Source organism: Astatotilapia calliptera, chromosome 1, assembly GCF_900246225.1.
Source record: "Astatotilapia calliptera chromosome 1, fAstCal1.2, whole genome shotgun sequence".
Classification (NCBI taxonomy): Eukaryota; Metazoa; Chordata; class Actinopteri; order Cichliformes; family Cichlidae; genus Astatotilapia; species Astatotilapia calliptera.
Genome location: NC_039302.1, coordinates 40,038,642 through 40,182,820, shown reverse-complemented (window position 1 = coordinate 40,182,820; position 144,179 = coordinate 40,038,642). Strand labels below are relative to the sequence as shown.

Sequence of the window (144,179 nt, the reverse complement as noted above, 5' to 3'; positions counted from 1 at the left end):
ATCAGTATTTCCACACTATTTTATATTATTTTTTTGACAATCTTTAAAGCCATTATTCAATACATTGTTATCGTTAAATAAATATCGTCAAATAATCAAGATCTCAATTTCAGTGAAAATAATCATGGTTATTATTTTTGCCATAATCAAGCAGCCCTACTGTAAAGTTCATTCGGGCTAAACATACCTCTAATTTTGACTGATAGTTCTCTATATGTTTTCGCTACCACAAATTCTCAACTTGTCACATTATTATTTGATACACTAAAAAATTTATTACATGCAGACATTGTAAATATGCCCTTTTTCACTATATAATAACTTAAAGCCCAAGATAATAGGCCCTTTTTAATGGCAACCAGGTTGGCACAAACTATTTTGCAATTGCAGGGCAACCACAGATGTAAGTAATAAAATTAAAAACTGCTTCCATTTGTTTTGAGGTGCCCCTCCCACAAATAAGCATGAACCTGGGAATGGGCCTATTTAAGTGGAACAGGCCATAATTAAATGTTAATGCTACAAATGTTACTAATCACACCTGTATTTACTCTCCATTGATGTGTCAAAATAACTGCTGTAAAGAGTATCAGTTTATTGGTGGCTTTAAAGTCCTGCACTGCTTCAGGCTGCCGTGAAACATATAAAATGACTGTATGTTCATTACAACAGGACTTGTCCCCCAAGTAATAAGAAAAACAGGCATGTAAGTGTCCTACTTAATGGAAGTGTCTGCACTTTGTTCAGCCAGAACATTTCAGCACAAGGCCTTCATCAAGGTGCTTTATGAAGCTGTTAAGAGTGTGTTTGTAAAGTTTTCAGACCCTTTCAACTTTGCCACATTTTGTTTGTTTGTTTTTTTTGTGTGTGGTTTTTTTTTAGAATCAAATGGGGGGTTTTTTTCTTTTCAATTTGCACACTTTGCTCTACAATAACAAATCCACAACTCCCATAAAAGTCCTGCTATGAGTAAGAGTCGAAGAAATTAAGATTGAGAAATTATATTTTCAATGAATACTTCAATGAATACTAATGAATGACACGTGTGTGTGTGTGTGTGTGTGTGTGTGTGTGTGTGTGTGTGTGTGTGTGTGTGTGTGTGTGTGTGTGTGTGTGTGTGTGTGCCAAAAGTATAATCATTTGAAGACTGGTGTTTTTCCAGATTTGGGTGTACTCTGATGTACCGCCTGAATGAATTCTAAGGATAAACTATAAAATACACAAAAGCATGTCTTTTTTTCCAGTCCCATAAGAGCACCGTTCACTCCAGCCTAATGAAGCACGCTAACCCGTCTACCCTTCCTTATCTTCCTATCATCTGTGGCCTCACCCCATAATCAGCCTCAAGGTTCTAGAGAATAAACAGCAGCAAAAGTGTCACAGCACCTTCCCGAAGGGCCTGGCTATTTCTCCGCCTTGCGTTTTTTTCATAGTTTTGTAGTATAGTGGGTAGATTAATTAGAATAAAATGAGGAGAATCCATATTAAATTTGACACAAAGTGTGATAAACTTAAATATCAGTTGAAATATCAGTTGGGAGCAGTTTAAAAAGATACTATTCCAACCATGCTGTCAAATTAATAATATTTTAATTATATTTTAAGAGCAACAATGGTTTTTTTTATGTTAAGACTTATCAGATCTATTTTGCAGTTTCTTTTCCATTATGCTCTAATTTAATCAGGTGTATCTAAATATTAGCAAAGCAATTTATCATTTAGCAGAGTAAATCTAGCTTGGGTTATCATACCTGCAGGGCTACACATTAGAAAATGTGATCATTGAGAAGATTACACATATGGTGCCATGAGTAACAGAAGCAGTACAAAGTCAAAGTCAAAGTCAACTTTATTGTCAATTCTGCCACATGTACAGGACATACAGAGAATAGAAACTTCATTACTCTCAATCCCTAGATAAAATAGAAAATGAACATTTAAATATAAGAGTGATTAAAAATGCAAGTAAAATATTTTAAAGTAAAAAAAATTAAATAATATAATACAATTTTACATATAACAAGAAAGCTATACAATATACAATATAAGGGTAAATGACATTGAGTGCAAACCAGGCAGAGTAGTGCAAATAGGCAAATAGTGCAAATGGAGATTTGGTAATGTACGGTATGAGATAGTGTAACACAAAGTCTTATGAGGTAATGGCAGTCCAATGCTCCACAAAGTCACTGGTAACTGGTGCAGGCCAGTGAGTGAGTCAGAGAGTGTGTGTGAGTGTGTGTGACAGAGTTCAGTGAGACCGTGGAGGAGAGAGGGGAGAGGGGGCAGAATCGAGAGGGAGTTAAGCTTCCTGACAGCCTGATGGATGAAGCTGTCCTTCAGCCTGCTGGTCCTGGCCTGGAGACTCCGCAGTCTCCTCCCCGACGGCAGCAGCTTGAAGAAGCTTTGCATTGGGTGCGTGGGATCAGCCGCTATGCAAAGGGATTTTTTAGTGAGACGGGTGCTGTAAATGTCCTGGAGGGAGGGGAGAGAGACACCAATGATCCTCTCTGCAGCTCTCACTATGCGTTGGAGGGTTCTATGACAGGACGCATTGCAGGCTCCAAACCACACAGTGATGAAGCTCGACAGGATGCTCTCGATGGTGCCTCTGTAGAAAGTGTGCATGATGGGGGCTGGTGCTCCTGCTCTTCTTAGTTTGCGGAGAAAGAAGAGACGCTGCTGTGATTTCTTGGCCAGTGCTGTGGTGTTGTACGTCCAGGAGAGATCCTCTGTGATGTGCACACCCAAGAACTTGGTGCTGCTCACTCTCTCCACAGACGCTCCGTCAATGGTCAGAGGAGCATGTTGGGTGTGCATTCTCCTGAAGTCCACAACAATCTCCTTTGTCTTCTCCACATTCAGAGAGAGATTGTTGTCAGCACACCACGTGGCCAGGCGTCTCACCTCACTTCTGTAGTCGGTCTCATCCCTGTTGCTAATGAGACCCACCACCGTTGTGTCGTCCGCAAACTTGATGAAGAGGTTGGAGCTGTATGATGGAGTGCAGTCATGGGTCAGCAGAGTGAAGAGGAGGGGGCTCAGCACACATCCCTGCGGGGCCCCCGTGTTTAAAATGATGGTGCTGGATGTGTTACTGCCGACCCGTACTGTTTGAGGTCTTCCGGTGAGGAAATCCAACAGCCAGTTGCACAGTGAGGTGTTGAGCCCCAGCTGGACCAGTTTTTGAGTGAGCTGTTGGGGGATTATAGTGTTGAATGCTGAACTGAAATCTATGAACAGCATTCGAACATATGAGTCTTTTTTGTCCAGGTGTGTAAGTGCTGAGTGGAGTGCAGTGGAGATGGCATCATCGGTTGAGCGGTTGGGCCGATACGCAAACTGGAAGGGATCCAGGGAGGGGGGCAGGACAGTCTTGATGTGTTGCATGACTAGTCGTTCGAAGCACTTCATCAGGATGGGAGTAAGTGCAACAGGACGGTAGTCATTAAAGCAGGAGGGAGATGACTTTTTTGGAACCGGAATGATTGTGGTGGCTTTAAAACATGTGGGGACGACAGCCTGGATGAGTGATATGTTGAAGATGTCTGTAAGACATCAGTGAGTTCCACTGCACAGTCTCTCAGTACACGACCAGGAATGTTGTCAGGACCCGGAGCTTTACGTGCATTGATCCTGCTGAGGGATCTCCTCACGCTGTCCGGGGACAGAGTCATCACCTGGTCACCAGGAGGGGGTGGGGTCTTCTGTGCAGTGGTGCTGTTTTGGACTTCAAAGCGAGCAAAGAAAGTGTTCAGCTCGTTCAGCAGGGGGATAGTGCTATCACAGGTCTGTGGTGGGGGCTTGTAATCTGTGATGGTCTGAATGCCCCGCCACAGGCTCCGTGAGTCTCTGCTGTCTTTGAAGTGATGAGATATTTTCCTGGAGTACTGTCTCTTAGCCTCTCTGATGCCACGGGAAAGGTTGGCCCTAGCTGTCCTCAGGCTTGCCTCGTCTCCATCTCTGAAGGCAACATTCCGAGCTTTCAGCAGCCTGTAGACCTCTCCTGTCATCCATGGTTTTTGATTGGCCCGGACAGTTATGGTTTTCGTGACTGTTACATCCTCAATACACTTGTTGATGTAGGCAGTAACAGTCTCTGCGTACTCCTGGAGGTCAGTGGTGTTGTTATAGGTGGCAGCCTGCTTAAACATGTTCCAGTCTGTGGTGTTGAAGCAGTCCTGTAAAGCCTCTGAAGACCCTTCTGGCCACACTTTTATCTGCTTACCAACCGGTTTGGTGACTTTAACGAGCGGTCTGTAGGCAGGCATTAGCATGACAGTGATATGGTCTGAGGCGCCGAGGTGGGGGAGGGGAAAAGCTTTGTAAGCTCCTCTCTCGGTGGTGTAAACAAAGTCCAGTGTGTTATTTCCCCTTGTTGGAAAGTCAATGTGTTGTTGTATTTTTGGAAACACGCACTTTAAGTCTGCATGATTGAAATCCCCAGCCAGGATGAGAAAAGCATCAGGATGGGCTGTCTGCTGCTCACTGATGTGCTGGTACAGTTCATTCAGTGCCTCATTCCTGTTGTTGACATTGGAGGAGGGAGGGATGTACACAGCGCACAGTAGTATGGCTGTATATTCCCTCGGTAGATAGAATGGCCGGCACTTAATGACCATTAACTCCAGCACTGGTGAGCAGTGTTTGCAGACCGCAACAGCATCGCGACACCAGGCATCATTGATGTAAACACAAAGTCCTCCCCCGCGGGTCTTACCTCCCGCGACGATGACTCTGTCAGCACGGTAGCATGTTAGCTGGTCGAGCTGAAAAGAAAAGAAAAGCTACTTCTGGTGTAAAATGAGTTGGTTGCATCATTTTTCTATTTACAAGTTAACCTCTGCACAGTAAACAAAAATAATTACAGTGTATGGAGGATGACATTTGAAAGTACCATTGTGCTGGGACATAAAATGGGCCCGGGCATTTTGACTAGAAACCGGCCCACCAGGTATTAAAGCCATAAAGCCTTTGAATGAAAACAAACTTCATGCACAGTTCATAACTTCCCTTCAACTCATTCATGTCACCTAAAAGGTAAACCTGTTTCTCCATCACCTGTTCAGCTCTGATGATTCAGTAAGGACATCTCCTGGTTTCATCTTCATGTTTCCCTCTCACCACATATCCGAACCGATATCATGACCAGCAGCTTTTACAGCTGTGGCTCAAGCAAACATCAGCTGATACTAGAAATTAATATTAAATAAATTCTAACAACAGCTGATCAAGCTTAAACATGCTGCTGTTGTTTAGCGCGACATCTGCTGGTGTGTGAGAGAAAAGCCGATCAGCTGATCATTGATCAGTTTCATGATTGAAGCAGCAACAGCAGAGGGAGGGGGAGAGCTGCGCAGCGTGAAGACAGAATAACTCCAGCTTTGTGTCTTTTTCCATTCTAGCTGAAGTCCTGGACAAAATATGAAACGCGTAATATTTTCTCTGAATACGGGACGATTCCTTTTCTTACGGGACAGTTGGCAACTCTACTAACTAACCTCAGGAATAAAATAAAGTTCACTATCAGTAACATCATAGCACCCACCCAGCTGTATAGAAACTCCATCATGCTAGCTAGTAGGCAGTACGAGTTATTGTAACTGACTGTAAAAAGTCAGCACAACGAAAATAAACTCCACCTAAACTTGGTTTATATCTGACCCAGATAGACTGCAGGGGCCCGTTCTTCGTACCTCGCTAAGTAGGTTAGCCGGATTAGATTGTTGACGATTTCGCGTGATCCTGGATCAGTCGGTTCCCCGAAGCTCATCCGGGACTTGCTGTCATAGCAACAGAGCCGTAAGCGTAAACCTGCTCCCGAGCAGGTTTACTTTATGTAAACAGGATTAGATCGCGGCCACGCAGGTATGTCCGCGTCATTCATACGAAAGCAACAGCGATATTCCACCACTGTTTCACCATAAATAAATAACATCAATGTAACTAAAGACAATGCAGCACCTGATCCATTTATTGATTTCACACAGGTCATTTCCTAAAAAAGGGAAATGTACTATTAACATTCTATTACATGTATGTGATTATTACAGATTTAATTCATATTTCAGAGTAGCAATTGTAAATTACTTCGTGTAATCAAGATGAGAGACCACGGCTATAAAAGCGAAGGTGGATTTGGGAAGTCTGTCGCAGCCATGTCCTGTCCGTATACGCGAGCCACCCATTGCGGAAGGTGCAAGATTGATAAGGAGAGTCCTCAGAATTCAGCGTATATTGCGGGACAGACAGGATCCTTTAGCTCAGCGCGACAGTGTGCTCATAGAGAGATATCGATTTTCCCGTGAGGGTATTATTTACTTAACCAACTTGTTGACGAGGGGGTGCAGGACCACCACCTGTCTTTTGTTGCTCTGCCCTTTTCTTGGTTGCTGTTATAAACAAACAGATTATTCCAGGGTCTCTTTCCAAGAGACTAAAAGCAATATAAGTGATAAATATTACCATTCTGTAGAATATTCTTATATTTCACTTTTACCTGTTCCCATGTTCTAGTGGGTCCTGTCGTGGCTCTAATGTGACAGAGGATAAAATATAACATATTATAATATAATGTAATATAATATTGGATAATATAGTGTAATATAATAAATCTACCCTACCGCCTACTGGTGTTGGCCAGAGGGGCCGATGGCGCGATATGGCAGCCTGGCTTCTGTCAGTCTGCCCCAGGGCAGCTGTGGCTACAACTGTAGCTGCCTCCCCCAGTGTGTGAATGTGAGAGTGACTGAATAGTGGCATTGTACAGTGCTTTGGGTGCCTTGAAAAGCGCTATATCAATCCACTCCATTATTATTGTTATTATTAAATTACTTACGAGTTTAATTTGTCAGCAACTTCCTGCCAGCCCTCGCTCCTTGCTTTTGCAGCCTTTGCAGTGTTCCCTTGCGTTCTGATTAAACTCTGAAACTCCTGAAATCCCTCACTCAAGAGTTCTTGCTCTGCTGCCGAAAAATACCGAGCCGAGCGCGCTCCGTCGACATTTTCGCCGACCAATCAGAGGGTTGCCGATCAATGTTTCTACTATCGATGCATAGCCCCTTTTACGACACCCAGTGATGTCACATTACTGCGTCCAGCTGTAGTAATCGTCAACAGCAGGTGTGTTCGGGGAACCGGATTAGCGAGCTCACGGTTAGCGCGATGATTTGATCTTGGATGTGTCATTTGATCTTGGATGTAGTAAGCGACGTACGAAGAACGGGCCCCGGGTCATAACTTCTTACCTGAAGTTCAGTTCACCTGACACTCGGACCAGCGGCCGCCTCGGGTCTCTCCTCCTCCTGCCTCCCCTTTCCCTCATCCACCTGCTGGCCTCTGCGAAACCTCTGCCATAGCCACCACCAAACAACTGAGTTATTTTTACACATCGGCCAGCATCTGGCCAATCCACCACCTTTCATTGTTTATGCTGTTACAAGAAAAAACAAAACAACAAACAAACAAAAAAACAAACCATTGGCCGATAAAAACAAAAAATCACATCGGCCTACCGGGCACTTGCCCGGTATACCCAATGACCAGTCCAGCTATGCCTCTGTGACATTGACAATACAATTCTGGTTAAATGCATCGTCTGCTTCAACTTGCAATAGTTACCAGAAATATTTTGTGGATATGTCATGTATTTGTGATACTTTTTTCAAGTACTTTAATACATCCTGAAGTTTGTAAAATTATTTTTAGTACAGAAGCGAGCCAGGTTTAAGACTCAGGAGTCATTGTGTACGTGGGAAAACTTATCTTTCAGGGATTTTTACCAGAATTTTCTTGCACATAGCAAGTATTGTCTGAATGAGTGTAGTTTAGCCCAAAGCATCTCTTTTTCTACAAATCTAAACTAGTGATTTTGGAGACCAAATCAGAACCAAAATGAGTCTGGATATAACACTTAACAGGTGGACAGCAGAAAAAAAAACACTTATTATTCAAGCTAATGCTATTGTTAATCAGTGCCTTAATCAGCTTTCTTTCTTTACCCTCTCCCTGTGATTAGCATTATACACAAGAAGCATTACATTTCAATCTAAAAGATAGGATAACTCTGCTCAATTTACATGGTTTTCTGGCTTACAAGTTTAGTGCTAGCTTCGTAAGCATGTAGGTAGTTACAAGGGAATAACAATCTTACATTAAGAAATGGTGTAATAATAGCTCTATATATTGTATAGATACACAGTAAGCACACACATATTATAGTATAAATGAAAAGTTTTAGGCTATATATGTGGGTCATATCTAAATCATAATCAAGCTTAGTCAACTTGGACAAAGTTGCATGTTTAGCTAGCTCCATGTTCAAGTTCCTGACGTAATCTTTGCCTAAATATAGTATTGCCATATTTTTGTACTCCGCTTTAAGACTGTGTACTGGATGAGACACTTTATTTTTATGTTGGTAACTTAATCTGTTTCCAGTTGCCTGGTAACCAGACTGAGCTACTTTCGTTTATAAGTTTCTAAAGCATGTAAATTAATTAAGTCAAAGCAGTAATTACATGAAACACAGCATTTGCAGGTAGTTGCTAATTAAAGCTCAAACATTTGTAACATTTGCTAATGTAATACCTCAAATTAGCCATAATTTTGTGTGAAACTTTAGAGGTTTAGATGTTTTTGGATATAAATTCCAGCTAGTTTTCTCCCATCATGTCTTGGCACATGTGCTACTGTTTAGATGTTCTTGTTTTATTGTTTATGGTTATGTTACTTTTAACTGGGGTCCGTTCTTCGTACCTCGCTTACTACATCCAAGATCAAATGACACATCCAAGATCAAATGACACATCCAAGATCAAATCATCGCGCTAACTTTGAGCTCGCTATTCCGGTTCTTCGAACACACGTGTTGTTGACGATTAGTATAGCTGGATGAAGTAATGTGAGATCACTGGGTGGCTTAACAGGGGCTACGCATCGATAGTAGAAACATTGATGGGCAACCCTTTGACTGGTCGGCGAAAATGTCGAAGGACCGCGCTCGGTATTTTTCGGCAGCAGAGCAAGAACTCTTGATTGAGGGATTTCAGGAGTTTCAGAGTTTCATTAAAACGCAAGGGAACACTGCAAAGGCTGCAAAAGCAAGGAGAGAGGGCTGGCAGAAAGTTGCTGACAAATTAAACTCGTAAGTAGGGATGGGTATCGTTTAGGTTTTATCCGATACCGGTGCCAAATCGGTACTTTTGAAACGGTGCCGGTGCTCAAACGGTGCTCAAACCGGTGCTTAAAGAATGGAGAACACAAAATTGGTCCAAAAAACTCTCATGTTCAGCTGGTTTTTGTAAAAAGATAACAATGTTAGCCTTTTCTGCAGCTATAGGGCATATATGGGATCACTCTTGGCTGGAAGCAGTGCTTAAACAATGGAAAAAACACAAACTTTATCCAAAAACCTCTCATGTTTAGCCGTTTCCCTCTTTTTCTTTGGTCATTTTAGCCTTTTTGGCCAGGGTGAAGGGAGTATCTGCCATCAAACAAGAAGACAGCCGCATGTAGCTATGATGATGTTTGCTAGTTCACCTTACCTGCATTAATGTAATAACGTGGTTAGCCTACTCAACGTAAATTACACACGAACAACATTAAGCTACTCACGCAGAGAAGAATGGCTGCTGCTGCATCATCATCCGTCATCATTTCTGCTACACTGGCAGGGCTAGGGGCCAGGACTCTATTCTTCGTGTTTTTGGGGATGTTGCTAACTCCGGGTCTGATAACAGGCACCACACCTGAGGTAGATGTGCACGGTGTGAGGTCTCGCAGCAAGCTATCAAATACAGCGCATTTCTTGGCTTTTAAAAAAAAACGCTATGCGTCGCCAGGTGTTTCATCGAATTCGAGGTGTTACCTCCTTTGACAGTATCACAGTATCAGCTTAAAGCACTTGTTGCAGGCTGCTGAGTTTGCATATTTTGCTGTGAAGTACAGCCAGACTTTTGACCGCGTCGCCTTAGGCATTTTTAATCTGTAGCTCTGCTCTAAAAGAACGTACGTACCTGGACCCGCCTACTATCCTCGGAAATGTAAAATGATTGGCTAGAAGTGTATCACAGCTCAGGAAAAAAAAAGCACCGAAATAAAGCACCGAAATGTGCACTGCTTTTCGGTCTGGTTACTACCGTTTATGTCAGAACCGGTGCCATGATGGCACCGGACACCGGTACCCATCCCTACTCGTAAGTAATTTAATAATAATAATAATAATGGATTGGATTTATATAGCGCTTTTCAAGGCACCCAAAGCGCTTTACAATGCCACTATTCATTCACTCTCACATTCACACACTGGTGGAGGCAAGCTACGGTTGTAGCCACAGCTGCCCTGGGGCAGACTGACAGAAGCCAGGCTGCCATATCGCGCCATCGGCCCCTCTGGCCAACACCAGTAGGCGGTAGGGTAAATTTATTATATTACACTATATTATATTATATTATATCATATTATATTATATTACATTATATCCTCATTCACATTAGAGCCACGACAGGACCCACCAGAACATGGGAACAAGTAAAAGTGAAATATAAGAATATTCTACAGAATGGTAATATTTATGTCACGGTTCGGGGCAGCGGCCGTGTGAAGAGTGGAAGGAGGACTCAAATGCAGCACTTATTCAGATGTGAAGGGTGATTTATTAACAATACCAGACATAAAGTGGAGATGGCAAACAGAACTAAGGATGAACTAAACTGGGATAAACTACACAAAGGAGTGGCAAACCTGAACATGAAGGGAGAACAGCAGGGAGAGCACGCAGGGGATTTCACAAGGTATGAATACAGACGACGCGACGAGGAACAGAGGCAAACACACACTATAAGTACACAGAGAGACACTGGGAAATCACACACAGGTGGGAGACACAGCTGGACCTGATTAACCTGACGAGACAGGGGAACACTAACACCAGGGACCAATAGAGGGAGCACAAACCAAAAACCCAGTATCTAAAATCCCAAAACACAAACCATCCCAAAACAGCCCAAGAATAATAAAGAGAATAATAACAATAAGGAACACAAACACAAAGTCACTGAGTCATGGCCGCAGGACCATGACAGTACCCCCCCTCAAGGGCTGGCCCCTGACAGCCACAGAAACACACCACCAGACCCGGGCGAGTGGCAGGGGGCCCAGGACGGAGGGACCGGGCCATGACCAAAACGAAGGCCCCAGAGTCCCAAACAAACGTTCACAAAACTCACAGGGGAGCCGAGTCCGAAGCACAGTTCAGGCGGCCGTCCACGAAGAAGGCCGTGGCGGCGCGTAAAGAGTTCGGGAGGCCGTCCACGAAGAAGGCCGTGACGGCGCGCAAAAAGTTCAGGGGGCCGGCCGTGCGGAAGGCAACGGCGGCCGCTCAGGCGATGGCGGTCCGGGGGCCGGCCGTGCGGAAGGCAACGGCGGCCGCTCAGGCGAAGAGGGTCCGGGGGCCGGCCGTGCGGAAGGCAACGGCGGCCAGTCAGGCGACAGCGCCCGGCCAGTAGCCTAGCCAGCGGTCTAGAAAACGGCCGTTTAGCTCCAGACCCAAACGAGGCTGGGCCAGGCGAGGCTGAAGGCACGGAAGCCGGGGCCGCAGCGGGCGAACATGCTGAAGACGCTGCTGCAGGCGATGGTGCGGATGCTGAAGACGCTGCTGCAGGCGAAGATGCAGACACGAAGGCTGGACCAGACGAAGATGAAGCTGAAGCTGGACCAGGCGAGGCTGAAGCTGGGCCAGGCGTGGATGAAACCGGGCCAGGCGTGGATGAAGCCGGGCCAGGCGAGGATGAAGCCGGGCCAGGCGAGGATGAAGCCAGGCCAGGCGAGGATGAAGGCGAGGATGAAGCCGGGCCAGGCGAGAATGAAGGCGAGGATGAAGCCGGGCCAGGTGAGGATGAAGGCGAGGATGAAGCCGGACCAGGCGTGGATGAAACCGGGCCAGGCGTGGATGAAGCCGGGCTAGGCGTGGATGAAGCCGGGCCAGGCGTGGATGAAGCCGGGCCAGGCGAGGCTGCGTCCTCAGGCTGAGGCGTGGCAGTAGCAGGTGGTAGCGCTGCAGGTGGTGGTACTGCAGGAGGCGGCGCTGCAGCCACGGGTGGTGAAGCAGCCACAGGAGGCCGGACGGGCTCCTCGGGCCCCCCAGCTAGCGAAACAGGAGGCTGGACAGGCTCCTCGGGCCCCCCAGCAGGCGAAGCAGGAGGCTGGACGGGCTCCTCGGGCCCCCCAGCAGGCGAAGCAGGAGGCTGGACGGGCTCCTTGGGCCCCCCAGCGAAAACAGCCGCAGAACCAGCGGGCACGTGGGCCTCTGGCACACATGAAACAAAACTAGGAGGTACGTGGGCCTCTGGCGCACGTGAAACAAAACCAGTAGGCACGTGGGCCTCTGGCGCACGTACAGAGGGCTGCAGCTGCGCAGAGCACTGACCCTGCTCAGGCAGTGACAGCCCGGTGCAGTTCACAGCTGGCATCTTGGCCTCCAGGGGTCCAGAGTAAGCTGAGGGCAGTAACCCAGCCTCTGGGGAAGCCCCGGAGTGAGCAACAGTCTCTAATGTTGCCAGCTTTTGAGGAACAGGGGCCCGTTCTTCGTACGTCGCTTACTACATCCAAGATCAAATGACACATCCAAGATCAAATCATCGCGCTAACCGTGAGCTCGCTAATCCGGTTCCCCGAACACACCTGCTGTTGACGATTACTACAGCTGGACGCAGGAATGTGACATCACTGGGTGTCGTAAAAGGGGCTACGCATCGATAGTAGAAACATTGATCGGCAACCCGCTGATTGGTCGGCGAAAATGTCGAAGGGGCGTGCTCGGTATTTTCCGGCAGCAGAGCAAGAACTCATGAGTGAGGGATTTCAGGAGTTTCAGAGTTTAATTAAAACGCAAGAGAACACTGCAAAGGCTGCAAAAGCAAGGAGAGAGGGCTGGCAGAAAGTTGCTGACAAATCAAACTCGTAGGTAATTTAATAATAATAATAATAATGGATTGGATTTATATAGCGCTTTCCAAGGCACCCAAAGCGCTTTACGATACCACTATTCATTCACTCCCACATTCACACACTGGTGGAGGCAGCTACGGTTGTAGCCAGGCTGCCATATCGCGCCATCGGCCCCTCTGGCCAACACCAGTAGGCGGTAGGGTAGATCTATCATATGACACTATATTGTCCAATATCATATGGCATTATATTATATTATAATATGTTATATTATATCCCCTTTCACATTAGAGCCACAACAGGACCCACAAGAACATGGGAACAAGTAAAAGTGGAATACAGGAGTATTCTACAGAATGGTAATATTTATCTCTTAGATTGCTTTGCGTCTCTTGGCAAGGTAATACTGGCCTGTAATACTCTGTTAGTTTGTTCATAACAGCAACCAAGAAAAGGGCAGAGGAAAAAGACAGGTGGTGGTCCTGCACCCCCTCGTCAACAAGTTGGTTAAGTAAATAATACCCTCACGGGAATATCGATATCTCTCTATGAGCACACTGTCGCGCTGAGCTAAAGGATCCTGTCTATCCCGCAATATACGCTGAATTCTGAGGACTCTCCTTATCAATCTTGCACCTTCCGCAATGGGTTGGTCGCGTATACGGACAGGACATGGCTGCGACAGGCTTCCCAAATCCACCTTCGCTTTTATAGCCGTGGTCTCTCATCTTGATTACACGAAGTAATTTACAATTACTACTCTGAAATATGAATTACATCTGTAATAATCACATACATGTAATAGAATGTTAATAGTTCATTTCCCTTTTTTAGGAAATGACCTGTATGCATCTGTGTGACATCAATAAAAGGATCAAGTGCTGCATTATCTTTAGTTACATTGATAATATTTATTTATGGTGAAACAGTGGAAAAATATCGCTGTTGCTTTCGTATAAATGAAGCGGACATACCTGCGTGGCCGCGATCTAATCCTGTTTACATAAAGTAAACCTGCTCCCGAGCAGGTTTACGCTTACGGCTCTGTTGCTATGACAGCAAGTCCCGGATGAGCTTCGGGGAACCGACTGATCCAGGATCACGCGAAATCGTCAACAATCTAATCCGGCTAACCTACTTAGCGAGGTACGAAGAACGGGCCCCAGGTCCGTTGTAAAACAGTTCATCTCCCTGCTTAGAAACAGCGGTGGAAAAACAGTGTGAATATTGTGACTCAGCCATTAACTGAACTACGGGTTGCGGTGATGCAAGCGGTGGTGGTGGCTGAGTGGCTAACTGGAGCGGCGGCAGAACAGGTAATTGTGTCCTTGGGGAGGCTAGCGGTTGAGCTACAGACTGGGAGGCTTGTGGCTGGACACAGAACTGAGAACTAGCCCCAGAAAACAAAGTCCCGGAATCTGGGGAAGGCAATGCATCCCGCTCACTCACCGCATCGGGCTGCTCGAAAGTGAATGCAGACGGGGGGCGTAGTCCAAGGTCCAAAAGGAGAAACTCCCGCTCCCACGAACAAAGCGAGCCTAGAAGCCATGGGAGACCGGTCACCAGACGCTGTAGCCGCCTCTCTATAGCGCGCAGGGACTCCCCGCCCGGGTTTTCCAGCCATAGGTCGATGAGCTCCTGTGTGGCATCGATGAGATTCTCCCGTAGCTCCTTAGACGGATTAAGCGCTGCTGGGTCCATCTTGTGGTCGCGTCGTACTGTCACGGTTCGGGGCAGCGGCCGTGTGAAGAGTGGAAGGAGGACTCAAATGCAGCACTTATTCAGATGTGAAGGGTGATTTATTAACAATACCAGACATAAAGTGGAGATGGCAAACAGAACTAAGGACGAACTAAACTGGGATAAACTACACAAAGGAGTGGCAAACCTGAACATGAAGGGAGAACAGCAGGGAGAGCACGCAGGGGATTTCACAAGGTATGAATACAGACGACGCGACGAGGAACAGAGGCAAACACACACTATAAGTACACAGAGAGACACTGGGAAATCACACACAGGTGGGAGACACAGCTGGACCTGATTAACCTGACGAGACAGGGGAACACTAACACCAGGGACCAATAGAGGGAGCACAAACCCAAAACCCAGTATCTAAAATCCCAAAACACAAACCATCCCAAAACAGCCCAAGAATAATAAAGAGAATAATAACAATAAGGAACACAAACACAAAGTCACTGAGTCATGGCCGCAGGACCATGACAATTTATCACTTATATTGCTTTTAGTCTCTTGAAAAGAGACCCTGAAATAATCTGTTTGTTTGTTTATAACAGCAACCAAGAAAAGGGCAGAGCAGAAGAAGACAGGTGGTGGTCCTGCACCCCCTCGTCAACAAGTTGGTTAAGTAAATAATACCCTCACGGGAAAATCGATATCTCTCTATGAGCACACTGTTGCGCTGAGCTAAAGGATCCTGTCTATCCCGCAATATACGCTGAGTTCTGAAAACTCTCCTTATCAATCTTGCACCTTCCACAATGGGTTGCTCGCGTATACGGACAGGACATGGCTGCGACAGACTTCCCAAATCCACCTTCGCTTTTATAGCCGTGGTCTCTCATCTTGATTACACGAAGTAATTTACAATTACAACTCTAAAATATGACTTACATCTGAAATAATCAAATACATGAAATAGAATGATTAATAGTACATTTCCCTTTTTTTAGGAAATGACCTGTATGTATCTGTATGGAATCAATAAAAGAATCAAGTACTGCATTATCTTTAGTTACATTGATAATATTTATTTGTGGAAAAACAGTGGTAAAATATTGCTGTTGCTTTCGTATACATGAAGCGGACATACCTGAGTGTACGCGATCTAATCTTGTTTACATAAAGTAAACCTGCTCCTGGGGTCCGTTCTTCGTACCTCGCTAAGTAAGTTAGCTGGATTTGATTGTTGACGATTTCGCGTGATCTTGGATCGTTCGGTTCTCCGAAGCTCATCCGGGACTTGCTGTCATAGCAACAGATCCGTAAGCGTAAACCTGCTCGGGAGCAGGTTTACTTTATGTAAACAGGATTAGATCGCGGCCACGCAGGTATGTCCGCTTCATTTATACGAAAGCAACAGCGATATTTTTCCACTGTTTCACCATAAATAAATATTATCAATGTAACTAAAGATAATGCAGCACTTGATCCTTTTATTGATGTCACACAGATACATACAGGTCATTTCCTAAAAAAGGGAAATGAACTATTAACATTCTATTACATGTATGTGATTATTACAGATGTAATTCATATTTCAGAGTAGTAATTGTAAATTACTTCGTGTAATCAAGATGAGAGACCACGGCTATAAAAGCGAAGGTGGATTTGGGAAGTCTGTCGCAGCCATGTCCTGTCCGTATACGCGACCAACCCATTGCGGAAGGTGCAAGATTGATAAGGAGAGTCCTCAGAATTCAGCGTATATTGCGGGATAGACAGAATCCTTTAGCTCAGCGCGACAGTGTGCTCATAGAGAGATATCGATATTCCCGTGAGGGTATTATTTACTTAACCAACTTGTTGACGAGGGGGTGCAGGACCACCACCTGTCTTTTTTTCCTCTGCCCTTTTCTTGGTTGCTGTTATGAACAAACTAACAGAGTATTACAGGCCAGTATTACCTTGCCAAGAGACGCAAAGCAATCTAAGAGATAAATATTACCATTCTGTAGAATACTCCTGTATTCCACTTTTACTTGTTCCCATGTTCTTGTGGGTCCTGTTGTGGCTCTAATGTGAAAGGGGATATAATATAACATATTATAATATAATATAATGCCATATGATATTGGACAATATAGTGTCATATGATAGATCTACCCTACCGCCTACTGGTGTTGGCCAGAGGGGCCGATGGCGCGATATGGCAGCCTGGCTACAACCGTAGCTGCCTCCACCAGTGTGTGAATGTGGGAGTGAATGAATAGTGGTATCGTAAAGCGCTTTGGGTGCCTTGGAAAGCGCTATATAAATCCAATCCATTATTATTATTATTATTAAATTACCTAAGAGTTTGATTTGTCAGCAACTTTCTGCCAGCCCTCTCTCCTTGCTTTTGCAGCCTTTGCAGTGTTCTCTTGCGTTTTAATTAAACTCTGAAACTCCTGAAATCCCTCACTCATGAGTTCTTGCTCTGCTGCCGGAAAATACCGAGCACGCCCCTTCGACATTTTCGCCGACCAATCAGCGGGTTGCCGATCAATGTTTCTACTATCGATGCGTAGCCCCTTTTACGACACCCAGTGATGTCACATTCCTGCGTCCAGCTGTAGTAATCGTCAACAGCAGGTGTGTTCGGGGAACCGGATTAGCGAGCTCACGGTTAGCGCGATGATTTGATCTTGGATGTGTCATTTGATCTTGGATGTAGTAAGCGACGTACGAAGAACGGGCCCCTGTTCTCTTAATTATTGTGTTTATCCTGCGGTACAAAGTCACTGACAGTTATTATTTTATAGAAATAATGCAGTTCCATAAGTGAGTTCTGTTGTGCTGTTATTGACCCTCGAAGCACAGTGTGGCACAAGCCTTTTAATAAAGAGCTCCCCCTACCAGCTTGGGGTCAAACAGCAAGCTCAATTCCTGTGTGGTGCTTCCTTGTTAAGATTCTTCTGCTTGCCACAATACAAAAAGGATGAGAACCAAAAAGGGAGAAATGTGTGAACAAATGAGGGAGACTACAATCACAAATGTGCACTGTATTTTGTAGGCTGAATTTCTGTATTTCCCATGTGATTTCCTGGGTGCAAGTTTCATGACCTTTAAAGACTGCTACAGAAATCCAAAAAGGTGCACAAACCCAGAGTTTAAAAAAAACCCACACACACACAAAGAAACTGGACACACATGAGAGATAACAGCACACACCAGGCTGATTGGACACAGGTGAAAATAAGTGGATTCTTTTTTATTAACAGGTAAAACCAAAACTAGGGGAAGACAGGGAAACTAACACAAACACAAGAAACATTCACTTAGAAAGATGAGAAAGAATATCATAAATTTAAACAGATACTAAAACTAAAATACTGAACACAACCAAGCCTGTGGCAGGTGTATGGTAAGCTGCAAAAAATAGATTTGTTAAAGTTCAAAGAAACTCTAAATCTAAAGAACGAAGATGAAGAAGTCAGTTTTAAAAGGCGACCAAAGATAAATGAAACAGGAAGCATAAAGAATAAACTAAACTTAAAAAACAAAAACCTGACACAGACTTTAAATAAATTTCCTTTAGTTGGTAGAAGTTTGTTCCATTTAAGGAAAAGTAAAAGCCTTAACCTCACCAAGAGTAGCCTGGGTAGATGAAAAAACAAAAGCAGAGCACTACAATTCCATGCACTAAGCACACCTTTAATGTCTTCGTATGCTTTCTGTGGACTGGCCGGTAAGTGACTGTCAAAATGGTGTATTGTAGATTATCTAAAACAAAATTCAGTAAACAGTTTAAGCCTTGCTGCTAATTAGACTCCTGTGTTTATTACATGTGGAGAAACCATAGCAACACTGCTTCTGATAGCTGCCCTAGCAAATATTGACTGAAACTGCTGAAATTTCAAAAATGGATTGACTTACACCTTTTCTTGTGGTAAGAAGATTTGAAATGTGATGATACAAAACCCATTATCAGTGTTGGGGAGTAACGGAATACATGTACCGCCGTTACGTATTTAAAATACAAAATATGAGTAACTGTATTCCGTTACAGTTACCGTTTAAAAAGATGGTATTTAGAATACAGTTACTTTGTTGAAATAAATGGATTACACTGCGGTACTTTCCTGTTTCATTTTGTCGCGGGTCAGGACTGTTTGGGTTTTGTTTGACAGCTACGTTCTTTTGTTCCAGCCGGCAGCGTTACGGTTGCCATGGTTACAGGGCGACTCTCTCTTTCTGCGACTGTGTGTTTCCTGGGTGAGAGAGCGCCTTTTCGTTGTTGTTGTGCTAAGCTAACAGGCAGAATGCTACAAGCATAGCTCTAAAGAATGTAGCATCATGGGCAGTGTAGTCCGTGTTGCAGGGAGAATGGACTACTATACACGTTATGTGTCTGTGAGAAAAAGAAAAAGAAAAAATTGTGACTATGTTAATCCAGTTTCTTCCTCGTTCCTTAAATCCCACAAAAAAGCCTAAATTGATTAACTCTTCAAACACTGCCTTTATTCTAATTATCTAATGTGTATTTGTCGATAACAAAAGTTATGATCAAACAAATGGAAGGCCACAAAGCTATAAGCAATACTTCATACAACAGATTCACAGTATAAGTGAAATCACAAAAGTAGCAAAACCAGTGAAAAAACTGCTGGAAAAAACATAAAATGCATTAAGAAATCATCTGATATTAGATTCTTATTTAGTAATCCATGAACAGAGAACTAATTGGAGCTAGACCCAAGTGAAACCAGACCTGACTGCACCTTAATTAAAGCTGCTTTCTAGCTTGGATAATGTGATATCGATTCATTAAAATCCTGAATCGATTTTTTTATATAAATTTATTTTGCCCGAAATGCCAGAATCTCAGGTTAAACCTCACAAATTTTCAACAACCACCAAACAGCTAAAACAGTAAATGAGAGCAGGTACACGGATTCTGCACAAAGATGTAAACACAAAGCGCGGACCCGCTGAGACGTTGCCTTTCTCACCCGACAGGGTGCACTTTTAAGACCGATTGTCTGCATGATCAACTCGGTCACCTATAACATCTCCAAGTTTCTGGCTTCGAACCTCAACGAGCTGGTGGACAGCTCTGAACACCACATCCAGAACACCCTGGATTTTGTTGAGAAGGTGAGAGATGTCATTATGGAGGCAGATGAAACCATGGTCTCGCAAGACGTTACATCTCTCTTCACTTGCATCCCAGTCACGGAAGCATTGGAGGTAGTCTGTAAGAGATTACAGGATGACACCAACCTCAGCAACAGGACCACTCTCAGCATCGACCAAGTGTGTTTGCTTTTGGAACTGTGTTTTCATTCCACCTACTTCACATACAAGGTTCAGTTCTACAGGCAGAAACATGGGTGTGCCATGGGCTCCCCAGTTTCACCCATCGTGGCCAATTTGTACATGGAAGAAGTGGAAAAGAGGGCTTTGCTATCCTACCCTGGAACACCACCAAGCCATTGGTTCAGATATGTGGATGACACCTGGGTGAAAATCTGACTGCACTCAGAGCAAAGGGGGCTGAATAATTATGCACACCCCACTTTGCAGTTATTTATTTGTAAAAAATGTTTGGAATCATGTATGATTTTCGTTCCACTTCTCACGTGTACACCACTTTGTATTGGTCTTTCACGTGGAATTCCAATAAAATTGATTCATGTTTGTGGCTGTAATGTGACAAAATGTAGAAAAGTTCAAGGGGGCCAAATACTTTTGCAAGCCACTGTATACAGACATAGGATACAATCATTACAGTAAGATGCTACTCACACAGCACAGCAGATTCCCAGCTCAAACTTTTAAAAGGGAGAGGAATGTGCCAGTCACAGAATCTGAAAGTAGTACAAATTAAAGACATAAACAAATTTTCTCAGGTAACTCCCAAAGATCATGCCCTCAAGTCAAGGAGAAACAATTAGAACTGGCTTTAAGTGTGGACAGAGCAGTATTCTCTAATGTAGTGCCATTTAATTATCTGAACTTTCAGGGGCAGAAAGGCAAATAAATAAAAGAGTGTATAGACAGAAATCACTCAGTTATCTACACCAGTGGTGGAACAATACAAGTGCTCGCAAGAACAGGTAGTAAATAAGGTTGCTCTTTAACCATATGTTGTTCTTAACAGTGTTCTTATTTGTCAGCATAACTTGAAATTGAGTATTTTACAGGCATAAAATCATTTTCCCCATCTGCTGGTGAAGTCTTCTGCTCACTAAGGTCAGCTCAGTTCCTGACTTATCTCATGAGTTTTCATCATCTGATGAGAAAAGTCTTAAATAATTTTATGACAGATGAATACAGGCAGGAAACTGTGTCTGAGTCTAGTGTCATCTAGCCATTGGGCAGGCAACTTTTAACTGATGATGAAATAAACAAAGACGCTGCCGGGCAGTGAGTGGGCAAGACTGCCCCAATCAGAGTGATAAATGTCTGTATGTCACCACCCACAAAGAAGGAGATAAAGTAGTGTCTAAAGCATTAAACTTTTCTTCTACTGTAAAAAAGTGTAAGACATATCTGTTGCATGAGGAGAGGTACTAGCACTTGTACTAAAGAAAGAAAAGAAAAACTTTTAATTTGTATGCGCTTTCAACAGGTGGTAAATGATGCTAACCTGAAGCAAACAAAGGAAATTTCCCTTCCAGTTTGCAATAATTTGTTTGTTTGTTTGTTTGTTTGTTTGTTTGTTTGTTTGTTGTTTGTTTGTTTGTTTGTTTGTTTGTTGTTAATGTGAATCTCTCATTGGATAGTGAAGTACAAAATTCCACAGCCAGTGACATCTGATGAATTTAGTTTAGTAAATCTGGCCAGGTTGTGCAATTTAGAAAAATGTGTGTACTTTATGTTATTAATTTTGTGGGTTTTTTAATGCAAACTTATTCCAGACTTGTACTTCTGTATCCTCTGTTTATACTATCAGTTATTACTCAGAGTGATTAAACATTTTGGAGAAAAATCATAAAAATCTATTAAAAGTGCAGAATATCAAAAGACAAGAGAGATAACATTCACATGCAGAAAAATCAAAGCATTCTGTAGTAAAACAGTTGAACTAACTGTGCAAAAGTTTCTCGTTTTCTTTACTTTTTAAATTCCCTCTTTGCTCCTGCTGAGTGACTGCTGGCAGTTTTTGAAACAAAGCACTTTCAAAGAGAAAAACATTAAAGGTAATGAGGCAGATGTTGATTTTTTTTCCTCTGTGCTTGATGCTGGACTTTTCATGCTGCAGTACAGCATCAAAGGAAGCATGTAAAATATATTTAAACTGGTTATTACAATAAATGTGTTAGTAACACTTTTGTATTTCCCTATGATTTTGCTTAAAAAAAAAAAATCTATCCGGTCATTTGCCTCTACATTTGTTTTACATTATAGTTCCAGAATTATTCACTCACCCATCCAAATCATTGAATTCAGGTGTTCCAATCACTTCCATGGCCAGAGCAGACTAAGTGGATGCTAAACTTTCTGCAGAGCCAACTGCTACAGACCATAGAATTGATATCCATGACCAAGCAGCTGCCATGTCCAAGCCTTACATTACCAACTGCAATTAAAAATATTGGATTCAGTGTAAAGCACACCACCACTGGACTCTAGAGCAGTGGAGAATCACCCTTCTGGCGTGATTGGATCTGGCAATCCAATGGATGAGTCTGGACTTGGAGGTTGCAAGAGGAACAGTACTTGTCTGACTGTACTGCACCAAGTGTAAAATTTGGTAGAGGAAAATTATAGCGTGGGGTTGTTTCTCAGGAGTTGGGCTCGGTCCCTTAGTTCTATTAAAAGGAACTCTTCCTGCTTCAGCATACCAAGACATTTTGGATAATTTCATACTCCCAACTTTGTGGGAACAGTTTGGGGATGGCCCCTTCCTGTTATAATGACTCCCCACTAGTGAATAAAGCAAGGTCCATAAAGACACGGATGAGCAAGTTTGGTGTGGAAGAAAATAACTGGCCTGCACAGAGTCCTGACCTTAACCCAACCGAACATCTTTGTTATGAATTAGAGCAGAGACTGTTCTAATAACTGATGTTGACCTTCTCGTCCAACATCAGTGTCTGACCTCACAAATGCTCTTCTGGAAGAATGGCCAAAAATTCCCATAAACACACTCCTAAACCATGTGGAATGGCCTCCCAGAAGAGTTGAAATTCATATAACTGCAAAGGGCAACCTGATATTATATGAAACCCTATGGGTTCACTCAAGTTCAAGTCCATATAAAGGCAGAGGAGCATATTTTAGCAATATAGTATACTTGTAAAAGCCTGCAAAAAAAAAAACATGCTGTGCTCACAGCTCTTCTTGTATTTAGCCCTAATTCATGCTTAGGTGTTAGCATGTTCAGTTTGATGGTGAGCCTGACAATTCTACCAGCTAAACATGAGCAGGTCAGCAATCACCTCAAACTGCTTCTATCACCTAAGTTTGCATTCGTTTTAGTTTTAGCCAAACATAATCAAATATGGTTTTCTTTTTTTTGGAAGAAAATATATTTGAAATGCAATTTAAATGAATTTTGTTCACACATATAAAGTGTTTGCGTCAATGATAGTTTTGGCAATACTGAACTATATAAATGTATAAACAAAGACAGTTGAGCATTAACTTGTAGTCTAGTCTTGCTCAACATTGCTAAGGTCCTCTTAATTGTATGTGTGATACATAATAATGCACTATAATAATCAGTGTGTTGTGTTAAACTGAACAGGAACTGCAAATGTGTTGGATGTGAAAATATGCAGATTATCTGCTATAGTGAGCAGCATTTGTATCATCAAAGTTGTAGAGTGTTATCAGCCTGACCCAGTGAACGGCTTTTATCAGTTGTTTATCACACCAAGTATCACCCGTAGGCAACCTCATTTACTCCCTAACAGACTCAGTAAGTTGTTATTGCCTCATTTAACAGTGGTCATGTCATGTTGCTGAAGAGAAATAATGGATGGCTTGTTTCCACTTTAAAAGAGCAGCCAAAGTCCATATATTATACTTTCCGTGGGTCATTTTTGACCCCAGCAGACCCTTGTGTACTCACTGATGCCGAAAGTGTTACACTATATAGGGTTCCACTATAAATTAGCCGAGTTCAAGATGTGTCCTCTGTTTTAAATTTTGTTTTGACTGACCCATTTCTTGATAAAGTTTTGGCACCACAGTAATTGTTTGGGGTCAGAATAAAGATAATGTGTCAGGGTTAAAATGATCCTTACACAACATTAGCAACATGTCAGAACAGTTGACATCCACTGGAGAATTTGTGTATTTACATTTACAAAACCAATCAGAGTTTTACTGAACTAACAGCAGCCTGTTATATAATCAGGGATACTCGAGAATGAGCATGATGGAAGATGAATCACCTATTAAAATACTAGTAGGGTACAAGAGGATGCCTATTAACCACACCTAAGTGATTACATCAGATAATGCAGTGATTCCTGACATTAGGGACAAAACAGGTTTTAATTTTCTAAAATATATTTTTAGATTTTTTAAAAAAAACATTTACATATAATTGTTACACAAAGTTTTGGCTGTCTCACCATGTTCTGGTACAATCTCCCAGGTGTAATAATTTACGTTTTTGCTGGAGCAGTGCAAGGTTTTTGTCAACACCATCAGACACAAAGAAATGCAGGGGTGGCTGTAGCTCAGGTGGCAGAGCAGGTCAGCCACTAATCAGAAGGTTGGTGGTTCGATCCCAGGCTGCATCCTGGCTGCATGCCAAATATCCTTAGGCAAGATACTAACCCCGTGTTTGCCTACTGGTGGTGGTCAGAGGGCCCAGTGGCGCCTGTGTCCGGCAGCCTCGCCTCTGTCAGTGCGCCCCAGGGCAGCTGTGGCTACAATGTAGCTTGCCATCGCCAGTGTGTGAATGTGTGTGTGAATGGGTGAATGACTGAATGTAGTGTAAAGCGCTTTGGGGTCCTATGGACTAGAAAAGCGCTATACAAATGCAGGCCATTTACCAAAAATATATATTTTAAATTAAGTTGTTTCAGCTATTTTGACTATTAGCAGCTTCTCTATTCTATTGTTTATGCACATATGTTTTCAAAGTAATTATACCGCATTTAAAAGTAAGATTGTTTTGGCTTTTTATTATTAGAGTTACAGTCATACATATTTTCAGAAGCTTATATTTAATCTGTATAAGAAACAATCATATTAAGCAGCATGCAAATTACACATTTTTATTGAGAAAATTACGTATTTTTATTGGAAGATCATGAGGGAGGAAAATATATGGTTCTCCAAAAGAGAAAAATAAACAAAAACTCCATATTATGGAGTTGACAAGGTGCTGACGGTGGTGACACAAATCTGACGGTGGTGACACACTAGTAGAAAACAAGATATTATTTCTTTCAAAATGACCATTAAACCTTAACAACTTATGTAATATCACAAGACACATCATAACAATTCTGTTTTTGCACATGTCAAGTTCAACATCTTAATAGTTCACCAGCAAGTAGATACCTAATACTCCTTGATTCCTAAAGTACTCTGTGGTTGTGTGTTTAGACCCCCCTGTACTTTCTCTCCTTTTGTCTCTCTGTGCTTGTTTCCAAAATCTTCTCTTCTGCCTTTTTTCTCTTCCTGGTGTTCTTTATTTTTCCCTCTTTCACTCCATTTCTCCATCTTTCCCTTTCCTTTATGAGAAACTCTTTCTTCAACTCAGGCTGGCTGTTAATCTTCTCTCTCCTTCTTTTTTGATCATCCCTGTTCCTTCTCTTTCGTTTCTCTACTGACAGGTTCCCCTTTGCCATTCTAGCCTGAAATGTACCATCTTGTAATTAATATAATTTTTCTGACCCATATGCATTTATACAGATTAAGGATGAATATTCACAACACAATTATGTATTAAGCAATAGAAATGCTATCCGGTCTTTAAGTCTGATGTCATTAGCCGTTTCCAGGTCCAAGCTCCGCTGCAGATCCCAAAGTCAAAGGAACTCTGCGGCATCACTGAGAGTTACAAACTGTCTAAATTCTTTCATCTTTAATAAAAAGATCAGTGTGGCTGCTCTACCAGGTGGAACATCCAGGCATCCATGAAAACAGAATATATGAAATTTAATAGAGTTATAATAAATTGCTTGTTTCCACCTAAACATGATATACCAGCTCTGCTATTACTTCCAACATAAATGAAGACAGAAAACTAAACAGCAGTGACTTCTGTAGGGTTGCTAAAGTCGGGCTAGCTGGTATATAGTAATGTGCTATGTGATCACTAGCGACACAGCTACAGTGGCTTGCAAAAGTATTCGGCCCCCTTGAACTTTTCCACATTTTGTCACATTACAGCCACAAACATGAATCAATTTTATTGGAATTCCACGTGAAAGACCAATACAAAGTGGTGTACACGTGAGAAGTGGAATGAAAATCATACATGATTCCAAACATTTTTTACAAATAAATAACTGAAAAGTGGGGTGTGCGTAATTATTCAGCCCCCTGAGTCAATACTTTGTAGAACCACCTTTTGCTGCAATTACAGCTGCCAGTCTTTTAGGGTATGTCTCTACCAGCTTTGCACATCTAGAGACTGAAATTCTTGCCCATTCTTCTTTGCAAAACAGCTCCAGCTCAGTCAGATTAGATGGACAGCGTTTGTGAACAGCAGTTTTCAGATCTTGCCACAGATTCTCGATTGGATTTAGATCTGGACTTTGACTGGGCCATTCTAACACATGGATATGTTTTGTTTTCAACCATTCCATTGTTGCCCTGGCTTTATGTTTAGGGTCGTTGTCCTGCTGGAAGGCGAACCTCCGCCCCAGTCTCAAGTCTTTTGCAGACTCCAAGAGGTTTTCTTCCAACATTGCCCTGTATTTGGCTCCATCCATCTTCCCATCAACTCTGACCAGCTTCCCTGTCCCTGCTGAAGAGAAGCACCCCCAGAGCATGATGCTGCCACCACCATATTTGACAGTGGGGATGGTGTGTTCAGAGTGATGTGCAGTGCTAGTTTTCGGCCACACATAGCGTTTTGCATTTTGACCAAAAAGTTCCATTTTGGTCTCATCTGACCAGAGCAGCTTCTTCCACATGTTTGCTGTGTCCCCCACATGGCTTGTGGCAAACTGCAAACGGGACTTCTTATGGTTTTCTGTTAACAATGGGTTTCTTCTTGCCACTCTTCCATAAAGGCCAACTTTGTGCAGTGCACGACTAATAGTTGTCCTATGGACAGATTCCCCCACCTGAGCTGTAGATCTCTGCAGCTCGTCCAGAGTCACCATGGGCCTCTTGGCTGCATTTCTGATCAGCGCTCTCCTTGTTCGGCCTGTGAGTTTAGGTGGACGGCCTTGTCTTGGTAGGTTTACAGTTGTGCCATACTCCTTCCATTTCTGAATGATCGCTTGAACAGTGCTTGGGAAATCTTTTTGTAGCCTAAGCCTGCTTTACATTTCTCAATAACTTTATCCCTGACCTGTCTGGTGTCTAAATCCAATCGAGAATCTGTGGCAAGATCTGAAAACTGCTGTTCACAAACGCTGTCCATCTAATCTGACTGAGCTGGAGCTGTTTTGCAAAGAAGAATGGGCAAGGACTTCAGTCTCTACATGTGCAAAGCTGGTAGAGACATACCCTAAAAGACTGGCAGCTGTAATTGCAGCAAAAGGTGGTTCTACAAAGTATTGACTCAAGGGGCTGAATAATTACGCACACCCCACTTTTCAGTTATTTATTTGTAAAAAATGTTTGGAATCATGTATTATTTTCATTCCACTTCTCACGTGTGCATCACTTTGTATTTGTCTTTCACGTGGAATTCCAATAAAATTGATTCATGTTTGTGGCTGTAATGTGACAAAATGTGAAAAAGTTCAAGGGGGCCGAATACTTTTGCAAGCCACTGTATGTTAGCATAATATAAACACAGTGAAGCTGGAGGATGAATGCTAACTTTTTTCCACTTGATAAAAGTTAACGTGAGGGTTCCCGATGGTTAGGCTGACAGTGATCACTGACTGTTTTTAGCGGCTTGTTCAGATGTAATAGAACAAGATAAAAAGCATTAAAACATTTTAACAGCACAACAGGCTTAATAAAGACAGAGTAGTTTAGGCCTGTCACATTTTGGTGATTCATACATCATCACTTAAAGAACAGCTCTCAGGACACAGCTAGCTCAGTAGATGCCACATGATCGGAAGGTTGGGCATTCAAATCCAATGAACAGCAGCTATCCTAGATTGGTAGCTGCCCACTGCATCACTGAGTGAATGGGTTAAATGCAGAGAACTAAGCATTTTCCTACAGGATTAATAATGTATACATAAACAATGAGATTCAAGATAAGGCAAATTTGATAATATTTGACACATCTGTGAAGCAGAAATATCAGTAAATTACACAGGAAGTAATATATCTGAAATATTAGTAAAAAAATAACTTAACATAAATGGTGAATAGCACACTTTTGTGGAATTTGTCAACACCATTAGAAAAAGGGTCAACACCTGATGGTGTTGACATCTGATGGTGTTGACAAAATACCCTACTTTCTCTCATAACACATGTTTTTCTGACAAAAGCCATCTTGTTTTTCATCAGTTGCTTATGGCCTCTACATTCTACCTAAATTAAGCTCTTTTTACAAAAAAATAAAATAAAATCTTGGATTACATCGACTTTGGTGTTGACGCGCAATGGTTGTGACACAGAGTTTTATCAGAAAGGTGTGCAATAAATGAAAAAAAAAAACAAATAAATTATCACAGCAGTGACCTCATGGCATGTCTATCAAACAGGAAGTGGTAAAGGGGTCTTCAGAGTGTAAGCTACCCAACATTAATTCCTGATTTTTTTGTACTTTAAAAAAAATCTGATGGTGTTGACAAAAACTCTGGACACGATTTTAATCACTTAAAAAATATTTAAAAATAAATTTTCAATTGCATATTTTGATATTATATAAGGTATTGACTTAAATACTTAGTGACGAGAGCCATGATGTTTAATTTTACATTACTTTTAATTTTTTTTCTGTATTTTAATATTATCACACCTGCTTCTGGACAATGGATTTTTAAGGTACTGGTAATATATATTTACCATTTAAAATAAATATATATTTATAAAAAATGCAAAATCATACTTTTGTTGTATAAACATTGCCTTGGTTTGTCTTTTAGGCAGTTGGGTTAACACTTGTATGCATATTTTTAACCACAAAATTGGGTTTTATCTGCCGGACATGTTTTGTCCCTCATCTCAAGAATCACTGAATGGCCATTCAGTCAGTTGAGGGTATTCAATGTAGGTCAACGAGTGACATGCTTGCAGGAGCTTTTAAATTATTATCATTATACTTTCCACTTCTTCTGTGATTTCTCAGTCGACAGCAAACAGTATGATATATTTTCATATGGCTATGATGCCTTCAGTACTTTAGCGGCTCAATGTAAGAGCAGACTGACAGACTGATTTGCAGAGGGGATTTATTGTCTCAGCCAAATTTCCGTTTTGTTATTGTTCATAGCTCTGCAAGCTCAGCATGTGTGCTGTCTGAAAAGAAGCCAGTGACAACAAGGAAAACAATAACATTTATTTATTGATTCATAGGGTATATATTTCATGATATAATAGCGATATATTATAATTGGCAAAGATACTATAATCCAATAGCATTTCTATACATAAATACAAAATCTGAGGTAGAGCCTCAAAGATTGATGAAGTTGAAAATAAATAAATGCATTTCACATATATTATATATATTTTCTTTCTTGTTTTTTTTTTTTTTTGTTTTGTTTTGGGGGGTTTACACACATCACACACATTTTAAAACATAATTGTTATAGTGTATATCTACTCTTAATTTTAAAATTAAATTGATGTCATGGGCTTTTGGAGGCACATATCTATATCCATAGGCAGCAGTACCTCGCATAGAACACACAGAAATATATGACATTACTCAAGTAATTAGAAATTTAACCTATGCATTCATAGGTCACACAATAAAGTGCCAAAAAGACACAACAGACGTAACAATAGGAATACTGGTACCATATGAGACAGACAGCTATTGTGTGATGTTATTTCTGAAATACATATAATATTCTACCATAAGAGGACATCTATAAGGCCAATGGTTACCTGAAGATGTTTTGTAACATATTGGCAAACATCAAAGAACACTACATGTTATATGAATGGCAGTATCTCGACCTCCTATACGCAGATGACACATTCCTTTTTTCTTTTAAAGATTGCTTTCTGTTTTCACTACAACCCTTATATAAATTGCTCTTTCTTTGGTTACTTATACTGCCCAAAGTTGACTTGCAGGCTAAGCAAATTAGCAGTTCTTTTTGGTTGCTGTTGTTGTTGTTTTGATTCTTTCACCTATGTAAAAGGACAACAGCAACCTTCTGTTTCTTTATGTAGAACATAAAGTTACCTAAAGTAAACATGCACTGTATTATACTATCGGGAGGAAAAGGACAAAGATTATTATACATGGACATCAAGTTACAGCAACACAAACTGCACATGCAAGCTCTTCATTACATTATATGGCTCCATGTGGTTTCAACTAAACCCTAATTTAGTTTTGTTTGTTTTTTTCTGAAAAATAAAGGCAGAGAATCTCTATAGAAATTGAACATAACAGGGCACAGAACAAGGCCCCGAGTGAAAGCATTAAAATCTCTCTCAGGGCAAAAAAGGCTTTAATCATTCAAGTCTTATAGCAATACGCAAACGGTCTACTACATCCAACATGATTTAAAATGCCAACCTGCTCATTTGGCCAGCCCTGCTCTAATTTGCATGAAAGCCATAGAGTTCAATGGTTTTTTTGGAGCAGATTAGTGTTCATAGTCTGCTTTACCCAGCTCGAGTTAATAATTTGTTCTCCAAGATCCCCACATCATCAGAAATGAGAACTAGGTGCATCAAACATCCTGTAAATCTCCTCTGCCTGTTTCAGCAATCTACTTTAAGACTGACCATGCAAACATCTGATTGACAGGTAAGTGGAAGTTCATTTGAACTAATATATAGACAAACACACACATACAAGCATACACAGACATACATTATTATCACATTGGAACAAATAGAGCTAAATGCACTACATATTACCCAAAGCAACACTGCCTAGCAAGCACACTATTTAACATCAGGGTATTTGTGCTCATCGATTGATCGCGTTTTGTTTTCAAACCATAAAACCTCTTTGATCACAATCTGTGCTATGTACATGTCAAGTTCTTGAAAATACATGGCTTAGAGAAATAGTTAAGGAGACATTTAAACTCTTGTCTACTGTTATAGAATCTATACCTGCAGCCTCCATTAAGAACGCTTACGCCACTCCACAATTCATCACCTGCAGTGTTAAAAGCATAGTAAAGCCAATTAGGAATTTTGTCAGCATGAAAATGCATATCCAACTGGTCAAATTGTGGAAAGTACTAATTGCTTTCGAGTGGATACATGGTGTTACTTTGAAGGTAATTGGTTGGCAGCCCACAAAGTAAAAGTTGGCTGCCACACATGTGACATTTCAAGAGGGTGCAAAGCCTGTCTGTCTACCTGCTGAGCTTTACTGAACTGTTCTTCAAGTTGCTGTGGCGTTACATAAGGAGATGACTTTTACGCCCCCAGAAACAGTGGCTCATTTGTGCTGAGGATATCTTAACAGGATGAGTTAAAGGGAAATATGTGCTAAATTACAGCATTATGGCTAATTCTACAGGATCACAGTGTGAGTAGAGGTTGGTGAGAGCTCAGAATTTTCTTCCTTTTAGAATGAAACTAATCAGTGCATTGATGATCAACAAAACTGTTTCAAGAGCTAATTAAAGTTCCAGTTTTGAAATGTGACTTTCTTTTTAATTAATTTTACTCATAATGACCCTCCTTTAGCAGTGCACAGGGTTGGTCAAAACAGGCTAAATCACTTGTGTATCTTTTATATTCATTGCACCGAAGCAACAGCAAGCAAAACCAAAGCAGTGCTGCATTGAGATTATCTGACCTTTTGCAACACACTTCCACACCGTTCCCATTATAATTAAGCACTGGGGTGGCTCTGCTGTTTTCTGTGCACTGGCTGCTACTGTTCCCACAGCTACCAGAGTAGTCTGAAGGGATCGAGTATACCTGAGACCCTGTTTTCATGAGGACACACGTAGAAGCGAGGCATACGTCTGAAATGACAAAGAGGTCTCAAGAGCTCTACCACAAACAACAAGAGACAAAGTACACTTCCAGGATAGAAGGAGGCCATTTTCTAATCTTCATCTGCTCACATATAGCAGCAGTTCCTAATTTTTTGAGGACAGGACAACAACACACGCTTACTACTTAAAGAAAGTCTTTTTTTTGTACAAAATATTCCACAACTAGGGTTCAGAGAGGCATTACTGCCCCTCCCACACACACGCAGACACACAAATGCGAGTCCCTGTCTTGCTACCTCTATCACTGCTATATATATATATATATATATATATATATTACACTGTTACTCTACTGATGCGATGTATATTGGAAAGAAGGTTTCGTCAGCTGGCTTAGCACTTTCACAAATACACGTCTAAAATATATGCACAAATAGCGACTACTAGGTTTTCAGACCTTAGAAGGTTAAATGGCCACGTTATCACCTTCTAGAGGAAGGCTAGACTACTCCTACGTTAGGAATGTGCTACTTTAAATTCTAGGACAATACAGCAGGAATACAACTTAATAAATAGACAAAGAGAGAGGGTATCACAAATGGTCCCTCGGGTTCAGAATGAAAAATAAACCCAAGTTTGTACCATACTGTAGAGTCATCTGAGGCCAAAGTGTATCTATGGAAAGTAGTAATCAGGATGCATTCGCTACTCTACCGGGATGTAAGAGGCACAAATTGCAGATCTTATAATCTATTTTTGACAAAGCAATAGCGACTGAGTGGAAGCCCATATGAATATACATATATACTGCTGGATAGGAACAAAATGTGATAACAGAGCAAATTGTGTTTTTTGTTTTCTTTCCAGGCAGTTGATATTATTTGTATTGCCGATGGAATTTTGTACACAGATGGAACCAAACAAAGATCCCCACTGAGCTCGTTGTGCCGTTTTTTGTTTTTGGGGGGGTTTTTTCTCTGTCGCTCAATTTTCTTTTTGTTTTCCTGTGTCTGCTTGCACCAAGATGATTCATTATCTGTACACACGAATTTGATGGCACGCACATACACTTAAACTCACGCGCGCACACACAGAGAAATACACACAACTCCATAGGGAGCAACTAGGGTGAGTCTAATATTGCAAGTGCAGTCTGAGCTGTGTCATTTTATGACACAATTTTTCTCTTGGAATAAAGATCCCTGGGAAGGGTTCTGGAGTAATCAGCGGTCATGTGTGGGAGGCAATGGTAGCCCATTAAGAGTGTACAAAGCAGCAGTGGAAGAGTAGACTCCACTTGGGCAGCTACTCCTCCCTGAGAGAAGAAAGGACATGATGCAGACATAAAGGAAGAAGAGAAGGAGCTTGTTTCCACATCCACGATAAAGCAAAGAAGACAAGAAGCAAAGAAGGCTTAAGTACAGAGCAGGAGAGAGAGAGAAGGGAGAAGACGTGGGGATGGAGACGATTCCCACCACCCACCAGTGCCTCCTACAGGGCTTGGAAGTGGTGGATGTGGTGCTGTCAGGATGGCTGCTACTGGTAAGAACCAAGCTGGAAGTCCTTGGGGGGCAGCTTGAGGCCCAGGGAGCTGGTTCCCAGTGGGTCGATCATGTTCTGGTAGCGTTCTCCACGGTGCTTCATCAGGAAAGGACCCCAGTCAGGCTGAGGGGAGCAGACCAGCTTCAGGCGCTGCATGACAACAGGAAACACAGAGCACTTACAGGTAGCGATAATACATGAACTGCTCTCTTTAACAAATGCTGGCCTCTTGTTAAATTACTTTTTTTTTGGCTTTTGCCCTGACTTTTAACACATTGATAAAGCTACTTCTTGCACATTTAACATGTCCATAAATATTCACAGCCTTTGCTCAATACTTTGTTGATGCACCTTTGGCAGGAAGTACAGCCTCAAATTTTTCTGAGTATGATTCTAAAAGCTTTGCACACATATTTTTTGTTCTTCTTCTTTGCAGAACCTGGTTGGATGGGGGAGCATCGGTGCACAGCCATTTTCTGATCTCTCAAGAGGTGTTCATTCAGCCAAACGGGACAGGCAGAAAAAAAAAAAAAAAAAAAAAAAAAAAGGTGTTCATTCAAAGACATTCATAGAGTGGTCCTGAAGCCAATCTTTTGTTATCTTGGCTGCGTGTTGGGGTTCACTATTATTTTGGAAAATGAGCCTTCGTCCCTACCCTCACCTATGGCCACGAGCTGTGGGTAGTGACCGAAAGAACGAGATCGCGGATACAAGCGGCAGAAATGAGCTTCCTCCGAAGGGTGGCTGGCCTCTCCCTTAGAGATAGGGTGAGAAGTTCGGCCATCCAGGAGGGGCTCAGAGTAGAGCAGCTGCTGCTCCACATCGAAAGGAGCCAGCTGAGGTGGTTCGGGCATCTGACAAGGATGCCCCCTGGGCGCCTCCTGGGTGAGGTGTTCCAGGCATGTCCCACTGGGAGGAGGCCCCGGGGCAGACCCAGGACACGCTGGAGAGATTACATCTCTCGGCTGGCCTGGGAACGCCTTGGTATTCCCCCGGACAAGCTGGAGGAGGTGGCTGGGGAGAGGGAGGTCTGGGCCTCTTTGCTTAGGCTGCTGCCCCCGCGACCCGACCCCGGACAAAGCGGATGACGATGGATGGATGGATGGATGGATGGATGAGCCTTCAGTTAATGAGATGGGACCAAGAACTACATGTGGACAGGTGTGTACCTTTCCAAATCATGTCCAATCAACTGAATTACCACAGCTGGACTTCAGTTAAGTTGTAGAAACATCTGAAAGATCAGCGGTGGAAACAGGAAGGACCCGAGCTCAATTTTGAGTGTCATGGCAAAGGCTGTGAAGATTTGTGTATGTGCTTCATTTTGTTTGATTTTTAATAAATTTGCAAAAATTTCAAGCAAACTTTTTGACTTTGTCACTATGGGGCATTGTGTGCAGAATTTCGAGGTGAAAAAGGATTTGACACTGTGATGATTACGCGTTAATTATGATCAAGAAAAGCAAAGCAAATCAAATGTAGCGTTAGAGGTGTGTGATAGAGGCTGCTGTCAGATACAGAGCGCACAAAGATGTTAGACCAGAAAGGCCCGTTCGTCATCATCATCATCCATTAATCAAAGCATTTTAAAGAGACCCACAAGACTCCCAGAAAAAATGTTCAAATTAATACTCAGCCTGCAGCCTTCCTCTCTCTGCTAATGAGCGAAGGATGAGACTATTGATTTCCTCGACAGTGCGCGCGCCTGTGTGTGTGTGTGTGTGTGTGTGTGTGTGTGTGTGTGGGCGTGAGAGAGAAAGAGACAAAGATGCATGTGGGACAGTGTGTGCGTAGCAGACAAACCCAAAACATTACGTGACAGTTTTATCACAATTATTACCTCGATGATGGTGCCGGGGGCCAGGTGCATCTTAATGACGAACATGATGGGGATCCAGATTACAGAGCAGATGACCATGAGCCAGCCCATAACCATGGACCAGGTGGGGTAGGTGTAGTCCTCATATGTCATCACCTTCCACTGGTAGAGACTCAGCCCCAGGATGCCCTGCACACGCCCGGAAATCCGAGAAACATTTGTTAGATGAAATGTCACAGCACGGTATTTCAACTGCTGTTACCTGATGCTGCTCAACTGTGCAGTGATTGTCAGCACTGACTGGTATGGACTGTGTAGTAGCTTAACTGCACTGACCTCAGGGTCCAAGGCTAAAACTTTGTCTGCTGTTCTATATCAATGAGAAAATTAGATCTTTAGTTGTATTATATGCAGAGAGTACAAAAACAGGAAAGGCAGGAGTGGGTCGGGGGGGTGGAAAAAGTATAAAAAAGTGAATTTGGTTTGAAAGGATTAGAATAAGACCAAAAGGAATACAAACAGAGAAAAAATGGCAGACAGAACTAGGTTAGCCGGAGGCTGTGCATCAATGAGCTCCCGGAGGAAATGTGATCTCGAGAGAGAGAGAGAGAGAGAGCAGCAAGATGGCCAGCCGCCTCGACTGCTGCTCCATTTGTCATCGTCACCTCTGCTTTGGAGGCACAGTAGTTTCCATTACGACTACTAACATTAATGCTGGCCAGTGTCCAGCTCTTACGTGCCTTTGTAGTGAACTTCGACTACACAGAATTCTACGTAAAGACTCTCAGCTTTACAGAGACAGGTTTCTTTGGAGATATGTGTATACTCTCTACTGATCATGTACATGTTCAGTGCAGATCAAACGCTGACACATTTGGAATTTGGCAGCTTCAGTTTTGAAATGACAATCAACGTGAGAACCTGTGACATGACGGGAATGTGAAGGAGGAAATAATTTTTCGATTTCTGAGTACAGGAGCAATTTCTCCTCTGTTCCTTTATGATTGCAAATCAATGAACTTGAAAGAAGACAGTGAAAATAGAGGCATTTTGGGCTGCACATGTTCATATGTGCCCATGTGTACGAGTGTCTGTGTGCGTGTGTGTGTGTGTGTGTGTGTGTGAGCGTGTGTGTGTGTGTGTGAGTGAGTGTGCGTGTATGCGCATACCAGGGAATGAGATGAGCAAAAACAAACATACCGTCAGAATGGTTGGAGTCACAAAGGCCCAGCACAGTCTCCAGAATCGGTTTGGCTGGAAACCAATCATCATTTCAATGTCCTCACAAAACCTCTGTAGGCCTGCAAAGGAAGAAGAAAAAAGAGAAGAAATAAAAGAAGAGAAATGGGTGGTTTCCAGAGAGAAGGCATGGAGTGTGACCTGGGTTTGATAACGTCCCTTTAAAAAAAAGGATCGGTAAATTCAATCTGTCCTTATGAGCACATGTGAATGCGTTTCTGTGGTCCCTGGAAAAAGTGAGTGAGCAGATGGCTTCATTCCTCTGCCTTTATTGACGGATAACTGTGAGTGACATGAAGTGGCAGAGTCACACAATCATTTCAATATGTCACCTGCACTGATGACAAACTGGAGGCGAGCTTTGCTTCTTGGTAACAGCCTTCTGATACACACCTGAGCTCTCTGCCTGTGTGTGTGACAGAGACTTGTGCATTACAACAGAGACTCCTAGTGGTCACCGCAGGATTAACAAGTGAGAATTCGTTTCCAGCACGAAGGAGCTTTGGACGATTGTCCCCTTTTGCAGATACGCATAATTGAGATGCAGAAACCCGTTATTTTAACTATGCTGTTCTTTTCAGTTTGATTTTTTTTCTTGTTAAAACTGCTACAGCCTGAAGATATTTTGATTTTATCTGTTTTACTATGACAAAGGATTTTAAGTTCAGGAATAGAAATGCCTCAAAAACCACCAACATTCTCTGCTGCACCCTGCACTGACAGTAATATTTTAGGGTCTCTCGGCTGATTATACAGTTTGGCCCTGCTGTCTGTGGAAATGTGTCACAGAAGCAAAGTCAAAGCAAAGAAATTACACACACAATATCAGATATCTAGATTTTCAGAAGAGAAAGGTATTCTTGCATTTATTATTCTATTATATGCACATGCCTCTCTGAACACACAATCAAACTGGCACTGGCTTTTTATGTAAGAAATACAAATGAAAAAAAAGTGGGTATAGGTATGTCACCTATTGGTTTGACTGAAAAAACAACAGACTTATAAAATAACAACTTGGCAACCGTAAGTTTGCCCAAAAGGCCATGAAATCATCAGAGAAGTATTCACTAGATCAAATTTAATCTGTCCTTATGATCTTATCTGTCTACATTTGCAACCAGAGCAGTCGCCCCCTATTGACCATTAAACAGAATGCAGATTAAAGGTACTGTCTGTGGAAAGAAAAAATCACAGCTGTGACTTCACATGCTGAACCTAGAGTGGCCTTAAAGTGAGCTTTCATGGCAGCTCGTGTACTTACCATAGAGGTACGAAATCCCCACCAGCTCAAAGATAGCAATGATGACCAAAGAATAGGAGGCCGCAAACGTGTCCACCAACTGGAGCATGTACATCCCACTCTGTAACAAACACACACACACACACAGAAAATATTACAAAATCTATTCAGCCTTCATCCTGCAATGTCATCCCTCCTGTCACCCGACACTTGGATTTGTCCACGGTCACAACTTCCTTTTAATAAGACTCAGCCTACTGTTCCAATCATTGCACCTGACATCTGAAGGCCAGAACTTTGCTTGACATGCAGAAAAATTGGCATTGTATTCAAAGTCAGAGTCAAGGAGAATCAAGGTGCAAGGAGAATGCTCAAGTATCCACTGTGAACCCAGAGTGCAGCAGAGCACATACCTCTGTGATCATGGGAAATCCCAGGATGAAGAAAGAGACGCAGCAGACCAGGGTGAAGATCGGCTTGTGTTTCCTCAGGTATTTGGGGTACTCATCTGACACAGAGGTGACTATGGTCTCGATGGTGGCAAACTGGGATGGAGATGAGAAGGGGGGAATATTAAAGAGAACTAGGGAGGAAATGTGTTTAACCATGGCAGATGTTTAATAAACACATTGTTCAAACATTGCATTTTCTGAAAACAATCGCCAACTCTTTATGATTCCTATTTAATATTAATACTTTTGGCAACAGCTTACAGTAATCCTGCTTGGCTCCACTACAGAATCACTAACAATTGTCCACCCAGGCCAGGGCGTAGCAGCAATTCCACTAAATAAAAAGCCTCAAGTCAGCAAGTTTACCTCATCTGAATCCAAGCGGCCGCTGCTGTCATAACTTTAGCATCCAGCATTTGTCTTCGGTTCATCCAATAAACACATAATTTCATTTATTTCGCAAACAAATAAAGAACATTATTCTAACCCTGAGCAGAAGAACTTCTGAAAACAAATAAGTATGAAGGATTTAGTTTACAATGGATAGACTTTGATAGGATGAGCCTGTCTAGAGAATTGCAAATGTAACATGATGGTAAAAGGGACTCGGAACCCAGAGGACAGCAGCGGATGAATACATAAACATGAAAATTGAGCGAGGGTTGTATAGTGTGTGCGTATGCATAAGTTTATTGTAGAAATGGCGCTGCCATCAAGCTATCTGTCACTTCCCCACTTCTTCCTTTTCCTCCTGAGCTCCCAAAACTAATTTCCCGTCAACATCCCAAGCCTATTACTGCTGAGCTGCGTTCCACGACAAAACCACAGCAGCAGCACTCTCCTCTGTGCTGCTGCTGCCAAGGCAAAGTAACATCATCATTTACTGTTACTGTTTACTTGTGTCTTAATGCACCACTGTGCCCTCTGCTCCTCTGCTCAGCTCAGGAGCATCACAATGCACTTGAAGGAGTTTGTGTTTTATCAGGAACTGTTTACCCAGGATCATGGCGGGAGGTGCTCTGGACTTTAAAAACATCCCGAAGACGAAAAGTGTTTGTTCGCTGAAGCTGCGTGAGGCATAACTCAGCGCAGTAACCGATATCATGGCTAGTGGGTCCAAATGAAACCATTTTGGGTTCTTTTAGGAAAACATAGTGCTGACATGGAGCAATAATATAGTCAGTTTGAAGTTTTTCAGTATACTTGTCTTTCACTTTTACATTTATGGATCTCCTTTTTAAAATGTAAAGGCACAGGCCACTTTGTAAGCTATTGCTTTTTGACACAAAAATCTAACCATCCAATCATGTGGCAACAACTGTTCAAAACAACCTGCGGAAGTTCAAACCTAGTGATGCTGATGCTGAATGAAGCTGTCATGTTAAAATCTCTGAGAAATGTTTCCAGCAACTTGTTGAATTCATGAAAAATTAAAGCAGTCCTGAAGGGAAAAGGGGCCCAAAACTGATGTACTGCATTTTGAGTAAAATGCAAATGAAAAATATAAAAACAATGGTTTATTTACACGCTTAATTAATCATTAAGGAAAATAAGCTTGGTATGAACTGAAAGTATACTAATCAATTCAGTATTATTTGGTCAGCTTCCATTAAATGTAATGTTTTACATTATCCACTGAGAATTTTGGACATAAACATTTTTAATGTAGAATAGCTTCCTGAAAATGAATTATATCTTAAATCTGTGCAGTTATTGTTGGTATTCTCCACACTCCATATGCTCAAACTGCAGCTGGAGTGGTTTTATTAATATTACGATTGATCTTTCCATCATTTCTGTGATGGAATGGTTAACAAAATGAATTCTTATCACCCACAGTGTAAAGCACTGTGTTCACATATCACATTTGATTGTTGTTTTTACTTCCTGATGTTGCTCCAAGACTTTAAGGTCAACCTAGTTTCACTCACTCCAATCACACAGACTCCCCTCTGTTCAAGTACCTGGAGAGCTCAGGCACTTCAGGTGAAATCAGTCACAGCGGGTGCTGTGCATTTGTAATTATGTTAATTGGGTCAATGTGTGCAGTGTGCAGTGTTTATACATCAGCTACCAAACCCAAATGTTAACCTCGGAGCAAACAAAAGTCAAGAGACTCGTGTTTCTGACTGTCACAAACTTTGAGATCTTCAGCAAAATTAAAACAAAGTGGGCCTGAATACCTACCACAGCAGAAACAGATCATTTACCTGACAGACCAACGTCTCACGACACCTCGTTTACAAACACATTACACATTAAAAATGAACACTGGCATCAAGGTCGAGATTGGTTTCCCTAATCTTGACCCTTGAACGAAACAACCTCCCCTCACTGCGCTTTTTATTCATATTTTTTATATTAATTATTGCTTGAAAATGTTTACAATTATCCCCAACTCTGCACTTCACAGAGCTTTTTAGCCATTATCAGCTCATTTTTTCATTTTATGTTTTAAGTGACACACAACTGGACTATACAAGCTTTGGCAGAAAGAGACTACTAAATATTCCTTTTGTATTTATAAGTTATATTCGTTAATAAAGAAAATCAAACTTTGTGCTCCTCGTTTGTGCTTGTAATTTTAAAAAAAACGAATATTTTAACATTCTTGTAATCTTGCTCAGAAGTGAGAGTGTCACTTTTTCTTAAATACGTGTTGCCCTCAAGCCTTTTCTCCTCATTTCTCCTTCTTGCCTCCATCTCAGTTGGGACGCACTAAGATGTGAGGAAACAGGGCGAGGAAGACAATCAAAGACGAACACACTGAGAGATGAGGTGAGAGATGTTTCTCTCAAGCACAAGAACAAGATCATCTCATCCTCTACGCAAACACTGTGGTGGACAAGAGGGTGATGATTGGTTTCATAGGTAGTGTGGAGCTCTTCTGCCACCAACTGGCTAAAAAAAAAAGGAAACTCTTTTCTTGTTTGCATGTCTTGCTCAGATTCGGGTAAGAAGATTGACATCATCTTTAGCAGATGGAGAGCTTGTGCAGGATTTTACTCCAGCAGTAGAGCAAAGACTAAAAGTGATGTTTCATGTTCTTTAACATGTAAGTTCAAATAGAGTTACTTAAAAGTCATTTTATGGGCAAATTGTTTGCCTGTTTCCAGCTATAACTTCCAAATGCCATAGCTCATATTTAAACTTGGAACTTGATTTTTTTTTTCATTAGTATTAAGAGGATGTAAAGGTTACCATAGTATCCAGGCCAAGGGTCAGGAGCATAAGGAAAAAGATGATTGCCCAGAAAGGAGACAGGGGAAGTCTGGTCAGAGCCTCTGGATACACCACGAAAGCTATACCTGGACCTAACACACACACACACACACACACAGACAAACATATATACTACATGTATGGTATTTCAATAGGAATACATAGACACTGTCTCAAGTGCAGATAAAAGCGGTGCTGACCTCATGCTACTGCCGGCCAGTTTGGGAGCTTACCTTCATCAGCCACCTTCTCTATTGGCACCTTTAACTCATGTGCCATAAAACCAATGACAGAGAAGATGACAAACCCAGCAAATATACTGGTGGCGCTGTTTGTGCATGTCACTATGATAGTGTCCCTGCAATGAAAAGGAAAACAAGAAGAGAAAGGAGAAACGTGAAGTGAGCAAATATATTTGTTGTGACTTCAAGAGTTTTTAAGTATTTAAAACATAGAAATATGAATATGAAAACTGTCCAGTGGTGCCAAAGTCCTTCTAGAACCAGGTCTCGGGATGAGGAAGCCATCTTGCAACGTCTCTTGGCACTTATTTGGGCGGTTATTTTGAAGCATTGCCTAAATTCATTTGAATTAAAATGATCACTGGAACATAAAAATCTCATTACCATCGAGTCAAATTGGATTTTTTGTTTATTAATGTTTGCCAACTTTGCCACAGAGTAATGATTTGAAAAGCTTTTCATAAGAAGTCAAACTTCTTTCACCATCTTTACGGCAACTGAATTCTCAAACATTTCATCGATCTGAGTGTCACATCCCTCTGATAATGTCTCTGATGCTCTCATACTTAGAGCCCTGTCTTGTGTACAACATTTAAAAAACACAATTGGCAAATATATAATAGTGGATAATACTACTAAGCTTTCATTTATAGTAATGAACCATGTGTATATTCAGTTAATGTGCAGATATTGTGACTGCATGGAGTAAATATATATATATATATATATATATATATATATATATATATATATATATATATATATTTCTTGTGAATCAAAAAAGTTTCACACATTTAGGCTTTTGCATTTTTTTTCTTCAAATGCTGTGGATTACTTTAGCGATAAAACAAAGCACAGGAAGAACAAATTGAGAGAAAATGAAAGAAACAGCTTGCTGCAAAAAGTCACATTTATTACTGACATTTCATCCTACCAGACATTCAGACACATTCAGACATAGCGTCATGCATCTGTGGTGACAGGTGGAATTTGTCTGCCAGAAGCATAGTTTACCTTTTATGTGTTTACCTGTAGCAGTTATTGTGGAACTTATTGTAAGAAGACAGCGTGATGAGGCCGCCCCAAGCAGCCGACAGGGAGAAGAAGATCTGAGTGGCAGCGTCTTTCCACACCTAAGGGAGAGAGGAGCAGCTGCAGGAGAAGGGCAAGAACTGGAAGGCCTCTTTTCTGTCTGTACTTTAGTGTTTGTAGAATTCAGTGAGGAAATTCTGGTTACCTTTGCATCATTTAGTTTCTCCCATTTTGGTGTGATAAAGTAGAGGATGCCGTCAGCCGCACCGGGGAGGGTCACTCCTCTGATCAGGAGGATGACGAGCACCACGTAAGGGAACGTGGCGGTGAAATACACCACCTAATGAGAAAAGAAAAGAAATGAGCAACATCAGCACACACACACACATGCAAAGATAAAACAGTTTTTTTCATAAAACGGTCAAAGTCAGTAAACTTTGTAAGATCATTTATATCCCTCTCTTTGTGTGTGGACTTTTAAACATTTAGTTTTTCAAGAGTTAGCTGTTTCTCATCAAAAAAAAAACACTATTATTAACATATATATTAGGATTATATTAGGATCACTTTTGATCCAGATTGTGCTGCAAACAGGAATTTGTACACTAAAAAAATCCCAAGTTTACAATTATTACAGAAAAACCTCTGACACAGGCCTGAAGCTCCACTCCACAGTGACAGGCTTATGTGTGCTGCAGCTCATCTCTATGTCCACCAGAGGGCACCACAATACAACAATCGCAACTTTATTCAGTTTCTGGGTGTTGTTTTGGTCTGAGACCATAAGACTGTCTTTTTAAAGCAGCTCTAACATTCACCTGGGCTTGAACAGCATTTTATATATTTATAAATTATATATTTATGTATTTATTTTTTCCTTCTTTTGCTTTCTTTAAACTAAGAAAATAGCTTTCAGTTATTTTAAGTAACATTTAAGTATTTCTTACGAGAGAAAAAAACTCAAACACGGAGTTTAAAAGAATCGCTGTGAAGTAGATAATTTATTAAACACAATATAATGCACTTGTTTTGCGTTTCTCTAGACTCTGGGTATTTGCATATGAAATTTTTCTTGGAAATAAACTCAGATCTGCGTTATTTTTACATTTTTGGAAATGACAGTTTTTCCTCATAAAAGGTTGTGTGTCACATACTTCATCACTAGGTGGCGATATTATCATTAAAGGGAACGCAATCAAAGGAAAACTAATAGCAGCATGTCTTCTGAGCTTCAAACTTCAAGCAGAAAGACATCGGAAGGCAGGTTTTAGTTTTGTTTTTAGTTTGTTACCTTTCCCGATGACTTGATTCCTTTGGCTAAAGAGGCGTAGACAATGAGCCAGGCCAAGAAGAGACAGCCGGCCAGAGGCCAGCGGATGTCTCCTGGATATTCAATCCCTTTGGAAATGTGCAGCACATTGTACCTGCAGGTGTTATTCAAACAGAAAGGTTAAGTCTAAAAAACAAAAAACAATGCAGATCAAAAGTTCATGCTGACACTTTTTGTTTTTGTTTGTTTGTTTGTTTGTTTGTTTTTTCATTTTGCCGAGTCATTTATTACAGAGTCCCAAACATGTCAGAGGGTCTGCCAGAGATGTAAGATTTATGTAAGTTGGTTTTTTTTGCCCAACTTTTGACACAAATCTCCATAAATCATCATTAATTATATATTGCGAGGATAGCCTCGTTGTGTTTAAAGATATTAAGCTGAATGAGTGCAATAAGAGAGAACTACAAAGTCTCTGTACAGTTTTTTCCTTGTATATGGAAAACAGTACGATTACCCCACTCCGGACTTGATTTCTTTCCTTCTGCTTTTTCTGTCTTTATATTGTTGTTAAAGTGTACATAAACATGTTTTCATAAAATGCTGCAGGACTTTTTATTATTATTATTGTGCTGTACTTTTTTGTACATTTTTGAGATTATTTTTGCAGTGTTTTACGTGAATATCTCCTATGTGGGTGATTTTGTGGGGTATGAAATTAAAAGATTAATTTGTGGCTTCAGGCAACTATCTGGACATGTACTTGTGTGTTGTCACATTAAAAGGAAATGCAAAATGTAAAACAAGAAGATATAAAACTAGAATTATTAGGAATAAACCTTATCTAAGTGTCCATGAACTTTTTACTGAAGCAAAATGATCACTTTTTTGATGGCTTGAGAACTGCAGAGAATGGTTTTAAAAAAATATCAGATTCTGTCTTTCATCCAGTCATAAATGTATTTTTTTTTTTTAATCTGGCTAAAAGTGTATAGATCTTTTTTTCAGGAATTGAAAACAACATTTTATTTTGGCCAGAGGATTCACTCACTTGAAGTATTCCTCGCTGGGGCTGACATATGTCTTGTTTCCATCCATACTCATGTTTAGCAGCTTTGTCAGGTTTCCCGCTGTGTTTGCCAACGTGCAGAAAGTGGAGTTCTTGATGGACGTGATGTTTCTGTCCCGCAGGATGCATGAGTCTGTTCCAATCAGAAATCAATACACGTCAGCTTGGAGAGGCTGGCAGAGAGCTGCTGTGGGACACAACTTACTGCCCGCTCAGGTACACACTCTGAATTGGGGTGAAGAGATGGATGTGAGTAAGAAGTGGGAGGAAAAGGCCAGATGGATACAGTGTACAGTGTAGTGTAGCCTCACTGGAAACTTCTTCCACTTGTATTTGTTAAAATCCTGCACTGCTGAATATGATTAAATAAATGTTTCTGAGCCCTGTTCTCACTATTTATATTTTTTTTTCATGCAAACAAGGTAGACAGAAGTAGGTTTAAGCTTTTTATATGACTCTATTTTCAGTCATTTCAAGCTTAATGATTAATGGGCCTTAATGATTCAGGACGTTTTTTTAATTGCGCTTTGCACACTTGTGCAACTCGTTGTTGTTGTTGTTTTTTTGTTGTTGTTGTTGTTGTTTGTTCGTTTTTTGGAGGGGGGCACTCAGTGGACAACATGCGATGACATGACATGAATCCTTTATGACCCTAGGCCACAAATATAGCTTTAAAAATTACATTGTAGTGTAATATTACTCCATATACATATTTTAATATATCCACATCTCTTTGGCATAAAAGGGAAACATTAAAGTATGCATATAACAGATTATTTTTGCAGAGCTTGTGCATTGCATTGCAAACCTGTTCAGACCTCGCTCACCCACACGATAAAATCATATATGTAAACACATTAACATACGTCAGGCTACATAGTTCACGTTTTTGCTCCCTCTTGTCTGCTTCATCATTCAAAAGACGCAGACATGCAGACCCGAATAGGCCTTCCCGTTTCATCCAGCAGGGGTCAGTCTCGGGCTCACTGCAGCACTGCAGCAGCTCAGCCTGTACAGTAAATTTGTCAAGCAAGCAGTTTTTGTGCTGAATTCACAGAATCGCTAAAGGCAAATATTACACAAAGTGAAGCCTCTTTCGACTTTTATTCGATGCAAATCGACGCCAAGACGCCTTCGATTCTCCGCTTTTATGTTTTCTTTGCTAAAATATAATTTTATCCACAGTTTAATTCAGTGTCAGACCACTAACAGGCTGCTTCTGCCCCATGCTGCAGCTTTAAAACATGAAGCAATGCTTTAATCTGACAGAATCACACAAAAGAATAATCGAAGATATAAATATAGCGTGTTTCAGGTGGGATTTTATCTCCCTGGGGCCTTCATCCCCTACTTTACTGGTCTCTAACAATCCAACCGGATCATATAGAAAACAAACTGGGTGCTCTTAAGTTTAAGTATTTTTCAGAGTGAAACGCCGCAGAGATCACAGGTCAGTATTCATTATACTGCAGGACACCTTAGCTGAGGGAGGCATGACGCATTGCGTATTGTGGAGAGTGGGGTGCTTTTCTAGTGTGTGTGTGTGTGTATGTGTGTGTGAAGGTGTGTGTCTTACCTAACAGCAGCATGTCTTTGTCCTTACATTCCACCGTGTTCCACTCATTCCTACAGTTAGCCCATGGCAGTGAGCCCTTCAACGAAGCGAACAGGTAGTACAGTGTCCAGCACATTATAATATTATAGTATATGGCTATCAAGACAGATATTATCAACATGGCAATCCCGCAACCTAAAATAAATAAATGAGACGAAATAGATAAATTACTCTTAAGGAAAGTGGAGAACTCGTGATTATAAAATGTATTTATTTTTTATTTGGGTTTTATATGTTTATTTCTTTTTTATTTCTTTTTTTAAAATTATATTTCTTAAAGATGAGGAGATGGGCCAGTTTACCTTGCAGAGCGGGGATGCATTTCCACACTGACACTGGCCCTTGGCTTGCAAACTGGCCGAGGGAAACCTCCAACAAAAAGATTGGGATCCCAGCGATGCCCAGCATGGTCAGGTAGGGGATCAAAAAAGCTCCTGCGGGGAATTAAAGACCAGGCTACAGAGCGGAGTTTCAGAAGCACCAAAGTCTGAACCTAACTATAGAATAAAGTGAAAATCATCAAACGTGAAGTGTGTACTTGGCTGCTTCTAAAAAAAACATTCGGCATATGGGGAAAACATACGGCAGCTTTTAATGACTTCTGCAACATTTAAGGATATTATTTGATAATAACTCCTATATAAAGCAGTTATAACAAGGACAAGAATGCCAGTTAAAATAATGAGAGTCGATTTTGCTTGCGATGTAAGCACATTATATCTGCGCACCACCAGAGGAAATCCCAGCACTATAACCTATTTTTTAAATTCATTTTCAACATAGTTCTCTTAGCATTCGCATGCTTACAGGCCTAACAGGATAAAGGAATGAATGGGGCTAATTCCGGCCTTGACTGAAATTTTTATTTTATTATTTAAAACACACACACACACACATAAAGTCTTACCTCCCCCGTTTTGGAAGGCAAGATAAGGAAACCTCCACACGTTTCCCAGTCCCACTGCATAGCCAACCATGGACAGAATAAAATCCAGTTTATTAGACCAGTTTCCTCTGGCCTTATTCTCATCTCCCCCTTCGTCATCATCTTCGTTAACCTGAGGGGGGAAAACACTGACTGAGTCTCTAAAATGTTTTGAAAAAGTAATAATAATCTTTTTTTTTTTTTAAGCTAAGTGTAACCACAAGAAGAAGCACTCAGGCTAACTCATCTCCCATCAACAAAAAGCATTCTCTAGTTTAAAAACAAATTATAAATACATAATTAAAAAGAGTAACTCATCATTCTGGTGGGAATTGTCCTTTACAGACAATAATATTACATGCTCACTGATCAAAGCGCGTTTTTTCCACATTCATCATGCTGACTGAAAATCTGGAACATTTTTATTTACAAAATGTTGACGAATCCGATCCAAAACACTTTTTTTGGGCCATCTACATTTTGTTCACTGTGTTCGTTATGTTTTAATTTTGTTCCGTTTTACACACGACAATCAGAATTCCATAGCGGCTCTCAAAGCTTACACACGTAACTCGTCTCATCCTCTGCTACGCTTAAGGGCCGTTACCTCCACCAAACACAAAAAATCTTCGTGGAATTTCATGCGGAGATTAAAAACATTTCCTGAGGATCGATTCAGGAGAACTTTTTTTTTTTTTTTTTTACACAGCAGAACCTCATTTATCAGATTCAGGAAATAGACTGTGTTGAATATATAGATTCCGATTCACAAACATTGCGCTGCATGGGAATGTGTCTGTGTGTCTGCTTCTGTAAGTGTGAGCGTGTGAAATGGTAGGGGTGGTGGGGGATGCCCTCCTGGGGATTGGAAACAATCCGCAGTCTCCTGTAATACAGCGCTGTCTATCAGCCGGATAACACCTGGGCTTTTGGGCCATACCAAGTGTGGGCAGGGAACACCGAGAATACCGCGAGAGTATGATTCAGTTCTCTTTTTTTCATTAACCATGTTATCACCACCAAGCACAAATCAAGTTTAGAATTGTAACTAAAATAATAAGAAAAATAAAAAACACCGGAAACAGCCATAGGTTTATGTCTAAAGGGGCGATCTAATCGTGAATAAACAAAACAGCCCAGTGCGCGCGCTTTGTTTTCCTCATGTTTAGCTGACATAAGCGGTTTTTAAAGTTTTGATCAGACACCGCAGACTGCTGCAGAGCATCAGAACAGACGCTGCGCAAATCAAGGACAGCAAATAGCTCAGGGTCCACCCAAATTACAACACATGCGTGATTCAACCCGGTATCACTGCGAAGAGGTTCACCATAGTCTGTTACACCTGTGGGCGTTCCGCGCGCTTACAATCTTTGCATACTCTGAATGAACCACTCTCACTCCCAATACAGGCTTTCCCGAACCGGTGCATGAAAGAAAAATAACTAAATGAAGACCACGAACTATGTATCAGACAATACTGTTTAAGCATCCCGACAACGAACCCACGGTCTGTCCTCACAATGACGGTTCCCTCTTAAGATCCACTTTTAAAGAATCCTCTGATTCAGCTCAGAAGTTCTGGGGCTACAAATGAACAGCTTAACACGTCCGTCACAAATCAATGCCTGGGGTAGCTACCACATTTTTTTTAGAGTTCCACAGATTGTTATTCACAGCAGAGATATTACTAAAGGTCTGCGTGGCACTGTCCCCCTGTTTGGAGGCAGCAGGTTAATCCAGTCAGCTCTCCGATCAGCCACGAGCGGAAACACATCCACACCGCACCTGCCTCCACAGCGGCCGCCCTCCGTTAAGGTAACGGTTCATTTAGCTGACTTACCCCCGCCACGGTTCCAGGCTGAACAGACGTGTTCCCATCTGTTCCCAGTATGATGGTGGTCTGGCTCATAGACGTCCAGTTGCCTGCGGTGTTGTTCTGCTCAGCGGTGGCCCGGAGCGGGTCGCCGTACTGGGCGGACCCCCCGCGGGCCGAACCGATGGAATCCTTCCTCAAGGCCGAATTAACGGCAACGGATCCGGGGACGGCCGGCGGGGTGTTTTTAAACGTCCCGTATTCTTTATTGCTGTCCGGTTCCCCCGGTTTATTTTCCGCGGGACAAAAAGTGTTGCGCTCGTTACAAGGAGGCGGCGGCTGAGGCGCCGGGTGATGGCGAGGAGTGGACGGCGGGCACGCTGCCGTGTTGTCCGGTTTGTTTCCTGTAAGTCCCGCGGCTCCGTCGGACTGCTGCGCAGGGATGTAGCCGGTGGGAGCGCTGGCCGGTTGTTTGGCCATGTCTCTGTGGTCAGACAGATCCTGGAATATGGGAGCGACAGATCAGCGAGATAAAAGGAAAAAGCAGGGCAGAAACCATGAAACCAGCAGGCGTTTGCAGGCCATCGCTGCTCTGGGACTAAAAACAAACAAACAAACAAAAAATCATAATAAAAATTACGCTCTTTCCCTTTTCTGTTGTATGCTGTGGCTCTGGTCGCTCCATAGTTTCAGCTCAATGTCTGCCGGGTGTGTGTGTGTGTGTGTGTGTGTGTGTGTGTGTGTGTGTGTGTGTGTGTGTGTGTGTGTGTGTGTGTGTGTGTGTGTGTGTGGAGAAAGTGCTTCTTGTGCTTGTTGGAGGGAGGGGGTTGCTTTTGCTTCTCCGGTTCTCGCTTTCTGCAAGATTCTTTAATTTTACGCCCCATTTCCCCCCTCATGTCATTCAGCCACACACATCCACTGATTTTTATGGGCAATAGACAAGCTGCTGCGGGTCTCTCGGTGGCTTCGCTCTCCCCGCAGGCATGCAAGATCGCCGGCGTTACCAGCGGTGAGCAGACCACGGGCGTGGAATTACAAATGACTCCCCTGAAATGTAACTTTGGGGGAGGGGGGGGGGGGGGCAACAGGAATAAATCCTTAAAAGAAAAGAAAAATTACTGACCGGTTTGTTGTTTTCTTAGTTGTGTTTTTAGCGGGGGACTAACTACCTGGCTTCCGTTTAAGTCTGTAGAAAGCGAGTAAATTGAGAAAAAAAAGGTTACAAAAATAGACATGATCAACCAAATGTTAACTTTCCCATTGAAATCTTTCTCTAAAAACGGAAATAAAGAAATAAAAAGGTTAGGTGACACAGAAGAGAAAAGGCGGTTAAAGTTTTTCAGTGTGAAACCACAGCTGCATTTCAGCACCACGGACAGCTCGAGCGCCTGAAAGCGTTAAACAGTGCCCCCCTGCAAGAAAAGTGCCAGATTAGCATAAAAACAGAAGAGAATACACTCAGATGACAGAGGATAGATAGATGAAACTGCAGGAGAATAGTTACACGAATTAGTTTGGAACACTTACCATTTTTTGCAGAGCTCTGCCAGCAGGCTGGAAACAGCTGTAAAGGGAAAAAAAACCCGATGAGGAGACGACTAGAAGCGGACTGGTTGTAGCTCCGCAAAGTACCAACTGCAAAGCTTTTCTATAGCTCCGTGGGAAAGAGTGGGGTTTGCGTCAGTGCAGAGCAAGGTGCCCTTCCTGTGACATTTTCTTGATAATAGGAGTTTGATAAATCATTGGCCTTGGATTCGGATTTTTAAAGGGACAACAGGAGAACAAGACGACGGGGGCGCGTGTGTGCGTGCGTGAATTGTCTGGTTACGCACGTTGAATGCGTGAGCGCCGGACAGAGCCTTCCAAAACCTGATTAATACACTTGTCTCTAAGGAAGTGTGGGATGTTTACACGCATGCAGGGGAGCGTCCCACTTGATCTCACGTGGCTTGTCTGGATAAAGATTTCCAGGTTTGGGTAATTATTGGGGGGAATTTGAATAGACTGGAGCGCACCGAGGCCTAAGTAATGTTTGCATTGTGCTGAGCCAGGATAAGCCAGTAGTTCCAATTAGCGTAGCAACATCAAATACTTTATTTTACAGAAAAGAAACTAAGACTGTGCCTTAAGCTGACAATCAAAGATGAGGGAGTTCTTTATAGTTATTCTCATAAATTCACATTCAACAATTACAATTAGACACACACACACACATTTTCAGAAGTTGTATGGGTGGAATACACCATGTGCTAAAAATGGCCTGAACTATAAATAGTTTTTCCACTTGGCGGGTTTTACGCACAAAGCTCTGGGCTCTATACGTTCCTTCGTGCGTCACCAATAGGAAACTGATCAAATACAGAGAAAAAAAAGTGGGCGAGGTCTTGACAAAGCTACTCATTTGTTAAAGTCTTACGCAAGAAGATTTCTGTTTTTTTTTTTAAGTTAAAGTCACGTGTTTTAAGGGGAGCCGGAGCCAACCACTGGAGCCTGCACTGGAAGCAGTGACACCCCAAAGAGGCGGAGGGGGGCATACTGTACAGTCTAAAACACTGCATTGCGTATTCTCCGAATCTCGCTGTACACGTGTCCCGTGAGTTGTGTTTTACCCCCAAACTAAAACCCCACTGGTGAACTGATGATTTAAGAATGGAGCGTTAATTATGAGCTTAAATGAAAACAAAGGCCACGGGACGGGTGGTAAACTGTGTCGGAAACAAGCCAAACTGGCTCCTCTTGATCCTTTCCGGCAACGTAGACATAAGTTTGCTCACAAGAGTGAAGTCAAGTCAGGTCAATCCCAGTGAACGGAAAAATAATTAGTGCGTCGCTGCCAGTCAAGTACGTTGTTTAACCAGGTAGCGTTCACTAACATGCGATACAAATCTCAAAGAGCCTCTAAAAACAATAAAATAAATAAACGAAAATAATAATTTATGTTTTAAACTAACTTGCTATACTGTGAACTGGTCGTTACGGCGTTTTTCTTCTCTAAGCACTCGGAGCGCTTTTAAAAACGTCATCTGAACCGCTGTAATAAACTAGTACATTAAATGTCCGTTTAATGACCTGATTCTTTTTCTTTTTAAGTTATTAATTTATTTATGTATTTTGGACAGCTGGGGAAGTTTGGGGCAGTTTCTGCTCGCCCGCTGTGATCGGTGTGGTACCAGCAGGACACGCGAGGGTCTCACTCGGGGCCTTTCGCTTGCTATGCACGCCGGGCTGCTTGCGCTTGTAAATCTCCGTCCGTTCCAGATAAGAGTCTGGAGCGGCTGTATTAGCCACAGCCTTGAGTTTAATTATACTGTCAACAGAGAATAATTGTAATTGATTTCTGCTCCTCTTCCAGAGACCGCTGTGCGCGCGGACTGACACACATACACACGCGCGCGCACATACACGCCCACTGCCAAAAAGACCCCGGTTTGTTGTATTTTCTTTAGAAACAGCGTGGTTTACACTACTTGCACACGCGCACCAATATATATATATATATATATATATATATATATATATATATATATATATATATATATATATATATATATATATATATATATATATATACACACACACACATATATATGTGTGTGTGTTTTTTCATTACTTTGAGCGGACTGCATCCTAACGGAGGATGTGAACTGCCTCTCGCCGAGTGTCTCCTCGTGCTCGTTAATTATGTGAGCTCTTGTAATTAATTGATCACTCCCCCTGTCGCCTGAGCGATAAGAAGCCGCACCAATTCTAATGCCTGGGAAGCCGTGATTCAGCGGAGGGGGGTGAGCTGGGGGGGGGGGGGGGGGGGGGGGGTCATGCCGAGGCGCACGACTCCCATTATCAGCATCCTCATCAGTCGGCCCTGACAGAGCCTTCACACACTGCAGTTCAAGTTCGTCCAGTGACAAAGACCCCAAGGTGTTTATAAATAAATTGGGTTCGTTTCATTTAAGGAGCTATTTCGTTGTAAGTAAAGAAAATTCTTTGAGCTTCAGGATTGTTTTCTCCTTCTGTTTGACGTTCGTTTTCATTATTATTTCAGACACAGTGATCCAACCCAAAGCAATGAATGTGTCATAAATATGTTGCTTTGTAAATGAGCGTTTAAGTGCAATAGATTTACAAAATTGATTACCTCTCAGAATGAGCGTCATTTTTTTACAGAATAATGTGGAGAAAACGAATGGCACAGGCTGTGAGACAATAAACATAATCAATTGTGAACAAAGGCGCGTTATTAGGCTCTTTTAAGGCTTTTAATCACGGCGGTGCCAGCTTTGTGAATTCTTTTTTTCGTCAGTTTTATCAAAGGACACATCAGTGCTTGTTTATTATGAAACAACACCGCAGAAAATGTGGGAATGATGCTGAACGATTTCCGTAAAAGTCTCTAGATGCAGGTCCCTCGCAGTCCAGCCAAAAATGAAACTACTGAATGGAGCGTAGTTAAAGAGCTGACTCCACGCAACCAAAATCCCACGAATCCAACTTTGCAAGAAAAAATAAAACATGTACACAAAAAAAGCATTCGCCCTGCTTGATGTCACCTTGTACAGCACACTGTAGGAATAGAATGCCAGAGACGACAGGGAAGCGGTAGAAATGTGACCGTCAAATCATCATTAAGACAGGGAGCCAGGCCCAGAGTCCGCTGCTCCCCTCACAGATGACTCCTCTTTCTCGGGGGGGGGGGGGGGGGGGGGTTAATTGTAAGCAGACCTGCTCGGTGAAGTATGTAAAGAGGCTTCAGTCAGCCTTTTTAAAGCTTAAATTCATTTTTGCATTGTCCCAGTAAACTCACGGAAGATGGATGATGCCCCTGCTGAGGTATCACACAGCTCAAAGTAGGACAATAAGGAGGGATACCTGGCAAGCGCACACAATCTGTAACAAAGAGCAGCCTCCTTTGGATGAGGCAGAGATGCATGTGAGTGATGATTTGAAGAATTAGTGAAATTAGTAAAATTGCGGATTTGAAGAGAAAGACTTAAGGTTGCACCTGACGCTGTCTTTAACTGTTAAACAATCTTCAGACATCAAGGTTGCATGTATAGTGGCTTCAGAAAAATATCCAGCCTCTCTGATTGCTGAACTGACTTTAAATGGTTTAGACAAGAGTTTGGCCAGCTGATATCCTCTACTTAATGATCCCCAATGGAAATCTTTTCTTTATAAAAATATGCTCTGCCTTTGGTGCTCCACTTTGTGCTTCTTGATTAACATTGACTGAATTTGATTTGAGACCCTCTGTGACACATAAAAGTCTAGATGTATTTTAAAGGCAGCAAACATTCACACTGCTTGTGCACACTGAGTCATGATGTCTATGGAACACCGTAGAACTACAAGATGACTGTGATGGTTTCCACAAGCACAGTGATTACCCAAGATTACCCCAGGAAAAAAAGATTCTAATTATATTATAAGATAAATCTTAAAAACTCTTTTGGGTAGAACTCAAGCAACTTTGAGTCACTCATTTTTTCTTTACATCTTGATTTCTGGGCTTCAGACTTGTAATTCGTTTTATTGACTTATTGACAAAGATAACTTAAGGCATGAACCAATGCTGTGTTCGCAAATAACAGACAACTTAGTAAAGAACAAATTTTAAATGGTATGTTCAGGCCAAAGCGGCCAAAACTTCATCAGAAATGGTCTCAGTGGAAGGATGGCCATCAAGAAGCCATCATTAAGAAAGGGAGGGGAAAAGGCTGAAGTATACCAAATTACACCAAAACTGGAATGGAAATCTGTGGCAACAGGTCTGATGCAGTGATGAACTCAAAAAGTGTCTATAGCTATCTGTAAAACATGGTTCCTGGTGGTAATATGATGCTACGGGCTTGATTCTTGGCAGCAGGGACAGTGACACTCATCCTAACCGAGAGAAGAGTAAATTCAGGCATAAACCTAACCCAGATAAACCTGCGCTAAATGTCCACAGAACCTGTGGCTGGTGTGATGGCTCCTGTTTCAGTATGACAGACTTGAAGCTATAACTGTGAGGGGAAAAAAAAAAAGATGGACATTAAAGGTGGAAAATGAACATTTTTTACTCTAATGGGAAAATGTCAATTTTATCAAGGTAAAATTAAATAAATAAAACAATTAAGTGCACAAAGAGCAAAGAAGCCTTGATCCTTTGTTAACCATTTGCAGTTACTATTTCAACAGCATGCATTTGGCAGTATGTGTAAAAATAAACACAGTCACGCTGAATGTGCATTTTTGTGTAGTTACACTGAATGTGCACAAAAAGACACTGACAAGGAGGAAATCTCATATTACAGTATGTTTTATTTCAAAAGCCAAGAACAATACCAACATTTAAAACACTTAAGGTATTAATTCTTTCGAACTACTCGTGGCAAGGACCATGTGATGGTTGTCCTTATTGGAGGCTATAAGTCTGCTTCCTGTCTCGGAGTTCAAAGGTAACCCACAGTGAGCGTGGATCCTTCTTGTTTTTGCGCACAGTGATCTTTCCCTGAAGCTCTTCCCCTAAAGAAAATATCAAAGACAGCGAAATATGAGTACAGTACACCTTTTTATACTGAAGTCACATTACATTTAACTGGAGGGTCTCTCCCTCTTTCTCTTTGAAGGGATGCGTCATCATTAACTCATCTGTGAGCTGAAATCTACCCCTGAGGGATAACTTTCCACAAGAAGTAGAACTTTGCTCAAAATATAAAGGCTGTTAATAAGACACATTACAGTAAATCATCAGTTTTGAAGTAATATGAATTAAAAGAAATCAAATATAAACAGTTACAGCCAAAAACCACGTAAAAATCTGCAAATGAAACTCAGAGTTTAAAGAAAGACAAGATTTTTACCATCAGTTTGTCTTAATATATTCTAGTCAGGTAGGATTACTAACAAAGGCAGGAAGTCCCAAAGCACTGAACCAAAACTGAGAGGAAAAAAAAGAGCATTTTTTGTAAAAGAGGGACAGTGTTTCAGTATTTTCTACATTCTATAGTGTTAGCAAACAACAAAGAAACACCAAAACACCAAAATGCTATAAAGTATACATGCAGCTACATATGTCATATTTGCTCAAGTGCACTACTGATGTGTGTGGATTTTGTTTTTATTCACCTTGTAGAAATTTCAGGGAAATAAAACTGGACATATCATGCACTGATAAAAAATAAATAAATGAATGAATAAATCAAAAGACAGAAAACAATTAGACTGAAATCAATCCGTGTGTCCATAGTAAACCAGAAATGAGTAACTGCTCATAAAAACAAGTCTTCCTGATGCCTTGCAGCACTACAGTGCTGCTGAGCTCAGGCCTTTGCAGTATGAGTTGAACGCACTGTCGCTTACAGAAATGATGATGTGTGTAAAGGCAATGTGGTTTAATGTATGTTAATAAGCAAGATTGTCTGTGAGCGTGCGTGTATGAATGCAGATGTGTCGCGATCCCCAGATGGCAGCAAGGAGGCAGCGCGTCTACAGTGCGATGCACGAGTGATCGGTGAGGCTGTGAGAAGGCACTGCTGATTATGACGCATAATCACTCTGATTAACTTCACGTTTGACTGCTGGAGGTAAATGAATGTTTACCCAAATGGCAAACAAGCATCCTCTCACGCTCTCCATCCCCGGCCTGCCTCCTCTCCGCATGCTGCGCGCTCCACATAGCTGGAGGTTAGAGGAGGACGACGAGAGAAAATGCTGACAGTGGAGCTTTCTCCAGCAAACTGTCCGCCATCGCTGCTGTCATGTCTTACTCGTTTCCATGCCAACGGTGCTGTCACAGAATCTGCTGCTGGTGCTGTGCTCTGGGGCTGTCACTTCACTACAAGGAGGGCAAACAGCCGTGGCGTTTCTCTGTGGGGGCTTTTACAAAAACAAAAACCACTGTGTGACAAATTGTAATGGAACATAAGAATATTCCATATTTGGGTGTGGAAAGTGGGGGCCACTGCTATGTTGGGAGAGAACAGTGGTGAAAACTTTCTAGTTTATTACAACCTTATTACTGAATCACTTTCAGAAAGAGTATTTAAAAACAAGTAACCAAACCAAAAGTACACATGACAAGAAATCTTAGAGGAGAATATTGTTTGGTGCTGTCTTACTAAAATAAGCAAAGCAGTCACTTGAAGGGAGTGATGCTGTTCCAAGACCTGCATATATCATTCAGCATTAACACACCAGCACTCACAGATGGTAAAGTTACCCATGCCATGTGCAATAGTGCACACTGATCCTACTGGAAATGCTCTCTTTTTAACTGTGCGTTGATAGCATATGTTTCTATATTAAAATTGCCCATAGGTGTGAGTGTCTCTCTGTGTTAGCCCTGCACCAGGTTGGTGGCCTCTCCAGGGTTTACCCCGCATCTCACCCTATGGTAGCTGAGCTAGGCACCAATTGTTTTATTAAAGCTGCTCCTTTAAGGACCCAAAGATCATCAACAAATAACCAAATTAATTTTCAGATGTTCCAACAGGTATTTTTCAGCAGCTCGTCCAGTCTTTTGTTGCCCTTGATCTGTTTCTAATTTGTGAATGGCAGAAAAAAAAGGGTTTACACAGCATCGCAACCTTTTTAGGAAATAAAGTTGTACTAGTTAGTTAATCATTTATTATTAATCTCTGGCTCTCTTCCATAGCACATCTTCCTTCCCTCACTCCCAACCGGTCGCAGCAGATGGCCGCTCCTCCCTGAGCCTGGATCTGCTGGAGATTTCTTCCTGTTAAAAGGGAGTTTTTCCTTCTCACCGTTGCCTGTAGCACTTACTCATAGCGGGTCACATATGATTGCTCGGGTTTTCTCTGTCTTCTTTGTATTATTGTAGGTTCTTTACCTTACAATATCAAGCGCCTTGAGGCAACCGTTATTTAGATTTGGTGGTATAAAAATAAAATAAAATTGAATTACTACACTGGTTAATAACTTTTGTAATGTTCTTTTTTCATGCCAATCATCCAGTTTGTTTTTTTATAATTAATAAAACTTTACCAAAAGATTTCTACAAAAGACAATACACAGAAATGTTGCAAACCTGAAAACAAGATACATCCCATAGTAATAAACTGAAAGACACCATTCTGCCCTCGACTCCACCCCCAACTTAATAAACTTGGTCATCGGTCAACAATATAGAAGCAAAACTACCCAACCGTGAAGGAAAAGGTCACTGACACACATGCCTAGTTTGTCTTTTCCTGTGTCTCTACAAAGGCTGAAGTCTGGTCTCTGTGCATTTGACTTATAAAATGAGACAATTTCCACAATCTAAAGCTGATAAAGAAAACCATTAGAAATCAGTCAATGATAGCTATGAAACAAACTCTCTTTCCTTATCCTTGTTTTTTAGGAACTGAATATACCTAAGCCATAAGTTTCTAGAGGACTGGGTTTTGCCTTACTGGTAGTCTTGTAATGGAGTGTGGTGGTTTTGGGAGGCTGCAGTCAAACTTCACTTGATAAGAGGTTGATAAAGGCCAAAGAAATAATTGCTTGACCTTTGGTAACCTTTTGTTAAAACAGCACTGAAAGGAAAATAAAAATGTCTTGTGACCAAAGACTCATGCTCTCTAAGCTGTCCGTCTAATGTCAGCTGTGTATTGCAGCATACAAACAACCCATGACAGAGTGTCTTTTCAGTCATGGTGTATGCAAGCAGCTCTGCTGTAATCAGTCAGTGCAAACTCCCAGTGGAAGAGGGCCTCGTGCTTTCAGTAAACTGGCCGTTCAGAACCTTGGAGAAAGAGTTAACCATGTGTGGAAATGAGTCGGGGAACGGTGTCGGGCTTTCACTGCGATGTCATACATCACCGTGCCAGTATCATTAAGCACCACCAGGCCCACAGAAAGCGCCCATGTCAGCCCAGTGCAGCGTTTCTCCATGAAATTACACCAGAGTTATATGTGATTCATTTAAACTGTTGTCATTCACATTTCACTTAGCACTCCTGTAGTCTCCTGTAGAACTAGTACCACCATCTCCCTCTAAAAATCTTTTTCTAAAAGTGTAAAGAAAGGGAATACAAGGAGAGGAGGGAAAGTCGCAGAGAGTATAAAGAGGGACGCGCGCACAGTTAATTTAGCAACACAACAGAGCTAAAAATAGTTCATTTCAAGCACGTTCACTCTTAAAGCTTCTGGGGATCCTTCTGTCATCCTGATGTATATTTTTATACAAAAGGGCAAGCCACAGCAGCTGACTTCACCTGACACTGATGTGATGCTCATAGCGACATTTCACTCACAATTCTCTGGCATACTCCCTTATGCTCCAATCTGCTTTCATCTAATCCTTTTCTGCTTCTCAGGTCTCGTTCAGCGCACAGCGAAGAGGCAGAGGTGCAGAGATGATGGATTGTATATCCCGAGCACCGGTCTGCACTCACAACTGATCCATGTGTTGAATTACAACCCTGAAGAACTTTAAGCTTAGCTCGGCCACTGCTGCTCGACAGCTCAAGGACCCTCAGAGTTCAAACAGGATAGAGGGGGAGGGTTGAGGAGGTAAAGAGGTGTTTAAACTGTGCCTGGAGAGGTGAGGCAGGGAGGGAGGGGTGAGGATATTTGGAAGAGCTACGGTTCCACTCAGGACACACGAGGTGAGTCATGAAAATGGGGGCAGGAATAAAGACTACCTGACTGACCAATGAAAGCCTGGATGATGATGCACGCCCATGTTTTAGCTGCTCTGACTAGCTCTGAGCACGTAACCAGGGCACTGCTTCAGCTCAAGGTACTTTCTTGGACCGAAACAAAAAAAAGGCAAAGAAGAAAATGTGACCTTTCTCCAGTGAACATTAAGCAGGTAAAACTGTGAAAAACAGACCCTCCTCTTCAATACTAGAGCTACACAAACACACCAGAGCATGACAAATGATTTTCTGTTTAATTTATTACGCTGCCAGTCGGGAGGATTTGCAGCGATGTTTTGTTCCAGGCTGCTGCGTGCCTACTCTCTCTTGAGCAAGGGCCTCCCACAGAAGTGCGGCCTTAGAGTTAATTACTGCTGCACCTCGTACAAACACATCAAATGAGATTTGGTCCCGCCACGATAAATCACCACAGCCTGAGCCAATATGAAACACAACCACTGGCTGTTTATGCTCAGCCCTTACTTCGGCCAATCAGAGCTAAAAGTGCTTCTCAGTCATAACCCGAGAGGAGAGGCCATTGTGTGTGTGTGTGTGTGTGTGTGTAACAGAGACTTTTATCATCTTCAAGGTGACTTTAGAAAGTTTTCTCTTACAGCTAAGGGGAAGTTTAGTACAGAACTATGCAAAAACAATTGTGCATTTCAGTGTGTAAAGAAGAATGTGTGTATATGGGTGTTGTAAAAGTACACCATGGGAGCCTAGCAGGCAGCCGGTGAATGCTGTTAAAAACTCCATTTCTGGTTTACAGCCCCTGGAGGAGGCTGGAGACCGTTAGGGTGCTGGGGTAGAGGAAGCACATCAATAACCTGCTTCTCCCTTCATTTTATTCTTCCATTTAACTTTTTCTGCTTGCACTGCTCGGTTCAAGCTTGAGACGCATGCACAAACTGATGGATCTTTATGGACTTAATCTGTCCAATTTGAGGCAGAATCTTCTAGGCTGAAAAAGCTCAGGCTACAAACACATCTGTGTCTGTGTGTTTAATGGTGCAACATGACATTATGCCTTCTAGATAATGCAGGATTAGGTAAAATAGGCACTGATCAAAGAAGACCAGAGTGAGACAGAACATGTGTAGAGGTGGGAGGAATGAACAAGTTTAAGTCTACAAACTGAGGTCTAGTGGCCTCTAGAGGTAGTCATATCCATTACACTCCAAAAATAACCAGAGCTCAGAAGTTTCTACAGGAAAGGTAACATCCTATGAAGGATTACCAGAGCCAGAAGCTGATGGCAGCACATGCAAAAGAGGAGTATACCTAGACACACCACCAGCCAGCTGCCTTCCAGACTTATATTCAAATCTGCTGTTTCGTTTTAAATTGTAATTTTTTTAACCCAAATTAGCAAAAACTATAACTGTCAGCTTGTAGATGTTACTGTTTGATTTTCTGACATTAATATGCTCAGACTGCCAATGGCCAGTCTGTGAACAGACTGGCCATTGGCACATGAGGTTTTTTACATTTTTGGTGTTCACCGGTTGTGTACAGGATAGTTGTTTATTGGAGGTCCCGAAAACATGATAACACACATGATAATAAGCATTAATGTACACCGCATATTTAAAGGAAATCGGCTCTTTAGTTTCCTGAAATCTAGAAATCTACAAAAATGCACACAAATAATAATACTACTACTACTAATAATAATAATAATGAAGCCCTGTTTTGTCATAAGCCCATAGAACAGTTTTGGTGCTCCTTAAATCTTTGAACTTGAAATAAACAGAATTCTGCCTCAAAAAAAAACTTGACCTGATTTAAATGATCTCCTGTTCATGATCATATTGCTAGTCTGAGGTCACTCTCTGGTGGACCATTTCTGATGAATTTCACTTTGTGCCCTGAGATTTCACCTGAGATGGACCTTAGACCTAATTTTTGACTATTCTTATTACCAACATGTCTTTTACCAAAAAATAGGCTGATGCATTCATATTATCGCTGTCGCTCTTCATTTTTTGGCATAAGGAGAGGGATGGGACAGTAAAGTCTAGCATTGTGCATGCTCTAAAGGATGGCACTGCTTCAGATGGTAAAAATGATCTGCGGTGTTATATGCCTTGCAGTGTATACTACAGGACAAAATCTCTTCTCTCTAAAAAAAGAGCAGAGCATATCACCACAAACATTTCATACAAACTGTTAAGCACGATAGAGGAGGGGTGATGATTTGGGCTTGTTTTGTAGCCACAGGATCTGGTTAACATGGAGTGATTGCACCTACCATGAACTCCCCCTGATTAAGATATTTTTCAGTCTAATGTCAGGCCATCTGTCTGAGAGCTACAGCCTTGCTGCAACAGGACTATGATCTTTAGCATAGCAACAAATCTCTGGCTGAAGAAGGAAAAAACAAAATCAAGGTGGCCCAGTCAAAATGCTAACTGTAACATAATTGAAATGCTGTAGTAGGTCTGTAAGAGAGCTGTACATAAATTAATGACAACAAACATCAATGAAATGAGAAAACACTGTAAAAAAAAGTGTGGTCAGCATTGCTCAACAATGTATTAGACTGACAAAATTAAACAGAAAAGTAAAACTTAAAATTATTACTGCTAAAGGTTCCACAGACTACTAAATCGTGGGTTGAACTTTGTGTTTTTCACACTATTCTTTTTCACATGACCATGTCATGCACTATTATGTGAAAAAATCTGGTGCATAATGCTTCTTGGTATCACTGTGCAGCTTCCTAGTTCTGTTCTGTTTTAGCATACTATTCTTCTCTGCTCTCTCTCTGATGCATTTATCTTCCCTAGGATAATGCAAAGCCCGTGATAGCGTCTGTGCAGCATCAGAAGTTTTGACATTCTTATCACCCTGGGTGCTGGCCTCGCAGGCTGAGCACGGCTAGGAGTAGCTGGACATCAAGCGGCTCTGTCCCCACACAGGTCATTTATTACAGCAGACTAAGTCTGATATCTGGCCACTGAGTGGACAGCCAGTCTCAAAGCTCATCCATTCCCACTTCAGCAGACATATCCATGATTCCCATTATGATAACATAGAGAGAAAGAGTTTACAGCAGTAATAAATGTGAAATCATCCAGACATTATGTATTACAGTGGTGTGAAAAAGTGTTTACCCCCCTCCTGATTTCCCTTTCTTTTTTATGTTTTTCACATCTAAATGTTTCATATTGTCAAACAAATTTAAATACTAGACAAAGATAACACAAGTAAACACAAAATGTTTTTTCCAAATGAAAGTGTTTATTATTAAAGGGGAAAAAATCCAAACCTACACGGCCCTGTGTGAAAAGGCGATTTCCCCCATAAACCTAATAACTGTTTGGGCCAACCTTCGCAGCAACAACTGCAAACAAGCGTTTGCGATAACTGACAATGAACCTTTTACATGGCTGTGGAGGAATTTTGGCCCACTCATGTTTGCAGAATTGTTGTAATTCAGCCACGGTGGAAGGTTTTCGAGCATGAACCACCTTTCTTAAGGTCGTGCCGCAGCATCTCAATCGGATTTAGATCAGGATTTTGATGGTTTAAGAAAAACAAATGAAGACTTTGGAGTGGCCTAGTCAGAGGTGGACTTGCTGGTGTGTTTTAGATCATTTTCCTGTTGCAGAACTCAAATCCGCTTGAGGTCACAAACAGATGGCCAAATATTTTCCTTAAGGATGTTTTGGTGACAGCAAAATTCACAGTTCCATTTACCACAGCAAGTCTTCAACGTCCTGAGGCAGCGAAACAGCCCCAAACCATTATATGACCACCATATTTTCTGTTGGTATGATGTTCCTTTTCTGGAATGCTGTGATACTTTTACGTCAGATGTAATGGGACACACACCTTCCAAAAAATTAAACTTTTGTCTTGTCAGTCGACAGAATATTGGGGAGTCTTGGGGATCATGAACATGTTTTTTGCCAAAACTGAGACAAGCCATTACATTCCTTTTGCTCAGCAGTGGTTTTGTCTTGGTACTCTGCCATGCAGGCCACTTTTGCCCAGTCTCTTTCTTATGGTAGAGACATGAACACTGACCTTAACCTTAAGTGAGGCCTGCAGTTCTCTGGATGTTTTCTGGGATATTTTATGACCCCTTGGGTGAATTGTTGCTGTGCTCTTGGGTGAATTTTGGCTGGCCAGCCACCCCGGTAAAGTTCCATGTTTTTGCCATTTGTGGATAATGGCTCTCAATGTGGTAGGCTGGAGTCCCACGGCTTTAGAAACAGCTTTATAACCTTTTCCAAGCTAAGATATCTCATTTATTTTGTTGTTCATTTTTTCCTGAATTTCCTTGGTATGTTGTCGGGCTTTTGAGGATCTTTTGGTCTACTTCACTTTGTCAGGCAGGTCCTACTTAAGCGATTTCTTGATTAAGAACAGGTGTGGCAGTAATCAGGTGTGGGTGTGGCTAGAGAAATTAAACTCAGCTGTCCCAAGATGTGATATACCACACTTAGTTTATATTATAACACACCTTCATTTAGAAACTGCATTTTGTGTTTACTTGTGTTATCTTTGTCTGGTATTTAGTGTGACAAACATACAAAAAAACAGGAAATTAGGAAGGGGCAAATACTTTTTCACACCACTGTATATAAACTGATATACTGTGACGGGAATACCATTTTTGAATGCAACACTAGCAGCAATAATCGTTTCTTTTACAATAAAGAGAAAAGAACTGGCTGGTTGAGTTTGAGAATCAGCACCATGTCTGAAAAGGAAAACATGCTGGAACCTTCAAATTCTTCAACCATTTCTGAGATGAAAAGACTTTTTAATAAGGTGATCTGACTTTGTTTTTCCTTTTTGTTTTCTAACAGCAAAACCCCTGTGTGTTAAACTGAGGAAGAATGCCTTTACTGCCAGCCACTGGAGAGCCAGCTTTATCTGAGGGATGAAATTTTAGGTTTAGCCGGCCCTCAATTTTTGAAACACCTTTTAAACCTAGTTGAGGCTTAAGATTTAGTTTTAGGGATATAGTTAGAATTAGGTTAAGAGTTGTACGGTTACTTGTGATCGTTAAACTTGGAAATGTTTAAGTGAATATAATAAAATAAATGATGAAATAAATGTCCTCACAACAACAAACACACTGACACACTTGTGTCACGCTTGTGTCACACTTTTGTGCTTATATGAGGGTTTAGTAACTGATGGCATTTTGTAAAGTGTGAGAGCCACACCACAAGGGGCCTTGACATGATAGCATAATGGCTCTGAGTACCCTGCCGTGGGCATCTGCTTGTGATTCTAATGGACACACATGACACCATAAAACAAAATGTCTTCTAATAATGTACTTCTGCGTCAGTGTCCTCACAATGAAGTGAAATCTGTAATATTTAAAAAAATATAGCTATTAGATGAATCACTGTATGATGCTGTTAGTGAACACAAGACACAGGACAAGACGTCCAGTTCAGTTTGGTGGAGATTGGGCTTAAAGAAAGTCATTTCCATAAACAATCATACAAATACGACTCACATCAAGCTCTATCAGTTAACTGTCTTTTAACGTGCTGATACAGCGATTCCGCAGATATTTGACTGGCCAGTTACAAAACGCCTCCCTTGTAACATATCATGATTCAGAGGCCTGCAGCTGGCTATCAGATGAAGTTTTACATGGTGCCTCTGATGGCTGAATGCGATTTGTTTTGATCCCTCGCTGTCACTGTGTTTGACGGATAATGGGTGTCAACCAGCCTCACTACATCTCCACCACAGACAGATTACTGACTGCAACACGCTATGACGCACCCCAAAGGGTCCAGAAGAGTGAAATGATATCATGAGAATTACCACACCTGAATATTAAATGCAAACCTGCCTATAAAATATGTAAATAAGAGTAAAAAAAATTAAACTGAACTGAGTAGATAGTAGCACTAAACGTTGCACAGTGTCGTAAAGTGTTTCTCAGGGAAGTGTTGACTCACCGGCTTGGACAGACACAGGTTTCTCCAACAGGAACACGGTCTGTTTCCAGTGTGTCTTTGTGACCTGAGGACCAGTGGAGAACATCACCTAGTAATGTGGAGAGGGAAAAAACATTAGCAGAGCATCCTAAAGTCAGTACTGAGTTTCTATAAAGGAGGATCACTTTGTCATTTTGTATTATTGTGCAAAAAAACAAAACATTTGAATGCTTAAGGACTTCAAATCTATTTATAGGGCCAGATTTTTGTGAAAGAAATTAGCATTAATGTGAAACTATTTCAAAAGAGGAAACCATGTTTTTTTGATTCCTGTCAAATATGCCACAGAAAGCAGAAAAAAAAGGTGAGGTGAGTTTCTGTTAAAGCTGACCCACTCTTACAGCTATTGGTCTCTGAATCATTTATAGCTGAGTATGTACAATAAACAGAATCTTACTGAAATTCAAATCAATAGAATGCAACTTGAGTTTCAGGTAAAAGAGGAAGTGCAATCAGAAGGCGTGTCTGTGCTGCTCACACAGCTTGGCATCGCCTGTTCCAACTGGCCGGCTCTGCTGGGTAAGTGCTTGTATCAGCAGTCGGCTAGGACGCCCGTCGATTGCCAGCGAATGCCTCAGGGAGGAGGAACACGCTAAAGCGTGAACATAATTGAGTTTCCGTTAAATGGCTCGGTCGCTGCTTACCTTGTTGCTGCAGCCTTTGTCGAAGAAAATGTCAAAGTAGCCCACAATTGCCTGCAATGAAATATGAGGGGTGTGTTAGAATGTGACAGTACAATAAACCCCTGGATTTGTTTGACTACACTGCAACGGTGACATGCAGAGCTGAGAGAGCGAGTGCGCACGAGGCTGGAGGCAGACCATGTCTCGAGATATTAATGAGCAATATGAGCCACATGATAAGGACTGGGTTCAAGAACAAGACAGTAAAAACAAACTGGGAGAAAAAAAAACTTTCGATATGCACCCTTATCTTTGTGTTTAAAGTGCTCCTTAAAGGAGAAAGCGCAATTCAGCTTTGTCATGTTATTCTTACGTGTGAGAGTTGGGCATATTGATGCAAATATCAATAGTATCAATAGTATTGATATCAAGGCTGGTATTGCTATTGGATCAATACTAGCATGATAGGATCGATACTTTGATCAATACTGCCACTAAGTTTAGTAGGAAGCCAACTAAACTGCATTAATTTAAAAAATAATATAAAATAAACCTTAAACATGCACAATGAAAAATGTTTGAACCTTTTTGTGTTGACTTTCTGTTTTGTTTCTAGCCTATAGAACATTTAAAGCACAGACATTGACAGAGACATGATCAGATGGATATTTACATTCCAGGCCTCCAAACTTGGTGGTCATTAAAATATGTTCAGAATTTGAAAACTGAACATGATTCATCTCATGAATCACGACACACTGCTCTCCACTGGTATTGGTATCGGCAGTACTGGCCCTCTATTTACAGGGCCAGTGTGCAGTATTGCACAGCCCTAGTGTGTGGTCTGTAGAGCCACAGTGGCAATGCCAGCTTACATATAGTAGATATCAAAATGAGTTGTATGGGAACTGCATTCTATTTTCTTCAGCCCCACTTCTTCTCAAAAACAACTTGCTTTCTCATTTAGGCTGAGTCAACAACATGTCCCCGCGTGCTCCCTCTCACCTCGCTTGAGACTTGTCACTGGACAAAAGAAACAAATTACCGCATGAGGCAACACTGGGCGAAATTTGCTGACAGTAACAAAAATATATACCTTAGATTGTTATATGAAATTATCAAAGGTGGCTATTTTGGTGGCAGTGTTCCAATAATGTAAAAAAAAAAATCTCAAAAGTCAGGAAAAGAAGAAAAGGAAAGGTTAAGGAAAATGAATGACGCTTTACTCCATACATTTGAATTTAAATCAACAATTCCCACAAGGAAAAGGGAAATCGGACATCTGAAAAATCTCTGGTCCAATAATGAGCTTTTAACATGTCTTACAGTTGTGTAAATTCACTAAAAACCAGCAAGGAAGTGTGGTTTTTGCTCCAAAACATGCTCTGTAGTCCTGCAGCGCCATAAACACATTTGACTGAAAAACAAACTGAGGGAAAGTCTTTAGGTGACCATTGTCAAATATGAGGTGTAACCCCCCCCAGGTTTGTTTTCCTCTCATATCTGCCCCCACTGGAGGAACAAAGCCACTCTATCAATCTCAGGAGCGCACTTGTAGTGGCAATGATGCAGAACTAATAGCTTTTAATCCTGATGCAGCTGACAACTTGGAGGCCGGCTCTCTGAGACAAAGAAGAGCTGAATCAATGCAAGAGAGGAAAATAGTATACAGAAGAGAGGAAAGGAAGCTGTAAAGGTAGGAAAACAGACAAAAGGTAGGGAGACAAAAACTGCAAGGTAATGGAAGATGGGGAATGGAGGATGGGGAAACCATTTAAATGCCACAGGGAATGCTGCTTCTTCTTTCAAGACATAAAATACAGTACCATCCGTTCACAGCTTCTGTAAAACTCTCCAAACAATTTCAGATTTTTTTGCAATACTAAAAGTATTTGCAGCACACTCAAAAATACACATACGCAACCCTGATAATCATGCTGCTGTCAGAAGCTGCGTTCAATAAACTCCACGCACCGAGGCTTCAATCAACCTTTATCGACTGAGACAGGCAGGGGCAGCACCGCAAGTCGCAGCTAAACCGTGAGAAAAGAACCCAAAGTGGATAAAAGAGCATGTCAACCCAATGCAATTATGGCTTTTAATGAACGCTACAGAAAAGCTCGCTGCTCAGGTAATTAGGAAATTAGCTGTAATTACTCGTCAGGCAGAGCAGATTCACCTCTCTCAGCCAGAGAGGCAGAGATCATCCTCATCACGCCTCGTCGATGACAATGCCTCATAAGCGAGATTGATTGTCACTTCTTGCGTTGTGCAACTTTCACACAGCCAGCGAGACGGGCAATTAAAATTTAGGCCAGAGAAACTTGCAAATACACAAACAGCTTAGCAGCTCAGAGCCCCATTAAAATCGCAACTGAAAAAACAGGATGTAACAGCCTCATAAATAAAACAGAAGAAGATCAAATGAGGTCTGGATGACTCTCACCTGATTTGTACATGTTTTAGCACTTTTTTAATTAAAGAGGAAGAGAAGAACTTATCAAACTTACCCGGGTGTCCGAAATGACTTAGTAAAAGCTTGAAAGTTCAACTTCAGATGGGTATTGAAAACAGTAAAAAGAAGTTTGTTTATTTTCGCATGGAAAAAAAAAAGGTGAATTCCCTGAAATGGAAATTATTTTAGTATTTAAACAGACAACAGGCATCATGTCACAGATTACAGAGTTGTTATAGCTAGCCAGAGGGCAAATATTTGCCCATGTACTCCCATATTTATTTTGAGCCTTGTCTCTGTCCACCTGATGAATTTAAGCATGGTAATCTCTCTCTTTATTCCTCAGTTTCTCCAAAAACTGGGAAGGATACTAAATTACAGCACGGCATATAGCGTTTTTAAGACAAATACTAATGCCGATATTTTGATAAAAGTATTGGTCTCAGCATTTATGTCAGTTTTATGAGCTTATAATGTGACAATGCTGTCACTGATAACTTGCTCACACACACTTCCTGACTTTGCTCAGATTCCAAACACGTGTGTGGTCATCAGGGACACTAAAGAGTACGCTCATGTGCACAAACTATACACCATCAACACTCATAAATAACATGATTGAATGGCGTTTCTCACACATCTTTGCTTTTTTACTTTACATTTATCGACAGTTAATGGTACCAGTACTGGCAACGAGCAAATAGCTAATAACGACCGATATAAGACCGCCGCCCATGCTAAACAGTGATCTCTATGCTAAATGTTACAATTTTCTTCACCAGTAGATGGACTGCTCCATCTACTAAGCAGGTAGCAAATAGTAGGTGTTTGCTGGAAAAAAGCAGTCCTGTTTGGCGTTAAACAAAAAAAATTTTGTGTCATACCTGACATCTTATGAAATCAGATAAAAGCCTATGTTTCCTACCATATAGGGGATGAAGACAAAAAGGGATCAAAAACATAAGACAGAGGAGAGGAAGCACAGAGCCACATACACACACAACCACACACCAAAAACAGGACAAATCAGAACGAGCGCTTTTCATTTTCATCAGCGTTTAGCCTTGGGCCCCGGCTCTGTCTGTGATAAGTGATGACAGTGGGATTCTTGGCGGCCCACAGAGGAGGCTCTGCAAGACTGCAGCTCTCCGGCCCCCATTCTCCAGGAAGAACAGGGGGAAAATTAATAATTATCATCATGGATAACACCAACAGGGAGCAATTCATCATCGCTCCTCTTTCGCCTGGCTATGTGTCAGCGAGCCGCGTGGCCCGTCCAGATACTATTATACGGTGGTGGGGAGGGGGATGCATGAAAAGAGAGGGTGGGTTAAAAGGACGGAAAGGAAGGGGCGGTGAGGTGGAGGGAGGGAGGGGGCGGGAGAATAGAGGGCTAATGCGCTTTTGATGGGGTTTATCCAGGCGTGGAGGCTTCAAGCACGACCACCTCACGAGCAAGATGTTGTGAATTCCTCCCCCCTTCCCCCTACGTTTCTCCTCTCAGCCTCGCCATTCAACTGCAGCCGTGAGGCTCAGGTGGAGCACGAGTCAGCACACCTGCAGGTGGTGTTCCTCATTCGTGATGCTCTACAGTAACAGTTAGAGAAGGTCGAGAGGCAAGCTGTACAAAACCGACTGTTTGCTCCACTGCTGAGCTTTGCTCCTGAGTGCTTGATGAATGCACGAGTGGAGGGCATGTTAAAATAGCATAGTCACACGGCATGAAGACAAACTCCAGCTTTGTCACTTTAAAGCCTTTACCTTTGGGCGTTGGTCACTGTTAATTTGTTTGTCCCAAAGTGTGGGACACAGTAACAAGTAATAAGAGAAATTCAGTTTGAAATTAAGTATATCTTGGAAGGGCCGCAGCGCTCTTGACTTTGGGAATGGCTGCTCTAAATCACTAATCAGGCCAAAGGCTCTTTTAATTATCTACATCCTGTATTTACTGACTCATTTTATACAGGTCACAATTTTGTTTAATTAACAGGTTTACCAAATTTAGTAGATTGGTATTGCATTGGTCAGCAAATGCCCTTTTTAAATACTGAACCGGAAATAGTGCCATTATATGCTGTCAGTGCTGAATGTTACAACCACTATTCATAAATACATACTAGAATTACCACTGTTAGAATCACTATGGCTACTAATCAGTGTTAAGGACCTGGTGGATATCAGTTTCCTTTGACCTAACTTGAGGGAGCCCAGAACAAGCTTTATACAACTTTGTGATCACATATAATAATAATAACAGTAGTAATAGTGAACTGTATCGATGTTAGACAATGCTATTTGAAGGGAAAACACATTCTAAGCACATTTTTTTCCTCAATCAAATATAATCTAGCCAATTAAAGTGCTGCGTGTATTACCCTTCTGTAGACAGACATGCAGACTTTTAAGTTTAAACTCAGAACACTTCCTCTGTAACTTTCAGGACATTTGCATAAATCAGTGTGCTGATGATGATTTGTAAGTGGAAATAACCTGCCAAGGCAGTTTTTTTCTGACAATCAACTGATAGCTTAACTCAAAATGCTGCATAGTGCTGCATTGTTAAGAGTTAGAGTGGATTTCTGAAAATTGTCCTTGAAGTTGAAGAGTACCTGTCCTGTCAGTCCAGAAGGCCACCCCCCCTCCCTTATACACCCAATTCAAATTTGATGGAAAGCAGGTAAGAGATGGATTGCTCACTTTTTTTTCTCTGTAGCGCTACAGTAGCTATGTCAGCAGCACCGAGACAGCAGTGTTAAAATTAAATACAGACAGAAACTTATTCTCTCCTGCTATGCCATCAGCATTCATCTTTTCCACCCTTAGGAGAGGGGGTGAGATATTTTGCTACTCACTCTACAGTTTAGGTAAATGGATCATGATGGCAGCAATGCTTTAGAGGGTTAAGCCAAAAAAAAAGATACAGATGCCAGACCAGTCAGAGTTTTAATGAAAATTTCAGCACATATAGTTTGTATGCAGCAGGTAGATTTCAACGTTTGCATGTAAACAGGGTGCAAAGTGTGTGGAATTCAAGAGGGAGGAAAGGAAAAAGGGACTGGGAAAAAACAGCAAGAGTGAAAGGATTTGTCTTGTGCGTGAGCGGCGCAGACGCAGGGGTTGTGCTGTTCATTTAATGCAAGGTTAGGCAGGCTGAGCTGATGAATGGACTGTCGACAGGAGAACAAAAGCAGGCGCTCCATCACAGGACAGGAGAAGCAGCTCTCCCTCACCAATCCCTGAGCACTGGTCCAGGAGCAGTTTACCCTTCACACACCCCAATCTTAACTACTACTGAGGAGCTGTGGCCAATACTGACTACAGGTCAGTGTCTTTATGGTAACAACATGCTACTCCCACAGGGCAACAGTCCGTCTGTAAATCCTGAGACAAGCAGGCTGGATACTCAAGGCAGGTATTTACAATTTACACGAGTGACACTTAGAGTACTTGCATTATAAATGCAAAAAAACAAAACAACCCTACATGAAACAAGCATGACTGAACGATAAATTGTACACATCAGACGTACACACACATACAGTATCTGTCCTCCTACATACATCACAGCAACCGAGAATAATAAGACATGTGAAACAACAGGAAGAAAGCAGGACAAAGTATTGCCAAAAAATAACAATAAACTGAAAAACCACTTCCGTAATGTATGATCCTATCATCTGTTACCTCTAACATGACTGGACTTACAATCCAGAAATAGAAACGGGATGTTTTCAATTACAGAGCAGAGAAGACAGGAAAAATGAAAGGATGTTTACAAATCCCATTAAATCCACCAGCCTTACCCAGGGAGCACAAGCCAGATAATAACCACCTATTGATTATCCATTAAACCCATACACCAGTGCGGTAACACTGCAGCATAGTACAAAGCTGCTTCAACACAATAGGCCTTGTTATGGACAAATCACTTCTCTCCAAGCCCACAGTAGTGAGGCTCTTCTTTAGCTGGGTGGTTATTATTGGTGTTGCAGAGAGAAATGTGTCTGTGATGCTGTAGGAAGTTCATGGAATTGGGTGGCATGACTGGAGGGGCTGATGGTGGCTGCCAGAGCCAGTCCAAATGGACTCATAAAGCATTCTTCATGCTTTGGTGCCATGCACTTCAATTTTGTACTGAAGTTTTTGGTCAAGCTGACCTACTCACAGGTTCAACTAGGAGTCAGATAATGCCTCACACAGGACTACAGTTGTTCTCATCATTCCACATGTGCTTTGAGTGCTAAAAATAAATAAAATTAACAGGTTGAGCAAACTTTTGGAAGGACATGCACGAATGTGGTTTGAATATTACCAGTTAACAAGGCTGGATTAGCTTTGAAATCCTCTCTTTTAATATGTGCTTACGTGTTTTTAACCCACAAAGTATTTGTGGGTGATGAAATAATTAATTATGTATGACATGGAAAGCAAAGCAGGCCATGTACACTGACTATGTTGTATGGCATGCAATACAAAATCACATTAGCCTGGTGTCTCCAATTCAAGCTGAAACTCTATTCAACATCCAACTGAGAGACAATACAGAGACATAATATATCAGCACGTGCTGACAGATATCTCTTCTGTTTGTACCACCTTGTTCCTTTCACGCAGTATTTCTGATAAATGGTTGCGGATGTACAATGTTGTTTCAGGGGCTTTTTGTGTAGCATGTGGACAGACTACAAATGAACAAAAGCCAGTACGTATATATCTGACTTACCGTGCAGTCTGTGGTGTTTGTTATCTTCAAGTGGAAATCTGATGAAAACTCCAGCTCAGACAGACACACTCTGTTACAGTCAATTGTCTGTAGGGAAAAGGCAAAACTGCATTTAAAAAAAGATTAATAATAATAATGACAGTGTGAACTGTGACGTAATTCAAAGAATAACAGAAAAAACTTGTTGGTATACTTTGCTTTTGAATTTTACATAGAGTCTGTGACAGAGTTTGTTTGTTCATAACAGCAGAGTTGGTCAAATCAAAGCTCTTCACCAAGTTTGGGCGAGTAGAGATTTCTTATAATAGTGTGGCTATCTTACAAAATCTCCCCAGTAGTTCTCTATTGTCACTATGTCTGAGAGAACCAATGCTGACATGTTGGAAATAACATACCTGTACACAGAATTGTTTACTGAGAAAATTAAATGTGCTGTACATGATGCCTTTGTTAATCTATGTTGTGTTTTAGAAGTCAATGCGAACATGTTAGCATCAGTGCTTTGTTCAGGTACTGCCTGGCAAATTGAAAACTGGCATATTTTCCTGCCATCACTGTGTTTTTTTGGTACAAAGCTATGATTTCACTCACTATAAATGGTGATTTTTTTAAATAAATTGCATTTCTGTTAGGAATCTCATGCAAATATATGCTTAGGAAAAAGTTGGAAAGTAATTATATTTTGACTAACTCGAGCTGGCCGAAAAAAACAAAAAATGTCTCCCTACTGGAGACAAATAGCTGACTGCAGCCCAGTTAAAGGGCGCTTTAAAGGGTACTATCGCCTACAATTGTCACAAAAGAGGAAATGATTCCTAAATCATATCCTGCACCTGTCTATTATCCTGTCAAGGGTGGGAAAAATGACTTTCCTCTACAGCATTCTGACAATCATCCGACATTATTTATATAGCAACTCTAATTAGATACACTCTCCCACTGAGCACCCAGATCAGTTAAATGAATCATGTTACTTTATAACAGTTATGGTGACTAATTAGGGCTGTGACAATTTACTTACTACAGCTTTCAGTAGTAACTGGAAGCTGAGAGCCAAAAGCAGAAAATTGAGTACATGCCAAGAACACTTCTCTTTGTTCATTTTAGCGATTGCGAGGACTCAAAAATAGAGGATATTGTTTTTACATTCATCACTCAGATACTAGAATTAGATCAGACTAAAGACCAAAGATCAAAGACATTCCTTTGTTTCTGACCACCTCCCCAGCCAGTCTGCTGGTGGGGGAGGCTATAGTGTTTTATTATGGGACATCCTATGTGAGGGTTCTGTTTTGTTGTTTAGTAATGCTTGTGTTCTCAGAATAAAAGACTGCAAGGAAGGCTGTTTATTTGAAGTTGGCTAGGAGACAGGTGAGGAGCGGTTAGCTCCAAGAGCCTGGTTCCAACCAGCCTCCCTTGCTAGCAAGTAAAAACCAGTTAAAGCTGTTCATCTTGCTTCCTTGCTTTGTTAACGGGAATAAGTTTCTAAACCAGCGGGGCCTGTGGAAGCGCAGACCCAACAAGTTGTACTGCTATAGTGGGGAAAATAATTATTTGGTCTTCTGCTCAATTTGTAAGTTTGCTCTCTCAAAAAGAAATGAGAGAGGCAGAATATCTTGGCTGCCACTTGGCAACTTGAAGTTTCAGTTCCTTCTCCAGATTTTCTACAGGACTGAGGTCTGGAGACTGGCTAGGCCACTCCATGGCCTGGATGTGCTTCTTCTTTAACAACTCCTTTGTTGCCTTGGCAGTATGTTTTGGGTCATTATCACACCGGAAGACCAATCAGCACTGTTTAGGCTGTGGAAAGGAGGTTCTCTTCCAAGACATGGTCCCATCTATTGGCAGTGAAGTAATCCTGTATCCTTAGCAGAAAAACATCCCCATGACATAATGTTTCCACCTCCATGCTTGACTTTGGGGATAGTGTTCTTTGGGTCGTACATTTCTCTCCCTCTAAACTTAGCGGGTCAAGTTCATGCCAAAGAGCTTGATTTTGGTTTCCTGTGATCACAGCACTGTCTCACAAGCCTTCTATGACTCATCTAGATATTCACTGACAAACTTGAGACAGGCCTGTACATGTGCCTTCTTGAGCAGAAGGACCTTGCAGACGCTGCAAGATTACAATCCATTACAGTGTAGTGTTTCTGATGGTGTAGTTGGTGCCTGTGGTCTCAACTGCCTTCAGATCATCAACAAACTTCTCCCGTGTAGTTCTGAGCTGATCCATCACCTTTCTCATGATCATCCTCACGCCATGAGGCAGGGAGACTGAAATTGTTTATATTTCTTCTATTTCCAAAAGGCTGCACCAATATTTGTCTAATCAAGCTTCTTGCTGATAGTCTTGTAGCCCATTCCAGCCTAGTGTAGCTCTACAACCTTGTCCCTGGCCCTTTGACAGCTCTGTGTTCTTGGCAATGGTGGTGGAGATGTTGGCATGGAAGAAACTGTGGACAGTGCTTTAAGCATACGAGTTGAGATCTGTAGTATCTGTAGTTAAGTGATTAATTGTAACCTTTGGGTACACAGCCAATCTGTGGAAGCCAGAATTCTGGCTGGGTAGTAACTTTTATGTAATGTGTTTTTTGATTTGTTTGTTTGTTTATGTTGTTTGCATTTTTTCTCTCTCTCTATTAAAATTAAACTATCATAAAAATTAGAGAGACTGTTAATTTCTTTGTAAATGAGCAAACTTACAAATTTAGCAGGGAATCGAATAATGATTTCCCCTATTGTATGTAGCAAACATTGTGCTTTTCTTAAGAAACAATTTGGAATACCAAGGAGCAAAATGACTTCTTAAGCTATTTATGATTGGAAACAACTGCATAACATAAGGCAGGTTTAAAGGGAGCAAATTAAACATTGCTCAGATTGAACATTGCTATCTCTTCTCACTGTGAGTAAAAAAAAACTTATCTGCTTAGCTGGAATATATAATTCCATGAAAGGGCTCTCAATTTTCCGGAGTAGCAGCCAGCTTTAATGGAATGTTATTGGATCGTATCAAAGGGAGGCAATAGATGGGAGTCCTTGTAATTTGGGCAGAGGGGCTGTCTATTTGTCACTGGAGGGGAGAAACTATCGATTAGAGGTTTCAAATTCCATTACATCAAGTTCTACCCTCATTCATCACATTCTGAGATGGGTGGAGGACACGGTACTTAGCAAACAGGCCAACTGGCAAAAAAAAATCCCACATATAAAAGGTATTAGAGAAAAGAGGAAAGAGCAATCCTTCTGAGATATATCCACAAAAGGTGTTCTTAGATATGAGACTCCTTGTGTCTTTATCTGCATATTCTCTGTATACCACTCTCCCACCAGCACAGCTAAAACTACTCTGTCCTCAGTGTGCTGAGAGTAATGAAGTTTCCTTAAGAAGAACTTAAAAAAGGATTAGACAGATCAATCACCCAGCTCTACAGCATCACCACACACACACATGCACATACACACACAAGCTATAAGGCCCTATCTCTCTATACAGCTAACTGCAGCTCTCGTTCTCTGTCGATTTTTTAACTGCCTGAGCCCTGAAGACTCTATTTCTCCCATTTGTGTGTACAGGTGTATTGCTGCAGAACATTTTTACTTGTTCGTGTCATCAAACGAAGACAAAATTGAATATCTGCTCTCTAATCACTGCAACACAAATAAGGCAGAACAATAAAAAAAGTCAAAGTTGTAAGCTTGATCAAAAATATCTGTGCAAAGTCAGATAAAGAGAAAAAATAGAGTTTAACTTAAAGAGACAAAAAGTTTCTAGTAGTTATTTTGGTTGACAAGTCACGTTTAATTATCTACTGTGTGTCCAGCCAAAAACAACCCCAAATAAATACAGAGACAAGCCAACCATTCAGGTTGTATTGTCATTTTATTTGGTAAAGGACATTACTTTTACTTTTAAATATCAGCCTTGCCACTGGATTTGCAAAGGAGCTACACAGAAGGTTGAATGTTTACCTGTATGACTGTAGGTTCAGAGATGAGTGTGTCTGCTTTCAACACTTCCACCACAGCCTCTGGCACCACAGCCTTCTTCATGCATGTCATGTTAAAGCCATATACATCATCCCAGAATGCAATGCGGTCTTGATGCTTCTGTACATCACCCACAGCTGCCAGGCTGATGTTACAAAGGTCTGGGTACACTGTGAGGAAGCGAAACAAACAAATGAACAAAATTAGTAAAACAGCATCACCACTGTTTGATCAGTAAGCCTCAACACTCACATCCAGCAGAGAAACTGCCAAATTTGGGCTAAAGTCAAATAGCCAAAAACCAAAACAAAAGACACTTAACTTATATCTCTTTTCCATAACATGAATATTCCTTCAAATCCTTTCTTGACCTTGTAAAGATTGACAACAGTTGCTCATCCTTCAGCACATGCATACTTTCTCTTCCTGGCCACTTTGAGCTTTTTCATCGATCTATTAATATTTACTTTAAATCTTGCCTATATTTCAGCTTTCAGACTCTTTGACTGATGTAATATTGCTTAAGGATGATGATAAAGGCACGCAATAGAGCAACACTAAAAATGAGGAGACAACTACGTCAAATAGAGATTAAATAAAATATTCTTTCTCGCTTTTAGTTTTTTAATGTAGCTATTGATCTTTGTTTACTCATCATACATACTGCTTTACAGAAGGCACAATCTCATAAATACTGAACTATGAATATTGTAATAGTGCATTCACAATATACAACATACCACGATGTAATACTTTAAAATACAAAACACAACATCAATGTGTGAGGATCTTCCTGTGATGGGTGGTGCATCGCTTTGGTAAGGGATGGTGCTGTGTACCCTATGAGATGCAGCTGAATTGACCACTTGCACTTATAGTTGTGGGTGGAGTCAGCGGAATTGATAACATTTGGTATAAGAGAGCAAACAAATAGAAATTCCCCAAATTCTTATCATGGTTGCCACTTAGATCTTTTTGAGTATCCCCACAACTAGTTCGTGAGTCGTTGCTGGAATGATGGCATTCACAAAGAGCAACACAGTGCTGGACTGAAAACCTCTTTGCAAATACTTTATTTGCAAGCAGATTGCTGTGGTTGCTCAGAGTTTTTGTGGAAGATGAAGACTTGTCTGCAAGCACTCCTAAATTACTCTTTCACCAGTAGTGAAAGTATGAAAAGTACGATAACAACCAGAAATGAAGACCGTCTACCTTCAAAGTAAAATCTCTAAAAAGTTGTTGGCTACAGTAATACATGCAACTTTTACTTTGAAGGCGGATGTTCTCCATTTCTGGTCTCAATTGCACTACTTCCAAGTTTTACTCCTGCTCGGCTACAGGGAGTGCAGAATTATTAGGCAAGTTGTATTTTTGAGGAATAATTTTATTATTGAACAACAACCATGTTCTCAATGAACCCAAAAAAGAACCCATTTGGCCATAGGTGAGTAGGCCTAATTCCTACTGAATATGATGCACGACTTCCCACGACTCTCCATCCTGGCAAAGAAATATCTTTGCATCCCAGCCACAAGTGCCTCATCAGAAAGGCTCTTCAGCACTGGTGGAAATGTTGTCAACTGCCTGCGTGCATCCCTGAAGCCTGATCATGTCAATAGGCTGGTGTTTTTGGCTAAAAACCTTTGAGAGGTTGCAGGAACCATGTTTTGTTGAGCCATTTTGAGATTGTATGGGACTTGGGCCTACTAGTTTTTATTTATTTCTTATAAAAGTTACTACTTTCAGTGTTTCACTTTATTTTTGTTCAGGCAGCAACTTTAGTTGACATACTTCAATGTCAGTTTGATGCAATTGTGCATTGTGTGGCTACACAGCTTGCCTTGATGTTTGGTTATTTGTATGCATAAATACAGGGAGTGCAGAATTATTAGGCAAGTTGTATTTTTGAGGAATAATTTTATTATTGAACAACAACCATGTTCTCAATGAACCCAAAAACTCATTAATATCAAAGCTGAATGTTTTTGGAAGTAGTTTTTAGTTTGTTTTTAGTTTTAGCTATTTTAGGGGGATATCTGTGTGTGCAGGTGACTATTACTGTGCATAATTATTAGGCAACTTAACAAAAAACAAATATATACCCATTTCAATCATTTATTTTCACCAGTGAAACCAATATAATCTGCACCGACTCCATTGTTCCAGCTCAGACTGTTCATTGTTACCCAAATAACAAGCCGTGGGTGACTAAGGACATCAAAGCCCTCCTCAACAACAAGAAGAGGGCTTTCAGAGGGGGCAACAAAGAGGAGGTGAGGAAGATCCAGGTGTTACTAAAGGACAAGATCAGAGAGGCTAAGGAAAATTACAGGAGGAAGCTGGAGTGGAAACTCCAGCAGAACAGCATGAGAGAGGTGTGGAGGGGCATGAAGACCATCACTGGATTCAGGCCAACCAACAGCAGGGGAACTGAGGGAGGTGAGAATAGAGCCAATGAGTTGAATCTGTTTTTCAATAGATTCGACACCACAGTGTCTGCTCCCACCCCCACAACCTCACCTGCAGTCAGCCTGGAATCCAGAGCCACACCACTGTGCCAGCCTCTCTCTTCACATGTTGCCTCCTGTGAGATTCCTGACACCCCTCATCACCTTCACTCAATACCAGGTTGAGATGCAAATGAGGAGACTTCACTCAGGCAAGTCTGCTGGACCAGACGGAGTGAGTCCCCTTGTCCTCAAGACCTGTGCCCCCCAGCTGTGTGGAGTCTTTCATAAACTGTTTATGCTGAGTCTGAGTCTGCAGAGGGTCCCGGTGATGTGGAAGACATCATGCCTCGTCCCTGTACCAAAGACGCCTCGTCCCAGTGGCCCCCAGGATTACAGGCCCATGGCACTGACCTCCCACATCATGAAGACCCTGGAAAGGCTCATCCTGGACCAGCTGCGACCCATAGTAAGACCACATCTGGATCCCCTTCAGTTCGCTTATCAGCCTCGTCTCGGAACAGAGGACGCCATCATCTACCTGCTCAATCGTGTCTACACCCATCTGGACCAGCCGGCGAGCACTGTGAGGGTCATGTTTTTTGACTTTTCTAGTGCTTTCAACACCATCAGGCCGACCCTCCTGGGTGATAAGTTAGCAGCGATGCAGGTGGATGCTTCTCTGGTGTCCTGGATTGTTGATTACCTGACAGGAAGACCACAATATGTACGTCTCCCACAGTGTGTGTCTGACAAGGTGATTAGCAACACAGGGGCACCACAGGGGACTGTCCTCTCCCCCTTCCTCTTCACCCTCTACACCACAGACTTCAGCCACTGCACAGAGACCTGCCATCTTCAGAAGTTTTCTGATGACTCTGCGGTGGTTGGATGCATCAGCAGGGATGATGAGACAGAGTACCGGGCTGTGGTCGACTCCTTTGTCACGTGGTGTGAGCAGAATCATCTGCAGCTCAACGTGGCAAAGACCAAGGAACTGATCGTGGACTTCAGGAAGACCAGGAAACACTTGACCCCTGTTTCAATCCAGGGGGTCAGTGTTGACATTGTGGACGACTATAAATACCTTGGAGTACACATTGACAATAAACTGGACTGGGCTAAAAACACCACAGCACTTTACAGGAAGGGCCAGAGTCGTCTCTATTTTTTGAGGCGACTGAGGTCCTTCAACATCTGCCAGAAAATGCTGAGGATTTTCTATGAGTCTGTTGTGGCCAGTGCGATCCTCTATGCTGTTGCATGCTGGGGGAGCAGGCTGAGGGTCGCAGATGCCAACAGACTTAATAAACTGATCCGTAAGGCCAGCAATGTTGTGGGGATGGAGCTGGACTCCCTCAAGGTGGTGTCGGAGAGGCGGATGCTGTCCAAGATAAAGACAATGTTGGATAACACCTCCCACCCACTCCATGACATGTTGGTCAGCCACAGGAGCTCGTTCAGTGAGAGACTGAGATTACCGAAAAGCACCACTGAACGACACAGGAAATCATTCCTGCCTGTGGCCATCTCCCTGTACAACGCATCCACTTAACACACTGTTTGCTGCTACAGCTACACATGTTTCTTTTCCAAATATTTATTTATAAGTGACTTATGTATGTATGTATGTATGTATGTATGTATGTATGTATATATATGTATATATTGTACTATTCTTAGTTAGCGTATTGTCTGTCTTGTCTTAATGTTGGTTTAAAATGGAGCACTGTAACAAAAAATAATTTCCCCCAGGGATCAATAAAGTATTCTGATTCTGATTCTGATTCTGATATATAACATCTCCACATTCACAAATATACATTTCTGACATTCAAAAACAAAACAAAAACAAGTCAGTGACCAATATAGCGACCTTTCTTTGCAAGGACACTCAAAAGCCTGCCATCCATGGATTCTGTCAGTGTTTTGATCTGTTCACCATCAACATTGCGTGCAGCAGCAACCACGGCCTCCCAGACACTGTTCAGAGAGGTGTACTGTTTTCCCTCCTTGTAAATCTCACATTTGATGATGGACCACAGGTTCTCAATGGGGTTCAGATCAGGTGAACAAGGTGGCAATGTCATTAGTTTTTCTTCTTTTATACCCTTTCTTGCCAGCCACGCTGTGGAGTACTTGGACGCGTGTGATGGAGCATTGTCCTGCATGAAAATCATGTTTTTCTTGAAGGATGCAGACTTCTTCCTGTACCACTGCTTGAAGAAGGTGTCTTCCAGAAACTGGCAGTAGGACTGGGAGTTGAGCTTGACTCCATCCTCAACCCGAAAAGGCCCCACAAGCTCATCTTTGATGATACCAGCCCAAACCAGTACTCCACCTCCACCTTGCTGGCGTCTGAGTCGGACTGGAGCTCTCTGACCTTTACCAATCCAGCCACGGGCCCATCCTTCTGGCCCATCAAGACTCACTCTCATTTCATCAGTCCATAAAACCTTAGAAAAATCAGTCTTGAGATATTTCTTGGCCCAGTCTTGACGTTTCAGCTTGTGTGTCTTGTTCAGTGGTGGTCGTCTTTCAGCCTTTCTTACCTTGGCCATGTCTCTGAGTATTGCACACCTTGTGCTTTTGGGCACTCCAGTGATGTTGCAGCTCTGAAATATGGCCAAACTGGTGGCAAGTGGCATCTTGGCAGCTGCACGCTTGACTTTTCTCAGTTCATGGGCAGTTATTTTGCGCCTTGGTTTTTCCACACGCTTCTTGCGACCCTGTTGACTATTTTGAATGAAACGCTTGATTGTTTGATGATCATGCTTCAGAAGCTTTGCAATTTTGAGACTGCTGCATCCCTCTGCAAGATATCTCACTATTTTTGACTTTTCTGAGCCTGTCATGTCCTTCTTTTGACCCATTTTGCCAAAGGAAAGGACGTTGCCTAATAATTATGCACACCTGATATAGGGTGTTGATGTCATTAGACCACACCCCTTCTCATTACAGAGATGCACATCACCTAATATGCTTAATTGGTAGTAGGCTTTCGAGCCTATACAGTTGGAGTAAGACAACATGCATGAAGAGGATGATGTGGACAAAATACTCATTTGCCTAATAATTCTGCACTCCCTGTATATATGTGTGTGTGTGTATGTATGTATATATATGTATATGTATATATATGTATATATGTATATGTATATACAATAATTCTGCACTCCCTGTAGTAGTTAACAAGTGTTTGTAGACAAGTCAGCATCTTCCAACTAAAGTTGACTGCGGCACCCTGTCTGCTGATGCTACACCCTGTTTGCAGTCTATTTCAGTCACCTTTTTCGCTCACTATGTGTTTATACACCTCGCTGTATTCAGTTATTAGTTATTATTAATCTCTGGCTCTCTTCCATAGTGTGTCTTTGCCCTGTCTTCCTCCCCTCACCCCCAACTGGTTCCAGCAGATGGGCTCCACTCCCTGAGCCTAGTTCTGCTGGACATTTCTTTCTGTTAAAGGGCAGTTTTTCCTTCCCACTGTCACCTAAGCACTTGCTCATAGGAGTCTGTGGTGGGGCATGATCTGCGCGCCAGCTGCAGGGGAGACAGATGCACCTGAGCGACATTCGCAATCACGCCTCGCCGGCATAAAGAGTCCGTACTGGATCCCCATGTGGTAAAAAAAAAAACAGGATAAATCCCCCAAAAGCATTTTAAACAGTGATATGCCCCTCCTCAGTTGGTAATGCATTTAAATTGAATTTAACTGTTGCTCTAATTTTCCGAACAATACAAAACACACTCCAGTAAAATAACAGCATCAAACATATGTATCACTGTCCACAGTTTTGAAGGACACTGAATCTGTATCCTGAACACTTGGAAGGCTGCCCAGACAACAATGAGAGAATATTCTGGGATTTTATTTACTCCACTCAAAAGATCATTAATCACAACTAAAGGAGAGAGTGAAAAAATCTGCTCCCATAAATGTCTGTTCTCTGTGATGAGACATCCTTAATGTCAGCAAATTTAATAACTCACAAACTATTCAACAAATTTAATCAGAGAACGCCTTAAGATCCTGGGGGTGTGGAGTTTTGCATCAATTTCATGAAGCTCCTTTAATGACTGTATCCATCACATGTGCACAAAACACTGGCCTGATTACCACTTTGTCCTACTTTCATTCTTCACACTTTACTTTAATACTAAATGGCTCAAGACAAAGGGTGTGGACACACATCCAATTCCAAAACCATGGCTAGCCTCCACTCTTCAGAAACGTTTCCCACAAAAATGAAATTCACTCAAACTTTCAGTTTGAAAGCATAAAAGAAGTCAAGTACTAATGCTTTATCTCCATTAAGTAGCAGCACTCAAACTGCACTCACAGTTCTGTGCACAGAGTTCCCTAAGAAATATCTTGTCAAGAAGTTAGCATTGTGCACTGGATAACTTCTGTCCACCAACATCTAAATATTACTGCTGTCCACCAAGAAACTGCATAGGAAGCATGAGCATCCAAAAAGACTTAAACTTGTGAGATTTGAGACACTCTCCTGACAGTCCAAGTTTTAATGAGTCAAGTTTCTCTACTGCACAAATTACTTTACAAAAGAAGAGGGAAAAAATAGTTAACTAATTTTCCCCTTCAAGCAGACACAAAGACAAAAAAACACAACAACAAAAAAACACAACCAACAACTTCCTTCTGTCCATTATCCCTTTCATTACTTTAGGTGCTAATGAAAGTTCCACAGCATCAATAACAGTGTTAGTCTGCCTGCACTTGCCTGCTCTCGCTCTCTCTCTCTCATTCAGCAGCAACACTGATAACTATGCTGTGTGATAAAGAATGAGGGAGAAAAAGCTAAAATCGGTGTGATCCCAGACTACGACTGATTCATTACTTGTGGAAAAGCAGATTGAGGATTGTTACAGAAACATATGAAATGGTAGCCTTTTGAGGCAATTTAAGATTGTGGTGTGACCCCAAAACTTTAACTGACACAAAATAATTACTGATAAAAAATAAGCACATTTTTAAAATTATTTTCCACATTTTTTTACAATATCCTGCCGCCTCATAGGAAAAAAACTCTTATAAGATGTATTATAATTATATAACACTGTCTATCAAATGAACTATCTGCATCACAAAATGAGCATTAAACATGAGTTAATGTCTTGTCATTGTATTTTCACATCTGAATAAATTTCTTTGGATGACTAATATGCTTGGTGATTAAGTTAGAGCTGAGATGCTTGAAGCCATTGCTGTTCCTACTGTGAAGCAACATTAGTCAACACTGAGGCCTAGGGCCTAAACTAGAGTTCAAAACACTCATGAGGATATAAAACTACTCCTGCTACTAGTAATGCAAGTATCAGCCCCTGTGCTAAAGACATCTATAACAAACAACCAAAAAATAAACAATGTTTAGTACCTAACTAGAGACCACCTTGTGACTCAAGCCATGATGGACATACATCTGGGGTTTGTTTTGATGTCAACTATATACCCGTAAAGAGTTTTTGGTACAGGATAGCTGTTCCACAGACAGACATATTAATGCCTGCCAAAGTACTCAAAGTCACCTTTGAGGTAATCCCTGCTACAGTAGGCGTGTCCAGCACTAGACTTTGCCAAGGGGACACACACGCACAGACACACAAACGCACGTCCAAGGACACAAAGGTCACACTAACATTATCTTCATGTCACTTATTTCTCCTCTGCAACAAATGCAAAGTGATTAAAAAAAATTTGTATGATGAACAATCACAGGAAAAACAAACTCTTTGAGTTCTAAGATTTTATATGTCACGACATAATAAAAAATAATCTGGTTCTTAACAGGTCTTAAAATCAGATAAATACGACTTCAGATGGCCTGCAAAACATGAATTACATCACGTATTCTTTATTTCACAATTTCTATAGGAATCATTTCTACATGGAGAAGTGACGCAATCAAATGCACTTGATTAACTGATCATAGGCAAGTGTGAGCAGCTCTTTGAAAGCAAACTTTTGGTGTTTTTCGGTTTGTGCGTCTGAAGTATTCAACACAATGCCAAGGAGGAAAAATGTAGTGCAATGATCTTAGAGAAGCAAATGGGGCTATAAGGCCATTTACAAACAATTTCAAGTCCATCGTTTTATAGTGAGAAAGATTATTCCCAACTGAAAAACATTCAAGATGTGTTCCTCTCTTGCCATGAGTGGACATCCCACCAAATTCTCCCCAAGGTCAAACTGAGCAATTCTTAGAGAAACTTCTCTTCTCTCTGAAAACTACATGGTAGCACAGCTTAGGTTTGCATCTGAACAAACCACAAGATTTCAAGAACAAAGTCCTTTGAACAGACGAGATCGAAGTGACGATGTTTGGCCAAAATGCACATCGCCACATTTGGGGAAAACCAAACACAGCATATCAACACAAACACCTCATACATGCATGGTGGTGGAGAGGTGATGATTTGGGCTTGTTTGCAGCCACAGGAACTACGCAATCAGTGACTAGACCATGAACTCCACTGTATACCAGTACTAGTATTAAATTTGAAGCCATCTGTTGGACAGCTGAACTTGGATGAAACAGGGTAACCGCAACAATCACGCAATATCCTGTGCTGCTGTTCATCTCAGGATGTATCTCATTTTAGAACCTGTAATGAGTAGGGATGGGTATTGTTTAGGTTTTATCCGATACCGGTGCCAAATCGGTACTTTTGAAACGGTGCCGGTGCTCAAACGGTGCTCAAACCGGTGCTTAAAGAATGGAGAACACAAAATTGGTCCAAAAACCTCTCATGTTCAGCTGGTTTTTGTAAAAAGATAACAATGTTAGCCTCTTCTGCAGCTATAGGGGATTTATGGCATAACTCTTGGCTGGAAGCAGTGCTTAAACAATGGAAAAAACACAAACTTTGTCCTAAACCTCTCATGTTTAACTGTTTTCCACTTTTTCTTTGGTCATTTTAGCCTTTTTGGCCAGGGTGAAGGGAGTATCTGCCATCAAACAAGAAGACAGCCGCATGTAGCTATGATGATGTTTGCTAGTTCACCTTACATGCATTAATGTAATAACGTGGTTAGCCTACTCAACGTAAATTACACACGAACAACATTAAGCTACTCGCCCAGAGAAGAACGGCTGCTGCTGCATCATCATCCGTCATCATTTCTGCTACACTGGCAGGGCTAGGGGCCAGGACTCTCCTCTTCGTGTTTTTGGGGGATGTTGCTAACTCCGGGTCTGATAACAGGCAACCCACCCGCAGTAGATGTGCACGGTGTGAGGTCTCGCAGCAAGCTATAAAATACGGCGCATTTCTGGGCTTTTAAAAAAAAACACGCTATGCGTCTTCAGGTGTTTCATCGGATTTGAGGTGTTACCTCCTTTGACAGTATCACAGTATCAGCTTAAAGCACTTGTTGCTGCTGAGTTTGCATCTTTTGCTGTGAAGTACAGCCAGACTTTGACTGGTCCTCCTTGGGCATTTTTAATCTCTAGCTCTGCTCTAAAAGAAAGTACGTACCTGGCCCCGCCTACTATCCTCGGAAACGTAAAATGATTGGCTAGAAGTGTATCACAGCTCAGGAAAAAAAAGCACCGAAATAAAGCACCGAAATGTGCGCTGCTTTTCGGTCTGGTTACTACCGTACCCATCCCTAGTAATGACAATATTTTTGTTATTATGTCCCAATATGCAAAACCCTAGAATGAAGCAACACTTGGAAATGATGGAAAAAGGACAATATTTTGAGATTTTTTTTAACATAAAAACAACATGAAACAAAATCAATTTATCAAGTACTTTATGTAATAAAGAAAAGGGTAAAGAATAAAATATTATAAGCAATGGATTGTTTAATTGTAATATACGTGTAATGTGACAAACCTGGCCTTGTTTTTCCTGTGAAGCATACCATAAACTTTTGCACAGAAGATATTTATAGATTTAAAATTATCACATTTGAATCATTGTTGCTGGCATACGTGTTTGTGTTCAGTCTCACATGACCTTCGACCCACCAGGCTATAAAATGCGTGAATGGATAGTGACAGCTCAGTGATGGGTATCTCATGGCTTCTCATTATTAGCTGAAGCCTGCCTGTGACCCTGTGAGTGTCACTATACCTAATGACTGTGCACACACATTTTCACCAACACATAGGCACGTAAACATTGGACTTGTCACTTCATTTTACTCTGATTACTGAACCGAGTTAGGGCCAGGTGAGGGGAGAGGTGCTGATTGGGCAGAATCTGGACTGATGGTCTGAGAGAAAGACTGAAAAAGAAATGAAGACTGAGAGATGAATGGGCAAAGGAGGGGGTATTGTGGAATAGCTGAGAAAGAAACGTGCCGGGGGGGGCGTCCCCAGATTCATGGCTTTGACATCTGCGTCCTTCTCGACTCACTGCTCGCAGCCCATTTCTCATGCCCCCTCCATGCCTACCCCCCCACCTCTCTCTCCTTCTCTCACCATCTCCCCCATTGGTCGGCTGTGAATGAGGGAAAGACGGTGTGGGAGGGAGCATGGGACAAAACAGATCCCTTTTCCCTGGACGCTGTGCTGCGCCAGGCAAGCAGGGACACATTTAAGGATGAAGGGGAGGTTAATGTAGTGGGGAGAATGAGAGAGCTGCTGTAACTCTCTTCTAATGTAGCTTAAACACACATACAGCAGCAGTGCTGCAGGGCTGGACTAATAACTCAGCTAAGACGTGCACACACACTGAAAATCTTAAAACAAACTCGAGAACAGAAGTTGATCAATTTAAGGTGACACAACAACTTTACTATTGCCAAATACTGGTAAATTTGAACAGCTTAAGGTGCTGTCTAGCTGTACTTATACAGAATATTTGCAGTGTTTATTTGCACAAATACTGCCTTGGGGATGTTTACCACAGAGGGAAGCCTCCACTCATATTACTGTCACAGGTAACTAACTTCTTTTTAGTGTCTGGCACCCTGCATACCAAATTAGCCATTTATTAGCAATCTTCTGCTGACTTCATTTACAGTTTTCGGGGAAAGAACCGTTAACCCGGCTTCATAAAGGCAGAAAGCCGAGTAAATCATTAGCTCACAATCTTGTCCAGGCTGATCAGACTGTAGTTTATCAAATCAAAGATATCTGAGAGAGCCAAAAATGAAAAAGCATGAAATACTTTTATAACACAAAAATAATTACCATCATTTGTCCCTCCTAGCGTGTTTTATTATTCATTATTATTATATCTAAGCAATGAACTCCTAAAAACTCCTTTGGGAATAGTGAAGCCACAATGGGAGCAGGGAGGAACATGCTGCTGGAATTACTTTGTCAAAAGTAACATGCAATAACTTGATTGAGCTGTCTGTAGGTAAGTGTAGAAGATAATGAACTATGAGAAGTGCATTTATGGGAAAACAAAAGTCACTTAATCACGCTGCTGTTACATGCAAGTAATCTAAATGAGGGTACCTCGGGTTAACTTTGGATTTTATATCCTGTTGATGACATTACAGACAGACACTCAAATGCTCCACTGCTTTAAGTCCATGTTGCTGTCAGATGTTTTTCTTGTTTTTGAGTGTTTTCATTTGACATTCTGCAGTTCTGGTGGAGCGACGGTTCAGTAGAGGCAATGAGAGCAGCTTGTGCTATGACCATAAGGCTCATGATGAACCATACGTTATCTTGACCTTTAAGCTTTGCTTCACGTACTTCAAACGTTCACTTGTCTGATTTCTCTCACTAACAGATCTGTCTCTATACGCATTCTGGCTGTCCCTCTGTGTGTGTACATGTGTGTACATGTGTGTGCATGTGAGACCTCGCTCTCATTTCCCCAAGAGCCACTAAAGGCACTGTGGTGGAACCGTTCTTTAGCTCCCTCACATTTGGCACATGTCATTAAATTGGGACTTTGGCAGGGGTGGGGTGACCTGAGAGAGAGGTCTTTCCATGTGTGTCAGGCTGTAGTTTCCATTATAAGGTCCAATCATTTTGACCCAAATATCCTAAAAACACCTAACCAAGTTGCTACTGAGGCAAAAATCGAAAGTTTGGAGGCCAAACTCTGCATCAATGTGTACCATCTGACATAAGTAAAAAATAGAAGGAAACCAATCCAAACAATCCCTGTTAATATAATAGCCACTGATGACTTCCATTAACTGGCTGACACTGATACGTCCACAGTAAAATTAAACTGGCCTGTGAATTCAATTGCATCCCTTTGGTCTCAGTCTGAAACAGGAATTACAAAGTTACACACACACACACACACACACACACACACACACACACACACACACACACACACACACACACACACACACACACACACACACAAACACACACACACACACTCAGTTTTGAGTGATTAACACATTCGCATGCACTCCCATTTCTCTGAAGAACATTTCTCAATGTAATCCTATCATTAGCCTAACAACTGGCTGTGATGTAACCATCCTTTCTGCTGTCTTGATCTTGTAATGATGACTTAACGCAACAGAAGATGTGACGTACCCGAGCCCCCGTCAGCCAAGTAGAGGTCTCTGGCATACAGGACAGAGTCCAACATGGATTCAAAAAGCAAGAAGTAACCCTAGGAGGAGAGGAAATACACATCACTATCCCAACATCTTAAAGTTAGAGTTAGGGGTTAATGAACAAAAAAAGAGGTTAGAACATGTTTCTCAAGGAGTTCATGGCAGGGTTATTTTTTTTAATCTGACATGGCCATGACTGTGAATCAAGGGATATCTGCAACCCAGCATCCATGGATCTGACCTCGGGTTGACCTTGTGTTCTGCTCCAGTAGGTGGCACATTAACCGTGGTATTATTCCATTAATGCTGAAATAGATTTTTGTCCACATCTTATTGGCTTCGACCTGAGTGGCAGATACTGCTGACAAATGGCCTTTTCCACCTACTGCCAGTCCAACCAAAGGATCAACCAATCAGAAAAGCCTGGCCACTTCGGTATGTTATTTTTCAGCATATGATTTGGGCGGGTTCAAACATATGGGGAGGTTACATCTCCATCTGGGATGTTGAGGCAGAGACAAATCAGTACATGCACATCCTGTAACTGATGATCCACGACAGTCTTTTCAAAGCTGTCAAAGCATTGACTGACTTTCTCAGGAATGAAGACGCCCATGACTGCTTTCAGATCTGTATTTTAAGCTCAACATTTTAAGGCTTACATGCCTGAGTTTGTCTTTTACCAAGTTCAATTGTGCTGTGATTTAACTGATGGGCAGTTTAATATTTCAGAAATGGCTTGCTAGCACTATAGTGAAGAGTCCTCTACAAGTGAGACAGCTGATTAAATCTGTAGTGTGAACTCAATATGATGGAAAAACTTCTGGAAAAAACAGACTGATTTATGTTTAAGAATCCAGTATCTCTATATTACCTTCAGTGGAGGGAAAGAGGGACAAGGAGAGGTGAGGTCCAGGACAGAAGATAAAAAGTGAATGAGCGGTGTGTGTGTGTGGGTTAGTAGGCATGTATGATTAAGGACAAAACAGAGGGGAAGAAGACAGAGTGATACTGAGGAAATGCAGTGGCCGGCACAATAGCAACTCACTGAGATAAGAGCCTTATTATTCAAATAAAGACAATCTCTCGCTGGAGGTAGAAGAGGTGGGGGAGACGAACAGGGAAATAGCTCTGATTTATAACTGGAACTCCAAAATCGTCACCATCTCTGTCATGGGCTGACGCTGATAATGATGACAGTGATGAAACAGATATAACCGTCACATCCTCCACAAGGAGATAAACAGAGAGATTGTTTCCCTTTATCAACACTACACCAGTCTCAAACCAAAGTCAGGCCTGCGGATCGCCTGTTTGCTGACTGTTGTGGTCCAGTCAATGTCCTTAGCTGCAGAGCGAGTCGTTTTTAAACCCCTTGCACAGAGCACACTAGTCTTGTAATTTAGAGCCCAATTTCACGGGACACTGGTTCACTTGAAGGAAGGAGGACATAAGAGAGAGATGCCTGAAAGCAGTCACACCTTGTTTTTATCATCAACAATGCTCCAAAATTACTGACCCCCACACCAACACCACTGCCACACCGCTGGCCGCTTTGCATGTCCTTCCAACATCAACTACCACACCTCCCTAACTTATACATCTGCACAGCAAAATCTCCAGTGTTAAATTAACACTGGAGAGTGTCTATATGGGTCCACACCTCTGAGTGTTAAATACAACACTGTTGAGTGTTAAATTAACACTTTTGACAGTGTTATATGTTTAAAAGTAACCTAGTCAGTTTTGAAGATTAACAATGGCTAACACTGAGCAGTGCTGATTTTCTAACACTGGAATATTTCTAACATTTTGAGTTATTTTCCAGTGTTAGAAAATCAGCACTGCTCAGTGTTAGTCTTTGTTAATCTTCAAAACTGACTAGGTTACTTTTAAACATATAACACTGTCAACAGTGTTGTATTTAACACTCAGAGGTGTGGACCCATATAGACACTCTCCAGTGTTAATTTAACACTGGAGATTTTGCTGTGTGCGATGTTAATGACCAAATAATAAAAAATACATGGAGACACTGGTCTATTTCAGTTCACACAGGACAATAAGGCTTCAGTATTTAGGTTTGCCTGACAAGAAAACTTTAAGCAACAAGAAGCCATCGGTGAACATGTGTTAAAAGTTATCCCGGGCTATTAGTAAGACAATAAAATTGTATTATGCAGCATATGATGGGCCTATAACAAGTTAAAAGCCAGGCAGTGAAGATTATTCACTGTAATCTGCACACTAACTTAGCGTTTACCTTCCCAGAGAAGTAACTACATGTCCCTGGTCCACTAAGTAAGGATAATGCCTCAGTTAAGTGACTTTTAATAGGCTGCAGCTTGCTCAAAAAGCTAATGCAATAGCTAGTAATCTTGCAGTAAATGCTGTTTCTCTTGTTTTCACAGCTCTAACAAACACTGTATAGAGTCAACCAACTCTGAAACATTCTCTTTCCTAGATTACAGTGGTAACAGTTGGTCAGGATTTAATAGCTCCAAGAGCAACACGATTCACTCTGTTTGTGATGACAGAGCAGTGTATCCACACCAAGTACAAATGATGGCATTTCACTTCTTTCTGGAAATGCTTCACTCTAGGTGTAGGTTATTGATATTTATATTTAAGTTATTGATATTTATATTTAAAAGTACAATACTGTAATTTTCTGCTGCTCATTCCTGTGCAATATCCCATCTGCCCTCCCGTCATATTTCTTTTCAAGATTTTCTTATTTAATCACCAGTGTACATATATTTATATTTATAGATACATATATATTTAGTCATCTTTTCTCTTTTACCATGTCTCTCTAATATTTTGCTCCTTACTATTTTTCTATTTTTTTTATTATTTTATTTTATTATATTTTATTATATTTTCTCCTACTGTACCATGCTGCTGAGTGACTGCTGCTCGTCAAACACATTTCATTGCAATGTTGACCCTGTGCTAACTTGCATATGACAAATAAAACTGAAAACTGTATAATTTGTAATGACATGACTCCCCTCACCTTACCTCCAACTGGTTGCAGCAGGTGGCTGCTGCTCCCTGAGCCTGGTTCTGTTGGCAGTTTCTTCGTATTAAAAGGGAGTTTTTCCTTCCCGCTGTCACAAAGTGCTTGCTCATAGGAGGCCGTCTAATTGTTGGGGGGGGGGGGGTTCTCTGTAATATTGTAGGGTCTTTGCCTTACAATATAAAGCGTCTTGAGGTGACCGATGACCAAGACTTACAAAATAGACTTAATTTTTTATTCAATAACCAAAAGCGAGTGACTGAGACCATAAACGTAGCAGAAAGGTGTTTACAGTGGTAAAGTCAGAAAGCTGTTTTCTCGTGGACTTCTATAGTACCCAAATTATTTTTGTAACCACAGCTAATGCCATCTGGTGGCCTTCAGATTGAATACAGGCTTTAGGCACTTCACATTTGGTTAGGTTTGGGGTTTTTCTTTGTACCTGGAAGCTACATCCATTATTTTACACACACAAACACACACAAATTAATGCTACATTAAGTCTGCATTAGGTCTGTGTGACTGTGGTTAAAAAATTTAGGCAACTTGCATTTCATACTTTTATACTAAACACGCATGTTAATATGTATCACGACTGGAATCTATGCATGTTCTTTCCTATTCAGCTGCTTCTCATTTTCTTTCAGTTACCTCACGGTTTACAAACCAGGCTGGAGACCATCTCTGTACTAAAAACAGATGAAATTGACATGATCTCAAAACAAGTTTTCTTTTACAGCCAAAGTTCTATTATCTTTATTTACAGCACATAAAATGAGTATTGAACACATCTCCAATTTTCTAAGTAAATATATTTTTTAAAGTGCTACAAAAGCCTTTGTTGGTAATGACAGCTTTAAAACACCTGGAGAAAGTAGTTGCATGCATTGCTCAGGTGTGATTTCTTCCAGTCTTCAAATCCTGAAGGTTCTGTTTTCTATTGCTGTTTTTTTTTTTTTTGCCTGTCCCGTTTTGCTCTTTTGCCGTTTATTGCTGTTTGCTATGTATCTGCTGCCTCTTGGTCTTCTTTTACGTTCTTTTAATGTAACCTTTCATTGTTACACTGATGACCTGCAGCTTTATGTTCCTCTAACCATTGGAAATTGTGCTGAAGTCTCTAAACTAGAACCTTGTCTATGTGCAATTAGGGGCTGGTTATCGGATAACTTCTTGCTACTAAATACTGATAAGACAGAGTTGATGGTCATTGGACCACAAAAATTTCAGCACTTGTCCCAAAGTTTCATCTTGAAAATTGATGACAATGTCATAAATTGCAGGGACAAGGTAAAAAAAACTTGGGCGTGTGGTTTGACATGGTGCTCTCCTTCGAGTCTCATGTAAAAGAGATAACAAAGACCACCTTTTATCATTTGTGGAGCATAGCCAAAATCAGACAAGTTTTGTCAAGCGACAATGCAGAGGTTCTTGTCCATGCATTTGTGTCTTCACGTATAGATTATTGTAATGCTCTTCTTTCTGGGCTACTAAAGAAAAGTTTTAGAGGTCTACAGATGGTGCAAAATGCAGCTGCTTGGGAAATTTGGCACATTACCCCTTGTGGTGGGGCGTGGTCTGCGGTGCCGTGCAGACGCACCTGCACGGCATCCGCAATCACGCCCGCCGTGTTAAAACACGGGGACTCAGGGGTTGGTGGGGGGTTGTGGTGTGAGGTGATGTAAAAAAAATGTCTCAAAACACTGATCCCTGGACCCGCCGTGCCTCCCTTCCTGGGTTTCGGCACCACTGTAAACGACCACGGCAGACCCTGGTGCACGTTCATGCTTTGCAGCATACTTTATTAACACTTTCAGGGTTGCTGTACATCCGCACCCAGAGCTCAGCTCTCCCGCTGCCAGCTCAACATAACGACCACAACAACAACGCCAACCACAGGACCCAGTACAATATTTAATTCGGTGGGGTGTGATTGCGGATGCCGTGCAGGTGCGTCCGCCTCCTCTGCACGGCACCGCAGACCACGCCCCACCACACCCCTGTAATGAGATCTCTTCATTGGCTATCTTGTCAGGTTCCAGCAGATTTTAAGGTCCTGCTGCTCACCTATAAGGCTTTAAATGGATTGGCACCTTCATACCTCTCCGACCTTTTATACCTTTATGTTTCATCCCGTGCTCTATGATCTCAGGACTCTGGCCTTCTAAAGGTTCCTAGAGCCAGAAAAAAGACAACTGGAGAGCGTGCTTTTTCTTTTCGTGCCCCGTTTCTATGGAACACCCTCCCTCAAGATATTAGGCAGGAATGCTCTGTGGAGGTTTTTAAAACTAAGTTGAAGACACATTTGTTCACCCTATCTTACATGTCTTAATTCTATGACTTGTTTTTAACTTGTATTGTGTTTTTTATTTGTATTGCTATGTATCGCTTTTATTTATTTATGTTTTTAGTTTCAGATAGCTGTACAGCACTTTGTTTGAAAGCGCTTTATAAATAAAGTTATTATTATTATTATTATTATTATTATTATTATTATTATTATTATTATTATGGGGGCCCTTCTGTGAACTTTAGTTATTTCCATAGATTTTCAGTCGGATTCAGGTCTGGTGATTGGTAGGGCCATTCTAGCAGCTTTTTCTTTCTTTCAAACCAACTGAGAGTTTCCTGGAATGTGTGTTTGGGATCAGTGTCTAGCTGAAAAGTCCACCCGTCTTTATCATCCTGGTAGATGGCAGCAATTTCTTTTTTCTTTTTTTATCAAGAATGTCTCTGTTCACTTTTCCAATTATTCTTTCCTCAATTAAATGAAGCTTGCCAGTGCCGTATGCTGGAAAAAAGAGCCCCTCACCATTATGTTCCCACCTCCAACTAACATGGTGTGTATTACAGCATCCAAAGAGCATCCAATTTTGGTCTCATCTGACCAGACTATAGTCTCCCAGTATTTCACAGGTTTGTCTAAATGTTCTTCAGTAAACTTTAAATGTGCTTCAACGTGTTTTTTCTTTAGCAATCCAGTCTTCAGTCTTGTTTCTGCAGCTCTCCACAAGTGATCCTTGGGTCTTGGACAACTGTTCTGATTGTTATTTCTACTCCTCTGTCTAAAATCTTGCGGGAGCACCTGGTCGTGGACGGTTCATGGTGAAATTATGTTCTTTCCACTTCCGGATGATAGTGCCAAAAGTGCTCACTGGAACCTTCAGTAGTTTTGAAATTCTTCTGTAACCAGTGCCATTAGTATGTTTTGAAACAATAAGGTTGTAAAGGTCATGAGAGACCTCGTGAGGTGTTTCTTATGTGACATCTTGGTAATGAGACACCTTTTTATAGGCCATCAGATGGGACTGAAACAGCTGATATTAATTTGCACTAAGTGGCAGGATTGCTTTCTAATTACTGATAGATTTATGCTGGTGTTATGACTTTCCATGTCTTTTTGCACCCCCTTTCTTCATATGTTCAATACATTTTCCCTGGTTCATATTTCATCATTACACACAACTTAAATATAACCTAATTTATGGACATCTATGTTTTGATCTCTTTGCATTTGCAGATTGGATGGGTTGTTACCGACATCTGGTAAGAAGTTCATGTCAATGGCAACTTTAGCAATATATTTACTTCAGTACTTATTTTACCAGCTGTATACACTGTCCCTGACAAGTTGGTTAATCAATACCAGTGAATAAGAATAGAGGGATGAGCCTGAGTTGTTTTGTTTTTTTAATAGTTCCATGAAAAGTAAACCAAGAAAGAGTTTATTTTTCCCCTCTTCATTTTTTGAACTGCACTTTATATGTATTGACTTGTGTTAAGAAAAACAAGATTAAATCTCACCACTACAGTGACTTACTAACTTTTTTTATACCATTTCCACATATTGATCCACCTGCCTGAAGGGCTCAGTACCACAGACAGGCAAGCTAAGTGCGAGGAAACAGCTCCCTTGACTTCCTTTCAGACAGTCAGGCTGTTTGGATACTTGACACTATAGTCACTGTGCATTTCCATAAAAGAGACTAATGAAAACCTAATGAGAATGGGCTGTAGCAGCTTATACCCATTAACCAAATTAGCATATAAAACACAATCGCCCTGAGTGGGATAATACACATGCATCTATACATATACACACACACACACACACACACACACACACACACACACACACACACACACACACACACACACACACACACATATATACACACACACACACACACACACATATATATGTATATGTATGTATGTATGTATATATATATATATATATATATATATATATATATATATATATATATATATATATATATATAGATATAGATATATATAGATATATAGATATATATATAGATATATATATATATATACATACATACATACATACATACATACAGTGGGGCAAAAAAGTATTTAGTCAGCCACCGATTGTGCAAGTTCCCCCACTTAAAATGATGACAGAGGTCAGTAATTTGCACCAGAGGTACACTTCAACTGTGAGAGACAGAATGTGAAAAAAAAAATCCATGAATTCACATGGTAGGATTTGTAAAGAATTTATTCGTAAATCAGGGTGGAAAATAAGTATTTGGTCACTTCAAACAAGGAAAATCTCTGGCTCTCACAGACCTGTAACGTCTTCTGTAAGAAGCTTTTCTGTCCCCCACTCGTTACCTGTATGAATGGCACCTGTTTGAACTCATCATCTGTATAAAAGACACCTGTCCACAGCCTCAAACAGTCAGACTCCAAACTCCGCCATGGCCAAGACCAAAGAGCTTTCGAAGGACACCAGGAAAAGTATTGTAGACCTGCACCAGACTGGGAAGAGTGAATCTACAATAGGCAAGCAGCTTGGTGTGAAAAAATCAACTGTGGGAGCAATCATCAGAAAATGGAAGACATACAAGACCACTGATAATCTCCCTCGATCTGGGGCTCCACGCAAGATCTCATCCCGTGGGGTCAAAATGATCATGAGAACGGTGAGCAAAGATCCCAGAACCACACGGGGGGACCTGGTGAATGACCTGCAGAGAGCTGGGACCAAAGTAACAAAGGTCACCATCAGTAAGACACTACAACGGCAGGGAATCAAATCCCGCAGTGCCAGACGTGTTCCGCTGCTGAAGCCAGTGCATGTCTAGGCCCGTCTGAAGTTTGCCAGAGAGCACATGGATGATACAGCAGAGGATTGGAAGAATGTCATGTGGTCAGATGAAACCAAAGTAGAACTTTTTGGTATAAACTCAACTCGTCGTGTTTGGAGGAAGAAGAATACTGAGTTGCATCCCAAGAACACCATACCTACTGTGAAGCATGGGGGTGGAAACATCATGCTATGGGGCTGTTTTTCTGCCAAGGGGACAGGACGACTGATCCGTGTTAAGGACAGAATGAATGGGGCCATGTATCGTGAGATTTTGAGCCAAAACCTCCTTCCATCAGTGAGAACTTTGAAGATGAAACGCGGCTGGGTCTTCCAACATGACAATGATCCAAAACACACCGCCCGGGCAACAAAGGAGTGGCTCCGTAAGAAGCATCTGAAAGTCCTGGAGTGGCCTAGCCAGTCTCCAGACCTCAACCCCATAGAAAATCTGTGGCGGGAGTTGAAAGTCCGTGTTGCTCGGCGACAGCCCCAAAACATCACTGCTCTCGAGAAGATCTGCATGGAGGAATGGGCCAAAATACCAGCTACTGTGTGTGCAAACCTGGTAAAGACCTATAGTAAACGTTTGACCTCTGTTATTGCCAACAAAGGTTATGTTACAAAGTATTGAGTTGTATTTTTGCTATTGACCAAATACTTATTTTCCACCCTGATTTACGAATAAATTCTTTACAAATCCTACCATGTGGATTCATGGATTTTTTTTTCACATTCTGTCTCTCACAGTTGAAGTGTACCTCTGGTGCAAATTACTGACCTCTGTCATCATTTTAGGTGGGGGAACTTGCACAATCGGTGGCTGACTAAATACTTTTTTGCCCCACTGTATATATATATATATAAAACACCCAGCACGCCCCTGCGGGCGGTTTATCCTTCAAGCTCGGGTCCTCTACCAGAGGCCTGGGAGCTTGAGGGTCCTGCGCAGTATCTTAGCTGTTCCCAGGACTGCGCTCTTCTGGACAGAGATCTCCGATGTTATTCCCGGGATCTGCTGGAGCCACTCGCCTAGCTTGGGAGTCACCGCACCTAGTGCTCCGATTACCACGGGGACCACCGTTACCTTCACCCTCCACATCCTCTCAAGCTCTTCTCTGAGCCCTTGGTATTTCTCCAGCTTCTCGTGTTCCTTCTTCCTGATATTGCTGTCATTCGGAACCGCTACATCGATCACTACGGCCGTCTTCTTCTGTTTGTCTACCACCACTATGTCCGGTTGGTTAGCCACCACCATTTTGTCCGTCTGCATCTGGAAGTCCCACAGGATCTTAGCTCGGTCATTCTCCACCACCCTTGGGGGCATCTCCCATTTTGACCTCGGGACTTCCAGTTTATACTCGGCACAGATGTTCCTGTACACTATGCCGGCCACTTGGTTATGGCGTTCCATGTATGCCTTGCCTGCTAGCATCTTGCACCCTGCTGTTATGTGCTGGATTGTCTCTGGGGCATCTTTACACAGCCTGCACCTGGGGTCTTGCCTGGTGTGATAGACCCCAGCCTCTATGGATCTTGTACTCAGAGCTTGTTTTTGTGCTGCCATGATTAGTGCCTCTGTGCTGTCTTTCAGTCCAGCTTTGTCCAGCCACTGGTAGGATTTCTGGATATCAGCCACCTCCTCTATCTGCCGGTGGTACATACCGTGCAGGGGCCTGTCCTTCCATGATGGTTCCTCGTCTCCCTCCTTTTTCTTGGGTTTCTGCTGCCTGAGGTATTCACTGAGCACTCGGTCAGTTGGGGCCATCTTCCCAATGTATTCTTGGATGTTCGTTGTATATACATATACATATATACATTAGAGCTGGGCGATATAAGATTTTTTCATATCACGATATGTTTTTTTCATTTCAGGCGATAACGATATCTATCACGATATAAGCCAAATAACTATATTTGTAAGATTTAAATGTGCCGTTGCTCACAAGTAAAATGTGAAATAATCAGCAGCTTGTTTTTATTTAAATATTTATTTCCCATAATAAGTTCAACAGGGTAGATGTACTTAAGGAACATGAGACTTTTTCAGATAAATAAAGGCAAATATTGCAAACTACACAAAAGGCAGCCGCTAAAGCGTTTAAGTTTCAAAATAGAACAAACGAAATAGACTAAACTGTCAATTCCACTTAGAAACAAAATATTAATTCTAAAAATAAATCTTAGTTTGTTTTACAGAAGAACAGACAAAACTGACTAACTTTTGTCAATATCAAATAAACTGAGAACTAAAAGGAAATTCTCAATCTCTCCTTGTTGTATAGCTGAGCTTTTCAAACAGTTTTAACAGTTACTTTAGTCTGACAAAAGCCGAATGACGAATTAGCGCTTCCAGTCAGAGACTGAGGCTACGTCCACACGTACACGGGTATTTTTGAAAACTGAGATTTTCCGTTTTCGTTTTAAAAAATAATCCCGTCCACACATAAAAGGCAGAAATGAAGGAAAACGCTGCTATGAAGATGCCAAAGCAGCAGGTGGCGCTAGATTCCTAACCGTGCAGAAATGTTGGCCAATCAGAAGTCTAGAAGCCTCGGTGGGAAAAAGTAAACAAAGCTGGGGCATAGAAGCAGAACCGAGTCGTATGTGTGGAGGGACAGTAACTGTTTGTATATGTAAGCATTTAAACACTGCAGAGAGTAGAATTAACAGTATTGTAGAAATTCATTTCACTGAAACAATAACGTGGCGCACAGTGTGACGTCAAAAAATGCGCACACCTTTGACGCTGCGTTTTCTCCGTTTTTCTAGTCCACACGTAAATGCAAAAACTGAGTTTTCAAAAATCTTCGTTTTCAGTGACCAAAAACGCCGTTTACGTGTGGACGAAAGGTGCAAACGCATAGAAAAATCTGCGTTTTCAAAAATACCCGGGTACGTGTGGACGTAGCGCATGCACCAGTTTATTGTATTTCCAGACTTGCTTTCGGCACAATTTACAGTGCGCGCTACTCTGTTTTTTGTCAGACTTGAAATAGCCGAAATACCTTCACACTACGGAACTTCTATGGCTCTTCCATTCGACAGTCTCTCCGGCATTGGAACCATCATCTGTTTTCTCTTCGGTCACGCTCGGTTGATTTTTCTAGTCGGCACACTCATTTCCTCCATTACCCGGGCGGTACGGTGGCTGGCTGCTTCCCAAACAAATACACATGTGCGGCTTGGCACTTGTGCTGTACGTAACAAGTCACGTGACGTGACGCTGCGGCTGTGATTGGTTCGGCTCTGCGCTACTTAATTTGGATTGGCTGTTCTTTTTTTTTTTTTCTTTTTTTTTTAAGAGGACAAGAGCGGCAAGGTCTATCGCGATAGTTTAATTTTTCTATCGAGAAAAAGTTATATCGCGATACATATCGTTATCGTTCTATCACCCAGCTCTAATATACATATATATACACACACATATATACATATATACACACACACACACACACACACACACACATATATACATATATACACACACACACACACACACACATATATACATATATACACACACACACACACACACACACACACACATATATACATACACACACACACACACACACACACACACACACACACACACACACACACAGATAGATAGATAGATAGATAGATAGATAGATAGATAGATAGATAGATAGATAGATAGATAGATATATCTACATAAAGGAAAAAAATATGTATTTCTTTTTTCCTTTCTTTTTCAGTTTTACATCTGTCAAGAATAGATTAGATATTTAGATATTTCACTGGGTTGTTATCTCTTAAGCATAAGTATTCTTTAGAAACTCTACAAAGAAAACTTTTATAATTACTGTGTCTTCATGTATGTACTTGGTGAAGACGTATTGAAAACTTTGTATCTAATAGCTACACATTTTGTGCCTATCAACCCTTTGGAGATTGAGTTGCTTTCTGTTATTGCTAGCATGAAGAATTTTGGTACAAAATCTGCATCAGCAATTTACACTTTCCTCCGCTCCTCAGTACCTCCTCTCTCCTTCTGCACTCACAACACGTTTTCCTCAATTACTGCAGATCATCATCGCTTCCAGTCCCAGGAGGGCCAAGGCAAAATAAAGGAGATGGTGTGCATGAATGAATGCATGTGTGGGGGAATAGGTCCATGCTTCACTGAACACTCAAGGCAGCACCTCTACATCAATGAGCCTCTTCTGTACCATCCAGGATTGGATGACACTGAATTATCATCAACATATCACACACACAAATCCCTGTAATAGATTTTTAGGGTGTTAACGCTTGGCGAATGCAGTATAATTTCCATTTAAAGACATGCAAATGAGAGATAGAGATGGAAGATAGTGTATTTGCAGTGCAGGTACAAGGTTATTAGAGGCCGTATTAGAGACTGAAATCAATTAGGTTTTTAGATGGTGGTAAGAGTTTCACACAACCAACTAGAACTGTTTTATTAAGTTTGCAAAATATTTTAAAGTTTAGTGTTTTAATGTATAATACAAGACTTTTAACTTCAGTTTTATAAGGTGCCATCAGCTGCTGAGAAGAGAATCTTTATCAAGTCAGCAGTATTTTTTAATATAATATTCTATAATATAATATATTGTTATTATTATATAATATACTATAATATAATCTATAATGTCAGATGTAATGAAAAAAACATTAACATTACTCTAAGATTATTTCAGGTTGGAATAACTACAAATAAGCAAAACCAGTTTGTGTATCTGAAACAATCTTAGAAATCTTGTAAATCTTGTTTTTGCATTACATCAGACAACTTAAAACAGCATCACACACTTTCCCAGGTATTGTTATCGAGTTTGAAACTCTATTATCGTGACCCTACTGAGGACATAATTTACAGTAAAGAAAACTAGTTGGTATGTTTTTGCAGCAGCAAGCAGTAACTTCTATGAGCATGTGGACATCGCCTCACCACCAATGGCCTGTTATATAACAAGGAGCAGAAGTTTTTAGTTTTTACAGCTGGCTGAAAACCACCTGAAGTATTTGAAGGTCTTGTGGAAGTAAGCGCGGCCAATAAATCCTCATTAGAGCGCGGACACACCTGTGCCACTTACACTGTTGTGTGTGTCTGCTTGTTTGTGCGTGTGACAATTTTGCTGCATCTCAGTCCTTCTGTGAGTGTCTGTGTGTGTTTCTGTTGCGTTTTTGTATAAGTGTGTGTCTGGGACTGACTGACAGACTAAAGGACAGGATGACTGATGACTACCACCCTTTTCTTGGGCAGGTGAGGCTGCCAGCACTGATAATGAGGCTAAAGAGGAAGAACTGCCTTTAATTTGACTTTACCCCCACACAGCGACTCAGACCTGATTATTGTTTAGACCGGAAAAAGTTGATAGAATTTATTCAATAGAGTTAATAGCAATCAACTGATTTCCCAAAATGTGGTCATCTTTTAAGTCTCAATCACAGAAAAACACAATCTAACGAAAGCAGATGCACTTATTGTTTGTATCCTGCACATAACGAGTAATCACTCCCGGTCAGAGACTGTAAAGTCTATTTTGAATGTGTTCCTCATTTATTAATATAAAGAGGAGACCTTTACATACCACTTCTAACAGACCATATATGCCAGCGACTGTAAGAGCCATCACGGTAGGTTCTTGTATGAAACATGTTTATAACCAGAAGAAGAGAGTTCATGACTTTCACACTGTCGCATATACAGGCAGACAAATGCAGATCATAGAACAAAATTATCCTTGTTGTGGTTTATTACTAATATGAAGATTTAAATACGTATTTTAAGACTTTTTAAGCGAGATTCAAGTATTATACAAGAAAAGTTTGTTAAAGCCAACTCTCCTGTCTCCTTACAAGTCTGCATGTCTGTGCCATTAAACACTATCAATCACCATCTTTGATTGATCTCTGACTAACAATCTTCACTTAGCCTTAGAGAAACTCAGCTGTCCTCCCCCCCCCCATCAGCTCACTGGTCTCTTATCTGCTCGGCACTGTTTGTTTTTTGGTGTGCTGACAAACACGACCGATCAATGCTCTGAGTTATGAAATGACAGTGGTGTTGCTGAAGGCAGTCTCTCAAACACTGCCACAGTAGACAAGGCACTCATTTGCCCCCTTCACCACCACCACCACTACAGATACTCCACATTCATCACCCATCTCCGTCTATTAGCCCTGCAACCACTATCTGCTCGATAAACTCTAACAGCTGGACATAACTTTGTCTCTCTTCAACCATAATTACTCGAACTTTAACCTTAGCTTAGTGAAGCTCTTTCATTAAATATGCTTCAGATAGATAAAAATAGACAAATCTTTTCTTTTAATGTAAAATTCATCATCACAAAATCCAGGTTAGGAAAAACATGTTTTGAGGTTATTCAAATATGACATGGTTCCTTTGCCACATCAACCACAATACGTTCTCTTGATCTACAAAGCTTACATTTAGCCTAGTTAAGCCTATTTAGTCTACAAATTACAATTAGAGCGTGCCACAGAAACTTACTGTGGTGTGGCTGCTCTACGCTACTACTCTGTTTTTAATTCTGATCTTTTTATTCAACTTTTGTTGAATAAAAACAACACACCACAGGAAAGAACAAAAAGCTTGCAGATTCTCTGCACTACAGAGATGTTAGTTGCTAATCTATTCTTAGTTACTAAATTCCCTCCTGTGCATGTCTGCCTTTGCTTTGACCCAATTAGGGCACTCTCTGTAGTATACCCCGAGAGCCTATTCTGCACTAATGTGTGTGTATTGAGTTGGGTCAGACAACACCAGTGGTAAGCATTAAGACCTTGCTAGAACAGGGCATTACCAAAAAAATGCCCAACACATACAGATTCTGATGTGGGCTTCATTCCTGAATAAGTGGCCTGGTCACATTTCCACAGAAGTTGAGACTTTAGTCTTATCACATCAAAAGTAGTAACATTTACAACTGACTTTAAACATAACACAAGTCTGAACTCATTAACAGAGAACATCTTAACTTGTCTTCTTGAGTCACTCGATTCACTAAAGTTGTGATTGTTCTGTCTCAGTCTCATGCTGCACAAAATGACCTCACTAAAAGCTTTGAAAAAGCTTTGAAACCTTTTTGTGTTCTTGAGCTCCTTCTCACTCAGTGCCCAAAACACAACCCTCTCTGGCTTTTCAATGGTGAATTCAATGTCAGATTAACAATACACGCCATCTGTCTACAATGTGACTACAATACATGACTGTAATCTGTGATTTGATAAAATATCAGATGAAGTCAGTTTGTTGCTTCTGGCTGTTATTACATCTGCAGTGTCACACAGCAGCAGGAGCCTCCCACGAGCCTCATCACAGTGAGAATTGTGTGCATTTACACAGACAGCACAAGAGCGGTCACTCCATTAATCAATCAAATAAACATCTCTGATATGAAGACACACATCTATCTGAATCTATCAGCAAGTTACTTCAGTTTGAAAGGTCTGAACTATTAATTCACTGTGTTCTCTCAAATTATTAATAACTATGAAAATATAGCAACTATGATAAAAACCTGTAACTTGGTGCAATATAATTCACTTGATTAACTGTTGAGGCATATTACATGTACAGTATTACAGTGAAACCCTCCAACCGTAATGCCAGCTTCATTATTTTTTCTTTTTTTAAAGATGTGGGTGAATAAAAGAATTCAAATGAAAAATGCATCCACCACATCTCCACACACTCTCTCAGACATTAAGGCACGACCTGGATATAAGACCGTTTACCCTAGCCACAGAGCCTACTTCCTTTGACAACTGTCATTTTTCCTTTTTATACAGGCAGATCGGAGGGCAGCTTCTCAAGTCCAAGCCACTCTGAGAAATGTCTACCATCGCTGCCCTGATGAGAAGTGACTGGAGAATTCTTAGATTTATTATCAGTCTGTGAGCCAGTGTCATCAGAGATTACGCCCCCTATCCTTCAACGGTCCACTGGCATGTCAGCCACCGAATTTCAATTTCCCCCTTTAGAGGATAGGAAGGCTCTGCGTGGCGACCCCTGCTTGTGACCCTGGGGTTTCACAGTGGATGGAGGAGGTAGTGGAGGGGGGACAGATACGGGATGCTCATGAATTAGGTATGACTTCAGCAGTGCATTCAACTTTGGCTGTCCCGCATGTATCGCTGAGCAGAATCTGTCTGATAAATGGCCATCACAGCGAAGGAAGACTGCTCCTCCAGCTCCAGGTAAGATATTCAGAGAAGCTCATGGCCGAATTTAGGCTGCCCGAGCCGTATTTAAAACATAAATCCATCCTGCTGCCACCTTGGATTCTGAATCCTTATTAGCCTGTAAACACTCACTCAAAAATTAACCTCATATTATGAGTGTATTTTTTTAGAAGAGATCTGTTAAAAGAGTTCCATTTCTCGGGCGGAAAATGAGTTTATGACCTATGATGGACCCACAAATCTTAGAAACATGGTGTCTAAGGAGATAATTCCTCTGGATGGCATCACATTGGCCTCCAGTAACACTGTAAGAAATCTTGGAGTCACTTTTTAGCAGGATTTGCTTTTCAGTGCTCATATACAGTGGGGCAAAAAAGTATTTAGTCAGCCACCGATTGTGCAAGTTCCCCCACTTAAAATGATGACAGAGGTCAGTAATTTGCACCAGAGGTACACTTCAACTGTGAGAGACAGAATGTGAAAAAAAAAATCCATGAATTCACATGGTAGGATTTGTAAAGAATTTATTCGTAAATCAGGGTGGAAAATAAGTATTTGGTCACCTCAAACAAGGAAAATCTCTGGCTCTCACAGACCTGTAACGTCTTCTGTAAGAAGCTTTTCTGTCCCCCACTCGTTACCTGTATGAATGGCACCTGTTTGAACTCATCATCTGTATAAAAGACACCTGTCCATAGCCTCAAACAGTCAGACTCCAAACTCCGCCATGGCCAAGACCAAAGAGCTTTCGAAGGACACCAGGAAAAGTATTGTAGACCTGCACCAGACTGGGAAGAGTGAATCTACAATAGGCAAGCAGCTTGGTGTGAAAAAATCAACTGTGGGAGCAATCATCAGAAAATGGAAGACATACAAGACCACTGATAATCTCCCTCGTTCTGGGGCTCCACGCAAGATCTCATCCCGTGGGGTCAAAATGATCATGAGAACGGTGAGCAAAGATCCCAGAACCACACGGGGGGACCTGGTGAATGACCTGCAGAGAGCTGGGACCAAAGTAACAAAGGTCACCATCAGTAACACACTACAACGGCAGGGAATCAAATCCCGCAGTGCCAGACGTGTTCCGCTGCTGAAGCCAGTGCATGTCCAGACCCGTCTGAAGTTTGCCAGAGAGCACATGGATGATACAGCAGAGGATTGGAAGAATGTCATGTGGTCAGATGAAACCAAAGTAGAACTTTTTGGTATAAACTCAACTCGTCGTGTTTGGAGGAAGAAGAATACTGAGTTGCATCCCAAGAACACCATACCTACTGTGAAGCATGGGGGTGGAAACATCATGCTATGGGGCTGTTTTCCTCCCAGGGGGACAGGACGACTGATCCGTGTTAAGGACAGAATGAATGGGGCCATGTATCGTGAGATTTTGAGCCAAAACCTCCTTCCATCAGTGAGAACTTTGAAGATGAAACAAGGCTGGGTCTTCCAACATGACAATGATCCAAAACACACCGCCCGGGCAACAAAGGAGTGGCTCCGTAAGAAGCATTTGAAAGTCCTGGAGTGGCCTAGCCAGTCTCCAGACCTCAACCCCATAGAAAATCTGTGGCGGGAGTTGAAAGTCCGTGTTGCTCGGCGACAGCCCCAAAACATCACTGCTCTCGAGAAGATCTGCATGGAGGAATGGGCCAAAATACCAGCTACTGTGTGTGCAAACCTGGTAAAGACCTATAGTAAACGTTTGACCTCTGTTATTGTAACATAACCTTTGTTGGCAAAGTATTGAGTTGTATTTTTGTTATTGACCAAATACTTATTTTCCACCCTGCTTTACAAATAAATTCTTTACAAATCCTACCATGTGGATTCATGGATTTTTTTTTCACATTCTGTCTCTCACAGTTGAAGTGTACCTCTGGTGCAAATTACTGACCTCTGTCATCATTTTAGGTGGGGGAACTTGCACAATCGGTGGCTGACTAAATACTTTTTTGCCCCACTGTATGTAGGATATTTATAATTTAACAAATAAATACGACTGCTTTCTTGCATTTGTGCAATATCGCCCTGTCTCAGAGTGATGTTGAAAAACTAGTTCAAACATTTCTGGTCTATTGTAATCCATTATTATCCGATTATCCTAAAAACTGCCTGAAAAGGCTTCAGTTGATCCAACATGCTGCAGCAAGTTATACAGCTTACATGTACTTATTTATGTAAGGTACGATTATTGTCAACTATTGATTTAAGAGTAGATCAAAAACCAGGTAGACAGCACCCCCAAAGTGAAATAGACCCAGTACAGTGCTCCCTGCAATTGTTGTCTGGTTTGCTAGTGTAGCTAAGTAAATGCCAATACATACTGCAAGAGCTTAGACAGAGAGGCAGTCTCCATTAAACTAGTGCATTTTGTCAAGACCTCAGGAAACTGAATATGAAGATCAGCTAGTTACAAACTGTCACTTGTGGATTTATGTGTAAATATGTACTGACCATCCATTCTGAGATGATGATGTCAACCTTCTCTACAGGGAGCTTGATATCTTCTATGCGACCTTTGATCAGTGTAATTTTATCCTCCAGCTGGTTGGACCTGTAGAAAATACAGACATATGTCTAATATTAATTTTATATCAACCTACATTAAACAAATTAAACATTTTCCACAGAATTCTGAAACCCTAACAACACCCAACACCCCGAAATTAATGGTCTTAAAGATTAAATCTTCATGAAATTAAGGGGAAAAGGGATTTTGAGGGAAGAAAAATTCCTTGCACAGCATGAAAAACCTCGGATCTAAATTTTAAGTTTCTGCTGATGCTGACAGAATATTTCCTACTGCTGCACCAATATAACTGGCAATAAATAAATAAATAAGTCAACTGTTACGTGTTTGTCAGTGAGCACTTCTTCAACGTGGCATCTAAAAACCAAGGCAAAGGTTATTCCTAGTATTTTTTAATTAAATAAAAAATAAGAATAATTCTGTATATAATATTTTATTTTATGGTATTAAACCCGAGGAGTCACATTTTAATATTACACAGCACTCCCACTGTCACTTCAAGTTAACTTTGATTAGGTTTGTAACCATTCTGAAACAGAGACCACAAACCGCATTACAAAGATCTGCAACATCATACTACAACTCCATTTTCCTGTACCGTGATAGCTCTGCAGAGCAGTTAATGGCAGGTTAAAGCACGCTAGTCCGGTGAAAACTGCAACGTGTAAAGTTTGACCACTGGAACAATCTGTTCTCCCTGGTCTGGTCTGGATCAAATAAACCAAAATGCAGACATAAAAAGTGCCCTAAGCCATAGATTATAGTCCCCTGTAGGTTCAGACAGCTGAAGACACCACAAATATTTAACTGTTACTATTATACAAGCTTCTGGACCAGGTGGAGGCACATTCCATATATTAGCTATAAATCTGGAAGATTTATCGCTCTTTTACCATTCTTGCTTAGACCCCAGTGACCCCTTACATAATCACAGATGCAAAACAAACAGCACCAGCTAAAGTTAATAAAACTATGGTCGACTATTTCCCCTTTTTTGAGTAACATCAAAACTTGTCGTGGTTTGTGCAGGGGCATATTCGCTGTTCTGTGTATTTCCAGCCTGTGGACCGGCGATGTGTCAGGTTCAGGTAAGCACTGTGAGATCAGTGCTGCTGTTTAAATGATCCTTCCTTTCAGACCAGCCAGTTTGGGCATCAATCTCTGTGAATATTCCATTATCATGACAGCTAATGTTACAGAGGACAGAACAATTACTCACAGCGGCCCAGAGTGCATTTCTGTAGCAGCGATCCTTATCTTGAACTGTCTCTCCCCTCTCAGCTGCTCTTCTACTGCTGCTATCACCTTCTTCCAGAATGCAATGGCCCCCACCTACACCCTACACCCCACCCACCCACCACCACCCTTTCACAAGAAGGAAACACTGTAATCTCATTATTGGGGTAATTTAGAGGACAATGTCAGGACTCTAGGGAGAGAGTCGTGTCTGCGCAGCTTTGTAGGTATATGTGTGTGCGTGTGTGTGTGCGTGTGCGTGTGTTGGAGAGAAAGAGGAAGTGAGGAAAAGGAAAAAGAGAGGCTTTACATGACAGTGAACCTAGTAATTTTTTTAAAGAATAGCACAGACCAAACGTGGCTAAAACACCCCGATTTACTTTCGTTAATGCTGCATTTCTGGGCAAACCACAGGCAAATACTTGCTAAAAAATCATCCATGCCTTCAGTTCATGCCGCCATTAACTTTGCTCACTCAGAAAAAACAGCGTCTCACATTTTTACGCTTTATTGTCAGAATAAATTACGTCTTATCAGCTAATCCATCAATTCCATCCATTTTTTAAAAGTATTTAGACAGTATCTATTAAGGACGTGACTGTGAAGGGAGGAAGTCACATAGAGCTTTTCATTTAAACTTTGGCGATGGAGTGGAAACAGGAGATGGATGCTCCTGCCCAACCAACAGGAGCCACTTTAATTACAATCCCGATATTAGCATCAGGAGGAAGTGACGGACACACACAGGGGCCAGCTCTACGTGCATATACACACACACACGCACACAGAAATAAAATCACAACCCAAAGAAGCCATGGGTGGATTTTTGTATGCATTGCTGTATTTACGTGTGTGTGCACATGTGTGGATGTATGCTTTTTTTTTTTTAAAAAAGAAGAAAAAAAAAGGGTGGAGTGCTGGAGGATGTACAACATCTTTCTTTAGTTGAATCCTCACCGCTGGCAAACCTGCAATGCAGCCTGCATGCCAACACACACTCCAACAGCTATTCAGTGGGCTGTAAAATTAAAACGTCCTCTTCCCTTAGAAAACCCTGTTGTTTTGCTTATACTGCACTGTCTTACATAACGGAAATAATAGCTGTCATAATGGCCCCCAACTCAAAAAACCATTTAGGAGGCAGGGGTATGATAGTGGCTGCAGGTAGACGGAAGGAGAGCAGAAGCTGTTGTTGAGGTAAATGGACTCCACTGTGGAGTATCAGCTGCAGAAATACAGGAAACACGCGGCACATGAAATTGGACCGAGGACTTTATTAAAAGGGAATCAACAGGGGGTTCATCTGCATGTTCATCTGTGTATCTCTGTGTGTTGGGGCAGTGTTGGGGGTGACTCTAGACTTCAGACTGGAGATACTGCAGAGGAGAGGAGTGAACGAGTCAGATCACAGGTGTAAATTATGTACATTATGGCCAGGCAGCTGACAGCAGCTCTATTGAAGTCAACCAGCTGAAACAAATAAAAGGTAGCTGGAGGTCACACAAACCTCCACTCTCACCATCTTCTGCTGCACACAAAGGGAAGAAGATCTGCGTACTCTCTTGGCTCCACAGGGGCCGATATGAGGTGAGGGTCACACGACTCACAGGGGCTTGTACCAAATCTGATTAGTACTGACTGACTATTTGCACTTAAGTTGTAAAAAATGTAATTTTTCATTGCTGTGAGCACCGCAAAGGAAATTCTGCTGACAGCTCATGTGTTTTGGTGGAGCTGAACAGAAACAGAGTGCACAGGAAGAGTCTCACCTGACTATGTCCATGGCCTGGTAGATGATTTCGGACTGATCCACCGCTATAACCTTTTTGGCCCCAGCTTGTGCAGCAAACATTGATAATATGCCAGTGCCACAGCCCACATCAAGCACCACCTAAAGGATGCGATGGAGTCAAAATGAGAAATTACCCACAAACATGGAAAGCTCTTCACAGTCAAGGGGTTCAAAAACAAACACTTAAACAGGAGCATTTAACAGTGTTTACGATTGATTTCTTCATAATTCTTGTCATGTCCATGCGCTGCTGACCCCAAAAGGTCATCCAACACAATAACAACAGAGATCACGAAGGGAAACGCGATCACGTTACAGCTTTAAGGATAAAAGATTCTAGCCTATGCAAGTTATTACAAAAGAAAAAATCAAATATAACTGGAGGAAATAAAGACATGATTCTTATTTGGATTTTCTTTGACAACCCAAATAACTGCTAAAATGACAGCTGCCATATTTTGCTGGCAATGCCACTTGCACATTTCTGAGAATGTTTTTCTACACTTCCAGGGAACAGATAAGTCAACCACGTCCAGTCTATGGCTCTGTAATAACTTAACAAAAGACTTTACACTCACTTATTGAAATTTTCAGTTTTAACATTTAACTTCATCAAATTTTCAATTCAATTTTGTTCATATACAGCCAAACAGCAACAACAGTCATCTCAAGATGCTTTTTATTATACGGTAAAGACCCTAAAATGATACAGAGAAAACCCCAGCAATCAACCAACCCCCTATGAGCAAACACCTGGCAACAGAGGGAAGGAGAAACTACTTTTTAACAGGAAGAAACATCCAGCAGAATCAGGCTCAGGGAGACGGCCATCTGCTGTGACCAGTAGAAGGTGAGGGGAGGAGACCAGGACAAAAGACAGGCAGTGGAAGAGAGCCAGAGATGAATAATAACTAATGATTAAAGTGTGAAAAGAAACATTGCATCATGAGAACTCTGAGCAGCCTCGGCCTATAGCAGTGTAACGAACTAAATGTTATATCAAAAAGGAACGTTTGAAGCCTAATCTTAAAAGTAGAGAAGGTGTCTGTCTCCTGAATTCAAACTGGCAGCTGCTTTCACAGAAGAGGGACCTGAAAGCTGAAGCATCTGCCTCACATTCTACTTTTTAATACCCACGTTACAACAAGTAAACCAGCACTCTGAGACCAACATGCTCTATTGTGGTGAAATGGAACTATGAGGTCTTTAAAATATGATGGGGCCTGATTATTCAAGACCTTGTATGTGAGGAGAAGGATTTTTAACATGGAGCTAATAATGAGAAGGCAGTAATATGCTCACCTGGGCAAAATATGCTCTCTCTCTCTCTCTCTAGTCCCTGTCAGTACTCTCACTGCATCATTTTGGATCAACTGAAGACTTTTCAGGGAATTTTAGGACACCTACCCACCAGTTTTGGCCAGTGTGGTCAGAAGTGAGCTCACTTTAACCACATTTGACAGTGATGTCACACAGGCTCTTCTATTGGCAAACTATAATCAGATAGGAACTGATATTACATTACATGGCTACTAATAATCAAACGATTATTAAAAAAAGAAACAAAGAAACAAAAGTTGGGTTTTTTCTTTCGCTGATGTCTTGCTGTTTCAACTTCAAAGACCGCATCAACATCTGGATTACTTAATGAATTCATGTTAAGCATGTTCTAAAGAACTTGCTCAAACTGCTGTTTAAACCCTTATTTTCTCTCAGCTTTTTCGCTCTTTGCATTTTTTAATCACCTCTATTTCAGGTTCCCATTGCTTTCACTTAATTTGTTCTTGTTCATCACCAACTGAGTTAAATGACTGAGACATGGACGCAGCGACTACATGCCCCAAATGTATAACACTGTGTGACTCTGTGTCTCTATTTAAGGAAACTCCCTGGTTACAATCCTGCTGTCTTTATGGGTTCACAGAGGGTCGCCAACATAGCGCTAACACAACAGAACGCAACTCCTCGCTTGATCTGCAACAAAAATATCCTGCTTGGTTCTGTTACCGGTTACTGAAGAAGGAGACGCTTCAACTCTCTGCCGACTGCTTCAGCCTGACAGGGATAATGGACGTTCCCATCAACACATCCTTCCTCCCCCCTCTACCGCCTCATCACAGCACTAACCAGCAGCGACCCATATAATGGATGGTCATGATACAGGCCACTGCTTCCCACAGCTAAAAGCAATGGAAAAGAGACGGATAGGGTGGGGGGGTGGGGCGGTTAGTTGGAAGGGTTTGTGCTATGGGGTTGGTGGTGGATTGCATGTGTCTGTTATCAGGACTGTGCAGTCCATATTTAGACATGCTAATAAAGTCATGATGTGTTTTAAATCGGACACCGCGGCGCATTATTAATGTCTTTTTCTGGAAAATGCACATTCCTGTTTACAGGCTTGAGTGAACATTAAACTGGCTAACTCATACATGTAAACACACATTAATGTGTACACACGCAATTTCATTTGCTTGGATGACTCACCTTATCTCTGAACACTTCAGGGTTGCTGTACATGAAGTCTCGGTAACTCTCCGTGCGTACTTTATCCTGTGGATAGAATATACAAGCTGCTCTTGAATTAAAGAAAGGATTGCTTGTAATCTACAGTCATGTTTATGTTGTAACAAAGCTTTGAATTCAAGGTTGTCTACAAACTTAAAAAATAAGTAAATCCAGGCAAGTAAAGCTTTTTCCATATAGGGGTATATAACAGCAGGTTACAACAGTCTGTGTTGGTTTCCTGAACATTTATGAGCAAAACGCTGGGATAATAACAACTGGAAGGACACTGGAGGTCAGGTCAGGACTCGCTGATTAATCTGCCAATCATATCTGCCCACAAATCCAAGCACCTTCGCTCTGAGGGAAAAGCTATAAACGAAATACAGTAACACGGCTTAATACATGTTAGAACAGATATGAATCTGGACTTTTGACTTTGAAAGATTACAAGAAACAGATTTTAGAACCTTCAGTTCATGGAGTTTGGCAGAAGTTAAGCGGCCCCCAAGTACCGATATACCCTTCCGATTTTTCCTGTTTCCATTTTTGCTAATGGAAACAGGAAAAATCGGAAGGGTATATCGGTAATAGTAACTCTGATTTTGTCTCCTGAAGAAAACAAGACAATAATTAAATAACAACTAATGCATAAGGATGAAAACTATGATGAAATGTACTGACACTTGAATCAGTACATTTGATGAAAATGTTCTGGAGAGATGAGATCCAATCAGATCTAATTAAGTTGTACAACTAGCTCCCATGCTCCCCGTTTATCATGAAAACAATACTCCAAAACTGGCTTTTGTGCAGCCATTTCCCTCATTACCAGGTTTCAAAAATATATTTTATTAATTTGGTGAAGAAGTGGCTCTGGTGACTTGCCGAGTGACATCACGGACCGGCCAATCAAACCTAATGAATAACTCTAAAAAGCGAGTTAAGTTGAGCCAAGCCAAGTAGGTAATAATGGAGAAGGGCTAAAAATATCCCAATCAACACAACAAAGTTAGCATTTCATGCCTGATTACTTTAAGATATTTAAGATAGATTTAAGATAATGCCCTTTCAAAACCAAAATTAAATGAAAAACTAAAATGATCAAGAAATACTGAAGATTTTAATCATTCAGCTTTTTTGAAAAGCAATCCAGGCTAATGTTGTCTGTGGCCAATTAAAAGTTGTTTTAAAAATTAAACCCTGACACTCATGAAACATGTCATTCTCTTTTACATGACATCTCTCACTCTCTGTCTCTCTTACACACTCACACACACACACACACACACACACACACAGACTGCGTCATAGGTAATTCAATTCATGCCAACCTGTGAAACATTCTACTGCAAAGCCCCCCATCACGTGCTCCTGGCCCCTCCTGACGCTTTGATGGACTTTAAAGCTTGACGCAGAAACATGACGCAAAACTTAACCGTGCTTAGCACCAATCAGGACAGCCAAAAGGATATGTAAGCACTGCGGTAAGTAGAACAGGACTTGAGGAGAGGGAGAACTCTCTCTCACACACACACACACACACACACACACACACACACACACACACACACACACACACACACAGAGCTTGCTTTCAGGTTTCAGCACTTCAGGAGTGTAAAAATTAATTTGCACACTTAAAGCTCCGCTATGCAGAGGCATGAGCGCTGCTTCACATAAGAGATCAGCACGTACTGCTGATTTGTCACTTTGGAGCGCTTGTGTCGTCCTCAGTATTAATTCATACATGAAGATGATCGCTTTCATTTATAAGCTATATGAAGATCTTTTAGCCAAGATGCACGCCAATGAACTCAGCTTCATTTCTGTGCCCAGGGGAAATTATTCCAAAGACTGCAAAGAGACCTGCAGGCCTGGTCACTGTGTGTGTGTGTGTGTGTGTGTCTGTGTGTGTTTACACAACTCAGACCTTCAGCATCTCTTCGTGGATGCTGTAATGTCCATAGGAGCTGAAGTAGGCCTCGTCCTCGTCCTCACGGAGCTCCGCCACAGCGCCCAGGGTGCCAGACCTGCTTGTTTCCGCATTCAGCACCAACCCCTGAGCCAGCACCCTGAAAGAACATCGCACAGATCGCCATTTAACTTCTCTTATTAGCACAAGGGACAAGAGCAGCGACCAGAAAGGAGAACGCACACACAGCCTTCATGCAGGACGAAGCAGTAAATGGAGGAGATGGAGCATTCATCTTTCTACCTCTCACCCAAATCCCCCCCCCCCCCCCTCCCCTCCAAACCCCTCCTCCCCCACAGCTCACCCTTTCTGCAATATTCCCTTATTGCTCCCCTACCTACCTTTCCTCCTCACTTTAACCTCCATGCTGCAGTGGAATTTTCCCTTCTGTTTTTTTTTTATCTTTTCCCTTCCTCCAAACTTCTTCCACAAGGTACTCTAGTTAATGTTTCTGCAATACTGCGTTCACTGTGTCCCCCTGCTGGAGCTCAGAGAGCAGTGCAAATGCAACGTATTACACTGACTAAACTGCAAGTTCTGAATAATGTATTAAAAAATAAATAAATAAAAGGCCACAATTTAAAACCTAACACAATCACCCTGACATCAATGAAGATGAAACTGCAGAAAAGTCACTGACTTGAGTTTGTGCAGGTCATCCATGGCTCTGGCCAGTGCCTCCTCCGAAGAGCGGGCTCTCTCCTCCGCAGCCTGCGCCCTGTGCACAAGTGCATTATGGGGATCGGCCCCAGATGCCAGGCATGACCTCTCGCTGCCACAGAGCTCCTCGGGGTCTGACAAAAACACAGACAGAGAGATAGATATGTTTGGATGTTAAATGGGGAAAAAGTTTTCCTTTTAAGGACAACTGAGTGAAAACATGAGCGACAACACGTAGTGATCAAGCCTGTGGCATACAATAAGAAGTATGCAGGACATGGCTGTTGTTTTGGCTTAGAGTGTGCATTTTATGTATTTATGTGTTTTTCTTACATTGATGATACAGGCAGAAATAGAGCATAAGTGCAACTATTAAAATAAGCATTAACATAAGCAAGTCAGGACTTTGCAATAGAGCTGACATTACACAGTCTTCTGTGTAATACTGTTAATCATGCAGAAGAAGCAGTCCTAAAAGATGAGAACCAGCAGATGAAACTGAATATGTTGATACTGTGCTGGGAGACACAGCAAACCTTCTGGAAATGGCATGTTATTGATGTGCAATAGTTATTCCAGCAGTTTCCAGTAGCCTTATGCCCTATCATGCAATCATGATAATCACAAATATTTTATATTTTCGTTGCTGGTGTTGCGGTATGAACAGTGACCAGCCGATTCTCCACTCAACTGAATATCAAAACAGCAGAAACAGCCAGACATGTTCTCTGACCTGTGCATAAAAGCCGCGCTAACAGAACAGAGATCTGTTGATAGAAAATGCAGCTACTCAAAAATCAAAAACTAAGATCTGTGTTTTAAAACTGCTTCTGTACCTGTTTGCAGCAGCGGGTCATCCTGAAGGACTGGCTGCAGGAAGTCTTCGCTCTCCCAGGGTAAAGGAGCATCTGGCAACCCATTCAGACTGGATGCTTTACATTTCTATACACACAAAAAATGTATGTTTTCATAAATCTGAAAACTCTCAATTTTTTTTTTAGATATTCATTCTTCACACATAAACAGTAGAAACATTCACATCCTGATATTTCACAGCATGATGTTCAATTCAGTTTGAAAACAGCACTCACTGTTGACCGTATAAAGTTGATCATTTTTATGTATCCGTAGTCATCTAAATCTAATGAGGGACAGAAAGTTGAGACATTTCATGAGAACAGAACAGCCATCTGCTCCTTTGGTGATGCAGGAAAAAAATCAATATCTACTTACTGTAATTTCTTATTAGATCTACAATGTTGACCTGGTGCTCAGCTGTACAGTGCTGCAGGGTGGCATTTACAGAACTTAGCAACCTGAAAAAAATAAGACAGACAGGAAGACTTGTTTAGTTATAAGCCATAAAAATCAAAAACTGAATCTTTGATTGTTTTTTTTCTTTCATAGTAGAGTAGTAACTTGGGTATCCAGTTATTTTACATAACAGCAAACAAACCTGACTGAAAAAGCAAAAAACACAGAAGACACGGGGTGGAGATTTGCGTCAATAACTACCTTAAAAGCTGGAACCAGTACATACATTACTTTTACAACAATCAGCATAATATTACGATATTTGTCGTGTCAATACTATATCAATACATAGACACCAAATATCATTACTGTATTAAATTAAATTAAATACTGGGAATAATAAGAACAAAGGGGCTCATCTCGTCTGCTAGGAGGCAACCTTTCTGCAAATAGTTATGGTCTGACTCAGACTGACTGTAGTCACTCTCAGAGAGATTGTCGAGTGTTGTCAAATAATTGCTGTGTAATTTACAAATGCAGACAGATTGCCAATATGTTTCCATCTGAATGAGTCTTGGTCAATGAGCACAACTCGAGGGGACACAACACAACTCAGCTGGTCATATTCCTACAGAACAGGAAGGCTGCTGAGCGCAAACATAATTATTAAATGCAAATTTCTGTTAAATGTGAATTTCTGTCTATGCATACCACAACAGATATACGACTTCCGTTGATTTATCACAGTTAATTGATGTATTGTCAGAAACAGACTGCATGTAGTTGCCAACTTGACCCTATTCAATTGTCGACTGAGTATCTTATGGCACAATTTATGGCAGGATTTAGTGACAGTGTTGATGTGCTTGACAATCTCGTTTTGCACTGAACAAAAAAAAGTTGCAGTATGTGAGATAACGTCATCTTATTGGACAAAGCAGAGGCCATAATTTTGCATTAGAAAAGGGTGATAAATCTTAAATACTTAAAAAAAACAATACTATTGTATTATGGGGCATCTTGTGATTTCCACCTCTACAATGTAGTAGGGTAGCCTTGGAGATATGCAGCAATATGTTAGTGGTTCTTCTTTTGTCTGCTAGTGCAGGTGCTGGGAACTTGAGTACCTGGTTGTGTCTCCAGGTGTATCTGCCACGCGTTACACTGGTACTACAAGTAACGAGTATGTGCTTAAGACTGACTGAAGCTGAACATAGCTGACAGGCTGCACCCTCCCCTACTCAAAGGTTTAAGATTTCAGGTGATGGAAGGACATCATATGTTGCACAGCTGAGGTAGTACTCAAAAACAGCTCTTTTGATGGTGAAGCTTGCTGAGGTTTGCATAATGTCAAAGGAACTTGTCTTTATTCTGACCATGAGTTATTTGCACTGACACAAAAGTACAATTATTACACATGAATTGAAAGTTTAGGGCCACTTAGTGTGTGAAAGTTATATCTGTATGTTTTGTTACACGATCTCTTTTAGGTAAAGCATCTTCAGATCTGAGAAACTCAAAATGCGTGTAAACGTGTCGCCAATCATTCTAAGAAAAGCAGTGACAGACAGGTCCAGAGCAGGGTGATCTCACCTGTCACAGAACAAACAGGTAACCGGCTGACTGTCCTCCTCCATCCACTGCCACTGCTCTTCATCATCAACGTCATCATCATCATCACCGTCTGAGAGCTCAGGCATATCCTCAGCAGCTCCATCGACGTCTGCCAAAGTTAAATCTCATGAGTGTAAACGCAGATGTAAAAGCAGCTGTGTGACGAAACTAGAAACACTATTCTTCACCAAAGTCAATAACACAAATGAGCTAGCTCAAAGAAGAGTATGTGTGTTTGATTAATACAGTTATTTCTCACTCACGTGGGTCTGTGTACTCTGCCATGATGTCGCTTTGAGTCCGGAGGACTTCCTGGTGACGTTTAGTGACGTAATAAATGGGACGGGCCCATTCCAAAGAAGAACTTCCACATACAAACCACCAGATGTCGCCAACGTTTAACTAAGGTAACACGTAAATAACGTGGTTTGTATAATGTTTTGTTGGGTGTTTGCAGGTACATTACAAACAGGTACATGCACTGGTTTAGGTTAGTTTTAGCTGTGGGTGCTACCAAAGCGGTCAGATTATAGTTATCTGAAACTTTTGAGGTACTTTCTAATGTCAAAATATCCGTTTTTTTCCTTTTTTTATCCATTTAAATTCAAGGTATATAACTGCAGGAGTGATTATGGCAGCATTATTACACACATGGGTGTTTTTTTTACCATAAACAGTGTGACCTCTCTAAACATTAAAACATGACAATAGGCAGAGTGATAACAAAATCAAACTATTAGGGTAGTGTTATTATGTCAAAGGTGGGGCCAGGTTTCACAATGAGCTCACCTGAAACCCTGGCTGATTGGGACCCACACCCAGTTTCACACCTTGGCTCAGGCGATTAGAGGATCATCAGGGGGTCCTTTTGTCCCTCTGTGGGGGGATACTCCCACTAGGTTTAAATCTGGGACTTCCCACCATTTGACCTTAGAACTGAAGAAGCTTCTCGGATGAGAGGTGAAATGTCTTCAAGCAACTTAAAGAAGTCCTGACGCTTTTCTTTGCAAGCTCATTTGACTATGATGACCTGGATGACTGAGAACCTTCACAGACATAGTGTTATTATGTTTTTGGACCCCATCTGGGCTGTTTAGAGGGTTACAATCATCCCAAGGTTGCAGCATAAGACTAGGTGCTCTGTATTTTAGCTTACTGAATTGCCTGATTTTTTTTTTTTTTTTATGCATTAAAGGTAATCTTTTGTTTTTGTTTAGTTTTCAGTCTTAGTGAGGTAGAGGACCATCTTGCTGGAAGAGTAGGCCCCTTTGAAAGCAACTGGGACACCACTATTAAGGATGCTATTTTGGTTTGCCATGGGACACACCCATTGTTCCAGCACTAAAAAAGGACCGTGGAGTCTGAATCTGTGGAGACTCTTTAGTAACACTAACTACAGTGTTGGCAGCAGGGCAGTACCCCCAGATTGATGATTTGTTTGCTTGAATGAATGGAGGACTGAAATTCAGAATTCAAAATTTTTCTCTGTCAAGCTTACTTATAGATCCATGTAGAAGAGCAGTCGTGTGAAATGCTGACTAGTATCACACATAAAGGGCTTTTTTTAGACACTGCCTTGTAGCAGTTCTGCTGAGCTCTGTCAGCACTGTTCCAGTGAACAATGGATCAAATCCTGAGTGAGTTATTAACAGTGTAGAGTTATCTCAATAATATTCTGCACACTGGAGCAGTTGAGGACCAGCACCCGCACAACTTGGATAGAACCTACAAAGAAAGAATATGTCTTGAGTGTCCATGAAGGGAAATGTTTTTCCAGTCATCTGTGGAATGTTTGGGATATGTGATTGATGCTAATTGACTACACACTGCTGCACTGAAACTCACAGCCATTGCTGATGCACTTCCACCACAAAACATTACTCTGTTGCCAAAATAGAAAATCAAAGATCTAAATGGATTCTTTCATTAGTAACTCGAGTTGTTTCCCTAAGAGTTTGTCAGATCATTGAATTATTTTTAAGGGTATTTTGTCCTTCCTTCATTTCTGCACACTTCTGCTCCACAGCCTTTTCTATTTTATTTGTCATTTTAAGTTCCTTACGTTACTTTTGTCAACTGATGTTCTCCTTTTCAATATATCAGGTTAAAAAGGGTATCCCTTTGAGTTTTTTACGGAGCTCTGTAACTTCAGCTGGCAGAGCCAGATTTGACATGCTGAAGAAGAATGAAGTTAAATGAGAAAAAGAAGCCCTTCTTTTCTCCTTTAACTTCATTCTTCCTCTTCTCCAATGTTTCCTCTTTTGAGAACTTTGACTTCGGCACCTCAAGCTTCATCTGCAGTGGTATTTTAGTTGATAAGAGACTTTCTCTCTGCTTTCAGTCACATGTAATTTACCATATAAGCATTCAGATCTTCTACAATCTCATTGTGCATCTGAATTTCTTGAATCACCAATTTTGGACCTCCTTACAGAGCGCTTTGATTTTATTTTGAAGGGAAATACATTATATAGCTGGTATTCTGCCTGTTTCTTTTTGCAGAGGAAGTGGGGATATATCGCACTGTGTACATTGAGATATTTAAATAGTTTCTCATGAATGACAAGTGACCTATAGGTCACTTGTCATTCTGTATATTGGATTGGATTGATATTATTATATATAATAATAACACCAACTGCTATGGTACTATGGAGATACAGTCAGCATTTTTCATTTATGTTTATAAGAACAAAATATTATAATGTAGGTTTGAGTATGGTTAAAGTAAGTTTAATCCAGTAGTTAGTTAGTTGGTTGGTTGGTTAGTTGGTTAGTTGGTTAGTTGGTTAGTTAGTTAGTTGGCGGTAGCCTGCATTTGACTTTAAAAAATTAATGTCAGTATATATTTGCAAATACAGGAGTCTGGTTTTAATTATTTCATAAATATTTTTCATTCACCAGTTGCCCACATTTTCCCACTTTCCAAAAATATCAACCTTATCTGGAAACTCTAAACTCTAAATATGGCAGGGATACATCTGATGGGACTTTCCTCAGAAGTTGTTGACAGTAAATCTAATCAACCACTAGAGGGCGACAATGATCATGACATGCACTGATTTTTTTTTTTTAATCTTTTGTGATTGTAGATTAAATTCAATAGTAAATACCTGACTGGATATTAAAATCAAAGGAACTTCAAACCCTGCAGATGGAGCAGTTTTCCCTCAGTGTCAAATGCCATGATGCAGCAGTTCTGCTTTGTTGTTGTTGTTTTCAAATTTGGGCTGAGAAATGTAGAAATTTACAAATAAACATATCGATGAGTCACTAAATTATGTAGAAATGGTTCAGGCATTGCATTTGTTTTAAGATCAAGGTGGAGACAGAACAAATGCTTCTTGATGGTATTTGATTCCAGGGGTTGTGTTACAGGGTATGAATAGTTTTAATGTCTTTATTCTGTGTGCTTATTGTTTTGGTTTTATCCACGTTTCTATAGATTTTGGATGCTTTTATTGTGAAAGGTTTTTACTTCCTACCCGCATCTTAATCAAAGAAATTGTCCACACCTGCTCGTGCATAGATGGTGGGAGGTGGTGGCAGTCATGTGCAGAAGTGCACAAGCGTGAAGTTGGATGCAAAGGGGCTCTGCCCTGGAAGTGTTGCTGGATATGATGAAGGAGGTGGACCAAGTAAGGAGGCTCTTTCCCAGTGAGACACAACTGGTGAAACGTGATTTCTGTAATGGTGGTTTCAAGACTGCGGCATGTGTTGTATAAGTGGGACTAATACCTTGGGTTTAGTTTTAGTATTTTATTGGCTTGTAAACGTTTAGAAATACTAGATAATAGCTAGACTCTGCAAGAGCTGCGCTCAATGCGACATACTCCATGCTCACCTAAACCGGAAGTCCTATTGTAAACTTTTAAATGCTAATCTTGGGTTTGTACTCCTTGGCTACCACTGCCTTTTTTTTTTTCTTTTCTTTTTTTTTTTTCTTTAGATGCTCTCCTACCGATGGAAAAGGACCCCCCCCCCCTCCCTCCTCACAGTTATGTTAACATTAATGTTAGTTTCTCTTTTCACTGTATATTTCTGTCATCTGTCAATTTTTCTTCCTTTCTGTGACTCCACAAGAAGCAAAGACATCCCAGGCGCTCCTCTTGCTCATGGTGACACACGGTGAAGGAAAACTGTGTATATTTAAAAAAAAGTTTGCACCTTAACTGAACACACATAAGCGAGTGCTCATCTAACAAGAGAAACGTATATTTGGTTCCCATATCAAGCAAAATCCAGCGATTGATTTATCTCTTTAGTTCAGAAAAAAAAAATCCCTGCAGTTTAATTATTGTTTGAAAAAATAAGCTGCTATCTGCAGAATAAATGATCACATGTTAGCCATATAGAATACTTATTGCTTTCTGTGCTGGAGGTTTCTGTACATTATGTTATTACCACAGGAGGCTGAAGTTAAAACACAATGACACAGCATAACTCACACTTGTTGGTACTGATGTAATCCTAACTGTGGATGACTTGGAGGTTGATACAACAACGGACGATCTCAAGAAGTAAATTCATTTTAAACGTGTCTGTGATAAAACCATTTTTGTGTACTTGGAATGACAATTCATGAAGAACGAAATGGAAGAAATGTTGACATAAATCAGATTTGTCTCAGTCTGATTCATTAATGAAGGTATCTCCCTGTACATTTTTGTTTCTCTTGATTCATATTTAGATTTGTTGCCTGACTAACTTATATAATTATTTTTTAAAAACAAACACAATGCAATACATGAAAAAAACATGAACATCCCAACAGCGGAGGCTTTATTTCCACAACAATAAATCTTTTACTGATATTTTGGGTCATCACTGTAAAGGGGATCCGTCTCCTTTCCTTTTTTCAGTTACAAAAGAAGATGGAAAGAGCTGTCTAATCTTTCAACTCTGAGCTTTCTGTTCCGGAACAGCTGATCAAAGTTGGTTCAATCAATTGTCAATCAATTTAGAGTACCTCTGAGGTAAGGGTGTGTAATTCACTTCAGTTTTATTAAATAGTGCCAAATCACAACAATAGCCCCTGAATTATCTCTAAAAATATGAAGTTACTGCTCTGCTTATCTCAGCTCTGGTCTTTGTTTTATTTGCCCACCCAAACATGGCAAGCTATTGCCTGGTTTTGTAGCCGTGTCTGTAACGTTCCTGGTGGGTAAGCAGACAATAGTTAATTGGAAAGAGATAGCTTGGTAAAAGTGACAGGGCATTATATTTTGAAATGCTTTTTCTTGCATACTAAGCAGGGGTGAGATGAAGGCAGATGTGGCGACTCCTAAAGGGGAGAGCTGAAAAGAAGAAGAAAATTAAAGGAGACAGGAGTCCAGGAATTCTGAACTGCTGGGGATATACTGTCTCTTCTTATTCAACCAAATGGAGAAAAAAATAAATAGTTGACTCTCCCTTATGAATAGTGACCCAAAACATACTTTTAAAGTTTAAAGTTTTTTTGCACTTTAAAAGTAAAAAGTTCTGTAATACCGAGATTCAATCATCATCAGTCTGACTGATCTTCATTTCACCTGCTGATGACAAAATTAAAGTGAGATAGGGAGACCCGCAAACACAAAAACAACTGAAGATACATCTGTGACAAAGGCAATCAATCCCATTCTCTGGTGATGTCCAGATGAGCTATTAAAAATGAAAACTAAATTATGATTGTTGTTTTGTCCAGTCACATTTAGCCTCTAAAAGAATATGAGACTGTGTATTTAGACTCCCGTTTGGCCTAGAAGCATAGAAAAAGCAGCACCACCTTACACCACCATATGAGTAAATTAGGCTGGAAGCAACCTGATGAAACAGGCTTTTAAGACCCATAAACATATTCTGAACTCCAAACGTTTATAGAGAGATGCATGTGTTTGTCATTATGGACTAATTACTTCAAGGTCATGATGGCAACACACACAAAAGTGCAGGAGGGATTGTTTCTCAATTTCAGAGGTAAATTCCCTTTCTTTATGTTACCTTGTGGCTACTTTTAGTCATTTTGGTGGTTTGTTACAAGGCACACTTGTGCAGTAGCCATACTGCAGTTTTTTTAGATTAAAAGAAAGGAAGAGAAATACCCAACATTCAAGTCTTTATGGGAATTAATATAAAAAGCAAAATACTGAGTACACATTGAAGTTATTACATATCAAATGTGACAGTGAGCCAAAGCACACAACAGCAAGACTCTAAAACGGTCTAAATTTAATTCAGCTGCCAATAATGTCAAAGTATTCATCTGTGTTTCTGTGACCAAAATGTATACCGACCACCGACTGCTGATCCCAACAAATATTTCTAGTGAACAAATCCTTGTCTGTAAGATGTATTACAGCATTTAGTCACAAGAGGGCGCTGCTGCAACAAAGAGGAAAAGGGGGCGATTCATCCCAAATACAAGCGTTTCACTGGATTTGCATTTAGCTTGAAGTCCATCAAAACGAAATAACGAGGAGGCAAAACCGAAAACTGAGATAGACCTAAGACGTGACAGTGACACCGCTCTGTCACGCATGTTCAAATGAAGTTAGTGTCTCTTAAAGATGGGAAGTGGGGGTATCACCTGCTTTATCAACTTCAAATAAATCTGCAACTTTCAATTCTAACACTTGTGAAACGGGTGTACAAAATTCAGTATGCAAAATATATCTGTTAAAGATCACTTTACATATAAAAAATAAACATGTGATATTGCATTGTACTGTTAAAATCAAGACTATGACATTTATTATGCGGCAAAAAGAAAATGTCTATAAAAAAATGCAGGAAAAAGAACAAACACAGATTTTACCTTTCTGTTTCTTGGAAAATACACTGCACTAATAATAGAGGTGTGGAGAAACCCTGGAGTTGTACAAAAGCACACAAAGAGTTTTGTGGATTCATTACATGAAATCAATTTGCGGATCATTTGTTTTTAATAAGCAGTTTTTGCCTGGGGGTCACTGTGGCTCAGGAAGTAGAGCAGGTCATCTACTAATATTAGAAAGAAATTAGAAATAGAAAAAACTGAGAGAGCAGGTAAATGAGACGTGTTGTATAAACTGTCATGAGTACATTTATTGTAAATATGACAATTATGCAGCACCTCCAGTACAGAAATTGTAATACATGCATCACACATTGGGATCTTGGTGTGTGCAAAGTAAAACCTATGCACACAAGATATCTTTACATTGATCCATACATTCATCCTGCAGATATGGAAACATTTCCCTGAATTAAACACACATAGTTACATTTGTATTATAATTTAATGAACAGGTTAAATGTCATTATCTCAATCTAGTGTTCAGTAAACGTTTACTTTAAGGCAGTGGTTAATATGTTGGAGCACAAATGATGAAGACTGAAAGGCCTGGCACTACTACTTCTTTTTCACTTCTTTAAAGACAAAAACCTTTGGATTTCTGACAACTGCAAAACGCCATGATGTTGGTTTGATGGGCATTCGAGGATATAATAACCCTGAAATATGATGACATTTCCTTAAATAAAAAAGAAACTAAAGTTAATATTTATCTTTAAGCAACTTCTCATACACACCTTTGAGTTTTTTATACTTTTGGAAAGTTACTTGGCTTCAATTTCTTACAAGTTTATAGGACTTGAAAATATAGAGACACCTTAAATATTTTTTAAACACAGATGATTTTTTTTAAATACAGATGAATTATAGATAACCACCCACTTAGGTTATTCACAGCATCACAGGTGTCTCCTGTCAAATGTAAAGGTTTATGTGTCTCTCTGAAAGTTTGAGTGCAAACTGAACATGTTTTTTCCCACCCCTGTAAATTTTCCTGCTCTCTTATTTCCCTGTACTTTTCCCCAGAGTGGCGATGTCTTTATTCTCCAGGATCTCCATCTTCTGCTCGGGCTGAAGCACAGTGTTTGACACCATTGCTTTGGCCACCTCTTGGATTGGGACAGACATGGATCTATATCCCACAGCAGAAACGGCGCTAAAGAACTTCCTCGCCATCCACTCAGTGGGACGACTCTCCTGCCTATCCACCAACAAAACCCTGCGGAGGAGAAGTACAAAAGGTGAGACTGAGAGATTGTATTTGGTTAGATCACACTGACTGATGAAATGCCACTTCAACTTCAGAAGAATGAATTTACAAGAGTTTAATTACAGAAAAGTCACACTGTGCCATGTTCATTGTGAGTTTCCCTAAGTTGTTGCCACATTAGCAGAAGTCACACGCGACTCTTCTTTTAGAGAATGATCATCCCAGATTTTACTTTTTTATTGTTCTAATCAATTCTATGCAGCCACAGCCCTGTATATTTTCTAGGTAGGTGTTCCTCATCCCTTCAATTCATGTAATTTGCAGCAGCCTATTTACTAGGTATACCTCGCTGATACCTGGTTGTACTCGCTTTGGCCTTTAGACCTTTAGTTATTATTTTTTAATACAAGGCAGGAAGGGTCCATGATTTCATCTTGTTTATGCGATGAAAAATGTCACAGTAGAAATAAAGACTAATTTTTCCCATCTTCCATTATCCAGCTTTGGTGAGCTTGTGTGAACTAAGACCTCAGTTTCTGAAATACTCAGACGAGTTTGTACAAACAGCCATGTTCATACTCAATTTACCTTTCGTCCTCATTCTGATGCTAAGTTGAGCAGTTAAATGTACCTAATAAAATGTCTTGTGAGTGTATATTTACAGGCTCTGTAACAGCCAGTACAATCTAGTTTCTAAGAAAGAGGGTTTGTTTTGTGATGACTCGTGTAATTTTGGGGGGCTATGTGCTATTTTCAAATAAATTGATGGTTTAAAAAGCACTCCATCCTGCTCCTGTTTACATTTTTTACACAGCGTCTTGCTTCTTTTTGAAAAGAGGTTCTAAGTGAGATCACTCACCCTGGTCTGTAAATGGCGAATCTGTCAAAACCAAGGGCCTCGATGTCTGCCTCTACTTGTCCCTGGAAGAACAGTCATTAATTTTAGGACTCCAAGAAAGTTTAGCTAAGGAAATTTCAGGATGTTAAGTCAATAACATACTTTGACTTTGAGGTAAAGGAAGCCGCTTTTTTTATCTGCTCCCCTGGAAGACTCCAGGTGGAACTGTGTACAGCCTCCAGCCTTGGCGAGCTCAGCTGATTTTAGAACATAGTCATGATCAACTCTGACGAATCCTTCCTGAAACAGAATAATAATAATAATAATGGATTGGATTTATATAGCGCTTTTCAAGGCACCCAAAGCGCTTTACAATACCACTATTCATTCACTCTCACATTCATACACTGGTGGAGGCAAGCTACAGAAGAAGAATGCAGTTAATGAAATAGGACCCCCAAAAAAGACCAACATTTTTTACATTTTAACTTTGGTGATTGTCACTGATGTATATCATTTCCATATGTATAATATGGGTAAGTATTTTTCATTAGGAGCTCTTAAATAAGTCATTGTAGCCAAATAATACCTCCATGATTTAGAAGTGCTCTGAGAGACATGATATGTAATAACATTGCTGCTTCTAAATTACCTCAAAGCAATGTTTTATAACTTAGTGGCATAAAAGATATTACAAAATAAGCTAGTGTCTATAAAACAGCCCATGAGCCTTGTCAATTTATTAGCTGTGTTAATGGAAATGTTAGCCAAATTAATGTGGGTGAAACGGCTCAGTTATTGTTACTGTTGAGTCATAGTTACTGTTCACAAACTAAGGTTTGGCTATGGCCGACAGCCACAGTGAAACAGTAAAATCTTATCATTTGGTTGTCAAGTTCCCGTGTTGGATTGAGACCACTCACAGCTCCTGCTTTAGCTCTGGTTGTTCCCAGACAGCAGTATCCAACATCATGGCCCTGGAAGGCAGCAGCATAATCATCAAGCTTCTCAAAGTCGACCACCTCTTGGACCTGGGGCCACAGAAAACAGTGCTTAAGAAAAAAAAATTTTTTTACGGGCCTTATTATTGCAGGTTTGGTCAACTGATCAGCCCACTAACCAGGTTTTCATAAGTTTTGCCCTCAAAGGTGAGCTGCCTCCTTCCAATAAGAGTAATCTTAGAGAAGATATTATGCTCCAGCAGCTCTTGAAGCAACAGCTTGCCAGTTTCCCCTGAAGCGCCTAGGATGAAACAGCTTTTGTTCTGCTGCCTGAAGTTTTCCTCTAGGGTCTTGATGTCCTCAGCCATACTGTTAACAACAGAGTCATGTAAATATCACGCGTTTAATGCACATGTAAATCTGAACAGTACCGTTTAGCACCTCGGTGGACAGCTATAATCGAGGGTGAAACAAAGTATTAAATACTGGTGAATAGTGACTACCAGTTATGATTATTTGTGCTAAATTTACGGAATTCAGAAATCGGTGTTAAGGGGACTGCGACTACCAAGAGGAAAGATCACTTTGAATTCATCTACTCCCAAATGGAGTTTGGCTTGACCGATCTGACAGTGGTATATTTAGCATGTATGTACAGCTCGGTTTTGAGTATAAATTCGGTAACGTTAACAAAGACGAGTGCGTGTCATTACCTCGTGTATTTAACCGTTTCGGAATCTTCGAAATAATTTAAGGTCGCTGCGATGAAAACAACCAGGACAGTGAAAAATCCTAACGTCTTCCCCAGGGTGGTGCACAGCAGTTTAATAACAGGCATCGCTGATAGCAACGATTAAAGTGCTGCAACACTTCCTGGTTGCTTCATAGTTACACAAACGGATGTCTTCCTGCTTCGTTGATAGGCCGAGGAAGAAATTTGAAACGACAGCGTGCCGCTGACAGGTTAATACACGAAACCAACTCACACTAGACTACTAACTTTATGTTTGTATTAAACTGTAGCATGATATATAAGCAAACCAAAGGGGTGGTATAAACACGCCTCGCTCAGCTCCACCGCAGACAACGCTTTACGGACAGCGCATGCGCATGCGCTCTAGCGATTTGTAATGCATCCAGCTGTTAGTTTGTGCACAATCTTTATATCTCCTATACCATGACGTGTGTGTGTGTGTTTGTTTGTTGTTGTTGGTTTTGCGACAAAAGTGTGTCTTTGCATTGCCCCGCACAGTAAAGCGGTTTATGCTGCAGAAACTGGAGGTGTACAGTTTAAGGGTGTGACATTCAACGTTTTCAAGCTCTTGGTAAACTAATGTTAATTAGTTGATGCTGATGTTAATCGCATCAGCATCATATTTTTGCTGTGTAGCAGAGAGAAGTATCCTGCTGAAAGAGGCCACAGCCAAGGGCAGGAATATCATTTCCATGAAAGGGTGTAGATGCTCTGCAGGACTTAGGTAGGTGCAACGTGTCAAAGTACATCCACATGGATGGCAGTACCCAAGGTATCCCAGCAGAACATTGCCCAAAGCAACACCCTGCCTCTGCCAACATGCCTTCTTCCCATTGTGCGTCCTGGTGCCAGGCGTTTCCCAGTTAAGTGACATACATGCACGTGGCCATCCATGTGACATTAGAGAAAACATGATTCATCAAACCAGGCCACCACCTTCTTTTGCTCCATGGTCCAGTTCTGATGCTCATGTATCCATTTTTGCTGCTTTATGTACTGAACAAGGACTGGTCTGCAGCTAGTTAGTTAGTTAAGTTTATTTAATTAAGGACAGCACATAAGACAATGTTATATGATAAAACAATCCAACCGTTTGTGGCCCGAGTTCCACAAAGGTCTTCTAGCTAAAGGCTAGAAAACCCAGTCTGTGTTTGGACTTTTTTTAAAAAAAATACAGCAGAAATAAAACGAATCTGTCCACAAATACACACACACACACACACACACACTCAGAGTTACTATACCTAATAACGGGGGATACATGGCGATGTATCGTGTTATTCAGCCACAGCAAAGCAGGCTGGTTTACATCAGTGTCCAGAGATTTGTTTTTGTTTCAGCTATTGTTTCACCTGGGAATTAAAAACTCTAGGATCTGTTAAACATTTTTTATTGCAGATGGTAAACTGTTCCAATAATCTGAGGACCTTTGAGTGAGAATGAGGATTGACCAAATGATGTTTTCTTTTGGTAGTTCGCGGTCTCCATGAGCTACTCTTCTTGTTACTGCTGGCTTTTAGAATCATTCTGCTCACTAACTCTAGGACAAGACCATCGTTGCATTATACAACGGGAACAGTTTATGTTGATCTTAATGGTTCTGGATATCTTTCCTGTTTTAAAAGTTTTAAAATTAAGATGGGAACCTAAGATGACACCCAGATATCTAAACTCATCCACTTTTTGGATTTCTCTCTGATCAATCACAGTGGAAAAGTTATTCCAGACTTTACACCCAATTGTAAAACACATGAGATCGTTTTGTTGTAGTTCAGAGTCAAAGAGGGATTCTTGAAACACTTAGACACTCCCACCATCCCTCTGAGCTAGACCCAGGTTTAATTTAGTTTCTGACCCAGTCGGCTAGCCATGTCAAACTCACTCAAATCCTTCAGCTTCCCCATTTTCATGCTTGTAACACATCAACTCTGAGCACAAAATGTTCATTTGCTCTCTAAAATATCCCACCCATTAACAGAACACCATAAAAGACCAAAAACGGTCAATTAGACCTATGTTAGCCCTAGACCAGTAAGCTATACATAGGTAAATGACTATTTAACTGGAGCTGAACACACTTGTAATCGTTCAGTTAGAGTAGCTCATGCTGTTGAAAAGCATAGAAAGTTACATAGAAAATATGCTTACAAAATGTTCAACCTCATGTCGTGCCAGTGCTTTAGAGGAAAAATAGGTTAAAAGAAACCTTCACCTCCTAGGACCTGGCGTCCACATACGTGGACATCACATTTTGGGTTGTCTATACCAAAATACAAAATTTTGCTCTACAAGGGCCTGATATCAACTTACAAGGACATTATACTGCCACTGTTCTATCAAAATTTAAAACAAATGTCCACATATATGGATCTCATTTTTCTCAGAAACAAAAATCAGGTTAAAAAAATCAGGTAATTCTTTGTTTTTACATTCATCAGCTCCCAATCAGCCAAAATAGTAAAGAGAAATTAAAAATGCATGCCAAGAAAGAGTTCAGGTCTTAGGAGGTTAAGACAGAAGAAGAGGGGCAGGGGGAAGATATGCAGTAAAGGGCCTTGGGGTAGATTTGAACCTATAAGGCTCTGCATTAGCCTTGTAGCATATGGGTCACCTGCTCAACCCATCAAAGCTAAACTCTTCTCCACTACGTGTATTCTTAAATCGGTCAAAGGTATTTACACAGCAAGTGCTGTGAATCAGGGGGAAAAATTGTAACTGAAATATAATACACCAGGTCTCTTCTCCAAAAAGTGGAAGTTGTAGGGAAAAGCAACACTTTAGTCTATGGTGAAGAAATCCAGCGTGGTTCCAGAGTTGGACCAAACCTTAAAAAATGTCTTTGCCTTTTATCAGATCTTCAGGGGGTTTCATTAGTCAAAACCTCCACACAAAGAAAGCAAGTCCAGTCACATGCAATGAATTCATCAACACCCCATGTTTTTAACACTCCTGCCACTTTGAACACAAGGCATCGACCCAATCTAATAGAATATGATGGAGCCAGGGATGATCCTTTAAAGATGTCAGCAGTAAGAGACAGAAAGAAAAGAGGCTGAGGTTGACAGAAGAGGCCTTAAACTGGCACTCTGCTGAAATGAAATGTCGCCTCTTTGTTCCTTAGCCACGGGTGCTAATTGGAGCTAGCGGCAGGGAAGAAAGCTGCTGCTGGGCTCCTGTCTGTCGCACCTGTTGAGTCATTGTCTCTCACATTGATCAGACAGGAAGTTGGAGTAAGAAGGCTTATGCCTCGGTGGGTGCGTGGCAGATACGTGGTTCAATTTCCTTTTAGAACTCCGCCGTTGGAGGTGAAAATACCAATGGTGGTCAGTGGTCAATTGCATTTGACCATTGATTAGTCTCTAAAAGGACATATGGATCATAAAGAGTTGGTTTTCCATCAGTTGTTTGTTTTACTTTACAGTTATAGCATTTACCCAACAGTGCATAACAGGTTTGTTATGCAATGTTAACAAAAACATTGTTGTGCAAAACTAACTTTTACAATAGTTGGTGGGTAAGCATCATGATTTATTATGCTCTATGTTATATAATGGCCCCTAGCCATTGATGTCAGTACTTAAATTAATACCCAAATTCTCAATTTTTTATTTTGACTTTAGATGAAGGTAGAAAATTTGGTTGGCCAGAAATATTTAAAGACTTTTTTGGCTTATGCAGTTAGGAAACTACAGTTTTCACCTCATATACATTTTATTTGTGTTCAAAATGAGATATAATATAACTGTTTGAGCCTGCAGGTGTCACATAAAACATCTGCAATGCTTACATCAAACTGAACTTATCTGAAGTCTGCCAACACTTCAGCTTCAGAGTGCAATTTAAATATCGTAAAAAGTAATCTTCTGTAGAAAATACAATGTTTTAAAAGTTTCATTTCAAAGTGTTAACTGCTGACATATGATTGAACCCCTGAACACCAAACTAAAATGAACATATCTAATTATAGTTAAGATTTTGTGTGTGTGTGTGTGTATTTTCTGAAATGTATATTTCTTTGAAGCAAATAAAACAAGTGATACAACCAATTAAGACAAATAAAAAGCGCATACATGCATGCCTGCATATACACGTCACATACAGACACACACACACACACAATCTGTACACCAACACGGCTTAAGGCTTAAGGCCCGAGTTCCACAGACTCTGGAGTGTGATGCTAATGATGGTAATTAATGGAGCCTGACAGCACAATCTGCTGCCCATTGTCTCTCAATAAACAGCTTTACACATGAGCCTCAGAGGGGATGGGAGTTTTAAGCTGAGAGCTGAGACAGTGAGAGCAGGAGGCAGCCAGAGTGGAGGGTCAGACCTCAGGGGACAGCGCTCAAACTGAAGTGGGGGATTAGCTCAATTAGAAAGGCACTGTCTAATCAAGATGGAGGGTTCAGTGATATATATGGTGCGTCTGTGAGGGAGAAATGTGAGTGAAGCTCCATCATTAAAGCCGACTGTTGCCATCAGATGTTGCGGCGTCTAATAATGTTAACAGTAGTGAAAAAATGTGTCTTTTGTCTTTTTGCTGACCTTACATTCATTTGTTGCCATGCATTTCAATGGGAAATCATCTCCACTGTGTTCTGTGGTCCAAATGATAATATATCCATGAATACTTTAGGATGCCTAAAGTGACCTTGTTACTGGTCAGTGTCATTAGTTAAAAAAATCATATGGATTTTCTTTCTCCCCAGTTGATTCATTGATTTTATTAATCGACAGTGTTTTGTCACTACACATGTTTTGCACTTTGGCATGATAAAGACATATACACTTCACTGCACTATATATAAAAACATAAAAACATATATGTAGTACAGAGAACTCATTGTGCAGAAGTTATTCTGTGCAATGCAAAAAAGCTTTCCCCTTGCAGTTCCATCTAAGCAAGAAAAGCATGTGTTTTCTGAACTAAAATCCCTGTAAATATGTAGAGAAGATATAAAATATAACAAAAATCAAGTCACACAAAAACAGCCGGCCTATGTTTTACAAATTTTACAGAGTGCATCGAAATTAAAAAAGAGAAGGTTTAACTTTAAAGGCTTAAAAGGTCGGACCTGCCATCAAATCATCTGATCAGTTTTAAGTTTTAAAAATAATGGCATAGAAAGATAAAGGCCCAGTCTTCTTCAGGCTTGGCTTTGTTGCAGGCTCAGACATTAGCAATATGTTTGAGCCAAATCAAGGTATCAGCTGGACTCAGAGGAGCTTTCCTGCTCAAAGAGCCACAGCTAAGCAGCAATGACACCTGCTTTTTCCTTCTTTACGGAACAATGAGCTCATTAGAAGAGCAAACAGATTATCTGTGTTTTTCAATAGATGATCCTAAGGAGTCTGGGGGACCTAGCAGCTCCCAGCAGGTAGAGTTAAGATTGCCCATGCACATCTGGCTGACCTGCTGGTTACTGCTGTCTTAAAACTGTATATCTTTACTTTGCATCTTTTTGCACTTAAATAAGACAAATCGCAAAATCTATTATCTTCTCTGAAAACAGACTTCACTGTATGAAATCTAGGTTTAAACAAGACAACAACATGATTTATCTGGACCTTTGAACATCAAAGTGTCTCACATTGCTTGAAGCACGAGGCCATGTTTCCAAGTCTGCCAGTGCTGAAACTGAATGTTAACAGTGAAGTTATGAGGTAACTGCCAAAAGGGTCTGAGCTTTTGGCGATTTTAACCTGAGAGGTTTTGCATCTGCTTGTCTGTCAGGGTTTGCTGGAAAAAAATAACAAATAGTGGACTGTATGCATGCGTGCGTGTAGCATAAACAGAACCATGAGCAGCGATTGCATTCATTTTTATAATGTTTTTAGCCTATATTGTATTGTTTCAACAATACAGTTGAAACAATATAGTATATCTAGTAAGCATTCATTTAGCTAATAATTAATAATAACATTTTTCAAATTAGTATTAGTATTTAGTATTTATTTATTTATTGTCATTGTCAAGAACAATGAAATTGCGTTTGGGGCTTCCATACAACCCAAAAAAAAAGAAGAAAATAATAAATACCCCTTAAAACCCAAGTGTACATATTTAACCCAGTGTGACTCCAATGCAATAAGACAATCCTTAGCAATAATGTTCGTAGAAATTCAGACAAAGACCTGAGAAACATGACAAAAATAATAAACAAATGGTGCTATTGCCATATGCTGGGATTGAGATGTCATAAAGAGACATAAAAAGGCAGAAAGGTGCAGAAAGATAGTCCTATGATTTTTTTAAAAGACATACTTTTCAATACTTTAAAGAGCAAGGCTGATACCAAATGCACTTTTATATTTATTTCCAATTTTATTTTCAGGTTATATTATTTATTTCAGATTTTTTTTTGTCAGTAATCTGCTGATATGCTGTATTGTGCCATTTGGTCAACATTTCCATTCCCATTTACTAAAAGTTGTTTCCTTACCAAATGTTTTCTGCTGCCTTTGTCTGAATGGATGTGTATTGGCCTTTGAGCCCATTTCACGAGTCTGGCTTTGTTAAAGTCAGACAGCTAACTGGTAGGGCCTTCCTTTTCCCTTGTTGCACGTATATTAGCTAGGGTTTACTAACCCTTTTCCAATATTTAATGCATTCCAAATGTATAATTAATTGAGATGTGGATTTATTTGAGTGTCTAACCTCCAGAACTCACTGAAATAGCAAATTGTAATTGACTGTCACTGACATTTTCTATTTGCCTTTTTTTTTCTCAATATTAGTTAACATGAAAAAGACAGATGATCATAGGATGGGATTTTTCCCAGGAGAAAATTAAACTTGAAACTGTTAAATCTATTTGGTCTTGTATGTAATAATAGCATAATACACCAAAGCCTCTTAGAGGATATCTGTGTTTGGCTTTGAGTTTTCACTATCAGATCTATTTGCTGTCTTAAATCTCCCTTTTGTGGCAGGACGGATGAAGCCTAATGACTCCTTTGAACTGCCGACATCCCCGGCAGATTGGATTCGGGAATGTCAGCCAACTAACCTTTAGTCTCTTTCCCACATGAAGCAACAGTGAAGGGCACGTAATACCTATCTTTCGATTCCTGTCCCTCTCCTGTATTCTTAATCAGTTAATTATTTTGTATATCACACACGCAGACATGAGGCTTTTATGGTAATAAGCCTATTGAGCTAGCCTACCACATTTTTAATGTTTTGTACAAATTACAACTTTATCTTTGGAAGAGAAAATATAAAGTCGCCAAATAGTTGCAGGTGATGTGATTTTCAACTTCTTTTGAACCTTGTAGGATTGTATTTGCTTAAACTACATGATCACTAATAAAACATGTTATCTTGACATAGTCATGCTTTTAAAAGTAGTGCCATGAATGAAATTCAGCCTTGTATTTGCACACTGTCGTATATCCAAAAATTCATTCATCCCCAAAATTACGCTTAATAATAATAATAATAATAATAATAATAATAATAATAATGGATTGCATTTATATAGCGCTTTTCAAGGCACCCAAAGCGCTTGTCCAATTCAGGGTCGAAATCACAATTCACAACAATTTAAAACTATGTGTAATGGGCTGCTCCCATACATTTATATTCATAGACTAGACTATATGCATATATATTGCTTTACATATCAGTACTGTAATTTAAATTAAGGGTCTGGTCATGTAGTAAGATGATAGAAATCTCCAGGTTAGACAAAACTTACTTGGAAATAAAAAGTTAGAATAGTAAAAGTTACAAATATGATCCAAATTCTATGCATCCATCACGTTCCCTGTTTCAGCTTTAACCTACTGCAGTTACTGTAGTGTGCATAAGCTATGTGATTGGTGGTTTTTCCAGGTGCACTCACTTCAGAGTTGTCTTCAAAGTGACTCATATACATTTTCATATGCTCTGTTTTTACTGGTAGGATATGCTGGCATAGTGCGAAGGGAAGGTAAAATGTGAAGAAAAAGAAGCATTGTCAAACTCGTGCTTTACCAAACTCATGCTGTCAAACTCTGTCCTCCCCTCTGTTTCTCTTAGCGTCTTATAAAACTGCCTGAATTTCTCCTTTGGATGGGCCATGCTGTCTTGTGGTGGTTTAAAGGGAGGGAAAAAGGGAGATCATGCTGGATCATGGCAGACCCACCACAGCACAGAGACCTCCCTGCCGATGAGCAAACACCACGACAAATGGCAGAGCTAGCTGGACAATCACTTGCTGAATGGAAGCTAATTAGCTGGAGTCTAATGCCAGTTTACTAACACCTGTATTAGCGTGCTCGCTCGGCAGGGAGTAAGGGCTGGCCAACAAGTGCTAATCCCTCATAAGCCCAAAGTACTCCTCCCAAACAGTGGCATTAACATATACTTCTCAAGCCAGCTGTTGCTAACCTGAACCCAAAAGAGATAGCTTCAGCAGTGATGTACTGCTAAAGAGGAGGGGAAAGATGTTAAATGGTCAATAACAGGTTACCTTAGCATTCCTGTAGACGTCCCCCACCCCCAAAATGTTGTGGACCACAAGTTATCCCCCTTTTTTGGGAATTTCCCCCACATCTCTCAAACCTACATTTTTCAGTCGCTTGGCTTCCTTGGCTGTCTTGCACTCTCCCATCCTCTCCCACTGCATGGGTGGTGGGCTGATTACCCAGTAGCCATGTGTGTATCAAGGCAAGTGCGAAGCCAATGTGTGTGTAAGGGATTAGTGAGCTTTAGCATTAACATCATGACTGGACTGGCTACATTCCCTCACTGCACTAATAATTTGAGGGGAGGAGAAAGCGGCTGGTCCATTAGTTCACTCTGTTTGCCCAAGAGTAGGCCGACTCTGATCCCCTAATTTCTCTCACCGATTCCAAGAGGATCTCTAGCTTTTGTGACAGAGGGATGCAAAGATAAAGGATGGGACTGAGGGGCACATTGATTCAGAGATCACCATCCTTGGGACATTCTGTGCACTTACCAAACTAATCAGTGTGTGTAAACACAGCGAGAGATGTTGAGAGTTGGCGGCTAAAAGACTGGGGTCTCTGAGGTTGATTAGGAAGACCTGTTGATGGACCACACTCAGTGTTGGTGTCCTCTGATCTGCAGACATCATGCAGAAAAACTGTGAGCCCCTTGGCTCATGTGTCATACTAGTTCTGACTGTGGGTGGCTCCAAGTGGGCCTGTTGTGGCCTCTGGTGCGCTTACAAAGTGTTAGCAGATCAGGTATCTGACGCTTCTGCCAAAGTCCTATAAAAAAAAAAGTGCCTTGCATGCTTTTCAGTTTGTAAGAAAGCAGGAGTAAGATTATTGCGAGAAATCTGTTTTGGACAATACCATCATGTGCATCCCCTGACCTGTGTGTGCACAGGAAACCAGACACGTTTCCATGTAGTAATACTGAGACAGTGGAGTTTTTTGTACAAATTGTCCAGCTTTTTTGTTGTAGAACTCTCCTTCATTGTAAAAAGGCATCTGTAAACCTGGTCTAACTTTGTCTGTCTCCCTCCAAGGTTAAAATATAAAATAATTTTCAGCACTCATATAAAATCCCATGTTTGATCATACACTAATAACTAGTGACAATTTCTGAATCATTATATTTCACAAAAATGCAGAAATAAAACACAATATTTTTAACATGAAATTCTTGTAACACAGAAGGAAAAAAAATGTTATTGTTGCTCAACTTTCATGTTGAATTGAGCAAACGGAAATATTAACAGATAGTCTAATTTAAATTAAACAAACTTCTCGAGTATTCAGATGCTACTTTTGATGGTACAAAGGGCCGGTGAAAATTTCTGGCTTTTAGCTTTAATAGTTTTTGAGATGTTCATGTTCAACCATTACTTCAGATTTCAATGTGTGAAAAAATGACCCAAAGATGGGTCAACGGCCAATTAAAAAATAAAAAATAAAAAATAAAAAAATCACAGCATTTATTATATATGTTTAAACTTTGGACCATAAAATGTTTGTGCAAATCAAAAAGAAGAAAGAAGAAAACAATCTAAAAGTTTGCTTATATCAGATGGATATATAATGGAGTATTTATTTTTACCTAAGTGCTTAAAAATGTGAGTTTCCCAAGCAAACAGAGAGGCAATAGGAAATGACATCATAAAGCTGTTTACTACTGAATTTAGAGAGCTTATTTTAAATTTCACAAGAAAAGGACATTATGCTAGTTTGTAAAATTTAGCATAGTATCCCAGCATGCAATGTCACACATCATAGTTGGTTCCTGCGACAAAGCTGTCCCTACACAAACACAAAAAATGTTCCAAATGCTGGGTGCATATTTTATATCCATCATAATTGAGTTTATCAAATGGCTGTTTATTAAGCAGAAACATTTTTAAATCTGTCCAGAATTTCTCACACACCTGGGTTACTTTTATATGGTTAGAGGTAATCTAAGAAAAACAGTAAAGTGAAGATTTTAGCTTTTGTAAGGAACACGGAAAATGAAGCAAACATAAAATCAGTTTTGACAAAGGGGGCTTGTATTAGAATATCCCATCAATCATCAGACCCTAAGCTGCATCCCAAGGGAATATTCTTCTGTTAGCACACTATGACTCAACATCATCTTCATTTTAAGTGGACATCAGTTCAGATGTCAGTATCAATTCCCCAAAGGCACAACCTCTACTAATACCCCTCACAGCCAATTAGGGGAAGTAATGGTAACAAACCTTCAATGGGAAAGCACAGTAGCTGGTTGGACCTACACATGCTACCCTACTAGCCACTGTCAGTTGGGACAGGGGCTAATGGGCAATCACAGGGGGGCTTATGTTGCAAATCAGCACAGATCCACAGGACTCTGCTGGGGATTCCTGTCCAGTGTTGCCTGATTCTGAAGCTTATGATCCAGTAATGGGTGCTTTGGTGGGTATCTGAGGGATCCTAAGGGAATATGATGTTAAACTGGCTCAGGCGTCCTCAGACTGAAAGGCTCTTTGATAGGCAAAGTAGTTGGGCAAAGAGAACATTGAGAAACAGGTCCCAGCTGATAGGATATGTCACTACTAACTTGTACTGAAGCAGATGACCCCTTGCTAACACAGCTCACAGAGACAACACTTTCAGTCTTGTCAGTGATAATATGTTGAATGTTTGCCAAACCTGGAGTTATCTGAATTAAAACTCTGATCTGCTTTGCACGATATTTGAACAGCTTTTAACTAATATGTAATTTGATGCGGCAGGGACTGAAAAAGCTTCAGCAGCTTTGTCTACATTCCCCTCTCAACTGTTGCAAAGCCTGTAATAGTACTGATCGGTTGCCAAAAATATATAATTGGTACAGTTTTGAGGACAATTGTGCCTCCCTTTCTGGTTTGTCTGTTTGTTTTGCAAGATGCTTTTGTGATTGGGCTTAAATGTGTTGATCAGTTTGTTTTCATCCTAATTAGCAGTTCATTTGATGTTACTTTGATATTATTACGATATTTTGCCATTATTTACAGTGCAAATGGATAATGATGAACTGGTACTTATGTAGTGCCTTTCTACTACAGTCTCATTCACCCAATCACACACAGAGTCATAACATGCTTTTGCCTATACCTAAGCAGTTTTACCTAACATTCTGACTCACAGTCCGATGGATGCATCAGGGGCAACATGGCATTCAGATACTTGCCCAAGGATATGTCAACACATGCACAGGAGAAGCTGGGGTGAGATCGACCTGTCTTCTGATAAGCAGATGACCCACCCTAGCACCTGAGCCACTGCCAGTCATTGACCCTAAGCATACGGCAAAAGTAACCCAACAGTTCTTAGGGCAAAGAAATGTGTTTTTCTTCAGCTCTCAAGTCAGTCAGTGAGGATCAAGCCAAATGCAGAGAGACCCACAAACAAGCAGCAACTGAAGGTGGCTGCAGTGAAGGCCTAAGAGAGCAACTCAAGGGGGAAACGCAATGTTTTGTGATGTCCATGGCTTCTTGATGTTACACTCCAGTGTGGCAGTGAACAGAGACAACATTAAAAAGTGACAAAGTGGCTCACATACAATTTCACACACAAAACCAGACTGTTTAGATCATGTGCTTTTTGCAAGGAAAGTTTGAAAGCTTTCAATTATGGATGTCAAATATCTTGACAGTTTTGATGTGGCAGGCTTAATAAATAAATATACACAAATGATAACATAAAAATGGAAAAGATGCTGAGTTTAAAAGTATGATTGTCCTCTCACTGTCCGCATGATCACATGAAACTTTCCAGAGTATTCAGGTGTTCCCTTGTTCCCTCTAAAAAACGAACAAAAAATGATGCACTGGAATTGAGGAGCTGATCACCTTTCACAGCTTATTTTTTATCACTATTATTACACTGGGCCTATCAGTCTGCTGCTTGTGTAACATGTGTTATAAATACATAAAAAAGGAGGTTTAGGCTGACTCACAGGAGTTTATTCTGTGTGTTCAACGCGTCAGTCGATGGGTGGATGTGTAGTTAGTGAAGAATGGTGAAAGCAGGTGGTGTGACTAAAGCGAGGACTGGGGCCGAATTAGGCGGATGCAGGCTTTAGCTGAGGGAGGAGGAGATGGGACAGGGGTGTCACCAGTCGGCAGGGCCTGTCCGAAGCAGCCCAGTGCACCACACCCACCCAACTGTTCCTTTTTCAGCACCCTTCTGCCCATTTCCCCCTGTCTCCTTCTCTCACTCTCTCCGTCTCGCTTTATCTCTCTCCTCCTTTTTCTTTTCTTTTCAAAATGCATTGTTAACAAAACGGTTTACAAACCCTGGCTGGTACATTATCCACGACCGCCTCCTGCGGGATTGATTTAGGCAAATGGATTCAGAAAGGGAGGGAGGGGTGGAGAGAGAGGGGGTTTGCATGGAAAGGATGGAAAAGTAGAAAGTGAAAAGGGGTGTGTTCCTTCATGCAGCAGCTTTACAAAACCACCACATGGGCCACGCTAAATATTCTTTTTCTCTCACGTTTTGAGAAGCCATACATTAAACGCTCATTATGCAGCCTTTATGTGCAAAGGGAGGCTCCGTCTGTGTGAGGGCAGAGCGGCCGAGGATGGACTATGATCTCTCTGCATATGCATGCATGGAGCATCTTT

The 144,179-nt window shown here is 41.0% G+C and overlaps 3 protein-coding genes across 4 annotated transcripts; all 3 read right to left on the bottom strand.

Moving 5' to 3' along the window:
* Positions 1-29,427: 29,427 nt before the first annotated feature.
* On the bottom strand, positions 29,428-51,172 carry slc6a5 (solute carrier family 6 member 5). Of its 2 annotated transcripts, none has more exons than XM_026177831.1 (16): positions 50,826-51,172; positions 49,326-49,799; positions 47,468-47,618; positions 46,863-46,994; positions 46,522-46,695; positions 44,928-45,078; positions 43,901-44,033; positions 42,815-42,949; positions 42,607-42,710; positions 41,569-41,693; positions 41,315-41,427; positions 38,075-38,206; positions 37,683-37,782; positions 36,380-36,480; positions 35,201-35,368; positions 29,428-33,510 (listed from the first exon to the last, which is right to left on the bottom strand). In XM_026177831.1, the coding sequence occupies exons 1-16, from the start codon at positions 50,826-50,828 to the stop codon at positions 33,355-33,357; spliced, it is 2,352 nt and encodes a 783-aa protein (XP_026033616.1). In that variant the 5' UTR covers positions 50,829-51,172; the 3' UTR covers positions 29,428-33,354. The 2 variants fall into 2 exon arrangements, with proteins under 2 accessions (XP_026033616.1, XP_026033625.1); XM_026177840.1 differs by lacking the exon at positions 50,826-51,172 and adding an exon at positions 50,422-50,524.
* A 4,423-nt stretch (positions 51,173-55,595) lies between these two features.
* Positions 55,596-120,872, bottom strand: prmt3 (protein arginine methyltransferase 3). The gene is made up of 16 exons (XM_026177820.1): positions 120,822-120,872; positions 120,538-120,667; positions 118,924-119,006; positions 118,782-118,831; positions 118,527-118,632; positions 117,671-117,824; positions 116,989-117,130; positions 115,038-115,103; positions 112,531-112,652; positions 109,450-109,549; positions 90,633-90,711; positions 77,675-77,862; positions 73,703-73,789; positions 66,546-66,596; positions 65,863-65,950; positions 55,596-55,802 (listed from the first exon to the last, which is right to left on the bottom strand). Exons 1-16 carry the CDS (start codon positions 120,841-120,843, stop codon positions 55,693-55,695), a joined length of 1,578 nt encoding a protein of 525 aa, XP_026033605.1. The 5' UTR covers positions 120,844-120,872; the 3' UTR covers positions 55,596-55,692.
* A 6,726-nt stretch (positions 120,873-127,598) lies between these two features.
* Positions 127,599-131,480, bottom strand: htatip2 (HIV-1 Tat interactive protein 2). The gene is made up of 6 exons (XM_026177807.1): positions 131,075-131,480; positions 130,541-130,730; positions 130,344-130,451; positions 129,583-129,720; positions 129,442-129,503; positions 127,599-128,591 (listed from the first exon to the last, which is right to left on the bottom strand). Exons 1-6 carry the CDS (start codon positions 131,197-131,199, stop codon positions 128,375-128,377), a joined length of 840 nt encoding a protein of 279 aa, XP_026033592.1. The 5' UTR covers positions 131,200-131,480; the 3' UTR covers positions 127,599-128,374.
* Between the last annotated feature and the right edge of the window lie 12,699 nt (positions 131,481-144,179).

Coding starts and splice junctions, on each gene's coding strand:
- htatip2 (XM_026177807.1), bottom strand. CDS start 131,199: ATGCCTGTTATTAAACTGCTGTGCACCACCCTGGGGAAGACGTTAGGA. Junction 130,452..130,540: donor GCAAAACTTATGAAAACCTG/GTTAGTGGGCTG, acceptor CTGTGGCCCCAG/GTCCAAGAGGTGGTCGACTT. Junction 129,721..130,343: donor CCAGAGCTAAAGCAGGAGCT/GTGAGTGGTCTC, acceptor ATTCTGTTTCAG/GAAGGATTCGTCAGAGTTGA.
- prmt3 (XM_026177820.1), bottom strand. CDS start 120,843: ATGGCAGAGTACACAGACCCAC. Junction 115,104..116,988: donor TCCACGAAGAGATGCTGAAG/GTCTGAGTTGTG, acceptor TTCTATCCACAG/GATAAAGTACGCACGGAGAG. Junction 55,803..65,862: donor ACCTGTGTCTGTCCAAGCCG/GTGAGTCAACAC, acceptor TATTTTCTTTAG/GGGAAGAGCTTCAGGGAAAG.
- slc6a5 (XM_026177831.1), bottom strand. Junction 47,619..49,325: donor AGCCTGGAACCGTGGCGGGG/GTAAGTCAGCTA, acceptor TTCCCCCCTCAG/GTTAACGAAGATGATGACGA. Junction 46,696..46,862: donor ATGCATCCCCGCTCTGCAAG/GTAAACTGGCCC, acceptor TATTTATTTTAG/GTTGCGGGATTGCCATGTTG.